Genomic DNA, 140829 nt, shown 5'->3' with positions numbered 1-140829 from the left:
CGTTTCCCAGGACAAAACACTGATTCTTGATACAGGTCTTCTGTCCTTTAAACCAGTCGTCAGCAAACTGCGGCTCGCGAGCCACATGCGGCTCGCGAGCCGCGGTTTGCTGCTCTGTTGACTAATGAGTTTGCCGACCACTGACCTAGACTCTCGATTCCAATAATTACAGGCTATTGTTGTTCCTTGTGATTAATCCCCTATCCAGTGGTCAGCAAACTCATTAGTCAACAGAGCCGCAGTTTGCCGACCACTGCTCTAAACTCGCTATAATTCATTTGAATCTGTGCTGTCGTATTTAACATAGTGTTTCCCCCTTTACAGTTTTAATCTTGAAACTAATTCCACCTATAATTATTTAAATGCCACTTCCTTCCTGAAGCCTTCACATTGAATGCCCATTCTTTGAAATCCTATAGAACTTCACATAAGCACCACTTAACTACTTGTTCATATAATATTTTGTGTTTTTAGTGGTGAGTTAAAAAAATTTATTCTTTTTTGTCTGATATGTGCAAGACACTGTATTTAGATGTCTTAGTTATAAAAACAACCACTACATTTAGAGTATAAGAACCTTAATGTTTCAAACATTTCAGTTCCTATACAATTAATGCTATAAAGTACAGCATACTCAGACAGACATAAGCCATGTTAAAGCAACACTCTAATTTGTGTTAACTAGATTCTGCTCATTTTAGATACTAGAATATTTACAACTTAAATATAGTAATTGTAGAAATGTGTATTACTTATTGCTGTATAATAAATTACTCCAAAACCTAGTGGCTTAAAAGAACAAATACTTACTATCTGAGTTTCTGTGGGCCAAGGATTCAGAGTAGCTTAACTGGGTGGTTCTAGCTCAGCATCTCATGAGGTTGCAGTCAAGCTGTTGGCCGAGACCAGTCATGGGAAGGTTGCTTCCAAGGTGGCTTACTCACGTGGCTGCTGGCAGGCCTCACTTCCTTGCCACATGAGACTGCTTGAGTGACCTCATGATGTGACAGCTGGCTTTCCTCAGACTAAGTGATCTGAAAGAGGGAACAAGGAGGAAGCCACAGTACCTTTTAAGACCTACTCTCCGAAGTTGCACATCATCACTTTTGCTTTTTTCTATCCATTCAAAGTGAGTCATTAAATCCAGCTCACACTCATGGAGAGAGGGATCAGGCTCCACTTTTTGAAAGGACTGTTAATTTGTGGGCATTTTAAACCACCATGGTATGTTTAATATAAGTATGTTCACTGAAGAAAAGTTGGAAAATATGGACACACAAAAAAGAAGAAAGCACTACTCAATGGATAATGTCATTCCTTGGGTGTATATAATGCCAGTCTTTAAAATACATTTTCTCAAAATATAAACATACTATGTGTACTATTTTGTAAACTGCTCTTTCATTTAACATAATTGTGAAGATACTTCTCATGTCAGATATTCTTTCATAACATTTTAAATGGCTGCATAGCATCATATATATGTACCAGCAGCCCAGAGCACAAAATTCATGCACGGGTAGGGTCCCTAGGCTTGGTGGGCAATCAGGACCAATCGGGGCCTTCCTTCATTCTGTGCTGCCCCCTGGTGGTCAGCGCACATCATAGCGAGCAATCAAACTCCCAGTCTCCTGGTGGAACTCCCAAGGGGACACTTGGCATATTAGCCTTTTATATATTTAGATAACATTTAATTCTATATAGTAGGACACTTAGATTGTTTACAGGTCTTTTCTATTTTATATATATATATTTTTTTTTTAATATATTTTATTGATATTTCACAGAGAGGAAGGGAGAGGGATAGAGAGCTAGAAACATCAATGAGGAGAAACATCGATCAGCTGCCTCCTGCACACCTCCCACTGAGGATGTGCCCGCAACCAAGGTACATGCCCTTGACCGGAATCGAACCCGGGACCTTTCAGTCCGCAGGCCGACGCTCTATCCACTGAGCCAAACCGGTTTCGGCCTATTTTATATATTTCGTTAAATACCCTTATAATTAACTTCTTCTCACATACATGACTCAGTTTTTTGTTATTCATTATTGATTCTTACATTCCTAGACATGGAATTTCTGGAACAGGATTTGTACAGCTTTAAAACTTCTGTTCTCACTCAGCCAGTGTGGCTCAGTGGTTAAGTGTTGACCTATGAACCAGGAGGTCATGGTTTGATTCCTAGTCAGGGCATATGCCTGGATTTCGGGCTCAGAATGGGCTCTTGATGATTGCAGTAAAAATCTCATATTAAGTAGATAACAGAAGTTTTTAAAATATATTTTTGTTGATTTCAAAGAAGAGGGAGAGAAACATCAATGATGAGAGAGAATCATTGATTGGCTGCCTCCTGCATGGCCCCTACTGGGGATCAAGCCCAAAACCCAGGCTTGTGCCCTTGGCCAGAATCAAACCCAGGACCCTTTAGTCCACAGGCTGATGCTCTATCCACTGAGCCAAACCAGCTAGGGCCAAAGTCTTATCATTTATAAAGCTTTAATTTCTTTAAGAAGTCGTATGAAAATAAAACTTTGTTTTTCATGAAAAGGTTTTGCATTTACCCCTGGATTCCACAAACACCCTGCTGTTGCTGGAAAGGCTGTGTTAAACTCTGCTACCTCTAGTGGAAGGGGGGAAATTTCTGATGGGCATCCAAGAAGAAATGGAGGTTCCACCTCTGCTTTCTCGCCTCCATAAATTCCACCCCATCCCCAAGGACTTTCCCATGAAGCCCTCCATGAAATGCCAGTAGTCAACTTTTCCCCTACTGCAGAGACTCTAAAATGTTAATGTTAAAAACATTTCACACCAACTATTACTACAGCACAGGCCCTTGGGGCCTTTGCAATTGCTGTTCCCTCTGCCAGGAAAGGTCTCACCCTTGGTAAGAACTGGCTTGCTTCCCCACTTCAAGGACTGTGGTTCAAATGCTGCCTCTTCAAGGAATCCTGTCCTCTTCAGCCTACATATCTCTATCTCGCTTACCCTGCCTTTGCTTCCTATCACCATCACCTGATCTACACAGGCGCTTGTGTCTCTCCTCTCTGAATTTAAACTAAGGAAGGTGTAGTCTTGTTTTGTTTGGTGCTGTCTCAAACTAGCGGGCACTTGTAGATCAGAACATTTTTATCAGTGAATACTACCTCAGTTATGGGCACAAATTCTATAAAATATATGAAATGGTTGAAAATGTATAGTAATACATGTACAGCACTATTAACTTTTGTTGACTGGATCCGCAAACAAAAGAAATACAAAAAGAATCAACTTTGTTTCGACGATTCTTGTCTAAACTTTTCAGTTTCCCTCAGTTCATATTACGTGCCCACACTGCCTCAAAAAATATTTATCTAAATAATGTAATGCTGAGAAATGTTAAGTAACTTGCCCACGGTCCAGTGGTAGTCCCGACAGAAGTCTGACTCTCAAGGTTGGATTTGACGTACCACATTAGTAATACAAATGTTTGAAGGAAGACGCAAAGGTCCTCGTACCCTTAACCAGCTACCGGTTCTGACTCATGCTAGGCCGGGACCGTAAAGTTTGCCACAGGCACTTCCGGTTTTCTAAACAGCCCGGGCGCCCAGCTCCTGACGCAACCGCGTGCGACGAGACGCCATTGCGTGGTCACACTCTTTCAGTGACCTTCAGAGCTCTCGGAGACGTCAGCAAACGGAAGGGCTCTGCCTGTGCGCTGATTGGTCGCGCGCTTCCAGCCCCGCCCCCTGTCTTCCACTCTCTCGCGCTCAGCAGAAGTCGTCGGGGTCTTCTAGGAGTTTCGCACTTGCAGTCACCGAACCGTTCTGCAGTTGGGATGCCGCGTGGAAGCCGAAGCCGTACCTCCCGCATGGCCCCTCCGGCCAGGTGAGGTCATCGCGGGGTTGGGGGGCCCTGTGGGTGCTGTGACGCAGGGTGGCCGGGCGGAGGCCGCGGACCGGGCGTCTGAAGGCCTATGCTGCGTGGGCCCGACTTAGCTGGTCGCTAGAGGGTTGTAAATGGCGCCTTTGGCTTAGATTTTTCCATTAGGGGCAAATTTTCTAATTTTGAATGCCCATGAATTATTGCTTAAAATATTTCGTAGCTCATTTTAAGTTAAAATAGCCAAGTTGTAAAAAGAAGTGGAAACAGGCTGAAACGTTCAAAGTAGCAAAAAAGTGTAAAAGAAAGGTAACAATCGGGAAATGATCGAATTTCAATTCAGTGAATAATCTTTGAGCACCTGCCATAAGCAGTGAGCCTTTTGGGGTCTCAGCCTAATAGAGGACACAGTCATTAAGGCCCTCACGTGTACATAACGTTTTCTAATTTGTAAAATGCTTTTAAAATGTACTGCCAATTACACCTCATGGTAACCCTAGAGATCGGTGTTATTCCTACTTTACAGGAATAAGGAAACAGCAGACTCAGAATAAATTTCTTGTCCAAGGTCATGCCTCCAGTAAGTAGGAAAGCCAGGGCTTAGCTTTCCAATGACCAATTCAGGACATTTAGCACAGTCCCTATTGCTTCACTGGATTGTATTCATACAGTGTGCTAAGAGTGCGAGAAGGGGTTCGCTTGTGAAAAGAAACTTCTATTCAAAGGGCAGATAACCACATTTTTTTTTAATATATTTTTTATTGGTTTCAGAGAGGAAGAGAGAGAGAGGAGAAACATCAGTGATGATAGAGAATCATTGATAGGTTGCCTCCTAGCATGCCTCCTACTGGGACTGAGCGGCAATCCAGGTTATGTGCCCTGATGGGGAATCGAACTATGACCTCCTGGTTCATAGTTCAGTGCTCAAGCACTGAGCCATGCCGCCTGGGCAATAACCACTTTTATAAAGTGAAATCATAAACTTTTGACCTGGTCTTATTTGGGGGAAGAATCTAAAAATGGGTAGAGGAAGCATAATTTATATGAAGATTTGACTGAAATAGTTGAAAGCATCCAAATGTCCTACAGATGGAAAACAGTTGAAATTAATTTTGGCATAACAGTTCAGGCAAGTCAATGGGCTTCAGTGTTCTAATATGTAAAATGAAGGAATTTGACTAGATTATTTCCCCAGATGACTATGTGCAGGTCTTCATTCAAATGTTATCAGCTCAGGGAATTCTCCTTTGACTGTCCTTAAAATTTTAAATTCTTTTTTTTTTTTTTAATATATTTTATTGATTTTTTACAGAGAGGAAGGGAGAGGGATAGAGAGTTAGAAACATCGATGAGAGAGAAACATTGATCAGCTGCCTCCTGCACACCTCCCACTGGGAATGTGCCCGCAACTAAGGTACGTGCCCTTGACCGGAATCGAACCTGGGACCTTTCAGTCCGCAGGCTGACACTCTATCCACTGAGCCAAACCGGTTTCAGCTAAACTCTTAATATTTTACAATTTTTATGAAGCATTGGAAAGACTGTGTTCTTTAAAGATACTGTGGGCTATATGAATACATGGAAATGGTTGCAAAGAAGCAGGAAAAAATAGTTTATTCTTGGTGGTTACAGCCTGAACAAAAGGTTAAAGAGATAAAATGTAACAAAATAGTTTAGGGAATTGTGTTTTGTAAAGTTTTCTTGTATTTATGTAGTATTACCGTGATAGTTTCCAAACCTGGTTGGAAGTAGGAACTGCATACTTTTTGTTCTTTACTTTCACAGCCGGGCACCTCAAATGAGAGCTGCACCCAGGCCAGCACCAGCAGCTCAGCCGCCAGCACCAGCTGCACCATCTGCTGTTGGTGTACCTGCTGCTGCACCCCGGCAGCCAGGTCTGATGGCCCAAATGGCAACCACTGCAGCTGGTGTGGCTGTGGGCTCTGCTGTAGGCCACACACTGGGTCATGCCATCACTGGGGGCTTCAGTGGAGGAAGTAATGCTGAGCCCTCAAGGCCTGACATCACTTACCAGGTAAGATTTTGGGCGGCATTTCCCTTCAGAGGTATATTTTATGAGAAAACCTAGTTATTTGTAAGTTCCTTGTGTGTAAGAACTGTGTGTACATTTAAAATCCACAATGCTGTTAACAGAAAATGTTTTATCAAAAGCCACACTTGACAGTTGAGTTAGTGCCTTAGGCCAGCATCAGTAAGTACTGTACAAATTTTCTTTTTTCCCAAGACGAAGAACTCTAGTAGTTCAACCTGATTCACTGTAAAACAGCCATTTTTTTCTTATTTTAAATATTTTGTCTTGGTTACCCTGAACTAATTCAGTCTCAATCTTAGTTTTATTTTTTATTTTTATTGATTTCAGAGAGGAAGGGAGAGGGAGAGAGAGATGGAAACATCAATGAGAAGAATCATTGATCGGCTGCCTCCTGCACGCCCCCTACTGACCAGAATCGAACTTGGGACCCTTCAGTCCCCAGGCTGACCCTCTATCCACTAAGGGCTCAATCTTAGTTTTCAAAAGAAATCTTTTTAGAAGCTCTTTGCTCTCTGATCTCTTACCTGACATTTGCCACTTGCTCCTCTTTCTGAGGTTTATGAATTTTCTCCTCTGATGAGCATGGGTGTGTACTCTGCTGTAATTCTGGTATACTTGAAACTCTCATCCACCTATTTTTCTATAGTAGTCCCATTTTTTTCCTCCATGAAACTTCTTTAAATGCCCAGATAACCATTTCACTTTACTTGCATCTTTGTTCTTGAATCTTGCTGATTACAACTGGAATTTTGCTAAAGCTCATTTTCTTCCTTGAAAATATCTCACTTTTCATGTTATTAGCTGAAAACTTTCATTTGCAGCTGAGTTTAGTTCTGTTTCCCAATTAACCTCAAAGACAGTGGATACTGCTCTTTGCTCAGGGTTAAGTTTGATTTCCTTTCTAAACGTTCCTGAATGTTATGCCTTTGCAGGAGCCCCAGGGAACGCAGGCATACCAGCAGCAGCAGCAGCAGTTTGGCCCATGCCACTATGAGATGAAACAGTTTTTGGACTGTGCCCAGAACCAGGGTGACCTTAAGCTTTGTGAAGGTTTCAGCGAGGTGCTGAAACAGTGCAAATTTGCAAATGGTACGTGATATATCAATTGATGATTGAACTTTTATAAGCTCGATTTGTTTAATGGTTGTGTTCCTAGATCCTATAGAACTTAGGGAATCTGCGTTTAATAAATTAAACTGGCAAATTAGAGGAGATTTTGTTAAAATTACTCTAAAGATAAGCTAACTTCTAACAAACTGGTGCAGAGGTTTCTAATCATTATCTGAATCTGATTCTTCCTTAAATAGGTATAGATTAGTTTGTCAGATTTTCAAGTGAGTGATCTAGACTTAAGGTTATGAATACAAAATTCTTTTTTTACCAAAGTCCAGGAATGCACATAAAGACTGATCTTGTTGGCACTCTGCATGCCTTATTAGACAAGTTTATTAAGTCCCCCCAGATTTCTGCAATTTAGGCTTTCCAGAATGTCAATTTGTTTTCACATAATTTCCTTCCATCCACCTAAGAATACACCATCTATTAAAATGTTTTCATTTCCCCCCCCCCCCCTTCATTTTGGGTAGGACATAAGGGAGAAGTTAATCCTTTCAGGTGGTTGAACTGTGCAAGTAAGAGATTGCGTGTCCAAGTTTATCAGAATTCTTTGATGAAGCTACATCTAGTATCAAACTGGCTATATTTCTGCCTCAGGACTCTGTCCCCAGAAGCACATGTGCCCTGTCTTTTCTCAGTTGTGACAAATGCTTTGTTTTGTTGGTTATGGGATGCCTTCAATAACTTATTAAAGAAACTCGGGGTTTTTTTTTCTCTCCTTCCATAATTGGGAGGGCTTCCATTTTGTTAAGACTATACAGCCAGTGCTCTTCTAAATGTACCGTTTTTTTGTTTGCAGGATTAGCCTAATCAAGAAGGTTGCGTTGAAGAAATGGGAAATCATCTCTCATGTCCAAGTTAACTTAGTATAAAAATATAATTGATAGTGAAAATGTAAAACTACTAGTTAACTCTCCTATATCAATAATAGTTTCCTCACTTCAGAATTGCAGTGGAAGAGGGTGTACTTACTGTGTAGAAGTTCATTAAGATGATAATTCAGTTTGGGGCTGAACAGATGTTTGTGTGGCCTCCTTAAACCAGCTTTTGTGATGTTTGTAAATCAGTTACAATAAAGTGATTTTTCTTCCGAAATTGTGTCTGATAAATGTGAGGTAATAAATTTTAGACATAGTATTGCATCCTGAACATACGTATTTTTTCAGAAGAACATAACTGTCTCAACATGTCTTTAAGTTTATCTAGTTTATAGCCTCTGGACATGAAATTAGCATCCACGCAGAGGGCCTGGTAAAGCTCCCTGAGAAACTTTTGTAGGGGAAATAGTTATGTAAGGAGTCGTTCACTAGCAAACATGTTGCCCATTAAAAAGGTTCCAGGTACTATAAGCCTTCAGAGCCAGTGTTCAATAAAGTGAGCAGTAACAAGAAATTTTAAAATATTAATTGTTCTAATCAGGTGAAGAGTAAGTGGGTTCCCTGTGGCCAGGTGAGCACTATTTGTCACTGTTCCCCTAGAATATCCAATTAGTTTGATCAGAGATGAAAACTATTCTCTTAATACACGGAGTTCCCCTATAGATGTTTTCTAATTTAAGGCATTGTAGCTTCCTCTTCCTGAAAGATGCAGGTGAGCTGCAATTGTCTTGAGATGGACTCAATTTGAGGTGCACCATTTTTGTTAACCAAGCTCCAAACCTCAACTGAAAATTTTACTCGAGAAGTTGATCTCCAAGTCTACATTATGCTTTTGCACTTTTTCAATTTTCAAATGTACCTTTCATCGGTTCCGTTACTGGTTTTCCCCCTCTTAAGTTTTAGAGACCTACTACAGGGTGAGTTGATATTGAATGAGTGAATTACTCAGTTGCTGCCCCCTGTCCTCAGCTATGTTCTTGGAGTGCCCTTTTCTACCAAATCATTCAGTTCCTGAAAAGGGCCAAGACTGCCTTACCCTGAGCACCTGAATGACCACAGATAATTCACTCCTGGCGAGTCCTCTAATAGTCCCTCCTGGGTTTGTCAGTGGGCTCCTTTGCCCGTTCTGGAGGCTTATAGTGTTAATTGCCCCTTATATCCAAGATATGATGGTCTATAGTGGGTACCCAAATATTGTTAAATTAGTAAATCAAAGGGAAATAAGTCACATCAATAAAATGCAAGAGTCTGCCTGGCCTGGTCTCTCCCTGGTAGGAGCCATGGCTCCCTGGAGAAAGGCACTGGGAATAATCCTTTAGGTGCCTTGGTCTTTTTCCCTGAGGTCAGAAGGGGTTTTGTCATGCATTCAAAGAGTCAAGTCTATAGCTTAGAATCAGAAGGAAAAAAAAAGGCTTATTGACAGTAAGTAAAAGGATGAGATTGAAGTGTTTTCATCCTTGGAGCCAGAAGCTGCATCTCAATAAACAAGACCTTTATGCATAAAACTCAACCCCGAAGTCATCTTCAACTCCTTTCTATGTAGCAATTCAGCAAAGTATTTCCCCAGAGTGAAAAAGAGATGGTCAGCATGATATAACGGAGAGAGCACTTGGACCCACATCTGGGGTTAATCTACTAGGCACTCCTACTCACCTATTTTTTTTACACTGAGCAAGTCAAACATTCTCTCAAAGTGGCTAATACCAGAGTTTTGGGGTCCAAGTGAAGTGCTTTGTAATATGCTAGTCAAATGGATGTTTATGGGCTCAGCTTCTGTGAATTAGCCTTCCCTTTGTTTTGTATATTAGAATTAAGGGTTTGAAAAAAGGTTGCTTTAGAATAAGGGAGAGCAGTAAGTGTCTACTGTGTGCCACCATGTTGTATACATTATTTCCAATTCTGTCAGCCTCTTAAGGTAGAATCATACTGATGAGGACCCTCACCCAAAGAGCTCAGAGTTGCACAGAGTCCATATGCTTTTCCTGGCACACTGAAGTCTTCCCAGTAGTTGCCCGGCCAGCGTGGCTCAGTGGTTGAGCATTGACCTATGAACCAGAGTTCACGGTTCAATTCCTGGTCAGGGCATATGTCTGGGTTGTTCCAACCCCAGTAGGGGGCGTGCAGGAGGCAGCCGATCAATGATTCTCATCATTGATGTTTCTATCTCCCTCTCTCTCTTTGAAATCAATAAAAAATATTTTTTTTAAAAAAAAAAGCCTTCCCAGTAGAAACTGCAGGCTGACAACAAAATGGGTTAAGGATGAGATAATGGAGGCAGATCTGAGGTCAATTCCTGAAGGGGATGTTCCCTAACCTTTAAGGTCTACATTTTGTGGGGCAGCCACACAAACTGTCCCTGAGCAGATCCTGATGTCCCAGTCCCAGCACTAGTGTGGGTGCACCGGTGTACTATTTCCTGATCACACCAAACACAGAAATGGCTCCCAGAGAAGCAGGCTGGCTTTAGACCCTCTGGGCCTGGAGACCAAGTGAACTCCAGAAGGAAAATGGTCGCCTCATGCTGTCATGCCTGGTCCCAGGTCACCCGAACTTCCCTCACCCTCCACCAGAGGTCACCGCTGGCAAGACTCCTGTGCGCTGTCCCTTGCTGAGCCTTGGCCTGCATCCCGGTTTGCTCTTGTGATTTATTTTTGGCACCTCAGCCTTCCCTCATCAAGTAGCAAAGCACGAAGGAAGAGCAGCAAACTATCCTGCTCCGGCCACAACTGCAGTCCTCTGTTGTCCCCTCTCTCCAAGGGGCTCTGAGACCTTTGAGATTCCTGTCAAGTCCGCTCAAGGCCTGCGAGGACCTAACAGTGAGTAGCTGGGTCAGTGATGGACAAAAGCCAGGCGGCAGACGGGATTACGGGGAGGCTGTGGGGTTAGAGAAGTAGAAACCCTGAAGTCCATTAGACCCACTTCCCTTCTGAAGGCAGGTGGACCAGAAGAGTGGTGGCATTGACCCTGGAAGCCCCTCCGGAGGAGTTTAGAAAGTGGGTCCCTGTGACTGTGTTTCAGGCTGAGTTTTGGAAAGGACATTATGTTCCAGAAAGGATTAAACCCATTTGGTGACCCTTTTCAAAGGGGTCTTGGGAAGAGTGTGGGGGATGCAGGTGGAGGCAGTGAACAGACACATGAAATCAGCCCTAAGTTAGGCCTAGAGCAAAAGGAGGGAACAAGAGAAACCTCCCAGCCCACCCTAAGAGAGATGAATGCCGTCAGAACTAGATGGACCTGGCCATGCCGTGGAATGCATCCCCAGCCGGGATGGCATCCTGGGTGGGTCCAGATGTATTATCTGCCCGGGGAGGGCTGGGGGAAGGGAAAGAGCTGGTGCTACGCAGTGTTGAGAACTTATAAGGACTTGCCAGGAAATGAACTTGATGTTACAGGGAACAGACTCTCCTGTGCTCAGTTGGGGTTGCTGACAGGACAGAAGCAGCCTGCTGCTGGCAGGAGGCTTCTGATAACCAGGCATCCAGCAGTGGGGACACCAGGCTTCCTGGAACAGCCAGCCCGAGCCCTGAGGCAGCCAGGGCTGCAACTTGGCTGGTCAGCAAATCAGCCCCTATGACAAGCCAGGCCTTGTTGGGCCCAGAAAGGGCAGTAGGTAGGGGACTCGAAGAGTTTGGGCCCTGCTCAGTGGCAGCTTGTGCCCATTTCCTGTCTGCTGTTCCTCCTGTTGGTGGATGACTTTCTCCATTCCTCAGATCCTTCATCCGAGGTCAGTACCCGGAGCTCAGCTCCTCTGTCCAGGCCTGAGTGCCCTGACTCTGTACTGCCCCACACTGTGGCAGGACCACTCAGGGCTCACTGGCCATCACTAGTGGGACATGGGGCATTCTGCCGACAGGTCCTGCACCAAAAGAATACCTCCACCATCGACTCACATCCAGGGAGCAGCTCCTGCTATGTGCCTGCACTGGATACATAAGAGGGGCAGGATGACTGGGGCTGGGACATCCTAGACAAGATGACAGCTTAACGGGGGACATGACAGCACACACTGACAAGTGATAGCAGAGGCTGGGACCAGGATTCCCCCATCAAGCTCTGCACCCCTCAGAGCATCTGGCACAGTGCTTTTCAAAGAATATAAAAGAAAGAATGAATGAAAGATGATTATGAAAGTCCAGGTTAAGGACAAAATGAGTGAGGAAGGAGCATGTTCTGAAAGAAGGGGCGTTTTCATGGTCAGACAGGACTGGGGTAGATAAGGAGAGGCTGTAAGAGCAGCATATTAAGAAGATCAAATTGCGCAGCTTCTCACCTTTCCACAAGTGCAGAGAGCAGGCAGAAGCAGGACCAGCCTCATCCCCTCAAAGAGGAAAGGAAACCACTTTAATTTGCCCTCTGAAGAGGTTCTCTGTGGTTCTTTCTAAATTTATTTTTATTGATTAATTTTAGAGAGAGAGGGGAGGGAGGGAGGGGGAAGACATTGATTTGTTGTTCCACTTATTTATGCATTCATTGGTTGATTCTTGTATGTGCCCTGACCAGGGATCGAACCCATGACCTTGGCGTATTGGGATGATACTCTAACCCAGTGGTTCCCAACTGTTTTTTGGCCATGCCCCACCTAAGCATCTCTAAAATCCTGATTCCCCTCCCCCCCCATGACATATAATTCTTATTATTCAAAAAGTGAACTCCTATTCACGTGGAGGAAGCCTAAAAGGCCATTAACTTGGTCTAAACAAGCTTCCAAAGAACATGGCATCCATGAAAGAGAAAAATAAAAGAACAAAAGGACAGTTGATGTACTGAGGAAGAAATCACTTAGAAATTGTTAAAAAATAATAATAATATTAAGTGATATGAAAAAATAGCAAATAAGGTTTCAAAACATAGAGAACTGAAATGAATAAATATGTCACAATATATATCTATATACTGTATATGAGGCCCCTAAAACCATAAGAAATGCAAAAAAGTCACTGTTGCCCTAACCGGTTTGGCTCAGTGGATAGAGCATTGGCCTGCGGACTGAAAGTTCCCGGGTTCGATTCCGGCCAAGGGCATGTACCTTGGTTGCAGGCACATCCCCAGTGGGAGGTGTGCAGGAGGCAGCTGATCGATGTTTCTCTCCCATTGATGTTTCTAACTCTCTAGCCCTCTCCCTTCCTCTCTGTAAAAAATCAATAAAATATATTTTTTTTAAAAAACTCACTGTTAATAACTCATTCTCGAATTGTCCCCCCTTAAAAATCAAATTGCCCCCCCCGGGGGGCATGTGCCCCACTTTGGGAACCACTGCTCTAACCAAATGAGCTAATCAGCCAGGGCCTCGGTGGTTCTTTCTAAAATCAAGGCTGTGCCGGCTTCCTCAGAGCTTACCTTGGGGCCCGATGTCCACGCAGGCCTGGGCCTGGCTGACTATCCCTTCCCACAGGGGAGCAGCTTACAGTGAGAACATGCAGGGAGACATGGTCACCTGGACTCACAAGAGTTTACAGCCAGTGGGAAAAACGATGCTGGACTCTTTTCAAAGCGTTTTTTCAACTCTCATTCATTTTGAACATTCACAATAGGCCAGCCCTATGCCAGGCGAGACGCACATCCCCCAGGCCAGGAAGGCTGAAAGCCTCTTTCTGTTCCCTCTCAGAGCCCTTCAGAATCACCCCAAGGATCTGAGCATGACGCGGGACGAGGCACAGCTGGACTCACATTCCACAGAGGGTTTCTATGAGAACTATGAGCCCAAGGAGATCCTGGGCAGGTAAGGCCCAGACCTTCCCCAGGAAACGCTGTCCTAGGCTCCAGCTGGCTCTGCCAATCTCTGGGCCAATCTCTGCTGGACCCTGAGCACCGAGCCCATTTCCATCCCTCAGTTTGGGTCCTCCCCTCCTGACCAGGAAAATAGGGAGTGAGTACCCAGATCAGTGACCTTTCCTAGCAAAGAGCTTCCCACAACCCTCACTGATGCTGGTGACAAACACATCCAAACCCAGCTTTGGGCCAGGGTCTGAGATCAGGGGTCAAAGGAAGCTTATGGCCTTAAGAGTGTACGGCCTCTTTCTATGTGTGAAAGAACACTGAAGTGGGAGTTAAGAGGCCTGAGACCAGGCTTGTTACTCATCAGCATCCTACTTCTCCCAAAAGCTCAAAGGGAGTTGGGGGACAAGGCAGGACATCTTTGCTGTGGCCTGGACTTGGGGCACACCCTGAGACCACCTGTCCTCTGCACCCCCAGGGGAGTTAGCAGTGTCGTCAGGCGCTGTATCCACAAGCCCACGCGCAAGGAGTATGCTGTGAAGATCATTGACGTCACCGGCGGGGGCAGCTTCAGCCCCAAGGAGGTGCAGGAGCTGCGAGAGGCCACGCTGAAGGAGGTGGACATCCTGCACAAGGTGTCAGGGTACCCCAACATCGGTGAGTACTGGCTCCCAGCCACAGCAGGGTGCTCCACCAGGCTTCTGCCCTGATAACCCAAGTCAGGGAGTGCAGCCCACTATGCAGCTAGCCAGAATTGTCCAGAGTGTCTCCTGCTCCCTGAGGCCCACCCAGTCCCTGAGGCTTGAGGTTCCCAGCTCCAACCTCCAGGAAGACTGCTCTGGGGATTCAGCTTTAAGCCTCCTCTTTCAGCCAGACAGAAGGGGTCACAGGCAGGTCTGGGACTGGGTGAGGGAGGGGGAGTAGGGTGTGAAGTCCCTGGGCCTGCCCCCTCCCCTGGAGGGCCTCCTTGGAGTAGCATCCAGATACCCCCTCCATTTGTGCAGTCAGCCCCAGCAGCTTTAATCCCCCTGCCCCTAGACCCCACTGCCTCTGCCCAGGCTCCTCTGCTCCCTGAGACAAGCCAGCCATTTCCATTTCAGTACAGCTGAAGGACAATTATGAGACCAACACTTTCTTCTTCTTGGTGTTTGATCTGTAAGTACCCAGCCCTGGAGCCAGCCATACCCCGAGGCTCATCGAGAACTTCATATTGTGGTCTCCCATCCAGCAGTCAGCCCGCTCCACTGTAGATGCCAAGTAGGATCACAAGTGCTTTAGGCAGGTCAGCCCCTGGGGTCTTTGAATCCTGGGGCTTTGAATCCTGGGTCCACCATGTATGGGCTGGAGTTTTCTTTCTTTCTTTCTCTTTTATTTTGTTGTTAATCCTCACCCAAGGATACTTTTTGCCATTGATTTTTAGAGAGAGTGGAAGGGAGGGAGGGAAGGGAGAAGGGGGAGAGAGAGAGAGAAATATGAGAGAGACACGACTGGCTGCCCCCCACATGCACCCGACTGGGCTAGGGAGTAAACCCACAATCCAGAGACGTGCCCTTGACAGGGAATCAAGCCTGAGACCCTTGGGCTGATGCTCTATCCACTGAACCACACTGGCCAGGGCTTTATTACCACTTTCGTTAGAAAAGGTTCCCAGCAAAAAGAACTCCCTGGCTCGTTGTTTCCCCACTCCACTGAGTCCTCGCTGAAGAACAGAAATCTCTCTGCATGGCTCACTGTTAAAGGGGTGTCTTGATTTCTCCATATATAACAGCTAATTTAGGGACTGGGTTTCTTGAGAAAATTATTCAGGTGACTTTGTATTGTTGGAACATTTCCTATTGTGGCCATACTGAAGTGTGGTTTTACTTGGAGAAAATGTAACTTGGCCTGTGTGTACAATTAAACGGCCAGCTGCAGGAAGGCAGAGCCTGCTGATGTACCTTGCACAGTCCCCAGTACTTACAGGTAAACCTGCTGCTGCTGCTGCTGCTGCTGCTGCTAATAGTGAGTTCTCCTAGTGTCTTTACATTGGGATTAAAATGACAAAAACGGGATTCACATGTTGCTTTTTTGGACCACAGTACAGATATTGTATAAAGCAAGGCTTACATCTGTGAATTCTAGGTTGTTTCTTTAAATGGAACCCCTCTCCCTGCCCTAGCAGCTAAGCTCAATGGTTTTCTTGCCTCTCTGTGACTCCCGCAACATCCCTTGTGCCCTAGGAATCCAACTGCTTTCCCTGGAGGAGTGGGTGAGAGGGGGCAGGATGCACCTTTTTTATTTAACGCAGTGAGACTTTCCCAGGGACCCTCCAGACTGGACCAGCCGCAGCTGTCCCAGCTCCGCTCAGTGGCCCTGTCCTTGGGGGCAGCTCAGATGTCCCTAACCTTTGAAGAAGTTACTTGGGGAATCTATTTTTAATGCTGCCCCAAGTTGCCCTCCAGGTTATAACTAGATTTTTCTAACGGAGACCTCTTTATAGAGCATCCCAAGAAGTGAGAAGACTGAATTGCAATTCTTTTTTTAAAAATATATTTTTCAATTGATTTCAGAGAGGAAGGGAGAGGGAAAGATAGAAACACCCATGATAAGAGAGAATCATGGATCAGTTGCCTCCTGCACGCCCCCTACTGGGGATCAAGCCTGCAACCTGGGCATATGCCCTGACCAGGAATCGAACCTGTGACCTTCTGGTTCATAGGTTGATGCTCAACCACTGAGCCACATGGGCTGGGCTGAACTGCAATTCTTAATCCTAACAGGCACAATGCTCCTCCAACACTCAACACTCGCACTGCCACTGCTTCCATTTGTGCCTGAAAAATATCAGGATACTTCTGTCCTTCTGATCTGGGTCTGGGACCTTGGGGGGCCGTGGGCCAGTTTCTCATCTCCCAGCCCTTGATTTTGGCCCTGACAGATCTGTCCATGCTGTCACTCCCACAAATGGGAGAGACCCTCACACTGACGCCATACCACCCCTCCAGCCTCCCTTGCTCTTCTCCCAATCTTCCCAGACAACCTCTCCACTCACTTCCCAGCTCCTCCCTGCAGACCTTGGTCCTTTGCCTCTGGAGGGATTAGGGTGAGAAAGAGCTCTCTGGGAGCAGGCTGAGAAGGGGGGGCAAGGTCTTGGGATCAATGCAGCTACAAACCCTCTGTCACCACAGGATGAAGAAAGGGGAGCTCTTTGATTACCTCACTGAGAAGGTCACCCTGAGTGAGAAGGAAACCAGGTGAGGGTCCACTTGCCCCTCTCCCCGCTCCCTGCCCAAGTCCCAGTGCGACAGGCACCCAGGTCTCAGGGGGTGTGCACCGCTGGCTTTGTGACCTCCCTCCTTGGCTCAGCCCGGCGGTCCCAGCCTGCCCTCTCTCATGTGCAGTCGGGATGGTATGGGGGCTTTGGTCTCCCTGCCCGCCACCTGACCCTGCAGAGGAGATCCAAGTGACCCGCGCCTGTCTGCCCCAGGAAGATTATGAGAGCCCTGCTGGAGGTGATCTGCACCTTGCACAAACTTGACATCGTACATCGGGATCTGAAGCCCGAGAACATCCTCTTGGACGATGACATGAACATCAAGCTCACAGACTTTGGCTTTTCCTGTCAGCTGAAGCCAGGAGAGAAGCTACGAGGTCCGGTAATGAGGCCTGGACCCACACCAGGGGCTCAGGCTTTCTCACCTACTCTCCCAGAAACAGATTGTTGGGGATCCACCCCTATGTCCCCCCGGAATAAAAATCCTATCATTTCCGGGTTAGGTGCCTTTTCAGGTAGGTTCTCTTCTCAGGACTGAGTTGAGCCAGGTTCCCACTGCCTGAGTTCTAGGCCACAATAGTTAGATGTGACCAGGGAACCGACAGGCCCCAAGTGGGTGGCTCTATGAGCCAGCTCTGGCTCCTGCCCTTGGCCCTGAAGTTGGCCAGTGCTAGGAGAGTCCCAGTCCAAGCACTATTTCTGTTCCATCTTGTTTCTTCGGACCTTCTTCTTCCAAGTGCCCCTGCTGACCTATCCTGATGGTAACTGTTCCCGCAGAGATCTGTGGGACCCCCAGTTACCTGGCTCCTGAGATCATTGAGTGCTCCATGAACAGTGACCACCCGGGCTATGGGAAGGAGGTGGACATGTGAGTGTGTTGGGGGGAAGGAACAGGGATGCCACCACGGCCAGAACACCTGGCTGGGGAGGAGAGGAACTGGCTGGAGCTACAGCTAGTCCCCCTGCCTTCCTCCCACCCACCTGGTGCCAGGTGGAGCACAGGGGTCATCATGTACACACTACTGGCTGGCTCCCCGCCCTTCTGGCACCGGAAGCAGATGCTGATGCTGAGGATGATCATGAGTGGCAACTACCAGTTTGGCTCACCCGAGTGGGATGATTACTCGGACACCGTGAAAGACCTGGTGAGGGGCCAGGCCCGCTGGCTCCTGGGCTCAGGCGAGGGGTGGTCCACCGTGGGGGGAGGGGAGCGTGCCAGGCACAGGATGGAGGGCTCTGCCAGGAGACCCCATGGCTTCTGAAGTGCTGGCAGGGAACCTGCCTTGCTGTTTTCACTACCCACCCCGTTCTCTCAGGTTTCCCGCTTCTTGGTGGTGAACCCCCAGGGCCGCCTAACAGCAGAAGAGGCCTTAGCGCACCCCTTCTTCCAGCAGTATGACGCGGAGGAAGTGCGGCACTTTAGCCCCCGGGGGAAGTTCAAGGTATTGAAGCTCCCTTCCCATCCAGGGCCCTGGAGTCCAAGCGCCCCAGGGATCACTACTCACACTGCTTACACGCTAGGGTTTCCAGGGCACCTGCCCTTCCCCTCCCACCCACCTGTGATGGTTCCCAGAACTCTGGCTCCAGGGAAGACAGATGTCATCTGACAGTCTAAATGCCTGATACTGGTGGAACTGGGGGAACACTGGGAAGGACCCAGCGGGGGCTGCTCCAGGCTCTCAGTCCTGGCCATCCCTCCGCAGGTGATCGCTCTGACAGTGCTGGCTTCAGTGCGGATCTACTACCAGTACCACCGGGTGAAGCCTGTGACCCGGGAGATGGTCATGCGTGACCCCTATTCTCTCCGGCCTCTGCGCCGACTCATTGATGCCTACGCTTTCCGAATCTATGGCCACTGGGTGAAGAAGGGCCAGGAGCAGAACCGGGCTGCGCTCTTCGAGAACACACCCAAGGCCGTGCTGCTCTCCCCGGTTGAGAAGGACTACTGAGGTGCTGGCAGGAGGGATGGGGGGGAGGGGTAGGCAGGGAAGGGAAGCCACAGAAACACTCGTGGAAAGAATGAGATTGTGCAGGGGAGGCACTTGGTCCAGGCCAGGACTCCTGGACCTGGGGCTCTCTCCCCTCAGAGGCACTGCACACACGAAAGGTGCTCCCATCACAATGCAGTCGGGGCCTGGCCACAGAGGAGGGCACTGGATGTACGGTCTGACCGCCAGGAGCCTTCCAGCTTCTCCACCTCCCAGTGGTACCACCATCTCAGTTTCTGCTCAGAGTTACTGACCCTCGGATGCACTGCCCTTAGGGTCCCGGGGTGAGGAGAAAACAGACAGCCGTCTGAGATATACAATCACAGGAGATTTTACTGACCTCACAATGTCCAGTGACACCATGGGAGCAGGTTCTTCTCAAGGGGACAGGTTTCCAGAGGCATAAGGAAGCCCTTATGTAATTAACAACAGAAAGGGACACTTCTCATGTTTGTCTTTCTGGAGTATTATTTACTTTGTGACTCACAGGAGGCACAGTTTGGCCTGGTAAATGCCTGGTTCTCCTATACCCTTTGAAGACTGAATTGCGCTTTAAAGAGCCCACATTTCTCCATTTCACATACAGAGAGTGGAAATCAAGTTCCTACAGAGGCACACAGAAACACTCTACGAATGCAGGAAGCATTTCCTTTCCACAGCAATCTGCTGGGGAAACAGAGAACTGGGGAAATTCTGCCCAAAGAAACAATGTCAGATCCCTGAATCAGACACCGAGAAAGGGGGAGGGAACAGACTTAAAATGATTTTAACAAACTGCCTTTAAGAGGACTCTGCCCCAATTGTTTGAGTATTTGGCCCCTATATGGGTGATATTTGACCTCTAATAAAAACACCCAGCTCCCGGCCACAATCAGTGAGTTGGGGCCCTTCACCAAGACACATGGCCTCCCCTGAGGTGAGAGGCCTCCCCTGAGGTGAGAGGCCTCTCCTGCCCACCTGCCCACCAGGTGAAAGGTGCCTGTCAAAAGGGGTGGAGGAGGGGAAGGTGGACGTTGAAGAGCTTGGCTGTTTGAAATGTGGCCAGCGAATGGCACGGATACCATGGGCACTCTTCTTGGCTGTGCGTGGCTGCTCACAGCTCCCCAGGCAGTCGGCCTATATTGGAAGCACAGCGGAAGCCTAGGTTGTCAGACGCTGAGTCTGGAGTGTTGCCCATCCTGCCACCAGAGAAGGGGAGAGAGAATGAACATGTTGAGAAAGGGGCCTTGGGCCTTACCCAACTTTCCTGTTCCACATCCCAGGGCCTGCTGCGACCTGGGGGGCCCAAGGACTGCGGAGGGCATGGTCTGGAAAGAAGCCTGGTCAGAGGGCAGTCCCGGGGACATGAAGTGGCCTTGGGACAGGGTGGAGGAAGTGACGGTGACCCTGAGAGACTGAGCTGGAAGGCAGGAGAGGCCATGACTAGTAAATGTGACTGTTGGTAGTTGGGAATAACTCAGCCAAAAAAACCTGTTGGCAATAAGTGAGATTATCACAGCGCCAGTCAGTTCTCCATACATTTCAAAGAAGTTTCACGTGAATTCCCTCGTTTGCCATTTGCCAACTGCTCTGGAAGGCAGGATGTGTTCACCATTTTAGAGACCCAGGAGCAGATACTAGAAAGAGTTAAATGTCTTGCCCAAGGCTAATTACTGCTTTGATAGCACAACAGAATCAATGTCAAACCCAGTTTCCTGGTTTCTAGGCCAGTACTTTTTCTACCATTTTGTCCTAAAAAAGAAGGTGAGAGAATTCAGGGGCCTTTGTGGGTCAAAGAAACACCTGCAAATCTGATATCCTGAGTGGCCTCTACAGGCCTTGTGGAGCCAAAGAGTAGGAGGAGTTGCAGGGAGATCAACCAAAATAAATCTACAGGCAAACGAAGCAGAAAGTCCTAGGAGGGGACCAGGAGCCTGGGACTCTTCCATCCAGGTGCCACCACTAACCACCTGTGTGAAATGAGCAGGTCCCAGGACCCTCCTGAGCCCATTTTTAACTTGATTGTAAATCAAAATGGTTGTAGAAATGATTTTCTGTGTGCCCGCCTGTTTGAAGAGTCAATATTTCCATGACCCATGGCCATGACCTATTGATGTGGCCATTCTACTTCCCTCCCTCCACACCTACTTATGAGGACAAGAAGAGAAGCCCATGTGACTGAGATGCTGGACAGAGTCTCCCTAGGTGCTGAGAGCTGAGAAGAAAAGGCACAAGTTGTCCTGGACTGTTTTGTTTTTCCCAGCAAGCGCCGCCTGCTTGCCTTTCGGTACCCACATCTCCTGGTGGAAGTAGAGATGCAGAAGCAGTGCCAACACCAGTTGTGGTCCCACCTGTGCTCTGGGAGGCCACCTCCAGCCCCTCAGCCCTCAGCTACCAAGCTCCTCACCTGGTGGTGACCCGGGCCTGGTGATTGGCAGAGCCATCGGATGTGTCGATCCAGGATGCCCCCCGGAGGACACGCATATCCTGGTTTGCACCCTGGTATGGTGAAGCTGTCCACTCCCACACGTTGCCCACGAGGTCATAGAGCCCTGCAGCACAGCAGGTGGGTCAGTTCCCCGCTGGGAAGCACCACGCACACCTGCTAGCCATCAAAGCCCTGGGAGCAAATGCTGCCTCATCCATCAGGCAGAATGCTCCCACCAGCCATGTGTGAGTGCTGATGGTGACCCGATGAGAAATCTTACCATAGTTATTCTGTGGGGGGAACGCGTTCACTGGGGAGACCCCATGGAAGCCGTCCTCAGCCTTGTCACCCTTGGGGAACTTTCCCTGAAGAGAAGAGATTTAGGATAAAAGATTTACTATCCTGTCCCATGACAGGTGTTCCAGCCTGCCCACAGGAAAACCAAGGTCATCTGGAATAGGGGGAAGGGAACGTGGCAGTGACCCGAGGTTTCCAACCTGAGCTCCCAAACCAGCTGCCTCTGGTCCTCCACCACGACCTCCAGCTGGATCAGGAAGTGTGTGGTTTCCCTGTGCTCACTGTGGTTCGTGTCAAGCCCATCCCACCCCCACTGTCTCCATTCTCAGAGACTTCACGCCTCGGCCTCGAACCCCATGCTCGGAGCCTTGGGAAGGAAGGCTCTTCCTCTCCTTCTCCATGCCCTGCACCCTCCACCTTCTCAGGAACCACCTCTTTCTCTTCTACCACCAACAGGTTTAACTCTGCCTCATCTGCCCTGACTGTACCTTTCTCATCTCTTGCTCTTTACCACCAAAACTCTTCAAAAAGTAACCTATATTTGCCAATGCAATTTATTTAACTTGTTCACGCCTCTCATTAAAATTGGGTTCAGCTGCCACGACTCTATGGAAATTGCTCTTATGAAAGGGAAGATGAAGGGGCTATAATTTACTCAACAACTACTATGTGCTAGGGCTGCTACACTTATGTCTTTTAATTTAATCCTTGCAAGGTTGTGAGGCAAGTATCCTCTCCCTTTAAGAAACTAGCAACTGAGGCTCAAAATGGTTAATTTATCAAAGATCAAACAGTGTATGTCAGATTTCTCTTTCTGCAACGCTCTGGTCCAGTCTATAAGGTCCAGTCTCTCTCTCAGGCCCCTTTCAATGCTCCCCCCTAAAATACTGAGGCTGTGCTCCCCTCACTCTACAGCGTCTCCTGGCCAGTGTGGGAGGGATCATTCTTTCCTAAGGTACATGCTTAGGACTTGCAAGCTACTTGTTCTGACCCAGACTTCTGTCCTAAGTTTCAGACTCATATTTTCAACCTCTGACTGAACAGATAAAAGACCCAAAGGCATCCTAAGCTAAGCTGATCCTACACTGACCAAGTTCTATCCCTCTGACCCAACAAGCATATTATCTATTTGCATAATGGTGGCACCATCACTCTGTTGCCCAAGCTTGGATTCATGCTTGAGTCCAACTCTCTTCCACCCCGCCACATTCGATTAATTACCAAACCGTGTCTATCTTCTCAGACATGCCTCTCCCATTGGGCTTCCTCTCTATTCCACTTCCACTTAATTCCAGTGTTTATAATCATCTAGACACCCCTGCCACCTCTGCAGCTCTACTTCATCTGGTCCTGCACAATTAGCAACAGTTAGTTTCCCCCAAGTTGACATCTGATGTTGTTACTCCCCTGTATAACAACCTCCATTGGTTCCCCCCTGCCTAGAGGGTAAAATCTAAAACCCTATCTTGGCGCATCTGCTCCAAAATCTGCCTCCAACCCACTGTCTACCCCCCCAGCCCCCACCATTTCCCTATGCTCCAGCCTCTCTGAATTTGACATGTTTCCAAACACACAGTACCCTCTCCTAATACAATGGCAACACTCATGCTGTTGTGCTTGACACACCCTTTCCTCCTCTTTTCACTTAGCAAACTCCTATCTGACCAGCTCAAATGTCATCTCTGTACTCTCAGGCATTTCCTCCCGCGCACACTCTGCACTACCGCCTGGTCTTCTGCTTCGCCCCTTTCCCAGCTTTGGGACACAGCCCTCTGAATCCCACACCTAACACAATGCCTAGCCGACAGCAGGCCTCAATGCTCTGAGAAAGGACAGGAGTGAGGAATGCATGTCTTACCTGCCACAGGTTGGTGCGGTTTGGCTGGAACTTGTTTCCCCAGGGATAAACCTGCCCTGCGGGAGAGCAAGGAGACAGCATTGGAGGGAGAGGTGAAAAGTTGGGAAAGACAGAGAGATCGAGGGAACCGAAAGGAGGTTGTTTTTATATCCTACGCCCATCCCTTCCACTCACTGCATTGCACTTGGAGCCCCGCCTCCTGCATTACCCCAGGGCAGTGCAACCCTAGATGTGGTTCTGATCAATGCGCCTGTAAACTACCTGTGACCAGTGCATGCTGAGATCAGTGCAGAAATTGAGAGTAACCATTGAGAAACTGGTTCGTTGGACTTCGATTGGCTAAATAAACAAGCAACCTCATTTATCACATTAATAACTTTGACTATTGGTATAGCTGGTGTTCATTCAAACTGTAGAGGTTGAATATGGGGAGTTGCTATTTCACTCTCATAACTTTTTTTAGTGAGCGTTGCAGAACAACTAAGTTATGAGCAAAGAGCAATTTTTTTATTAACCCCAATACACCCATGGAAAAGGCATGTGATTTGGATAACTCTTCTCCTTTATGCTATGTTGGTCCGATTGTATTTTTTTGAAACATGACATGTCTGTAGAATCTCCAACAATTAAAAAAATTTGTTTTTTTCATTCCATTTTTCCAGTTATTAGTTTTTATGGTATTTTACATACTATTGGTCTGAGATAGATTAGAAATAAAAACAACAACAGCAACTGGTCCTTCACCACACTCTCTAAGAAGCACTGCTCTAGGGAGCATGGACCCTTCCCACTCTTTAAAGACCCCCATGCAGGACAGGATGGAGAGAAGAACAAAGGGGAATCGCCTTGGTATCTCTATACCCTTTAAGCCCCCTCGGGCAGCAAACTCCCACTCTTCCTCAGTGGGCAGCCGTTTCCCCTGCCATGCACAGTAGGCCCGCGCATCATTCCAGCTCACGTGTACCACTGGGAGCTCCAGTCTCTCTCGGATGCCAGAGCCGGGACCTGCAGGCTGACAGCCAGGAGGAAGTGAGACAGGCTCTGGAAGCTCAGCGAAGTCTGAGGAAGGCTAGGCTTAGGGGACCTAAGTTCTGCTTTTAACACTAGGGGAAGCAAAGAAATTGGAAGAGAGCTTGGTGAGTGAGGAAAGGTCCAGAGCGGAGACTACACATGAGACGGACAAGAAAAATGGGATGGGTGATGGGAAGAGGACTAGGAAACAGGGTTTCTTGGCTGTTTTCCTGAAACTTCTCCTTTTAACTCAGTATTCCTAGATGGGCCAGGGGTCTAGGTCAGTGGTTGGCAAACTCATTAGTCAACAGAGCCAAATACCAATAGCACAACGACTGAAATTTCTTTTGAGAGCCGAAAACCGACTTCTGCGCATGGGCCACGAAGTTTCCATCTCACTGTATGTGCGCGCCCGCACGTGGTATTTTGTGGAAGAGCCACACTCAAGAGGCCAAAGAGCCGCATGTGGCTCGCGAGCTGCAGTTTTCTGACCACTGGGCTAGGGCAGCCAGCCAGCCCTCCAGGGGTAGAAAACAGGTGGAGGAACCAAACCTTACCTGCCTCCAGAATGCCCTTTCCACTGGAAGCCACCAGAGAACAGGCTACAAAGAAGAAAGAGCATGACTGAAAAGAGGAGCATGACTGCAAGATGCTCAAACCCACCATGGGCACCTTCCCGACTGACACACAGGAGGCCGAGCAGACCCGTCAGGCCGAGACTCAGGGCGTCCAAGTGAGGCTGTGTCTGGAATCTCTGAAGCCTGACATCTCACAGCCCTCATTAGGGGGAGGCTTGTCAGGATGTTCTGCTCGTGCAGGATGTATCTTGAGCCCATATGTATCTAACTGGATCTTTACAGTCTCTCTACCCAGAAACCAGCTCAGGGCTCACTTCCTGGGAGTGAGTATTCACCTGACCCTCCCAGGGAGGGCTTCTCTCGCTTCCTCCCTGCCTCCCGCTGTCAGGTCTGATTTCTACCGTGGCCCAGGTGACCCCACGCCCCACATGCTGCTATGTCCAGGTCCCACTCCCGTTCCCTCAACTACAAGCCCAGGTTTTCTCACCTTCATTTGCTGAGTCGCTTTGTTTCTAAGCTCATCGGAGACAAAGTCCTCAAAGACAAAGCTCCACCCAAACGTCTCGGCCTCTGTTCGATACTTTTTCTCCCTGACAAACTCCCTGAAAAGAGAGATTTCCCTTGGCTCAGCTGAAAGGGTTCTGTGCTCCACCCTCCAGTGGGATCGGGCCTAAACGGGCAGTCAGACATCCCTCGCACAATCCAGGACTGCTGGCTCCCAACTGCTTGCCTGCTTGCCTTCCTGATTGCCCCGAACAGCTTCTGCCTGCCAGCCTGATCACCCCCTAACCACTCCCCTGCCAGCCTGATTGATGCCTAACTGCTCCCCTGCCAGCCTGTTTGCCCCTAACTGCCCTCCCCTGCAGGCCTGGTCACCCCTAACTGCCCTCCCCTGCAGGCCTGGTACCCCCAACTGCTCTCCCCTGCAGGCCTGGGTCCCCCGCAACTGCCCTTCCCTGCAGACCCAGTCACCCCCAACTTCCCTCCTCTGCCAGCCGGGTCACCCCTAACTGCCCTCCCCAGCAGGCTTGATCGCTCCCAACTGCCCTCCCTTGCAGGCCTGGTCCCTCCCAACTGCTCTCCCCTGCTGGCCTGATTGCCCACAACTGCCCTCCCTTGCAGGCCTGGTTCCTCCCAACTGCCCTCCCCTGCTGGCCAACTTGTGGTGGCCATCTTGTGTCCACATGGGGGCAGGATCTTTGACCACATGGGGGCAGCCATCTTGTGTGTTGGAGTGATGGTCAATCTGCATATTACTCTTTTATTAGATAGGATAGAGGCCTGGTGCATGGGTGGGGGCCAGCTGGTTTGCCCTGAAGGGTGTCCTGGATCAGGGTGGGGGTTCCCTTGGGGTGTGGGGCGGCCTGGGCGAGGGGCCTGTGGTGGTTTGCAGGCCGGCCACGCCCCCCAGTGACCCAAGCAGAGGCCCTGGGATCTAGGATTTATTTATCTTCTATAATTGAAACTTTGTAGCCGGGAGTGGAGCCAAGCCTTCTGCTCGCTCCGTGGCAGCAGCCATTTCTGTTGGGATTTATGTATCTTCTATAATTGAAACTTTGTAGCTTTAAGCGGAGGCCAAAGCAGGCCAGGGCTGCAGAAGCTTGGCTTCCTCCATCACCGCGGGCAACCCTAGCCTCCTGCTCTCTCCAGCTCTGTGGCTGCCGCCATTTCTGTTGGGCTTTATTTATCTTCTATAATTGAAACTTTGTAGCATTGAGTGGAGGCCTGGGCCGGCAAGGGCAGGTGGAAAGCTTGGCTTCCTCCATTGCCAGGGAAACCCAAGCCTCCCTCCTGCTCTCTGTGGTGGTAGCCATCTTGGTTGGGTTTATTTGCATATTCCCTCCTGATTGGCTGGTGGGCGTGGCTTGTGGTGTAGCAGAGTGGTGGTTAATTTGCATATTACTCTTTTATTAGATAGGATAGCTCGGTATGGTTTAGCAAATCTCAGCACACAGATTACTAAGGTGAGATAGATGGTTTTCATTATCACCTCGTCTGTGCCTTGTCTGATATAAAAAGGTATTATTCACCCATCAGAGGGGCACTGAGGATACAGGAGTTGATCATATTTGGTAGCAATAGCTATTTGCTAGCCTCAGATCATCTGAACAGTCTGAGAATCTTTTACCAGAGAGGCAGACAAAGTCGGGTTCTAAGCAAAGTTTGGGAGCTTACTAGAGGTGACATTATATTTCTACCATATTCTGGTCATAATTTGAAATCTAAAAGGTGCATACTGTGCAGCTATCTATTTTGGGTTGTCATGATATGGTACAAGTCTGATCAGAAGTGATTTTTCCTTCAATTTTAACAACTTTCCTGTTTAAAATACGTTTTAAAAGTACGTATAAGCGCCCTAACTGATTTGGCTCAGTGGATAGAGCATCGGCCTGTGGACTGAAGGGTCCCAGGTTCGATTCTGGTTAAGGGCACATGCCTGAGTGTGGGCTCGATCGCCAGTGTGGGGCATGCAGGAGGCAGCCGATCAATGATTCTCTCTCATCACTGATGTTTCTCTCTCTCACTCCCTTCCTCTCTGGAAAAAAAAAATTAATAAAAGCACATATAAGTAGTACACATGGTATTGTAGAAAAATGAGAAAATACAAAAAAATGAGAAATTTTTAAAAAATTAAAATCATCCATTATCACACCAACTAATATATATCATTCCATATTATTCCTGGCCCCCTCTCCCCAACTCTCCCACCCCATTTGACAAGGTGCTTCCCTGTAATTATTGTCATTTGGAAGTCACAAAAATATGAGCAAAATCTGTTAACTAATGCACTTCCACTTTTTTAATGCATCTATATTCTATATACATAGTTTTTAAAAAATGGGATCATAAGCTATATATTATTTTGTAAGCTACTTTCTTCATTTAACATCTCATAACTCTCTTTAAATATATATATATTTTAATATATTTTTATTGATTTCAGAGAGGAAGGTAGAGAGATAGAGAGATAGAAACATCAATGAGAGATGAGAAAGAAACATTGATCAGCTGCCTCCTGCATGCCCCCTGCTGGGGATGGAGCCTAAACCCGGGTATGTGTCCTGGGAATCGAACCAAGACCTCCTGGTTCATGGGCCAACACTCAATCACTGAGCCATACTGGTTGGGCTCATAATTCTCTTTTTGACTACAGGATTTTAAATGGCTGCTAAGTATCATTATATTGATACAATATGTTTAAATAATCCTTAAATTGTTAATAGTTGTTTACAATGTCATCTTTTTAGCTAAATGTTTTGGACAACTTTAATTCTTTCCTTCAGACAAATCCCTAGAGGTGGAATCACTGAGTCAAAGGGCCTGAGGAGTATACTAACAATTCTATGCTTATTTCAGTGTGTCTTCTGAATCAATTTTTCCCCATAACCTTTTATCTTGAAAAGTTTTAACTCCACAAATGTAATATTTAAGTCGTTTCCCATGTTTGCTTTATTATCTTCCCAGTCCCTCGCTTTCCTCCTTCCTCTCTATATAATCACCCCTGTACTATTTTTTTAAAAAAAATCTTTTGTAAAAATATGCTTTTACTGATTTTAGAGACACAGGAAAAGAGAGAGGGAGAAAAGGAGGGAGGGAGGGAGGGAGAGAGGAAGAAATATCGATATGAGAAAGAAACATAAATTAGCTGCCTCCTGCATACACCCTGACCAGGGATCAAACCCCCAACTTGGATATGTGCCCTGCCAGGGAATTGAACCAGTGACCATTTGGTGTACGGGACAACACTCAACCAACTGAGCCACACCAGCCAGGGCACATACCTATACCATTTGAAGGTAAGTTACAAAACATATCATCCTGAGGAAACTAAGGCGTTTCAACTTGGCTTCTTAGAATGAGTTAGAACCACATGTTTGACTCCTAAAACAACACCATTTCCCAAAGTACTAGTAAATATAAAGGGAATGTAAGGCACTTTGCTAGTGTGACCCTTCTCCCAATCCCTTCTTCCCTGTTGAAGAGATTTCTGTGGAGTGTGTCACTTTCGCCCATAATCCTAGTGCTATGCCCAGTGCAATGGAAAATCCACTGGCTCAAGAATCAGGGAATTTGAGTTACAGGCTTAAGTCTGCCACTAACAGAGAGTAAGGTAAACATTTTTGGACTTCAGATTCTTCACCTAAAAAAAAGTAGATACACTTATCCCACAGTATTATTGCAAAGATATGTGACAGTGAACAAGCCAGTTTCCTTCTAGAGATTAAGAATGAAGATTTGGCCCTGGCCAGTTTGGCTCAGTGGATAGAGCGTCAGCCTGTGGACTGAAGGGTCCCAGGTTCGATTCTGGTCAAGGGCATGTACCTTGGTTGCGGGCACTTCCCCAGTAGGGAGTGTGCAGGAGGCAACTGATCGATGTTTCTAACTCTCTCTCTCTCTCCCTTCCTCTCTGTAAAAAATTAATAAAATATATTTAAAAAAAAAAAGAATGAAGATTTGAGCCCAGCCTGTGTGGCTTAGTGTTTGAGCATCGATCCATGCACCAAGAGGTCACCGGTTCTATTCCCAGTCAGGGCACATGCCCAGGCTGTGGGCTTGATCCCCAGTGAGGGGCATACAGGAGGCTGCCAATCGATATTGATGTTTCTCTCTTGTTGATATTTCTATCTCTCTCTCCCTTGCCCTTCCTCTCTTTCTAAAATCAACAAAAACATATTAAAAATAAATAAAATAAACTTATGAATTGTTTTTAAAAAAAAGAATGATGATTTAAAAGAGCCTTTACTCCTCCCGAAAGAATACCTGATATACCTGAAATCTTTGTTGGTGACAGGAAATATGTCGATGGCAAAAGGTTTTACTGTCACCTCCCGGACAGGTCCTTCACCATCTCTGCCATCTGGTGAATTTGTTCCCATCTGGAATCTACCACCTGGTAGCTGAACCATGCTTGTCACCTGCCCATTCCCTGCAGAGGAAAAAGAGTGTCATCAGTAATACATGAGTATGTAAAAAGTAAGTGGCAATATTTGGATCATAGGTAATACTCATAAAACTGAGTGTTCTTTAAAAAAAAAAAAAGGAGACTTAAAATTTTGGCTTTAGCCCTAGCCGGTTTGGCTCAGTGGATAGAGCGTCAGCCTGCGGACTGAAGGGTCCCAGGTTCGATTCTGGTCAAGGGCATGTACCTTGGTTGCGGGCACATCCCCAGTGGGGGATGTGCAGGAGGCAGCTGATCGATGTTTCTCTCTCATTGATGTTTCTAGCTCTCTGTCCTTCTCCCTTCCTCTCTGTGAAAAATCAATAAAATATATTAAAAAAAATTTTTTTGGCTTTAAATTCTTGTTCTGGCCCTAGCTGGTTTGGCTCAGTGGATAGATAGAGTTCTGGCCCTTGAACTGAACGGTCCTGGGTTTGATTCTGGTCAAAGGCACATACCTTGGCTACAGCCTCGATCACTGGCCCAGGTCAGGGTGCATGTGGGAGGCAACCATTCAATGTCTCTCTCACATTGATGTTTCTCTCTCTGTGTCTCTCCTCCTGCCTTCCACACTAAAAGTCAATGGAGCCCTGACCGGTTTGGCTCAGTGGATAGAGCGTCAGCCTGCGGACTCAAGGGTCCCAGGTTCGATTCCGGTCAACGGCATGTACCTTGGTTGCAGGCACATCCTCAGTAGGGGATGTGCAGAAGGCTCTCTCATCAATGTTTCTAACTCTCTCTCTCTCTCCCTTCTTCTCCATAAAAAATCAATAAAATATATTTTTTTAAAAAAAGTCAATGGAAAAAAACATCCTTGGGCCCTAGCAGGTTTGGCTCAGTGAATAGAGCATTGGCCTGAGGACTGAAGGGTGGACTGTGAACGGAAAGGTCCCAGGTTCAATTCCAGTCAAGGGCGCATGCCCAGATTATGGGCTCAATCCCCAGTAGGGGGTGTGCAGGAGGCAGCCAATCAATGATTCTCTCTCATCATTGATGTTTCTATCTCTCCCTCTCCCTTCCTCTCTAAAATCAATGAAAATATATTATAAAAAAAAAAAAAAAGAAAAGACATCCTCGGGTGAGGATTAACAAAAAAACCCATGCAATAAACTCCTGTTCTGCCACTTAATTTGCTGGGTGACCTTAGGCAAATTACTTAATTTGAGTTTCAATTTCTTCATTTATAAAATAGGAATAGTATCTATCTCATAGGCATAGCTGCATGAATTCAAATAACATGTAAAATGTTGAGCACATGGTAGGTTTTCAACAAATGTTTTTCTTACCTTTCTATTCCTTTACACAAAACCCCCTGTCCCAGCTAGGTAAATCTAGACACTATACCCTAAAATATATCTAGCACCTTTCTACCCATACTTCTGCTCATGCTGTTTTTCGCTCTCTTCCTTTCCACTTATTGAACTCTTATCAGTTCTTACCATTATATCACATACCCCAGAAAAGAAAGGACTACCTCTATTTTGCCATTGTATCCCTGGCCCCTAGCACAAGTGCACAATAATTATCATAAAATAATTGAATGAGCTCCTTCATACTTGCTGTTTGTATGCCTCAAAAAGTCAAATTAAAAGGATCTTTAAGTTGACCTCCTTATTTAACAGGAGGGAAATCAGGACCTAAAGAAGAAAGTGACTTAATGAGGCAAGCAGGAAAATCTCAGAATAAAAGGGAATTAAGAAAAAAACATACAATTGCAATGCATAAAGTGTATTTTGACTCTAATTCAAGAAGTAAACTATAATTAAAAAACACAGTAGGTAAATCTGAACACTAACTGGATGTTAATTTTGTAGGCGGAAAATGGTATGGTGTTGTTGTTTTTTTCGTGCTTGTCTTTTTGCTATTCAAGCTGAGTTATTTACAAATAAAATTGTATAATGCCTGCATTCACTTCAGCATGATCCCAGGAGAGGGGAAAGTGGGTTACCAAAGAAGCAAGATTAGCCATAATTTGGCAACTGTTAAACTGGGTGATGGGTACGTAGGGGGCACGTTTAGTTATAATCTGTTCTTTTACTTTATGCTTAAAAGATTCCAAAATAGTAAGTTAAAAGTAAAAAGGAAGTAAAATACAGTATGAGCTGTTATTAGCCTCGCTGGGCTGGCCGTCTCTGGGATGTGCCTCAGGCTGCTCCAAGCCAACTAGGGCTAGGAAGCAGGCAGAGGGGCTACGGTCTTCCCCACGGGGCAAAGCGCCCCACCCCTTTCCTAGTAATCCCTGGGACAGAAGGCGCTAGGGGTGAGTGGGCAGGCCAGCACACTGACCTAGCTCGATCCACGGGCCGGACAGGAGCGACAGCAGGGTCAGCAGCAGCAGTGAGGACCTCATAGCACCGCAGCACCAGGAACTGGGTACACACACCCAGTGACTCTGCTGCGCATGCGCTGCACACGCACTCCGTCCCGGTCCACACTGCCCCCTGGCGCATCCTCTAGACATTGTCAACCAGAGGGCGTAATTAGTCCAGAAGCCCAGGAAGGGGTGGGGTCAGGTCAAGAAAAAGCAATTTTCTCAGGGTTAGTGTGAAGAGGCCCTATCATTTCAGAATCCCCTTCATGATCCTGTGAACATTTGGATTAACTTCCTTCCCTTTTATATTCAACCCCTTTTGTGCCTTGGAATACCAATGCAAGATGACAGAAAAGGTTTCAAGTTAAATATTTATTGCACACTCACTGTAGCCAAGTCCTCAAAATACAAAACTTAGCAACACAATTTCACCTTCAAGGACTGTACAGTTATACCACCTGACCTGCATAAAAAACAATTTTTTTGAAACACAAATAATTTGAGGGAGGGAAAAATGACACTGGAGGTTTTGGGATGTGTATTTCAGCATAAGTAAAGGTCCAGGGTGTGAAAATACAGTATGGTCTACCTGAAAATCTCTTCCCAACTAGGCCTGTCACCATGCCTTCGAGCCTCTTCAAACCTGTCTCCTCTATTTTAATTTTTGCCATTTTATAAATGTGCAGCTCTTTCCACTCCTTTGCCTCTAGTTCACCCATCTTTCTACCCACTCCCACTTAACTTTCTTAAGGAGCATTTTAGCAAAGCTACTTCAAAGCATGAAATGTCCCACTAAAAGATCCAATCATTTTACTCACAGCAATTGATACTAAAGAAACAGGGATGCTTTCAAAACCTTGTTACTTAAATGGTATTAGCATAAAATTTTTAATCTTAAATGCTCAATAGGGAACTACTAGATAAATTAAAATACATCATTAGAAGAAATTATTAAACAAGCAAATTTGTTTTTCAAGGAATATTTAATAAGGTAGATACCATATGCTTTTCTAATATTTTTTTTAGTATCACAGAAACTAAAGCAAAATATTCTGTGCACCTTGGGTGAAAACAGCCTGCTAGTTGTGCATACACTGAGTACAATTTAAAAAATAGCGTAATTATAATTTCAGACTTTGGAATTTTAATAGGTGGTTTGCCATTGCTCTCTCCTTTCTTCAGATGGGAAAAGAAAATTCCTTTAAAAATCATTTGAAGCCAGGACAAAAATTCCATAGCTGTATTCTTAGGATCATTCTGTAGTCTTCATGATTCAGATAGTACAGGGGAAGCTTCAATTCAACCTTTTAGAGAAGACATTCCAGCTCGCATGATCTCATCAACCAGGAGTATGTTGGTGGCAATCACAGTGCTGAAAGGAGGGGAAAAAATCAGATGGTTCAGATTCCAGATATGAACCCTAATTCAACTCAATTTCCAACTAAACCATGCAAATTACATCCAATTAAATTTTCCTCTCCCCCTCCATACATAAAAGTTTCATTTCTGCACTTTTTCTTTTACATTTTGATGAGGGTGGGGGGAATTAAACAGAGTATGCCAAATAAAAAGAGTACAATGATTACCTAAAGGTTAATTTAGTTTTGGCTTTCCCAAACTTACCAGGAGTGAAGAAGCTGTTTCTTTACACAATAGTTATCCCATACGCCCACTTCTGCTGCTACCATTGGCTCACCTGAAAAGTAATCCAGTAGTCTTAAAATCATATATAGCAGGTCATAAGATCAGAATGATCTTATGATTCCTGTGCACAGTATCTTTGATAAGTGACTGACCTCTGCTTAGATATTGTCTATTCCAGCCGTGGGCAAACTACGGCCCGTTGGGCTGTTCTATCCGGCCCGCGGAGCCGAAAGAGCGGAGGGTTCTCTTGCTCTCCCCTCCGCTCCTTCACCAGCAGCAGTGTTAACATGGCAACGTCGGGAAACACGGCCGCAGCTCCTTCTTCTGAGTGGGCGGATTTATATCCGCCCATTCAGTAGAAGGAACAACCTCTCAATCTTCCAGAGGCTCCTTGTAATGCCCGCAGACCGTCCCCAACATCACCCTGGGAATGCGTAGACACGTTATCGTGGTTATGTAGGGAGACACGCCCCTGGAGAGCACAGTATCAGAGCATTAGCTAAAAAGGAGACCAACAACACTGTTCCCACTGAAGTTGATGTTTTAAAGGCCAAAAACCTTTCAACCCAGTCTACATTGCCATCTACATCTACGTCCCGGGCATAATTTGGAAGTTGCACTAAAGAAAATGTTTAATTTACTGTTTACACATTTTGTTTTTTTCTATTTGTTTTAGTTTTAAATTATTTTATTATATTTAAGTTTAATTTGAAAGGCTTTTGTACCTTTCCTTTGTTAGGCAATTTTATTTTGCCTTTGCCATCTTCAATATAAGGTATGTTATTGTGCTATGATTCCTCCATTTTTTGAAGTTTCAAATTATAATAATTAGTGTTTACATTCTTATTAAAATGTTTGAAATGAATAAAACTATTGAAATAAATAAAAAAAAGACCGTACCCTTTTATGTAATGATGTTTACTTTGAATTTATATTAGTTCACACAAACACTCCATCCATGCTTTTGTTCTGGCCCTCCGGTCCAGTTTAAGAACCCATTGTGGCCCTCAAGTCAAAAAGTTTGCCCACCCCTGGTCTATTCCGTTAACCAAATACTTTTAACATCTTGTTTTTCTGGACACATTTGTCCATATTAAATTACAGCACTTGAACTATATCTGGTCAAAATGGGCTTATCATTTTCCTCACTCCAGAATATAAATTTTTATTAAATATAAACAATGCTGTTGATAACAGTAAATCTTACATATTGACGGGATCTCAGTTCTCTCTTACACTTTGTACTTACATAATTTGTGCTCTTACACTAGCCTAAGACCAGGGCTTTAAATATTTCATTATATTTGGTCTCCTCTTCCAGCATTATTTGTTACCCTCAGCCTTTTTTCATCAGTGAATATGATCATCTATATTTCCATATCATAGTCCCTGATAAAAAATTGAGTAAACCCAATATGAAGCTTTTCAATATTAACCTGAATTACCTACTACCACTCGGCAACATCAACAAATCCATACTCTTTGAAACTATTCAAATGTATATATTCGATTCCTTTAATTACTGTATCTAGTCATTCTGTTTTTATACTATATTTTAGAACCCAGAGTTCACTGATAGGACTAATATTAAACTGCAAAGCAACTCCCCAAGATTCTTTTGATTCTTCCTGGCTTTACCTCACCTATATTATCAAGTTTTCCCCCTACAAATAGTTGCATTCTATTACCTGTGTTCAAGTCTACACCCACAAGTTGACCTGATTCCGAATGTTCTGCTTGAACTTTAACTAGTGTTTCCTGAAGATCAAAACCAGAATTCTGAGCAAGAACCTAAAGGAAAACAAATTTAATCTTTTAAAATACAGGATCTAAAGAACTGATAGTCAAGTGCACAATAAATAGTATATCCATTAATGATCAATAGAAAATCATTATATCGATTGTAGTTTAAACAAAAAGCAAGCTTGTACTCAAGTATATTCCCTACACACGGCGAACCCTCTTAAAATAGTTACCTCTTGCCACCTGAAACTTCAGATATTCAAGTTTCCTTTCCAGGGAAACCAAATACATTTGGATGTTCTAGTGTTAGGGAGAAAACTGATCAAATTTACTCAAAAAACCCACACACACAAAAACCCCACTTTATCAAAAAACTTTCACATTCACCAGCTGAAATCATTTTGTTTCATTTTAGAAAATGGACTATTACAGTAGTCAGACCTTGGGAATAATGAGCAATGCATCAGCAAACGCTTGAACTCCAAGCTGGGCCCTGCCCTTTACGCTGGGCTTGTATTTCACTAGGGCGTGTGACATTGCCACTTCCACTGCACCAGCACCTGGAACTACACAGCCTGTTGGATGGGTGGGGAAGGAAGGGGGGAGAAGAGAGAAAATGCTCAGCAATAAAGAAAACTGTGGAATTATAAAACAAATTAAAACACACATACATGGCCCTGGCCAGTTTGGCTCAGTGGATAGAGCGTCTGCCTGCGGACTGAAGGGTCCCAGGTTCAATTCCAGTCAAGGGCACATGCCTAGGTGGCAGGCTCGATCCCCAGTGGAGGGGGGGTGGGGGGCATGCAGGAGGCAGCTGATCAATGATTCTCTCTCATCATTGAGGTTTCTATCTCTCTCCCTCTTCCTTCCTCTCTGAAATCAATACAAAAATATTTTTTAAAAACACACACACGAAAACCATTAATTTCTTGAAAATTCAGTGTGACAGCAATTTTAATATTGCATTTGAAAGCAACATATCAAATAATATGATCTGATTTAACTAGCACTTGGAAGCTCTTACAATCTCTTAACTCATTTATTTGTATCCACTTTTAGTAATGATATGCTATGAAAAAACTTGGCATACCATCATAGCCATTTTAAAGGGAAGACTACTTTTGCATGGTGTCTGGCTGTGTAAGCTACTGACAAAAAGAACACAGTATTCAGCCATGCCTTACAGAAAAGCAAAAAAAATGCAACTGAAATAAAGTGAGGATCTTACCATCATCAATAGCATTTTTAACAGCCCTCAAGCCATCTCTTATTGCATCTTTGATTTGAGTGAGTGTGTGCTTATTTGGTCCTTTGACCAATAATGTAACAGAGCGAGGATTGTTACATTTCTCAACAAAGGTGAACTTCTCTTCTCCCTATGTAAAGAAAATATTTTCAAAAAAACAAGACATAGTTGTACAAAGAATGATCAGAGAAAAAATGGTAAATGGCACATTCACAGAAAACACACTGATCACATTAAAGTAATTTCTTAAAAACAAACCAACCAACAAACAAAAACACATGTAAGAGAAATGTGACTTTCCCACCAAAGGAGTATCACTGCTACACATGGACCAACCAAATGTTTGTAAACAAAGCATAAATCCGATCCCAAGTTTGAATGAGTTTTTACTACTGAAGAATTCAAGAACCAAAAGTATTACCTTTGGAAAGAAAATACACTTACCAATGTATACTCATAGACAAGTCCTGCATGTCCCAAACAATCAGGATTTAGGTCCTCAAAAGAATTTAGAGCTACTCCACCACAAGCAAGAGTCAGCCTGAAATATTGAAGTATTTTAAAAAGAGATGTAAGTGATTTTTATTAGTTATGTTTAAAGAAAAGATTATTTTTAGGAAGCAATCTTTCAGAATGACATACTAAAATTATATTCTAATATGTATTTTAACTTGTCCATTTACTACCAACTGGCTAAAAACTGGTCATTTCTCCTAACCCTCCATTTAAACCACTTTTCCCAAGTCAGCAAATACTTCTCTGATATGATTTTTAAAGATAAACAAAAGCTTTCCCATATTTCTCTGAAACCCTTTGATGCTGTCTCCTGAAATGGAAATATATGTACACTATATGTCATTGTTTAAAAATAAGACAAGTATAGCCCAGCAGGTGTTGCTCTGTGGTTGAACATCAAGCCCGGCACCAAGAGGTCACCAGGTCAGGACACATGCCAGGGTTTCAGCCTCAACCCCCAGCAAGGGGATGCAGGAGGCAGCTGATCTATGTTGATGCTTCAATGTTTCTATCTCTCCCTCTCCCATCCTAAAATCAATAAAAAAGTATTTTAAAAATAAAAGTAAAACAAGTATAAACTAATGTTCATAGTGGCATTATTCATCATAGCCAAAAGGTAGAAACCCAAATAAATGACTCCTGACAGATAAATGGATAAATAAGGATGTGATATTATCCATACAATGGAATATTTGTCCTTAAATAGGAATTTTGATACATATTACAACCTGGATGAATTTTGAAAACATTATGCTTAATGAAATAAGCCAGACACAAAAGGGCAATTATTGTATGATTCCCTTATATGCGGTACCAAATGCAGAGACAAACAGAACAGTATTTACAAGGGAAGGAGTGTGGGGAGAAATGGGGAGTTGCTGTTTAATGGGTACAGTTTCAGTTCGCAATGCTGAAAAAATTCTGAAAATGGTGATGGGTGCACAACAATGTGAATATAATTTAATGCCACTGAATTTTTTACACTTTAAAAAAAGGGGGAAATGGTACATTTTGTATTATGTGTATTTTATCAAAAGAAAAAGCAAAAATAAGTAGAGGGGGAAAAGGAATAATCTCAGTTAACTTGCACAAATTCACATCACTCAGATGATCTGCTATCCACCGTACCTTTCCATATTTCTTTTTTTCGCTCTGCGCAGAGCTACTATGCCTTCTTTTGCAAGAGCATCTAAGGAAAATGGGTCAATTCCCTGTTAACAACAACAACAAATTAGTTTTAATATATTTCACCTGAAGAATCAAAATGAATACAGACTAGTTTATAAAGCAAAATTCATTCTCACCTTTTGATTAATAACAACAAAACCTTTATTTGAGTCACCACAGACTTTCTTTTTCAGGTCTATTATTTTTTTAACTCTATCTTCAATGAATTTTCTTTCAGCTCTTACTAGTTTCTCTCTCTCTTCTGCACTCTTGTAAAAAAAGCCAGAATTCACTTCTCTATTAAAAATAAAAAGGGGGGGGTTAGAATGTTTATTTTATTTAACTAATAGCCACTTAATTCTGATCTGCCCCTGGTATATTCTGAGTTTATTCCTAGAATTCTCCCAAACCCAATTTGAGGCATTATTGTCTGTACAGTGAAGAAACTGAGTCTCACAAAGAAGTGACTTGCCCAAAATACCAAGCTCCCCTGCTTCTCGATTCCATTTGTAAGAGAATATAAACTCACGTTTTTTCATATTCTAATGACACATTGCATGTAAGGATGTATGCATCTTCTACTCTTTTTTTCATATCAGGATGCCGTGCCCCATGGTCCAAAACAAGACCTCTGATTAAGCTGTTAAAATACATTAAAAATTATGGTATATATAAACATCTAATTACTACGTTACATAGCTGAAACTAATATTGTCTGTTAACTATAACTAAGAAATAAATTTAAAAAACACATTATATTGTTATTGACTTTCAGCCCAGCTGGTATGGCTCAGTGGTTGAGCGTTGACCCATGAACTGGGAGGTCATCAGTTTTATTCCAGGTCAAGGTTGCAGGCTCGATACCTCGTAGGGGGTGTGCAGAAGGCAGCCAATCAATGTTTCTCTTACATCAATGTTTCTATCTCTCTATCCCTCTCCCTTCCTCTCTAAAGTAAAAAACATATTTTAAAAATATTTCTTACAATATCCAATTATTTAAAAAATGTTTTTAAGCTAGATCTTTGAAATATATAATTCCCCAACAGAGTCTCCCATTAGGTTTTGTATCCAACAGTTCAATAAATGCCAAACAGCCCTGGCTGGTTTGGCTTAGTGGATAGAGCGTCAGCCTGCGGACCTAAAGGTCCCAGGTTCGATTCCCGTCAGGGGCATGTACCTTGGCTGTGGGCACATCCCCAGTGGGGGGGGTGTGCAGTAGGCAGCTGATCGATGTTTCTAACTCTCTATCCCTCTCCCTTCCTCTCTGTAAAAATCAATAAAATATATTAAAAAAAAAAAAATGCCAAACAACTGATGTAGCTCACTTTTCTGAATCATTCTGACTATAAACACATTATACCATTAACTTCAAGAGTAAATATTACTGAGTAAATTAAATACTCATCTAGGCAATATATATTAATTCAAAGACACACACAAAAATCAGCCAAAAAAAAAATGTTATATAAAGCGCCTATTTGTACACACAACACACTTCATAAGCATTTCACAGCATTCTACCACCTACCTTGTATCAGTTTCAGATTTATGTTTCATCTCCATGATCTCAACCATGAAGAGGTCAATAGGTTCATCTTGTTTTTTAATGGCCAAAATGGAATCAACTACAGCCTACAATAAGAGTATAATCATTAAATGAATTTGATTTGCAGAAGTCAAGATGCTTATGTTACTTGTTCTGCAGAATTTAGACAGTTTCTCAATTTTATCATCCTTCGAATTGATCTAAGTCTTTTTCTATGAGCTAATACATTTCTATGAGAATACATTTGCAAGGGCTGAAGTCATTTATATTTCTGAAACTTCAATTTGTCATTACCTAAAGAATCAGACATCCCTCCTACTATTTTATTAAAAACATTGTTAACACTAAGCTTTTAAATAACAAAATCTTCAATTATAAAACTTTTTAATGAAAGCTCTGATTATACCTTTTAACCCGGTCAGGTATATGATTATTTGAATTTCTCACTTTACTTTTTGAAGGACACAGATCTGATTATCACTGCCACAGGAATGAACCTACTTTGTCACGTATGAAGACTTTAGAGAGCAATCTATAATTGAAGTAATCTATAATTGAAATCTATAATCTATAATTGAAATTGATGTTTCTAAGATCAGGGGCTTTTAATTCAACACATACCTCTGTTAAGACATCAGCAAGTTCCGCATGAACTTTAGTACGCAGAGATGTTCTGGCCACATCTATGAGTGTTTCCCTGTCCATCTCTTTGCTTACTTTGACTTGTTCCAAAAACTGAAGTGCCTTTTCCTTTGCAGCTTCAAATCCTTCTGTTACTATTCTGGGATGAAGACCCTATAATGAAGATAATTACAAAACCACCACTAACCCTGGAGTTCTCCAATTAGATGCCACTATAATTCATGATAAAGTATATTTTTGAAGATTTATTCTAGATCATTCCTATCCTTTAATACAGTATAATGTGCTGACTTTATGAATACATTTAAAAGGATGAACAGTCCTTTCAATGCAGAGGAAAAGAACAGACATTGCTCTAGCACAGAGTCAAAGCCAAGGGAACTATAAAGCACACTTGGGTGTTCACTGTGCAAACTACAAGGATTAGCAACAAAAACTCAACATGTCACAACAACCTGCAGTCAATAGACCACTGTATCTTTCCTATAGGTAATCTGAAATAAATTCACATCATTTACTAATAAAAAGTAGACAGGGTGACTAAAAGTCTGCTTTCTCTGTCTTTCCAGGAAGTTCTTCCTGACATCAGATTAGTATTCATTGAGGTTTGCTTTAATCTTGGAACTACTCAGGGCTAAAAAAGATGCAGAATTTTTATTTAAGTTTTTGGTTGGCTTTTTCCTTACAAGTAGTCCTGAACATCCCATTTTTAGATCTCAATTATTAACCTATATTATAGACAGATATAAATAATATATGCAATGCAACTTGATAAAAGAAAACCTTTCGGGCCAAGGAAGGTTTCTTAACTTGTCCAGAATCACAATAAATTTGTGTCAGACCAAGACAGTGGTCGGCAAACTCATTAGTCAACAGAGCTGCAGTTTGCCGACCACTGGACCAAGATAAAGACTCTGGTTTCCAGATTTAAGCGCCCCCTGCTCTTTACATTCTGCTATGGCCTCAGCTACTATTAATGCATCAATTTGTAGAAATAAAACCCAGATTATTTCTTATACATAATAAAATATCACAAAAACACAAGAATCATGTATACTTCAGAAATGTAGAGATCCGCCTGTTTCAGCAGTTCTCCAATGATTAGGACATTGGACGTGGTACCGTCACCAGTTATGTCATCCTGGGCTGTCGCTACTTTGGCTATTAAGGAGGCTGTTGGGTGTTGAATTTGCTGGAAGTAGAAAAAGAAAAAATTAAATAACTTAAAACAATCCAAATATACCTTAAAATGTGTGAAAGGCCTCCTTAAGTGCTATGTACACAAATCGCCCAAGTGTTCAGCTACACATTACTTTAGTTATTTTGCAGTTTCTGACAACTAGAACATTTTCATGTATAAATCTGTTTACTTCTCAAGATCATCTCTAATTTCGGCTCAGTTAAAGTTTACTCAAAGTGAAAGAGCGAACAAGTACAGTACCTAATAATTTGAAACCCATGCAAGCCTCTTTATGACAAAGCTAGGACTCTTGTGCCTTCTCCAGGATTACTTGGCACTATCCAAATAATTAACAGCCCTCTTAGCCAAGACCATCAGTGGATGCTAAATTACTGAATGGGAAGGCTTTGGAAGAACAGGATACCCATCAAGTCTTCAGGGCTCCTCACTGTACTGTACTGTTGCTACTATTACTGATTACGTTTTTTTTCTACTTCCTGCATTGTCTGGAAAACTATGTGATGAGAATACGATTTCCTCTAACATTGCGAATAAACATTAAAGATCTTCCTACAAACCAAATGGAAAACCAAGACGTTGTTGACCGCTCACCATTTCATGAAGAAGCACATTGCCATCTTTAGTAAGCTTGATGTCTCCAGCACCAGAAACAAGCCTGTTCAATGGGCAGAAATGAATCAGTGTGACTTTTTCAACGGAGTCCAAAGTGACTCCCATGAAAACCGTGCTTTAACCAGATCCTAAGGCGTTGGGGCCACAGGGTTGGTTCCCTCCTCCCGGTAATAGGAATGGTGCAGTGCCCACCCCTCCCTTCTGAGAAAGTCTGCCGAGTCCCCGGGGTCGCTCAAGTCTCAGAGCACAAGGGAGAGCCGCGCACGCGGGCAGCTTTGTTCTCCGCGGAGACTGCACCGACTACGAGAGGCAATGGCCGGAGCAGGAAATAGGCCCGACCAGGGAGAACGCGGGAAAAGGGGCCGCAGCGGCGCACGGAGGCCCGGACCCGGCGGGCTGGAGACCACCACTCCCGGCATCCGGCATGCGGCCCGTGGCGGTGAGAGCAGCGCGAGCCCGCCCGGCCCTCCCCTCCAGCCCCGCCTTACATCTTCATGGTGCCCTTAGGCCCCAAGTTGGTCCTCAGCACGTCCTGCAGACCCCGGGCCGCGCTGATGTTGACTGCCAACGCTGCCTGGGCTCGGGCCACCTCGGCTTTGGGGTTCAGGCTCTTTACGGCCGCCATAGTTGAGCCAGCAAAAGAGGAAAAGACCAACGCTGGCTCAGCCTGGCCGCGAGGCGCTATCCGGGTCTTCTGGAAGAGTCGGGCGCGCCTGCCCGCCTCCAGCGTGCCTACGCGCAGCCGCCATTGGGCCGCGGGTCCGCTGGCGTCTCCGCTCATTGGGCCGCAGTCCTGCGGCCCCGCCCCTCGCGCCGGGGCCACTGCGCCATTGCGTCCGGCAGGATCCTGTTCCCGGGGCGGTGTGGCGGGCAGGGCTAGAGTTACCAGCTCATCCGACCTAGCTTTGCGGACCGATTTGTGCTCCGTTAGCCGGCTGGGTCTGGGTCTGGACGTTACTCGAGAGCGGGGGCTATTTCCTGGAGGCCTCTGCCCGCAGGGTGTAGGGTGGGCTTTCTCCCTCTCCCACTCCCGCGGTTTGCCATGCTTTCCTCCCCTGCTTTTATGCCTGTTAACCTGCGTTTTCTGGATTATACACTCTGCTTGACAATGTTCTAGGCCTTCTGTGGGTACTTTAATGAATCTGATAAGGGTTGTGAGGGAAAAGGGGGCTATGCAATAAATCTGACACGCTCAGGCGGGCCACATGGTAGGTCTGACAAGCTCAGTGACCAAAAGTAACCACATAGGGTGGTCTGATCACAAATTTCTAACTGGGCAGGTCATAGCTGGTTGTCATCCCAGGCCTATATGGCTCCCTTAGCAAAGGTCAATCTTTACCTTAAGTCCATTGTTCTTACACAGCTAAGGTATCTCTTAGAAATGTGTTTACCTACCTCTGGAAGGCATAACTGCTGGCACCAGAGCAAGAGACCACAGAACCCCTCCTTATCCCTGAATACCATCTCTGTGTGCTATAAATGTTAATTATTTTAAAAATATTTTTATAAAAAAAATATTTTTATAGAGAGCCCAGCCAGTGCTCAGTGGTTGAGGAGGTCACGGTTCCATTCCGGGACAGGGCACATGCCCAAGTTGCAGGCTCTATCCCCAATAGGGGTGGTGTGGGAAGCATTGATGTTTCTCTCTCCCGCTCCCTTCTTCTCTGAAATCAATAAAAACTAAAAAAAAAAATTTTTTTCTAGAGAGAGAGAGAGGGAGAGCATGAGAGAGAAACATTGATGGGCTGCCTCCTGCACACCACCCCCTACTGGGATCAAGCCCATAAATCTCGGCAAGTGCCCTGACCTGGAATCAAACCAACAATCTTTCAGTGCACTAGAAAACACCCAACCAACTGAGTCACACCAACTAGGGTGATATAAATGTTAATTATTAACTATCCTGTACCCACCAGTGTAAAAGAAATATATGTTTCTCCATTTTGCCTCTTATCCAATCCTAAAGATTTCCCTGCTATGCTTTCTTCCACCTCATTAATCTAACACCAATGGATTTCATGTAACCCTCCTTATTATCCTCCTTTAATTATGATGTATAAAATAAGCTGCAACACTGCCATTCTCCGGAGCTTTTCTCAACCCATTGAGATCTTGCTTCCTGGTGTATGTTGTCAATTTGGCTCAAATAAACTCATAAAAATTCGTTTTTTAGGTTTGGATGTTTCTTTTTTAAAATGTGTTTTTATCGATTGAGAGTGGCAGGGAGAGAGAGACATCAATGTGAGAAACATCGGTCAGTTGCCTCACATACGTGCCCCAACGAGGGATTGAACCCGCAACCTGGGTATGTACCCTGGCCAGGAATTGAATCGGTAACCTTTAGGTACATGGGACAATGCCCAACCAACTGAGCCACACCAGCCAGGGCAGACGTTTCTCACCTCGACAGGACCCTCGCCCAGGGTCCTAGGTGTTTTAGGCCTAGGGAAAATGAAGTGATAAAATGCAAGGTAGAAAGTGCTAGGTGCTTTTAGAAAGCTACAGGATTGGTGCCATGGCATTTGAGGTGAAGCAAGACCCAGAACACACTGCTGAGGCCTTACTTAGGCCCTTAAGTCAGGTTTGAAAAACTCAAACTTGATTCAACAATGGTGTCCAGCCTTTGAGAGGACTCTACTTTTTAAAAATACGTTTTTATTGATTTTAGAAGAGAGAAAGGGAGAGGGATAAAAAGATAAAAACATTAATGAGAAAGAAACATGGATTTGCTGCCTCCTGCACGCCCCCTACTGGAGATTGAGCCTGCAACCCAGGCATGTACCCTGACCAGGAATCAAACTGGTGACTTCTTGGTTCATGTGTCGACACTCAACCACTGAGCCACACCAGCGAGGCAAGAGGACTCTATTTTTAAGAGAAAAATTCTGAACGATGTCCACAATTGTTTTCTAATATCCAGTTCCCCCAAGTACCAGGTATTTAGTAATGCTTTGTATTTCATTTTTATAGATAATAATAACAGTTATTCAGAATTCAAAAGGTGCCAAAGGGTATGTGGTAAAAAGTTAAGTCTTCCTCCCTGTAGTGTAACTCCACCAGACAAGCACTGTTACCTTTGGATGCTTTGAATTCTCCCAGACGCTTCCCGAATTTATAAATAAATATATATGTATAAATAAAAGCATTTTTTTCTCCACACAAAATGGCAATTTATAATACACATTGCTGCATGTGATATACTTTAAGTATCTTCGAGATTGTAGCATATCAATACAAATAGAGATTCCTCATTCTTATTAACAGCTGCATGATATTACCTAGGTTTGTATATTTGAGAATCACAAAAGCATCTATATAAGTCTGAGTAATAGCACAACACAATAGAAGGAGAGTCATGATGTTACTTGCTGTGCATGCAGATTTATTTAACTACTGTTAGAGCTGATGTCACTTAGCCCTACTTTATAGATTAGAAAATTGAGTCAAAAAAGTTAAGTAACTTGTCCAGGTAAACATTGCAAAACTAAAATTCAAACATGAACAGAGATGCAGATTGTAGAATATCAGGCCTCTACTTACTGGTAGGGAAAGGGGGAGTGGAAAGACTCACTTTCCTGAGGTGGAAAATTTAAGGGGCACTAAAAATTCAGTAATTGAGATCATATATATATATATATATATATATATATATATATATGTATATATGTATATGTATATATGTATATATGTATATATGTATATATTTTAATCCTCACCTGAGGAATAAGGATACTTTTTCCACTGATTTTTAGAGAGAGTAGAAGGCAGGGGGATAGAGGGAGAGAGAGAAACATTGAAGTGAGAGAGACACATCAATTAGTTGCCTCCTGCTCAAGCCCTGACTAGGGCTGGGGATTGAACCTGCAACCAAGCTATGTGCCCTTGACCAGGAATCGAACCTGAGACCCTTCAGTCCGTGGGCCAATGCTCTAACCACTGAACAACCCTACCAGGACGAGATCAGTATTTTAATGCAATATTTTTAAAAAATAAAAATTAATACAAAAACTCCACAATTAACAAATATCAGAGTTTTAAATTAGGCATCTCCACAAACATCCCCTCAGGCATTTTAGACAAAGCAAAACAGAAGGATCCCCTTGATTCCTCTAGAGGCAATCTATTTGCATATTTCATTTTACTAGTCTTGGTTATCACAAGTTACTTAACTTTTTTGACTCAACTTTCTTTTTTTTTTAATTTTTTAAAATATATTTTATTGATTTTTTTACAGAGAGGAAGGGAGAGGGATAGAGAGTTAGAAACATCGATGAGAGAGAAACATCAATCAGCTGCCTACTGCACACTCCCTACTGGGGATGTGCCCGCAACCAAGTTACATGCCCTTGACTGGAATCGAACCTGGGACCCTTGAGTCTGCAGGCCGACACTCTATCCACTGAGCCAAACCGGTCAGGGCTTGACTCAACTTTCTAATCTATAAAGTAGGAGTAAGTGACATCCTAGAGAAAATTAAATGTGTAACATGTGTTGTATGTGCCAAATGTGAAAGGTGTTAAGTAAATTGTCACTACTGCATTCATATAATGTAATTATTTAATTTTTGTAGCAGCTTGACAGATAGGTTTTCAATTTCTTGCTCTCTCTATCTTCTCCTTTCAGCACCCCCATTATGGGAATGTTGGTACTGTTGAAGTTGTCTCAGAGGCTCCTTACACTATCCTCATTTAAAAAATATATTTTTTTATTGATTTCAGAGAGGAAGGGAGAAGGAGAGATAGACATCAATGATGAGAATCGTTGGTCAGTTGCCTCCTGCACGCCCCCTAATGGGGATCGAGCCCGCAACTGGAGCATGTGCCCTTGACTGGAATTGAACCCAGGACCCTTCAGTCCACAGGCTGATGCTCTATCCACTGAGCCAAACCAGCTAGAGCCACTATCCTCATTTTTTAAAATTCTTTTTTCTTTTTGCTGTTCTAATTGGATATTTTCTACTTCCTGATATTCCAAATCACTGATTTAATTCTCTGCTGCATCTACTCTATTGCTGATCCCCTATAATTTATTCTTCATTTCAGTTAGTGTATCCTTCACTTCTGACTGGCTCTTTTTTTATGCTTTCCATGTCTTTTCTTTATGCTGTTGAAGTTCTCAGTAAGATCCTTGAGCATCCTTATAACCATTGTTTTGAACTCTGTATCTGGTAGTTTGCTTGCCTCCATTTAATTTAGTTATTTTTCTGGAGATTTCTCCTGTTCTCTCATTTGTGACCTATTTTTTTGTCTCTTCATTTTGGCTGCTTCCTGTGTTTGTTTCTATGTATTAGGTAGAGCTGCTACATCTCCCGGACTTGGTAGAGTGGCCTTGTCTAGTAGGTGTCCTGTAGGGCCCCCCCAAGTCACCCGAGCTGGTTGCTCCAGGTGCACCCCTGTGTAGGCTCTGTGCACTGTCCTGTTGTAGTTGAGGCTTGATTGCTGTTGGCACGTCACTGGGAGGAATTGACCCTAATACTGATGGGCTGTAAGGACCAAGGGTCAGCTGCAATGACAGCAGAGTTACTATTGTGCAGGGGCTGAGCCTGTAGAGCAGGACTTGCTTCAATGGGACTTCGGTGCTCGCTGAGTTCACCCCTTGAGTGTGTCATTTATGGAGGTGCAAGGGTTGTAATCTGGTGTGGTCTGAAGCTGTCCACTGGGTGCACTGGCTCTGAGGCCTCCCAGAAGGTACATGGTCAGCCACCACCTGTGCCCTTCCTGGGGCCAGGTAGCACAAGCTACAGAGTGATCTGCAGATGGCTGCTACTTATGCTGGACTTGGATGTGTCTAGGAGAGGCCAAGCTGTGAACCAAGGCCAGTTGCTGCTGGTGCCAGACCTGGGACCACTTACCAAGAGGTACAGGGTACACAGAGGCCAGATTTGAGAGATTTTAAGAAAATCTGAAGAGGCCATTTGTATGGAAAAGCCACTGGAAACAGCTTGGGTGGGCCCGAAATTTGGGTGGGGCAGGGTCTCAGGGAATCACCAGGGTGTGGCAAATAGGGTTAGCTAGGTTGATGGAGACTCCGATATGGCACCTGCCTGTGGGCTCTGTGGAGAAAGGCCTCTTCCAGCACTTCTGTCTGGGACAAAGCTGCCTCTAGCAGCTTTCACCCCAATGCCAGATAACTCGGTACATCCCCTTACGACCCTGGTGCCTTTCTAGCTGCTGCCCCAGTGCTGGAGCTCAAGGCAAATGAGTCAAAGTAAGTCTGCCTGGGCCCTTTAAGAGGAATGCCTGGGACCTGGCCAGTGTGGCTCACTTGGTTGAGCACCTATGCACCGAGAGGTTGCTGGTTTGATTCTGGGTCAGTGCACATGCCCGAGTTGTGGGCTCTATACCCAGTAGGGAGCATGCAGGAGGCAGCCGATTAATGTTTCTCTTTCTCTCCCTCTCCCTCTCCCTTCCTCTTTCTCTAAAATCAATAAAAACATCCGTAGCTGGTTTTGCTCAGTGGATAGAGCGTCGGCCTTTGGACTGAAGAATCCCAGGTTCAATTCTGGTCAAGGGCATGTACCTTGAATGCAGGCTCCTACCCAGTCCAGGCCCTGGTCAGGGCTCATGCAGGAGGCAACCAATCGACATGCTTCTCTCACATTGGTATTTTTCTCTCTCTTCTACTTTCTCTAAAAATTAATGGAAAAATATCCTCAGGTGAATAATAATAAAATCAGTAAAAACATTAAAAAAAAAAAAAAAAAGAGGAATGCCTGGGACTCCAGTTGCCCTCTGTGTCACTAAGCCTTAATCCCTACTGGTTTTTATAACTTTTATAGCCAGAAGTTATGGGGACTTCTCTTCCTGGCACTGGAACCCTGGGCTGGGGGGCCTGATGTGAGGCTGGGACTCCTCCTTCTTTTTGTTGTTGTTAATCCTCATCTGAGGATATTTTTTCCATTGATTTTTCTTTTTTAAAAAATAATTTAAAAAATATTTTTATTGATTTCAGAGCGGAAGGGAGAGATAGAAACATCAATGATGAGAGAGAATCTTTGATCAGCTGCCTCCTGCACACCCCCTACCAGGAATCTAGCTCATAACCTGGGCATGTGTCCTGACTAGGAATTGAATCAGTGACCTCTTGGTTCATGGGTCACCGCTCAACCACTGAGCAACACTGGCCAGGCTAGATGTTATCTTTAGGGAGGAAAAGATCAGGGGGTCTAAACTGCATGACCATCAATATGCTAGGGGAGGAAAGGTTACTCTAGGGGCAAGGTTCTTGTTTTCCCAGTTTTGCCCTTTGCTAGGCATCTTCTCACAGCCTGCACCTGTGGCCTCATAGAAAGTTTCCTGTGATCAGTTAACAGAGGAAGAGACAACTTGGGCCTGGTTTACAGATGGTTATGCAGGCAACACCAAGAAGTGGACAGCTGCAGTTTTACAGCTCCTTTCTGGGACATCCCTAAAGGACAATGGTAACAGAAAATCCTCCCAGCAGGTAGAACGTCAACCAATGAATCTGGTTATATACTTTGCTTGGAAGGAGAAATGGCCTGATGAGTGATTATATACCAATTTATGGGCTGTGGCCAATGGTTTGGCTGGATAGTCAGGGACTTGGAAGAAACATGATTTAAAAATTGGTGACAAGGAAGTCTGGGGAAGAGATTTGTGGACCTCTCTGAATGGACATAAAATGTGAAGACATTTGTGTCCCATGTGAATGTTCACCAAAGGATGACCTCAGCAGAGGGGAAATTTAATAAGTGGCTAGGATAACTTGTTCTGTGGATACCAGTTGACCTCTTTTCCTAGCCATTGCTGTCATTGCCCAAAGAATTAATTTTATGAGGAACCACCACACTATTTTCCACAGTGGCTGTACCATTTTAGATTCCCATCAATAGGGCAGAAGGGTTCTAATTTCTCTACATTTTTATTGTTTTTTGTGTGTTTGTTTGTTTTGTTTTTTTTAAGAATATCAAGTTTTTTGTTTTTAAATATATATTTTATTGATTTTTTACAGAGAGGAAGGGAGAGGGATAGAGAGCTAGAAACATCATGAGAGAGAAACATCGATCAGCTGCCTCCTGCACACCTCCTACTGGGGATGTACCCGCAACCAAGGTACATGCCCTTGACTGGAATCGAACCTGGGACCTTTCAGTCCGCAGGCCAATGCTCACTGAGCCAAACCGGTTAGAGCTGTGTGTTTCTTTTTTATAGTAGTCATTCTAATGGGTATAAGGTGGTAACTCATTGTAGTTTTGATTTGCATTTCCGCAGGGATTAGTGATGGTGAACATCTTTTCATGATGCTTTTTCTGCATCAGTTGATACAATCATGTGGTTTTCCTTCTTTAGACTGTTAATATATGCTGGGGCTGACCAGCAAACCTTGAACAACGGATGAACAGATTACTCTGACACAGTTTGACTGTGGGGGAGAGGGCTAAGGGACGGCCTGACTGACAGCAGCCAGGCAACCTTGATTGCCTGCCTCTTAGCCTTTTACTAGTATTGCAGTTTTTATCTTTAGATACAATCAGTAGGGTGAGGAATCTTGGGAGGACACGTGTTTACATTGTCCTCTAGGCAAGGGCATCCAGGGATTAAGCATAGGGATTCCAGTAAACACCTGGGGGGTCTGCATATGCACAGGCTTCTTTGGAAAGGTCAAGGAGTAATTAGGGGCGCCGCCTTCGACACTTCCCTAAGTATCCCCTAAATTGGACAGGCAGCCTTCCACACACTTCCCTTTTCTCAGAATGTCCTCCTTACAAACTTTTCAACCAAGTCTCAGGTGCTCACCAACAAATATAGAGGGTTAAATGGATTGATTTTCTAATGTTGAACCCATCTTGCATACCTGGAATAAATCCCACTTGGTCATGATGTACAATCTTTTTATACATTACTGGATTTGATTTGCTAATATTTTATTAAGGATTTTTGTGCCTAAGTTCCTGAGATACTGATCTGCAGTTTTCATTTTTGTACTATCATTGTTTAGTTTTGGTATCAGGGTAATACTGGCTTTATAAAATGAATTGGGAAGTGTTTATTCCTTTTCTATTTTCTAGAAGAGTGTGTATAAAATAGATGTTAATTCTCCCCTAAATGTTTGGTAGAATTCTCCAGTGAAACCATCTTGACCTGGAAATTTTCCCCCCAAAAGATTCTTTAAAACAACAACAACAACAACAACAAAAACCAGCCATAACCCGTTTGGCTCAGTGGACAGAGCGTCGGCCTGCGAACTGAAAGGTCCCAGGTTCGATTCCGGTCAAGGGCATGTACCTTGGTTATGGGCACATCCCCAGTAGGAGGTGTGCAGGGCAGCTGATGATGTTTCTAACTCTCTATTCCTCTCCCTTCCTCTCTGTAAAAAATCAATAAAATATATTTAAAAAACCCTGCAGATTAAATTTTAAAAATTAATATAAGAATATTCAGGTTATTTATTTTTCCTATTGGGTGAGTTAGGTAATTTGTGTTTTTTCAAAGGAATTGATTGATTTTTATCAAGGTTGCATTTATGTGCATAGTATGTTTAAAGTATTTTCTTCCTATTCTCTTAATGTGTGTGAGGTCTACAGTGATATCTCCTTTTTCATTCCTTTTTTGGAAACTTGTGTCCTCTCTCTTTTGTCCATTGTCAGTACTGCTAGAGGTTTTTCAATTTTATTAATCTTTTCAACCAACCAGCATTTGGTTTTATAAAATTTCTCTATTTTTTTGTTTTTAATTTCATTGATTCCTGCTCCAATATTTATTACTTCCTTCCTTCTGCTTGCTTTGGGTTTATTTTGCTCTTCTGTTTTTTCTCTCTCTGTTCTTTATTGATCTAACTGCAAGTTCACTGACCTTTCCTTTTGTAGTCTCTAATATACTATTAAACCAATCTAGGAAATTTTTATTTCAGCTATTGTATTTTTCAGTTCTATTAAAAATTTTTCCATTTCCGCTCTGGCCAATGTGGGTCCGTTAGTTGGAGTGTCATCCCATGCATGGAAGGGTCCTGGGCTTGATTCCCCCTCAGGCACACACCCAGGTTGGGGGTTTGATTCCCCAATCTTACTGCCATCTTTTAGAAGGCTGTTTTATTAGCATTAACTTATAGAAAAACAGTACTTGATTCTAACATAGTTAATCATTAGAAAACTTGTTAGCTTATAAAAATGGGATCTATAGAAAACCTTTCAGGAACACTAGTATTCTATGTATTACTTTTTTTATATATATATATATATATATATTATTGATATTTCACAGAGAGGAAGGGAGAGGGATAGAGAGCTAGAAACATCGACGAGAGAGAAACACCGATCAGCTGCCTCCTGCACACCTCCCACTGAGGATGTGCCCGCAACCCAGGCACATGCCCTCCACCGGAATCGAACCCGGGACCCTTCAGTCCGCAGGCCGACGCTCTATCCACTGAGCCAAACCGATTTCGGCTCTATGTATTACTTTTTACTAACCAACTACGATTCAAGCTTTGCAAAATAATTTGATAATGTTTTTATTATGACTTCATTATACTGTATTGTATTTGGTTCATATTTGCTATTTAACATTATTCCAGAAGAACAACAATGAAGCACCTGATGACCTGTTTATAGTCTATGCCTGGTCTGGCAAGATTACTTACTGATTGTTACACGTACCTGTGTCTGTACCTGATAGTTACATGTACCACCCATTAGCTTCCTCTGGATTTTTTTTTTTTAATGTGGTATGTGCTCTAGCTAAACAGTGTGTACAACACTGCTATCTCATGCCTACAAATGTTAATACAGGTGTGAGGTTGGCATAGGGACTAAGTGTAGTTTACAGATTTTACTTAGTATAAATATTTTATTTGAAATCTATTTAATATTAAGCATCTATGAAGTATAAATAATTGCAGAAACAAATTCTGCCTTTCATATTTATTGTACTTGGCATTCTTTTCTCCTTTAAATAAACTCTCAATTACCATTTATACTTATAGTATATACAAACATTTGGTATTTAACATCTTGTTTCCTTTATTAGACTTGTTTCTAAATTACCACAAAACATAAACAGGTTCTTGATTAGATTGTTATTTTAAAATCCCTTATTTCGCCTGCCCTCCCCCATTAATTGTATAATCTTTTACCTCATATTTTAAAACATCAAAATTCCCCCTCTGCATCCTTCCTCAGAACCATCTCCAGCAGATCTGGGAGGAATTAAACCGGGTGTGCCACAAACATACAACCGTTTTTTTACTTAATGAAATATGAGAATATTGAACTTAAAGGCACATCTAACCAAAGAGCATCAGGCCTCTTGTTTCTGAATGGAACTGTGGTTTTTGAGGGGTTCTGTAGCACAGGACAGGGAATCTGTGACCACATGTCTTGCTCCAGCAATTGCATCCCCTCTGCCGGAGTGACCATGTTGGAGGGAGCCTGCAGAGCTGACTGTCAGCATCTGAGGCTTAGGGTTGTGTTTAGGGTGGGACCTTACTGGGCAGCTCCAGCCAGCTGTATCCAAAGGTAAATGTTAGGGGGCAATCTGTTTTACTTATTGTAGTCAACATAAAAAAATAGCTGGGCAAGTGACACCTAGAATAAAAGATGAAAATAAAAAGAGTACAAAGGCTCCCTTTATCATTCATGTTTTTCTGCATTTTTGTTACGAATATACGTGGTTTTAAACGTTCTCTTGGGACCTACATTCCTACAAGAGCTTAATGTCAAAAAAGGCCTCTAAGAGGCTTTTGTTAGTCGCAAAGTCAGTGCAGAGGTCCCTCGTTTCTCTCACGTACCCTTATCCAAGTGGGGATGACGGTGGGAGCGCTTCTGAAGGTCGGGTGCTCTTTCGTTCCTTCTCTGCAGAGTGGAGGTGGTGTTGCCCCCAGCTTTGAGGCGAAGCGTGCGCGGTGAAGTGCAGGTCTAGGTTGCAGGCGAGGAGCCCAGGAGGGAGGAGAAGGCGGGCTCAGGGAGCCCCTCCCTGGGGGCGGGGCCAAGGGCTTCTCCCCAGCCCGGCTCCGCAGCCTTCAGTTAGATAAAGCACTTGCAAAACAGACGAGAAAGCACCGCCCTATCAGCAGATTTCAAATGATTGCTTGATAAAGAAAGGCTCTGCGCGTCTGCCCAGGTCACTTCCCTCAAAACCGCGCGGCAGAACGTGGGAGCCGGCCCTCGGCCCCCTGCTGTCCGAAGGTTATAGCCGCGGGAGTCCTGGAGGCGGTGGCGGCGGCCCAGGAAGGAGCAGCAGCACCAGGGTAAGTTCGGGCATGTGTTTGTCACTCCGTGTGCCCAGCTTTCTGATTTACCCGTCTGCCGCGTCCACAATCAGCGCCTCTGTGATCCTACATTTATTTTTCTTAATCGGGATAGGTAAAGTATTTCATGGGATTTCAAGGCTGTCTTTTCATCAATTTACTTTCGTGTGGTTTTTACTTGTTCCATCCCACTGCTGCCTGTTACCAAACAGCATGAATGAATGATGCAATCCTGCACAAGGGAATCATCTGTGCAAGGTTAGAAAAAGCTCCAAATTTAGAGTTACAGTGTCTGACTTTGTCATCTTCTTTCCCATTAGAATTAGAATTTTAAATAAGTGCTAGTTTACCAGATACATTGTTGTAGCTGTAGAGATACAGCTTCAAATCGGGAGTTAAACAAATAATTATTTCATTCATAAACTTATTTACTCTATCTTCTGTATGTGCCTTGCACATTATGGTTAAATATTTGACCGGAGCCCGGCGTGTGGCTCAGTGGTTGAGCGTGGACCTATGTACCAGAAGGTAACAAACGGTTGATTCTAGGTCAGGACACATGCCTGGGTTGCAGGCTTGATCCCCAGCAGGGGGCGTGCAGGAGGCAACCAATCAATGATTCTCTCATCATTGTTTCTTTTTTTTTTAAATAAATCTTTATTGTTCAGATTATTACAGGTGTTCCTCTTGTTTTCCCCCCATAGCTCTCCTCCACCTGATTCCCCACCCCACCCCATGCCCTTACCCCCCTGCCACTGTCTTCATCCATAGGTGTAAGATTTTTGTCCAATCTCTTCCCGCACCCCTCACACCTCCTTCCCCCTGAGAATTGTCAGTCCACTCCCTTTCTATGTCCCTGATTCTATTATATTCACCAGTCCATTCTGTTCTTCAGATTTTTTATTCACTTGATTTTTAGATTCACTTGTTGGTAGGTATGTATTTGATGTCATTTTGTTGTTCATAATTTCTATCTTTACCTTTTTCTTTTTCTTCCTCTTCTTAAAGAACACCCTTCAGCATTTCATGTAATCCTGGTTTGGTGGTGATGAACTCCTTTAGCTTTTTCTTGTCTGTGAAGCTCTTTATCTGACCTTCAATTCTAAATGATAGCTTTGCTGGGTAGAGTAATCTTGGTTGTAGGTTCTTGCTGTTCATCACTTTGAATATTTCTTGCCACTCCCTTCTGGCCTGCATAGGTTCTGTTGAGAAATCAGCTGACAGTCGTATAGGTACTCCCTTGTAGGTAACTAACTGTTTTTCTCTTGCTGCTTTCAAGATTCTCTCTTTGTCTTTTGCCCTTGGCATTTTAATTACGATGAGTCTTGGTGTGGTCCTCTTTGGATTCCTCTTGTATGGGGTTCTGTGCGCTTCCTGGTCGGGAAGCGCACAGAACCCCATACAAGAGGAATCCAAAGAATTTCTTTCACCAGGTAGGGAAAGTTTTCAGTCATTATTTCTTCTAATAGGTTTTCAATATTTTGCTCTCTCTCTTCTTCTGGCACCCCAAAAATTTGGATGTTGGTACGCTTAAAGTTGTCCCAGAGGCTCCTTACACTATCTTCATATTTTTGGATTCTTTTTTCTTTTTGTTTTTCTGGTTGGGTGTTTTTTGTTTCCTCATATTTCAGATCTTTGGTTTGATTCTTGGGGTACCTTGATCTACAGTTGAGTTTCTATATTTTCTTTATTTTAGACAGTGTATGCTTAATTTCTGACTGGTCCTTTTCCATTTTTTTTGGCATTCTCATTAAGATCCTTAAAGGCAGACATCCTCAAACTACGGCCCACGGGCCACATGCGGCCCGCCAAGGACATTTATCCGGCCCGCCGGGTGCCGATGCCTGTCCTGCTTAGCAGCCGACTCGTCCTGGGCCCGCAGTGCGCATAGGAATTTGTTCATAGTTTTTTTTTAAACCATAGTCCAGCCCTCCAACCGTCTGAGGCACAGTGAACTGGCCCCCTGTTTAAAAAGTTTGAGGACCCCTGCTTAAAGGTCTCACTAAGTTCCTCAGAGGTTTTTAGCAGATTCTTGAGTAACCTTATAAATGTGGTTCTGAACTCTATGTCGTCCAGTAGTTTGCTTTCCTCCATTTTGTTCATTCGTGACATGTTTCTTTGTCTCTGCATTTTGGCTGCTTCCCTGTGTTGATGGAGTTGCTTTGTGTGGTAGGTGACCTATAGGGGCCAGTAGCTCAGCCTCCCCAATCACCTGAGGTGGACGCCTTTGGTGCACCCCTTTGTGGGCTGAGTGCAAAGTCTTGGTGTAGTTAAGCCTTGATTGCTGTTGGTACACTGAGAGGAATTGACCTCCAGGCCAATTGGCTGTGAGGACCCGCTGTGTCTATAGTGGAAGAACTGCTGCGCTGGAGACACACTTATGGTGCAGGACTTGTTTCAGTGGGGCTTTGGTGCTCACTGAGTCTGCCTCTTGAATGTGTCACTTATGGATGTGAGGAGTTGCAATCTGGTGTCTCACACTGACCACTAGGTACACTGGCTTCTGGATCTCCAATGGGTTGCAGGTCAGCTACTATCTGAGGCCACCCAGCAGGCGCTACAGTGACAAATACAGTTTTCTCCTTTTTGCTTGGGGTTTGGAGGTTTTGGAGCTGTCTGACCCGGGCTGCAAGTTTGCTATGTTAAGCTGCGATAGGGCAGGCCATTCATATGCTGAAGCCACTGCTTGGAGCTTGGGTGGGTTTGCAGGTTGTACGGGGCAGGGTCTCAGGGCATCACTAGGCTAGGGCGTGGCAAACAGTGATGGCTGCCAGTTAGCCGGCTCTGCGTCTCCAACCGCATCCCGAGTCCCGCACCCCAGCACAGTAAACAATTATTCCTGCGCGCAGCTCTGCAAGCAAGCCACCCTCACTTTCCAACCCGATGGCATACAGTCCAGCTTCTCCCTGTAGGAGTTTGGGTCCCCCGCATCTCCCCAGAAACTGGATTTCAGAGTAATCGGAGGCTTGTCTCCCTTCAGGTTGAAAAAAGCAACGCCTGCCGCCAGCCCGGATTGCGCGCCTCCGTACCTCAGCTTTTCAGCGCTTGTGCACCTCTCAATGCTCTTTTCTCTTTACTTCTAGTTGTAGAACTTCCACTCAGCCCGCTTTCCCGTGGTTCTGGGTGATAGATGTTTTGTCTTTTAGTTGTAGTTTTGAAATTGTTGTGCGAGGCAGCAGTTTATGTGTTTACCTACACCACCATCTTGGATCCTCTCCTCATCATTGATGTTTCTATCTCTCACTTTCCCTTCCTTTCTGAAATCAATTAAAAAATGTGTTATTTTAAAAAGATATACTTTTGCCTGGCTGGCGTGGCTCAGGGGTTGAGCGTCGACCTATGAACCTGGAGGTCACGGGTTCGATTCCCGGTCAGGGTATATGCCCGGGTTGCGTGCTCGATCCCCAGTGTGGGGCCTGCAGGAGGCAGCTGATCAATGATTCTCTCTCATCATTGATGTTTCTATCTCTCTCTCCCTCTTCCTTCCTGTCTGAAATAAATAAACTCAATAAAAATATTTAAAAAAAAACAACAGTGGTGAAACTTAGAGTAATTAAATATTTAAAAAAAAACACAAAAACATATACTCTCTTACCCTGAATTAAAAAAAATAAGTAAATAAGTATTTGACTGGTATTGGAATGAGGATCAGGGAAGACAATAATAAAATCCAAGATTTCTATATTTATTACAACTGCCTGGTGGGTTTTCATTATGATAATGATCATGGTCCTATCACTTCCATGTTGGTGAAACAAAGCATTTGGGGTGTTTTATGTTTTTAAGTGATTTGATACATACCTAATTTTTTTAAGCTAATGTTTTACTGATGTCTAATTTCATTCAATAATGTGCACCCATTTTGTGTACATTATGATGAATTTTGAAAATTTTATTCATACTTAGTCACCACCACAATAGAACACTTCCATGACCTCTGAACATTTCCGATGGCCTCTTTGCACTCAGGTACCCCCATCCTTAGCCCTCCTGACCTGATTTTTGTCATTTTTTTGTGTAATGCTTTTGTTTGTGTTTTCTAAGGTTTCATATAAATGGAGTCATATTGTATGCAGTCTTTTGTGTCTGGCTTCTTTTGGTCAGTATAGTGTTTTTAAAAAAATATATTTTATTGATTTTTTACAGAGAGGACGGGAGAGGGATAGAGAGTTAGAAACATCCATGAGAGAGAAACATCGATCAGCTGCCTCCTGCACACTCCCTGCTGGGGATGTGCCCACAACCAAGGTACATGCTCTTAACCGGAATCGAACCTGGGACCCTTCAGTCCGAAGCCAATGCTCTATCCACTGAGCCAAAACGGTTAGGGCCAGTATAGTTTTTTAAAATATTTATCGATTTTATAGCAGGTATCAGTAATTCATCCCTTTTTATTGCTGAGTAGTGTTCCATTGTGGGGATATACCACAATTTGTTTATCCATTTATCTGCTGATGGGCAGACATTCTAGTTCCTATCATAAATAAAGCAGCTATGAATATGTTTTCATTTCTATTGGGTAAATCTCCAGTAGTGAGGTTGCTGAGTCTTATGGGAATTATATGTTTAACTTTGTAAGAAACTGCCAAACTGTTTTCCAAAGTGGTTTTACCATTTTACGTCCCACCAGCAATCTATGAGTTCCAATAGTTCCACGTCCTCAACAATACTTGGTATTGTCACTTTTTTATTTTAGTAATTCTTCTTCCTTTTTTTGGTTAATCTTCACCTGAGGATATTTTTAGAGATAGTGGAAGGGAGAGAGAGAGAGAGAGAAGGAAAGAGAGAGAGAGAGAGAGAGAGAGAGAGAGAGAGAGAGAGAAACATTGATGTGAGAGAGACATTGACCAGCTGCCTCACCCATCCTGAGCCAGGTATCAAATCAGCAACCCAGCCCAGCCACTATGATTCAGTGGCTGAGTGTCGACCTATGAACCAGGAAGTCACAGTTTATTCCCGGTCAGGACACATGCCCTGGTTGCCGGCTTGATCTCCACTAGAGGGACATACAGGGGGCAGCTAATCAATGATTCTCTCTCATCATTATTGTTTCTGTCTCTCTCTCCCTTCCTCTCTGAAATCAATAAAAATATATTAAAAACAAACCTGCAAACCTGCAACCCAGGTACCTGTCTTTGACCAGGAATCGAACTTGAGACCCTTCAGTACACAGGCCAACACTGAGCCACATTGGTCAGAGCTCTGACTTATTTCATTTAGTATAATACCCTCAAGTCCATCCATGTTGTTGCAAATGGCAAGATTTCTTTCCTTTTCATGGTTGAGCCATTTTCCATTGTATATAGGTCTCACATCTTTATCTATTCATCTATAGACGGATACTTAGGTTGCTTCTACTAGTATATCTTGGCTGTTGTAAATAATGCTGCAGTGAACATAAGGGTGCATATGTCTTTTCGAATTAGTGTTTTAGTTTTCTTTGGATAAACACTCAGAAGTGGAATTGCTGGTTATAAGGTAGTTCTATTTTTAATTTTTTAAGGAACCTCCATACTGTTTTCCTTAGTGGCTGCACCAATTTGGAATCCCACCAACAGTGCACGAGGGTTCCTTTATCTTCACATCCTCACCAACACTTGTTTGTTGATTTATTGATGACAGCCATTCTGACAAGTGTGAGGTGATACCTCATTGTGGTTTTAATTTGCATTTTTGTAATGATTAGTATCATTGAGCATCTTTTCATATGTCTATTCGTCATCTGTATGTCCTCTTTGCAGAAATGTCTATTCAGGCCCTTTGCCCATTTTTAAAAATTGGGTTGTTGTTGTTTTTTGGTGTTAAATTGTATGATTTTGTTATGTATTTTGGACATTAACCCCTTATCGGATGTATCATTGGCAAATACCTCCCCCCCTTCTTTTCCCCCCTCTGATGCCTGAGGACTTATTCCTATAGTTGATTTCTAGTTTCATGCCACTGTAGTCAGAAAATATGCTTGATGTAATTTCAGTCTTCTTGAATTTATTGAGGTCTGTTTTATGGCCTAATATGTGGTCTAGCCTGGAAAACGTTCCACGTTCCTTTGAGAAAAATATGTAATCTGCAGTTTTGAGATGCAATAGTCTATAAATGTCTTTAAGTCACTTGAGTCTAATGTGGCAATATAGCCATTATTTTCTTGTTAATTTTCTGTCTAGATGATATATCCATTGTGGTAAATGGATTATTAAAGTCTCCAACTATTGTTACCAGAAAGGGACTAGGTCTGGAGAAGGTGTGCCTCAGGCCGGCCTGTCCTGTGTGAGTTCTTGACTTCCTGCAGGAAAGATTTCACAACACCAGTCCAGGTGATTTTGAGAGTACATTTATTAAAGCTGGGGACAGTGAAACAAGGAAGGGCCTGGAACAGTGGTCGGCAAACTCATTAGTTAACAGAGCCAAATATCAACAGTACAACGATTGAAATTTCTTTTGAGAGCCAAATTTTTTAAACTTAAACTTCTTCTATCGCCACTTCTTCAAAATAGACTCTCCCAGGCCGTGGTATTTTGTGGAAGAGCCACACTCAAGGGGCCAAAGAGCTGCATGTGGCTCGCGAGCCGCAGTTTGCCGACCACTGGGCTAAACCATTCATTCTTAAGTGTCCTTGGTTACAGAAGACAGGATTTTGCGATTTACTAGATTGTTGTAAACTGCTTGGCAGTTGAACTATGTCTCAATTTCCCTAGTCCTCTTGTCCTGGCTTACTAGCCAGTCTCAAGTGGTTGAGTACCCTGAACCCTTTTTGAGCTCTGTAAGGGCCGTATTTGAACCTTGTGAATAGTTTTCATTCTGGCTCCCTTCCTTTCCAATCTCACCTTTGCTTTTCCTGGCCTTGTGTTCTTAAACGTGTCCTTTTATCTTTTGGTTTTCCTCATAGATTTTGCACTTTTACCCACATCTATTTGCAGTTTTAATTAGGAGGACTGTAATTCAAGTGGTAGGCTTTGTTCCCCTGTTGGCAGCGGGACGTCTCTGACTGTTCTTGGAATGCCGAGCACTTGGACTCCTCAGTTAGAAGACAGCAGGGGCTGTTTTGCAGAGTCTACAAAGTACCTTGTGGGCGTTTGCATTTTGTTCTTCCAGTGGGTCCTCTTTCCCTTTTCCTCTCCTTTGTACCCTGCTACTCAGAGGTAGGTAATTCCCTGTCACACCTGAAGCTTTTGCAGAGTCAAAGCCACAGAAAAGAATGTGTTTCACCCCTGTCCGGTGCTAGAAGGAGGCAGAGGTCAAGCGTGTCCCGAAGAAAGCAGTCTTGGGAAACAGTCCTAGGAGGAGGGAGAGTGAAGCCAGACAGTCTCCCTCTTTCTAATCATGTGTCTGGACCTTGCTGTTCATTTCCTTGTACTTTGTTTCTAGGCTCTTTTTGCTCTTACAGAACCCACAGGATCTCAAAGAAATTTGTAGTCAGAACCTTATGCTGCATTTTTGCTGAGGAAAGAAGCAGGAAGAGAAGAGCGTCTCCTAGGAACCCTGCACTGGAGGAACGTGAGTCGGATTTGTCTTTTGTTGTTGTTCTTGTGTGTTTGTCTATCAGTTAAGTAGTCTACTCACAACTTTAAAATTTAAAAATTGTCTGCTGCAACCTTTGTGGAACGCATAAAATCTCAGGTTCCCCCTTTTTTATCCTAAAATGTACTATAAATGGGACCCCTAGTCCTAGTTACAGGGAATACATTTCTAAAAATATTTTTTTATTGATTTCAGAGAGGAAGGGAGAGGGAGAGAAACATCAATGAGAGAATCATTGACTGGCTGCCTCCTGCACGCCCCACACTGCGGACTGAGCCCTCAACCTGGGCATGTGCCCTGACCGGGAATCACACCGTGACGTCCTGATTCATAGGTCAATGCTCAACCACTGATCCACGCTGGCTGGGCTACAGGGAATAATTTTGACTCTCCTCTGATCCAGAAGCTTCTCAGACTCCTTTGTTCATTGTTTCAACTGCCTAAAGGGCCTGAAACAGACTCACCCCTCCTGCCATATTGGCTATATTCCAATAACACTTTATTTATGGATCCTGAATTTTGAATTTCATGTAACTTTTATGTGCCTATAAAATGAAATAATCAGAGTCACTTTAAAATGGAGATGGAGCTGTCATCCCAGAGGGACTGTCTTACTCATCTTATGTCTCAAGCCTTTGTAATGTTAAAACTGGGCAAAATAACCTTTGGACTGGGCCTAAAGCAGCATTGTGTCCCCAGCATTGTGTCCACAATATCACTGTATGATATTGTGACTTCAGGGACTGACCGGACTGAAAATTAACAACATTCTTTAGAATTAGCGCCACTATGTTAGCTTGTCTGCACCTATAGAAATTCCTTCTGTTGATGTAATTGGTCTCCTTTCCTTTCTCATAAATACTCCTTGACTTCTAATCAGAACACTATTAAGGTTTCTTTTTGAATCAGTGCTTCCCCAATTAGGTGACATGTCACAAAATATTATTCTTCTGTTGATTTACTATTTTAAATGTAAAAACTTTTGGCCTGTGCACCTAAGGGTTGAGGGTTCCATTTCCAGTCCAGGGCACATACCTGGGTTGCAGGTTTGATCCCTGAGTCCCAATCAGGGCAAGTCCTGGAGGCAACCAATCGATGTTCCTCTCTCACATCGATGGTTCTCTCTCCCCTTCCCCTCCTCTCTCCTCCCCTCCCCTCCCCTCCCTCTCTTCCACTCTGAAAATCAATGAGAAAAAATATCCTCGGGTGAGGGTTAACAAAAAAATAAAAAACTACTCTTCATAGGCCATACAAACACAGGTGGCAGGCTGAATTTGGCCTACTGGCTGTAGTTTGCTGACCCCTGGCTTAAAAGACATTTTTTTCCAGGTCAACTTTGAACTGAGTCATTCTGCCAAATGCATTGGTTAGAAATCAGTTAGGAAGTGAGTTGGTCATCTCCTGTGAGTCTGTTTTCAGCTGATGGCTGTTCTAAATACAGATTATTTATATCTTTCATGTGGCCCTGTCCATGACACATTACTCTCTTTGGGGCAGACTGGCCTAGGCAGCCTCTGGGATCCCGTCCATGCCCATGATTCTAGTCCGATGATTTTTGTAAAAAAGAAAAAAACCTCAAAATTATTTTTGAAACTGTCCTCCATAAGCTTCTGCGATGCTGTGGTCTCCCAGAGTTTCTTCCTGCAACCTCTCCTTTTCCTTTTATTTCCGGGATCCTGACTTCAAGGTTCCATTCCTGGGGGCTCTGTCCTCAGCCCTCTTCTCCCTCTTCTCCACTCCAGTGACTGTGCTCAGGCCACACCTTTAGTTACACCTTGACACTGGTGGCTAACACGTGTATGTTTAGCTCTGACCTCTCTTCTGAGGTGTACAGCCTTTCCTAAAAGTTAAAATCCGAACTCCTTAGCCTGACCCAAGGCCCCTCTTGGTCTGAATTCCTTGTGCACTGCCCGGCAGCTTTCAGCACGTTATCCATTATTCTTCCACCATGTCTTTGGCCATGCCTTTCCCCCGCCTCCGCCATCACTGCCCTTTCTCCTGGTCTCCATCTCCCTCCTTCCTGCTCCCAGCACACACCAAATTGATACCCTGCCCTTTGAGAACCCACTCAGAGGGCCACTTGCCCCTCAAGATTCAGCTCATATGCCCGTGCCTCCTGGAAGCCCTGTTTCATAGATAGGATTAAATGTTTTCTTTGTGTGCCCATAGTATCTTATGTACATTTCTATTTATCACTTGCTGTATTGCTATTATTATTATTCAGAAACAGTTGCATGTTGGTTGAACACCAAATATATTTACAAGTTGTCACCTTTAGTAGACTGAGTTGTTGGGAACAGACTTTTGGGTCTGCTCATCTTTGTAGCCCCAGAGCCTGACGTTTAGAAGGTGCTTAATTTGTGTTAAAAAATGAATGAGTCCATGCTTTTGTGGGCTGTACTGAGTTTGCTGTAAATCAAAGTACTTTGGCATTAGTAGGCAAAATTGGGCCATTTTATGCTTATATTTTATATTCTTAAACATATTTATCTTTTTTTTTTTTGGTCATAGGGAGAAAATTCTTCTAAGGATGGTGTCCCACTCAGAGTTGAGGAAACTGTTCTCCTCGGCCGATGCAGTGTGCTTTGATGTGGACAGCACGGTCATCAGAGAAGAAGGAATTGATGAGCTGGCCAAAATCTGTGGAGTGGCGGATGCTGTGTCAGAAATGTAGGAGCAGTATTTATTCGCTGTATGAAAGGATAGAGGAGTGCAAAAGAGATGAACTTCTGGATGACATGCAGGATCAGAGCCACAGCTCCCTGATTTTCGTCCCTGGTTATGAAACACAGGCAGGAGGCTCTTTCTTCCATCACTTAGAGCTGTGTTGGGTAGTGTTCATTATCTACTCGTCCACTTTCACTATACAGATATTTAGGGCAAAAAAGTTGCTTCTGACAAACAAATATGGGTAAGACACTCTCTTCCCTTGGTCAGGGAACCATGGCCGTCACTAGCCAAAGAGGACGACTTGGGTGGGTTCTCCAGTGTCCGGTGCTTCGTGTCATGGTTGGAAGTGTGGCCTTAGAGGTTGGCTGGAAAGCTAGTTTTGGTTCAGAGTCTCTCAGGGGAGGCCTGGCGGAGAGCCCCTCCCACCCCCCTGCCCCCTTTAGCACTATCTGCCATCGCCAGGTCATGGACCATTTCCTGTTCAGCTGCATTTGATACAAGACATGTCCTAAAATATTATGTGATTCTCAAGCAAACCTTCAACAGTTTGTTCTCAGGCCTCGCTCTCATGGCATCATAGCTTGGCTGTTGTGCAGTGGGGCTCTGGGTAGGACCTTACTCATGGGTGGACGCTGTGGGAGTTCCTGGGGGGGCAGTTAGGCATGTAAACTCCGGGAACAGCTGACTTGGCTGGCCTGACTGTTGGGTCTTCCTCCTAGGACAAAGCGAGCCATGGGCGGGGCAGTGCCTTTCAGGGCTGCCCTCACCGAGCGCTTAGCGCTGATCCAGCCCTCCAGGGAACAGGTGCAGAGGCTCATAGCCGAGCACCCCCCACACCTGACCCCTGGCATAAGGTAAGAGGAACCCTGGTCTGGGTATATTGTCTATCAGCACCTGCATCCTTCTGAGGGCACCTCACCATTCCTTTATTTATTATTTTAATGAGGACAATATAAGTTTAACTTCAAAACATTTTTTTTTTTACTGTTGACACTATTATAGATGTCCCCCATTTCTCTGCCCCCCTTTGCCCACTTCCAGCTCCCCCCTCCCTCTGGCCATCACCACATTGTCAATGGGCGGTGCATATATGTTCCTTAGCTAATCTCTTCACCATCTTTCTAGTTCCTCCCTCACCATTACTTTAGAGTTCCCTTCTTTGTGGTTCTTTTGCCACTTATATAAGAGACCCTGCCCATGTCTGCCTTCCCTCTCTCGCTAAGGAGAGATTGAGTCTCCTCTTCATCTTGTGCTTCTAGGTCTAAGGGCAGAATACAGTTGTGGAATGGTTTCCTAAAACAGTCAAGTCCCACCCTTTAATGTATAAGTGCATTTAGAAAAACATATATAAAACATTAATTCACCAGGCAATATGCTTTGTCCGATGTACCTTGGACAAATGCATTCATGAGAAAAAATATATAGAGATTTTAGATTCCTTTTTATGTTTTCTCTTTTATATTAATCAGTGTTTGGTATTTCATATTTCTTTTTTGCAGGGAGCTAGTAAGTCGCCTACAAGAGCGAAATGTTCAGGTTTTCCTAATATCTGGTGGCTTTCGGAGCATCGTAGAGCACGTTGCTTCAAAGCTTAATATCCCATCAACCAATGTATTTGCCAATAGGCTGAAATTCTACTTTAATGGTAAGACTTGAATGGTAACATTTCCCTTTCTCATCAGTTTTAGTTTTCAATATTCTAGGTAATATCTGCTGGAATGCAACCTAAGTGAAGAGTCATCAGGGTTAAATACTGAGATAAAGAATTCTCCCGACTGATATCTTTTGCTCCTTGGAATCCTTTGCTCAGCAAAATACACTTAGGGCATCATCTCTCCTAGCTTTGATATTCATATAGTCATCTATCAGGATGCAAATGCCTGCACTTAGTAAACTGTTAATTGCCATGTGAGTCACATGACTTATTTTGTTATGCATTATATTTCCGTTTTATGAGAGCTCTCTTGTGTTTGAATCAATTTAGACCCAGGAAGGAGAGTTCACTTGTTAGTAAGTCACTGCACTGTAGCTGCCTCTAGAGGTGACTCTGGCCCCTTTAAGGACCATCATGAAGCCACAGCTGTAGTTTTCTATGATCTTTTTGTTGTTGTTGATAATCCTCACAACAAGGATATTTTTCCGTTGATTTTTAGAGAGTGGAAGGGAGGGGGAGAGACAGAGAGAGAGAAACATCGATGTGAGAAAGACACATCAATTGGTTGCCTCCCACATGCGCCCCAACTGGCACCAGGGATCTAGCCTGCAACTGAGGTGCATGCCCTTGACGCGCTAACACTGAGCAAACGGGCTAGTTTTCTGTTATCTTTTGATGTCTCCAGTTATGTCAAGGGATGGCTGACATTCTTAAACCAAATAACTTTAACTTAACAATTTAAAATGTGTTAAAAGAACACTTTCAAGTGGTATATAGATAAAGATAATTAGAGAATGAATATGGTAATTACTGTAAGAATGAAATAATTGGTCAAATATAAGTTGGAATCTTATCTGAGATGAAATTATGTATTAATTTATTTAAAAAATTTTTAATATATTTTTACTGATTTCAGAGAGAGGAAGGGAGAGGGAGAGAGTGATAGAAACATCAATGATGAAAGAGAATCATTGATCTGCTGCTTCCTGCATGCCTCCTACTGGGGCTCAAGTCTGCAATCCAGGCATGTGCCTTGATTGGGAATCGAACTGTGATCTGGTTCATAGGTCAAGGTTCAACCACTGAGCCACACTGGCCATATTACTATTTCATGCTGATCTGCTACCTTAACGTGGTTTGAGAATTAATACACTAGAAGCTTAGAGGATAGAACTCATTTACCCAAGGTGTAACATAAAGGAGTGACATAAAGTGACATAAAGGAGTAACCTTGTATTCGTAATTTAAAAGCAAAGCTTGCTTATTCTGGGGAACCGGTGTGGAAGTCCAGGCTGTGTCACTTCACTGAAGACCATTCTTAGCTTTCTCAGTGACCTTTAAGTGAGGATGTCATCTATGCAAAAAGCTGACCCTAGGGATACAATTCTGTGTGTCTAACAGTTTTAACTTCTCTTTTAAGGTGAATATGCAGGTTTTGATGAGACGCAGCCAACAGCTGAATCTGGCGGGAAAGGAAAAGTTATTAAACTTTTAAAGGAAAAATTTCATTTTAAGAAAATAGTCATGATTGGAGACGGCGCCACGGACATGGAAGCCTGTCCTCCCGCTGTACGTAATGAGCGTTCTGATCCCTTTCAGGTTGGACTTTCATTTTAGCTGATACAGAACTCAGTGGGACTTATGAGAGTTAAACAAATCAAATATCATCAGAAGAGAAAAAACAATAAATAAATAAAATTTAATCTTAATAGGTCAGATGACCTTTTGCAAACTCAAGAAAGTTTGCAAATAAGGAACTAAAAACTTTTAAAACTTTCAGCAGCCTCTAGTCCCTGCTGCATGGCCACCTCTTAGCCCAAGTGCGCGCTCACGTAAGCCGGCTTTATTTCCTCCAATAATTCCACAAATAACACAGCTCTTGTAACTCTCCAACATTTTTATGTACCCTTATAATTGATAAACTATTTCCTCATCCACGATGTCATTTAATCCTCACAACAGCCCTGTGAGGTGAAGTATTATGTCCTCTTCACTGCTTGGGAACTGAGGTTCATGGAGGTTGGATACATGCCTATGTGAAAGGATTTTATTCTTCTGAACTAGTGATGTTTTCTCAGACCACCAGGAAACAGATGCTATGTAGCAAGGGTCCTAAGTATCAAATGTGTCCATTTCACATAGGACTCTGCCTTTATCGTCTCATTCTAACTTAATAAAAACAGAACCAAAAATACAGTGGCAAGCTCTTTTACCACCTTACTTCCTGAGATCTAAAAATAGCAACTGCCTTTGTAAATGATTAATCAAAAGTGGTTAAAGCTCTTTTGGTAATCTTATAACATTGCTTGAATTTGTTCAAGATAACACATTTTTAGGTGATTTGCCACCACATCGGGGTTGACTAAGTAATGAGCTCCGGGCTAGTGTAATGAGGAATACACGGACATAGATGTAGTGTTCTCTCAGGGAGCTCCCAGTCGTGTCGAGATATGACAAATCATAACTTCCAGATCAGGATTTGTAATTATCTTCCAAAATTACAAATAGCCTGAATGAACCAGCAGAAGGGGTGCGCATGCAGGTGTGCTGCTCTGGGAAGGTGCTCAGAGGCAGCTGTGACCTACAGGAAGGTTAGCAGCCACCACACGTGGGCCTGGCAGGGCTCAGGGGAGGACGTTTGCAGAGCGGGGAGGCGGCCGGCAGAGGGGGATGTATCAGGCATAGTTCTGGGCTGGTCAGGGGCAAGGACCAGCAGGAGTGGGCTTTCTCTTCAGCCACCGCTGAAGACCCTACACTCCACCAGGCGTGAGTGTTACCTTAGGTCATGGGAAGCCCTAGGAAGCTTCTGGAGAGAGAAGGAATGAGTCAGTGTGTTAGGACAGCTGAATTGGTGCTGGCATGTGGAAAGGGCTGCCACGGAGGCAGGAAGCTCAGCAAGGAAGTTAAATTTAAAAATATATATTTTTATTGGTTTCAGAGAGGGAAGGGAGAGATAGAAACATCAATGATGAGAGAGAATCATTGATTGGCTGCCTGCTGCACGCCCCCTACTGGGGATCAAGCCCACAACTCAGGCATGTGCCCTTGACCGGAATTGAACCCAGGACCCTTCAGTCCACAGGCTGACGCTCTATCCACTGAGTCAAACCAGCTAGGGCGAGGAGGTTAAATTTAACCAGATGGTGAGAATCTAGTTATATTCCTCCCCCTCCCCTTAGTATGGTATGAACATTAAAATGAAGAGAAAGAGCAAGTAAGAATTTTGTGCTTCCAAATTAGTGTATATCGTGTCTATGTCCTGACAGAAAAAGAGGAAATACCATTTTATTTTATGTTTTTATATATATATTTTATTGATTTTTTTTTTTTTACAGAGAGGAAGGGAGAGGGATAGAGAGTCAGAAACATCAATGAGAGAGAAACATCGATCAGCTGCCTCTTGCACACTCCCTACTGGGTATGTGCCTGCAACCAAGGTACATGCCCTTGACCGGAATCAAACCTGGGACCCTTGAGTCCGCAGACCGATGCTCTATCCACTGAGCCAAGCCAGTTAGGGCGCAAATACCATTTTAAAAGACTTGGAAAAGGGCCCTCACCTGACTATATTGTATTGGCACCCTGATCTCAGACTTTTAGCCTTCCAGTCTGTGAGAAATAAACTTCTGTTGTTTATGCACAAAAACAACACAAAAACCATTGAGTAAAAGAAGGTATCACTTAATAGAAATTAGTGAAACAATATAACTTTTTAAAAACATATATATTTTTATTGATCTCAGAGGGGAAGGAAGAGGGAGAAATAGAAACATCAGTGATGAGAATCGTTGATTGGCTGCTTCCTACACGCCCCACACTGGGGATGGAGCCCACAATCCGGGCATGTGCCCTGACTGAGAATCGAACTCTGACCTCCTGGTTTTCTTTTTTTAAAATAAATCTTTATTATTCAGATTATTACAATTGTTCCCCCTTTTTCCCCCCATAGCTCCCCTCCACCCGGTTCCCACCCCACCCTCTGCCCTTACCTCCCCCACACTGTCCTCATCCATAGGTGTACGCTTTTTGTCCAGTCTCTTCCCGCACCCCCCATACCTTTCCCCACAAGAATTGTCAGTCCACTCCCTTTCTATGCCCCTAATTCTGTTATATTCACCAGTTTATTCTATTCATCAGATTTTTAATTCACTTGATTTTTAGGTTCACTTGTTGATATGTATTTGTTGTTCATAATTTTTATATTTACCTTTTTCTTCTTCTTCCTCTTCTTAAAGAATACCTTTCAGCATTTCATATAATACTGGTTTGGCAGTGATGAACTCCTTTAGCTTTTTCTTATCTGTGAAGCTCTTTATCTGACCTTCAATTCTGAATGATAGCTTTGCTGGGTAGAGTAATCTTGGTTGTAGGTTCTTTCTATTCATCACTTTGAATATTTCTTGCCACTCCCTTCTGGCCTGCATAGTTTCTGTTGAGAAATCAGCTGACAGTCGTATGGGTGCTCCCTTGTAGGTAACTAACTGTTTTTCTCTTGCTGCTTTCAAGATTCTCTCTTTGTCTTTTGCCCTTGGCATTTTAATTACGATGTGTCTTGGTGTGGTCCTCTTTGGATTCCTTTTGTTTGGTGTTCTCTGCGCTTCCTGGACTTGTACGTCTATTTCTTTCACCAGGTGGGGGAAGTTTTCAGTCATTATTTCTTCAAATAGGTTTTCAGTATCTTGCTCTCTCTCTTCTTCTGGCACCCCCATAATTTGGATGTTGGTACGCTTGAGGTTGTCCCAGAGGCTCTTTACACTATATTCAAATTTTTGGATTCTTTTTTCTTTTTGCTTTTCCGGCTGAGTGTTTTTTGCTTCTTTGTATTTCAACTCTTTGACTTGATTCTGTGGTCCTCTAGTCTGCTGTTAGGTCTCTGTATAATATTTTTTATTTCAGTCAGTGTGTGTTTAATTTCTAGTTGGTCCTTTTTCATATCCTCGAGGGTCTTGCTAAGTTTATCGGCCTTTTCTAGGAAATTCTTGAAAAACCTTATAACCGTGGTTTTGAACTCTATATCCAGTTGTTTGCTTTCCTCCATTTCTTTCATTTGTGATCTGTTTCTTTGTCTCTGCATTTTCGTTGCTTCCCTGAGTTGGTAGAGTAGCTTTGTGTGGTAGGTGTCCTCTAGGGCCCAGTGGCTCAGCCTCCCCAGTTACCTGAGGTGGACACTCTTGGTGCACCCCTTTGTAGACTGTGTGCTCAGCCTTGTTGTAGTTAAGTCTTTTTTTTTTTTTTTTAATATATTTTATTGATTTTTTACAGAGGGGAAGGGAGAGGGATAGAGAGTTAGAAACATCGACGAGAGAGAAACATCGATCAGCTGCCTCCCGCACGCCCCCCACTGGGGATGTGCCCGCAACCAAGGTACATGCCCTTGACCGGAATCGAACCCGGGACCCTTCAGTCCGCAGGCCGACGCTCTATCCACTGAGCCAAACCGGTTTCGGCTGTAGTTAAGTCTTGATTGTTGTTGGTATCACTGGGAGGAATTGACCTCCAGGCCAATTGGCTGTGAGGATCAGCTGTGTCTATTCCGGGAGAACTTCTGTGCTGGAGACAGCCTTATGAGACAAGACTTGCAAAATTGCGCCTCCTGACCTCTGCCTTCCACAGCTCCCGAGTCTCAGTGTGCTTTCTCTTTTCCTGACAGTCCAGATTCCCCATGAATGAGTCTGGTTTCCCAGCGTCTTGCCTGGGACTGGAGTTCAGTGCTGTCGGGAGCTTCCTTCTCCCTCCCGTTTTAGAAAGCCAGCCGCGCACTCAGCCGTCCGTGCACTCAGCCGCCCGTCTCTCCATGCGCTCGTGTGTCTCTGTACCTCAGCCTTTTGCAGCTCCTCTGATTCTCAATGTGCTTTCCTCTTTTCTTCTAGTTGTAGAATTTCCACTCAGCCAACTTTCCTGTGGTTCTGGATGGTGTCCGTTTTGTCTTTTAGTTGTAGTTTTGATATTGTTGTGCGAGGCAGCAGTTTAGGTGTTTACCTATGCCGCCTTCTTGGTTTCTCCCTGACCTCCTAGTTTTTAGGTCAACACTCAATCACTGAGCCACAACGGCTGGGTGAAACTTATAATCCTATATAATAAAGAGGTAATATGCAAATTAACCCTCACACCCTTACAAGATGGCTGTCTACGACCAGGCCAGCAGGGGGGTTAGTGAGGGATGACCAAACGACTGAACAAGCAGGCTGCGTGGGGCGACCAGGCCGGCAGGGGGGTTAGTGAGGGATGACCAAACGACTGAACAAGCAGGCTGCGTGGGGCGACCAGGCCGGCAGCGGGGGGCAGTTGGGGGCGACCAGGCAGGCAGGCAGGTGAGCGATTAGGAGCCAGCGGTCCAGGATTGTGAGAGGGATGTCCGACTGCTAGTTTAAGCCTGATCCATGGATTGGAGAGGGTGCAGGCTGGGCTGAGGGAGATTCCATCCACACCCCCATGCACGAATTTCGTGCACTGGGCCTCTAGTTTTAAATAAATGTAATGATGGAAAGTCCAACAGAAATCGGGGTTGTCATCTCCTTCAGCCCAGGGCAACACCTCCTGAGGCAGGAGCTGCGCAGGTTCACCCAGGCACCCGGAGGGTGATGCCTGCTGTGGTCCTGGTTCCCGGCCCTGGCGAGTTCCAGGGCACACAGGCTTCCCTTTGGTCTCCCCTCTGAGGTTTCCTGGACTGGGTGTGATTGCTGTGTTGTTTAGAACTCAGACATTTACCACCTGATGCGTCTTCATTGCTGTAAGCAATTGTCTTGTTGAAATTGCTTCTGTTCTGGAGGCCCACGATGTGCAGGGGGATGGCTGTGCAGTGGTGCCCTCACTCATTGGGCGGGAAGGGGGCTCACAGGGAGCTCTGGAGACACCAAGTGACAGTTGGCTCATCTCTTTTTGCACAAACAGTTTATTCTTCCAAATGACACTTACTGCCCTAGGCTGCTACTGCATGTTTTTGCTTCTCTATTTTGATTATTTTTTTCTTCTTTTTAAAAAAGCTTAACCCTGCCCCTTGTTTGGTCTTCTTAGGATGTTTTCATTGGATTTGGAGGAAACGTGATCAGGCAACAAGTAAAGGACAACGCCAAATGGTACATCACTGATTTTGTAGAACTTCTGAGAGAACTGGAAGAATAATCAATTTTTATATAGTTCACAACAACTTCAGATTTTTAAAAGTTACACAGTTTGATACTGTTTGTTTACAATTGCCTACTGCAACTTAATGGATACATTTTGGTACTGATTATCTGTACTTCCAAACTTTAGAAAGTCGCTTTTTTAAAAAACTGTAGTTCAGCATTATTATGACCATCAATTACCTGGAGAGTTTTATAATCTGAATTCTTTATGTATTTTCCTATCTTTATTTTATTTGAAGGTTTTTAAAGATGGAGAGTAAATTAAACACCTTCTCTACTGGAAATGTGGATTAGGCAGTGAGTTATTAGAAAATTAATATTAAGTGAATATTAGTTTTCCCTTTGATATATAAGTAAAAGTTTATCCATGTATCAGAATGAATTTGTGGAGTTTTTATTTCTTCCTGTCCAATGTATTTCAGTATCCAATACTTCAAGTACTTCCAGTGTTTGAGTAGAAACAACCTTGGGGCAGGCAAGGAACTGGGGGTGAAGTGGAGACCCCTCTGAGCACAGGGCAGGGTGCTGGTCATGTGTTCCCACCACAGGGCCCCACTCACCCACCCGCCCTCCACCTGCTGAGTGAGCTCTGGGCGATGGAGGATGGGAGCTTTCATTGTCACTTGGAATTGTCCTTTAGGGAATGTTTACAAAGGCTTCAAACAAACAAACAAACAAACGAAGGGGTCTTAAACAAAAGTTCTGATCCTAAAAAAATGGGTATTTGATAGCCACATGAAGTAAAAGAACTGAAAACAAGTTTTACTCATTCCAACTGAGGGTCAGCACTTGCCCCTAAATGAATTAAGAAATTCTCCTAAGAGCACAGATGAACCGTTTCTTACAGGTGACTTGGAATGACTTGGAAGCCAGGTTCATGTCTATTCTGAGCAGTGCCAAGAAAAGGAAATTTCAGAACATGGCTTTCAAAGTATGAAATTATATGCTCTCTCTAGAGGAAAAATCCAGTGTGGATCAGTGATTAAAGCATCAGCCCACACACTGAAAGGCTGTAGGTTTGATGTCCAGCCCTGGTCAGGGCGTGTGCGGGAAGCAGCCAATTGATGTGTCTCTCACACTGATGTTTCTCTCTCCCTCCCTCCCTCCCTACTTCCCTTCCACTTTCTCTGAAAAGCAATGGAAAAAATATCTTCAGGTGAGGATAAAAAAAAGATGGATTTGGGAAGAGGCAGGCAATGGGTACTGTGATTAAATAGAAGAGGCCAGAAGGGTTTAATATTGGAAATTATTTGAAAAATGTATAATATAACCAAATAATCATATTTGGTCAAGTAATCAGGTAATTATTTAGCCAAATAATCAAATCGGATGAATCAGAGTTCCTTCAACATAGAATGTCGATGGGAGACATGAGATAGGTTTGGCAACATTTAAATGAGATCACCAACAAGGGGGCGCTTGTTCCTCGGTTGTTCCTCATGGTGAAAGCTCCCTGGCAGCTCTCCCAGAAGCCGTCTGGCGGCATTTGGACTCGAGGCAGTCCTGTGCTCTGGGCAGGACCAGGCAGGCCGGGTCTGGAAGGCGCTGCGGGCTGCCTTGGCTTTGCCACCACCCAGTGTGCATGAGCTGGAGCGGGTCCTCGCCGGGTAGGCAGAGGCCTGAGAAGCTGTGGCCCCGTCGGAGCCTGCCATCCACAGGGAGTGGCCTGAACTGAAGGTGCACATTGAATTTGGCTCCAAGGAGTCTGATCTGCTGAGAAATCATGATACCCACATAAAGCCTTTCCTAGCAGCGACACAACCCCTCCTCTGGCCCACAGGCTCCCCAGCTCCCAGCCAGTGGCACAAAAGCAGCTCTCACAATTCCTTCTTTGTTGTGTCCAAGGGCTGAGTTTGAAATGAGGCAACAACTGCGCTCACCTCTTTCATGCTTTTTTTTTTGGTTAAGATCTCTTTCTTTATTCATTAAATTAATTGTGAAGTTTTATAACATGCACAAATCTACTAAACAGTAAGCAGTTTAAAAAAAATTCTTTATTGTAAGTATCATGCTTTTCTGACTCATGGGAAACCGCTACAGAATGGCTCTCCCAGAAGTGATGTATGTGGCTCCACTGGGACGAGACTCAAAGAAGTGGCGGTATTATGTGGCTTCCTATCCTGTGACACGTCTGTCTTGTTGATTATCAACACTGCTTATGTAAACAAAACAGGTAGGAGTGGGAGTCATAAAATTAAGAATTGAAATTTGTCATGGCATTAAGTTGAAATAAGTCCCTCAAAACTTTTATTTGGTTAGAAAACCAAGGCAACCCCGTGGCCTTCATCCCCTTCCTCACCCCCACCTCCTTAGGTTGGACTCCTGCTAAGAGCCTTCTCTGTCTTGTACTTGGAGACAAGTGCTTCTGCAGGCCACCTAGGGAGGCTCACCTGGCTGCCACTCCCAAAAGCAGGGGGCAGGATGCTAGGTCTGGGGCAGGGGCTGCAGGGATTCAGGTGGTCAGCCTCAGTAAGTGATGGCTCACACGTGATGGCTTTTGCCTCAGGATCTTTATGATCAGGTTCAGAAAACGTGGGGAGTTATCTGACCACCAGTCACACTGTTTATTTCACATTTTCCAAGGTGTTTTTATGTTTTCTCATGAACTTCACAACCCTGAGGTCAGCAGTATTGAAATCACGGTCCTTTATAACAGATGGGAAACAAGCTCACAACCATCAATGGTCACATTCAGAGCTGGAACCCAGGCCATGATTCCACAGCATTCTTTATCTGCTTCACTAGAGTTAAGCCAAGAGCTTATTAACATTGTGATCACAAGTGTCAATATAGATTAATCCAGTAGAGATGAAATCTGACTTCCTATAATGGAAAGCCTATTTTGCAAAAAATTCATGTTTCATTTAAAAAAAAAAAAGTATTTTTATTGAGTTTAGAGAGGAAGGGAGAGAGAGAAACATCAATGATGCGAGAGACTCATTGATTGGCTGCCTCTTGCACGCCCCACTGGAGCCCGCAACCCAGGCATGTGCCCTGACTGATTGAACTGTGACCTCCAGGTTCATAGGTCGCCGCTCAACCACTGAGCCACACTGGCCGGGTTCCAGTTTCATTTTTTTTTTTATGTATTTTATTGATTTTCTACAGAGAGGAAGGAGGAGAGGGATAGAGAGCTAGAAACATCGATGAGAGAGAAACAATCGATCAGCATTGCCTCCCTGCACACCTCCTACTGGGGATTGGGATGTGCCCGCAAACCAGGTACATGCCCTACTTGCACCAATAGAACCTAAAACCGATTTCCTTTCCCACTTCCGCAGGCCTATCCTCTAGAACCCACAAATCCAAAACCCACGTTAGGCCTCCATTTCATTTTTAATGGTCAATGAACTCTGGGAAAAAGTTATACAGTAAATAGTTACTCAATACTGAACATAATTACATATCAGTCTTCAGTCTTCCAATACTGACATACTTCTATTAATTTTATTGTCTCTTTTGAATTTTCCTGAGCTTTAGCATATTAATTTCTAAGGATTCTAGACTTGTATAAAAATAGTATGACTAAAGCCCTGGCCGGTGTTGCTCATGGTTGTGTCACCGCCCGTGCACTGATAGTTGCCTGTCCCCATTCCCAGTCAGGGCACAAGCCCAGGCTGCAGGTTTGATCCTGGGGTAGGGGGTGTGCAAGAGGCAGCTGATCAATGCTATGCTCTCACATCAATGTTTCTCTCTCCCTTCCTCTCTCTAAAAATCAATGAACTTTTCTTTAAAACAATGTGAATGAATAAAGCCCCTGCCCTGCTTTCTGAGAGTCCCAGTTGTTTTCTAATTAGAGCTGACAGTCTTCATACTTTCTATTCCTTTCTTCCTTTTCTCTCTCCTTTTACTTCCTCTCTCATTCCTTCTATTGAGTCAACAAACATTATTATTGAACATCTATGTCTCAGCCAGAAATCGAAAGTATAAATTTAAGAACAAAATTTTAATGTAGAACTGAAAAAGGATCTCTCATAGGCAGTCGTGAGAACGAGAGAGAAGAAGCAGGTTCCGGTAAGGGCGAGTCTGGAGCGGAGCCAAGTGTGGGTCTAGGAGGCCTTTTGAAAGTAGTAGGGTGATATCACATGAGAGCCCATTAAAAATGAGTTGGCTTATACAAGCAATATTCGCCAGACTTATACTCAATGAATGGGAAATGAGATCAGAAATTTTTAATATTGCCTGAAAATTAATAGTGGTACAAAAGAGAACAATTTATTCTATTCAGGGGTTTAATAAAAGGATTTCACAAAGTGGGCAGGAAATGCTAAAATAAAGTGATACTGATAAATTAGCTTCACCAGCAAACTGCTTTTCAACAGTTTTTCTACCTCTTCAATTGCCAGTGATCACTTTCTTTCACACCCTTAGCAACATTAGCACTCGATGATGGCCTCTTTATGCTTTAAATTGTGCTAATCATCCATTTAGCCAGCAACAAGAGCAAAAAACGCCCACAAAAATATTCACATCACAATTTCTTGAGATTTTAACAACGGGAGGTTTAGCTGTAAACTGACTCGCATTCTCTCCTTTGTGGCCGAGAGATGCCTTTTGTCATGATGATGTACCTGCGTGAAAGGTTTAACAAGCGAGACATTTCTCTGTGAACAACTTGGTCCAGAACCAAGTTGTTCGAGATGGGAGGTGTTTGAGAACCGAGGTTTGACTGTATTTTACTCTGTAGACTCACATATGACCACTGAACTGGGACAAGATATTTTTCAAGAGCAACAGGGTCATTCTCAGCACAAGTTCATAAAAAAGATCGCAAGCATGTCATATGTGAAAAGTCAAGAGAATTTTATTGACTTTTATATGTTCTTGGAGAAAACCATTCACATGTAAAAGTTTGAAATTTGATATGAGATTTATTCACACTTTATTTTACACATAAATTACTTAATTTGGGGATCAGACAATTTTTCATTTCAAGAGGACTTTTACATGATTACATTCACAAAACTGGCACACTATATTAAAAAACTAAAGCAAACAGAGCTAGACAAGTATGCAGCTTTATGCCAATTGAAATCTCAGCACGCACCACCCCTCATGCATGATCGTGGAAGAATCTGCTGTGACCTTTCTAGAATATTAATGGACAATGTCTGAGGTCATGAATGATTGTTTATAAAATAAAACCTTTCTCAAGTGCTTCTCATTTTGTTATAGAAAAATATTACAAATAAAAATTAGTGCTATTCAAGGTGTTCATTTCAAAATCACATGATATACAGGGTCAAGCCATTTCCCCTCTCGTATAGAGACATCACCACACACTGCGCGAGGACGGAATCAGCTCCAAGTACCCTGGCAGCATGACCTGCTTAGTGATGACAGTCACTATGCCGACTGATTGAAAATGGGAGTGAATTAAAACACAGTCAGGTACTGGGTTTACTCATCATTTGCTCCTAGTCTGAGACTCAAAAAAACTGCCAGAGAAACATGACAAAATTTGTATTTCTTCCTGATACAAGAAATTTGTCTAAAAATCTGTAACTATAAGACAGATTTGCTTTTTAAAAGAAATGATTAATATCTTTTTCATGGTTAGATTCTTATTTAGAGAGGATTCAAATTTTTAATTTGGGCCCTCTTTTCCCGGAGGGTGGGAAGGGTGGTTCAGTATTATCAGGTTTATTCAACAAACACAGGGGTGTTTCAAAGAGGACTACAGAGCACTGTTACAATCAAACTGTAATAGTTTCCTTTTCTTAGACTTACGTAAAATTTAAAGAAAGGGGTCTCTCATAAGCTATATACAGCAGTTTACACTTCAGTGTTTTTCACTTGATATACAATTAAAATTGATTTATGACAAATACTTGTCACATGAATTTATGTAGGCACATCTAAACTCTGCAGCTTTACTGGAGGGGTGAGGTCTTCTGTGGGATCATGATTCTGGATTCCATTTCCTGAATAAGTGGAACTGAACACAGGGTGAAGGTTACTGTGCTTGTTCTTTTCTGAACAGATAATGGTAACATACATCAACTAACAGGTTTCTGAGAATGTTTAGAGTTGTGCTGCTTGAAATCACAGAGTAAAATATTAGAAAATACAAGATAATGACAGATCAGCTAGCATCCTATAAAATGTTATTAAAATTATAACAGATTTTGTCTAGAGATGTGTTTAATTTGTGGAAAATAGTGTTTTCTCAAAAGGTTCTTTGAACTAAAATAAAATTATATAAAAGCAGGTAATGTTGCACCTGACTGTAATTCCTACATTGTACTTACTTATAAAACTCGCTGCAGAATAAAACACACCTCTGAAAATTGATGAAAGTGTAAGAATAAGCAGCAAAAGACACAATTATATGACTTTTTTGAACTAAATGACTTATTTTCTAGAACCAATTACTCCTTGATTTTCTTGGCAGCACATGGGTGTAAATGTACTTACATGCAGCATGGCTGGTACTTATTGCCTATATTGGTATGGCTGGGTGGTATTCAGCCCTATTTTTCTTATAAAGATCAAGCAGCCATGCTTTCATAGTACATATATATGTGGTTATACATGCATTCATAGGTATACATGTATATACAAACACACACATAAAAGTCTAAATATCAAGTTAAATTTCAAAATTACTTTTAAATTGCTGTATTAAATTGTAATGATTTTGTGAATGAACAATTTTGTTGAGAAAGGAAAAGTTTAGAAAATTTTTAAAATAAATTTTCAGAGAATGTAGAAATGTGCAAAAAAAAACCTAGTGATGTAAAATTTACAACATATAAGGGTCTGAAAACTGTACCAGACAACTACATATGTTAAAGAATGAATATTCTTTATTGAAAAAAATTATGTAATTATTAAAGAAAAATTTGACTCCCTTCCCACCCCAACCTTATAATTCACGATCTAGAACAGTGGTCGGCAAACTCATTAGTCAACAGAGCCAAATATCAACAGTACAACAATTGAAATTTCTTTTGAGAGCCAAATTTTTTAAACTTAAACTTCTTCTAATGCCACTTCTTCAAAATAGACTCGCCCAGGTTGTGGTATTTTGTGGAAGAGCCACACTCAAGGGGCCAAAGAACCGCATGTGGCTCGCGAGCCGCAGTTTGCCGACCACTGATCTAGAACAACATACTATTTAAAAAAAGTACATATTAGCTTCGAGGTGAATGATAATAAAACAATAAGTGAGAATAATAAAATAGTACCTGTATAATATACCAATTCTTCCCAGCCATGTTTATGCCACGCTGCGTTCCGTATATCTTCCCTTGTCTGAAGGTCCTTGTAAGCTGAAATAACCACACAGAAAAAACAAGGTGTAAACCAAACAGAATGCTCTACATCCCACTCGTGCTCCACTAAGTATTGATCCAGCTGCTCATCCAGTTTTCACAGAGACTACTTTGGGCAAAGTGAGGGTGAGTCTTAAAGACAGGCAACTGGAATTCATCTCTGCGTATCTCAGTACTCTTTTGTATAAACTAGGAAGCGGAAGTGAACCCTTGGGACACTGGGGACGGAGGAGGAGGGAGAAGAGCACTGCTTAAGAAGACACAGGTGTAGAGTCTGGCCTCTCTTAGACACTGAAATCCACGTTGTTCCTGCCTCTGTCTCTGCGTGAGGCGGATCCCGGTGGACTTCTCACCTTGCTGTTGCTCCCTGAAGCCTCGCATCGTCCCCACAGGGCAGAGTTAAGGGCACTGCCCTGTGTCCACCACAGCCTGTCAGAGCTTTGCCAAGCACACTCTAGTGCCTGCCTCGATCTCCAGACTCCTTCACCTGGGCGTCCCCATTCAGACATGCCGTGGAGCACATGGTAACCCTGACCTCTCAATACATCCCTGTGAGGCTCATGTATGGAGTATGTCTAGGAGGATGTGCAGGAGCCCCTCCCGGAGGCCTCTCCAGGCTCAGAGGACGAGAGCGAAGAGGCCTGACTTTTCAGTTTATATCCTCTGGACAGACCACACACTATCTAAAACATAAAAACTACTCCAGCCCTACCTCAAATCAATGAAGGTTAGATTTATATAATCTTAAAAGGCAGGGACACAGAACACATTTCTTAAAGATCTGTTTCCAAACTTACTACATTTGAAAACGCTTATGAGGTCAAATTTCAGCTAGCGAAAACCCTAGGACAGTGGTCGGCAAACTCATTAGTCAACAGAGCCAAATATCAACAGTACAACGATTGAAATTTCTTTTGAGAGCCAAATTTTTTAAACTTAAACTTCTTCTAACGCCACTTCTTCAAAATAGACTTGCCCAGGCCGTGGTATTTTGTGGAAGAGCCACACTCAAGGGGCCAAAGAGCCGCATGTGGCTCGCGAGCCACAGTTTGCCGACCACGGCCCTAGGACACTGCTGCCCCTGAGGTTCCGTGAAGATGCCGGTTATTTGTGGCATGTCATTTGGTGCAGGGTTTTCAATCTCCTAAATGCCGGGGCAGCCCCGTGTGTGCAGCTGAGATGAGCACCTGGTCAAAGCAGTGATTGGTGGGGGGAGGGTGGGGTCTCCTCTCCAGACCCTGGTCTGCAGGGTGCTCGAGGAACACAATGTAAAAACTACTTTACTACCTCAGCTTACCCATCATACTTAGGCCCCTGGTAGATACTCTACCATTCAGCCAGTCTGAACTATTAATAGTTTTCTGAGCCCTTTTTCTAATTTCTCATGTCTCCATCACCGTTCTAGCCTTTCCTTCCCACGGTTACCTGCCAATCCCATCTAGATCCTAAGTTTAGCTACTATTCCACCTTTCATTAATGTTTGCCCTGTGTTATGATCACACGCTGCCTCGGGGCATGTCATTCATGTTTGCTTTATCCCTCATTAGCTAGGTCACCGTACCTCTGTAACCCAGACATGCCAACACAGCAGGCAGACATGGTGTGGCACCTGGTGGGACCAAACAGGTCAAACTCACCCTTAGTTAATTGATATGGTCTGGAAATAAGTTAGGCTTTTCATTTCTTTAAAGTTTAATAACCATTTACAAATATGCCCAGAATGTTCCTGTTCCAGCAGGGAGACAGACACAAATAACCACAGCTGTGACTACGGGGGCCCGGAGAGTGACATGCACTTGGGGGTGGGGGGAAGGGGGAATACTGAGTCAGCTTGAAAGATACCAAAGAAGGAAAAGGCCAGAGGAGAACAAGACCCCAGCGGGCAGTGAGTTCACGTGCAGGGAGCTGTCTCGCCAGGTAAAATGCAGGACTGCCTCTGAGGCAGCAATGGAGAGGGTGCAGGTTCTAGAAAGGATGGGAGGGACCGTGCCATGAAAGGCACTTGGTAGCTTTACCATCTTGCTTCTGCCATGGTTGCTGACTTCACCTCTGATTCCTTTCACCACTATCCCCTCTTGGATGACCAGTTTACCAGAAGTCTATGGACACTTCTGCTGTTGACCTCTCATTCCAGACAGCCCAGAACTTAGCTTCCATTGTGACATTTGCATTTGCTACAGTTTCAGATTACTGACTTGAGATACCCTTTACTGCCTAGTACCATTTATTTAGTAATAAACTGTGAAGTCCCAGTAACAAAAAATGAAGGAATAAAACAATGAATACCCCAAAGATGATGCACCATGTATAACTGCCCAATCTGAGAGAAGAATCCTCCAACAGCTTCATCACCGTCCTGTCTGAAGCGAATTGCACGAGCCCTGCAAGAAAAGCCCACACCACTGTTCAGACATTGAATTAGGGACGGGCACAAGAATCAGTAAATTTCCTCCATACTTGGAACAAGGTTTTCAGAATAAGACTAATTGTTTCTTTTAATTATCAGATGCAATCAAGTTACTTTAATATATGTAACATGTAAACGTACCTTTCTATAGCTATATTAGCCATTTTTGTGGGTAAACAATTAATGACTATTAAAAACATGAGGATATGTGGTTGCACTGCTGATTCTTCACATAAAGTCAAGAAAGGTGGCAGACGACAGGACCAGGGAACTTAAGAACTGCTTCTTCCAGAACTCGCTGAAAGTGAGGGAAACCTGGATATGAAGATACCGGAGATGCCACAGGGAGAATGGGTTTGAGAGATGAAGGAAGCACACCTTCACAGCAGCTGGAGACAGTGACCGGAGAAACACGGGAGCTCTCTGAACTATAAAGGCGATTTGTAACCTCTCGGGAAGCACACAGGACCATGAGGGTGGAACTTCTTGGCCATACAGCATCACGATCGAAAGTGAAGCTTCCGACTGGTGTTTCTTCTTACCAGAGCAAACCATTAGGAAAATGAGTATCAAATGGCATTCACTGTGTATTATGTGTGGAGAAAAGTATGGACATATGTTGTCTCTATCTGTATAACATGAAATTGTGATTAAATTGGTTGACAATTGGCATGTCTTCAACTTTCCTTAAGACTTCCTATTGCAAAAGGTATCAGCTCTTCAAACACCTTCTGTTCTAGGTACTTTATTTTTATATTTAGTGATGCATTTAAAATCCTAGAAATATTTTGAAATGTATATATTTTTCCAAAAGCAGTTTTCTAGAATCAAAGCTGAAAAAATTTATATCAACACTGCCCAGGCTTTCCATCGTGGTCCCAGAGTTGGTAGGACTTGGGAAGATGGGTTTATTCTAATTCACTGTGAAGAGTGGGGGACATATGAGCAAGCATACCAATCTACTAATATGTGCAGTGAGACATAACCCTCTAGGGACGATTTTCAGTTGAATTGATTAGTGAACTCCCTTCCTGGAGGCAAACTTCATAGCAACTGAATTAGAACATCTCCAAAGGGTGAGGGGGTACGGGGTTAGAGCAAGGGCAACCTGTGGTGGGAGGGAGGAAGCCAGGCTCCTTAAGATCACGTCGCAATCCTCCGCTCTCATCACGTGACCCACACTTTCAGGTTCTTTTCTGGTGAAGGAGGGATCTCTTGCTATTGTCCCCATGGGTTACCCCCAAATGATATTAAATTCTTTAACTTTTGCATTTAGAATTAATTGATCAATGTCTTCACAAAAATTACAAATCTGATTGGTAAATTATTGAGATTAAGCAAATCACATTAACGTGCATTCTAACTCAGAAGGAAAAAACACTCCTTCATTGCCAGTGATAAATATTCAGGATTTTTCATTTCATTCTGAATTTTTCCAGCTCAGTTACAGTGGGCAAAGAAGACATACTTGCCTTAGCCTGGTCATAATCAGAAGCATGTAGTCAAGAGGAGATCACCATCTTAAAATAGTTACCTATGTGCCAAAATATAAATTGAACGCTGAACTGGTTTTATAAGTAGTTTTCAAAATAACTGAAGGATAATAATCTCAGTTCTTCCTCTTGGATTCCATGGTGGGCAAGTTTTAATTATTAAAAAAACAAAACAACCCCAGAACGATCCAACTCCAAGGACAACTAAATTATTACATATACAGGCTCCTCTCCCCGCCTCAAAAAACCCTTAATAAAATGGTGCCTGTAATAGTATATGAGGGAAAGTGAGTTTGCCACCCCAAAATACTTTTGGGACATTACTTTAAACTGGCTATTTTTAGGAAATGAAAGACTTCCCCTAACTGCCTAAGATAATATAGACAGAGGACATGCTACAGGAAGGGAGCTATTAGCACAGATAACGACAGTGTAAGATGGCCCAGGTGTCACAGACAGGGAGCAAGGCCTGTTTGGTCAAAGTCCTCTTTATGTCTCACTGTTAAAGATAACCCAGCAAGCATTTTTTTTTTTTTTAGCAAATGTTTGCTTTTTCATCTCCACGTGAATTGCCTTGCTGCCTTTGAAGTCCCAAAGCACAACCCTCCCTTCTCCTTGGCTCAAGATGGCATAGAAGCCTTAACTGCTAGGTATGTCCTAGGGTCTCATATTCTTATGGAACATACATAATAAATTTGGTCATTTTCTCCTATCAATCTATCTTATGTTAATTTGATTATGAGTCCAGCCAGGATTTAAAAGGGTAGGAGGAAAATGGTTTTTTTCCTCTCCCATATATACAATTGAATATATATTTCTTAGTTTTCAAATTAAAAGAAATTCTAACTTTGCATTCTTTAACCTTTGATGACCTCAGAAGAAAAGACTCATTAGAAATAAAGATCACAGAACCATTTTTTGGAGCTAGAAGAATTCTTAAAAATTACCTAGTCCAATGCAAGGAATTTTGTAACAGAAGAAAGAAGAGCACATATAAGTTGAAAATAAATAAAAGTCATAGGTTCTCCTTTAAGGATAAAGACGAACCAAGGGTCAGTAGCTGACCAATGGCCAATAATCTACTCTTGCATCCCTCTTAATTATTGAGGCTTTATATTATTACTAGAGGTCCACTGCACGAAAATTTGTGCACTTGGGGGGTTGGGGGGAGGTCCCTCACCCCGGCCTGCACCCTCTCACAATCCAGGACCCCTCAGGTAGGGTCCCTAGGCCTGGCCTGAGATCAGGGCCTATCAGGGCTTTCCTTCCCCAGGCTACAGGCAGCTGGCTCCACCCCTGCCGCTGCCACTGCTTGCCAGCTGTGCAGTGCTCCCCCCACTCCTGTCACCAGTGGCCTCCCTCTGCAGGCGACAGGCTGGGGTGCAATGGCTTGGCTGGCCTGGGCCTCCCTCTTTCTTTGCTGGGGGGTGGGGCCAGCCCTGCGAAGGGTCGTCTGCCTACCTGATTGCCCCTAACTGCTCGCCTACTTACCTGATCACCCCTAAACGCTGGTCTGCCTACCTGATCACCCCTAACCACTCTGCCTGCCTGCCTGATTGCCCCTATTCCCTTGCTTGGGGGAGGGGCCAGCACTGACTTTCGGTTACTGGTCAGGGTTTTTATATATTAGGAAAATGAGTATCAAATGGCATTCACTAGAGGCCCGGTGCACGAATTCATGCACTGGTGTGGTCCCCTGGCCTTGCCTACACCCTCTCGCAATCCAGGACCCCTCGGGGGATGTCAGACTGCTGGTTTCGGCCCGGTCCCCACAGGCCAGGCTGAGGGACCCAACTGGTTCACGAATCCATGCACCGGGCCTCTAGTATGCATATAAGATCTTTGGTTAATCTCTTCCTGCCCTCCCCCCTCCTCCTTCCCCCTCCTCCTTCCCTCTGAGATTCATGAGTCTGTTCCATGTTTCCATGCCTGTGTGTTAAGCGTCTGCCCCCTAGTGGTCAGTGCACATCATAGCTACCGGTCGTATGGTCACTTAGGCTTTTATATATATAGATATTTGGCTTGTCTTTTTTCTTATTACAACAGTCAGGATTTCCAAATACAACATACAATTACTAGAGGCCTGATGCACAAAATTCGTGCAAGGGGCTTGGCCCTCACAGCCGCAGCGGCTTGCCTCGGCCCTCACAGCCTCGGCTTTGTCTGGAAGGTTGTTCGGCTGTCCAGTCTAATTAGCATATTATGCTTTTATTATACAACTAGAGGCCTGATGCATGAAATTCGGGCAAGAGTAGGCCTTCCTTCCCCAGGCTGCCGGTACCAGCTTCCCTCTGGCACTCAGAACCCAGGCTTTGCTCTGGCTGCCAGCAGGCACCCGGGACCCGGGCTTCCCTCTGGCCGCCAGCAGGCACAGGGGACCCAGGCTTCCCTCCGGCTGCCAGCAGGCACCTGGGACCCGGGCTTCCCTCCAGCCCTGGCTTTGTCTGGAAGGACGTCCAGTCTAATTAGCATATTACCCTTTTGTTACTATAGATTACTATAGATCATAATGGTGAAAGTTGGTAGTATTTTGTTTTAATGGTAATGAGCATGCTTCTTGTGTTTCACCATTAAGTTTAAAGGAGCTGTTAAAATGGAGAGATAGTTTTATCATTTAAATCAGGGCCAGCAAACTACAGACCATGAGCTAAATCCCACCCTATGCAGCTTGTTTTTATGGCCCAGGAACTAGGAATTGTTTTCACATTTTTAAGTGCTTGAAAAAAATTAAATTAAAAAATTATTTCATGACAGATGAAATTAGGAAATTCAAATTTCAGCATCCATAAATAAAGTTTGTTGGAACACAGTCACATTATTCATTTATAAACTGCCCAAGGTTGCTTTCGCATTACAACAGCAGAGCTAAGTAGCGGTGACCGACACAGCAAGGTCCACAAAGCCTATCGTATTTACTATCTGGTTCTTTACGGACGAGTTTGTGCCAACCCCTGATTTAAGTAAAATGTTCTTTATTCCTAATTTTAGTGCTTTTTTAAAATTAGGAATTAGCGTCTCTAATAAAATGTGTCGAATTTTATCAAATGACTTCTGAATATGAATTAAGATGATTTTAAATTGTCTTTCTTTTATTATGAAATACTAGAGGACCGGAAATATACATGAAATTCCTGCACTGGGGTGGGGGGCGGGGAGCTCAGCCTGGCCTGCGCCCTCTCGCAGTCCAGGAGCCCTCAGGGGAAGTCCAACTGATGGCTTAGCGCTGCCGCAGAGGTGGGAGAGGCTCCTGCCACCACCGCTGCGCTCGCCAGCTGTGAGCCTGGCTTCTGGCTGAGCGGTGCTCCCCCTGTGGGAGTGCACTGACCACCAGGGGGCAGCTCCTTTATTGAGCACCTGTCCCCTGGTGGTCAGTGTGTGTCATAGCAACCAGTTATTCTGCCCTTCAGTCAATTTGCATATTAGGGTTTTATTATATAGGATTTGAACCATTCTAGTCACCTAGATTTTTAAAACATGAACACTTTACATTTTATTGTATTTGCTTCAGCTCTTTTCGTATTGTAGCTCCCTTTTATTCCTCCTCATTGCCAACCCCGTCTTCCTCCCCCATCAGTCACTACTCTTTGGAAGTAGTTCTCACTCTTGAATATGAGTCTTCTTGTCCATGGTTTTATATTTCTCTTTATATGTATGTATCTATGAACAATAGTTATATCTTTTTATATAGCTCTTGTTAAATATCTTGTTTATATAACTTTTTTGTTATATCTTTTTAAAATTTACATGAAAGACATCATGTTGTGCATATTCTTTTTTTTTTTTTTTTTTAAATATATTTTATTGATTTTTTACAGAGAGGAAGGGAGAGGGATAGAGAGTTAGAAACATCGATGAGAGAGAAACATCGATCAGCTGCCTCCTGCACACTCCCCACTGGGGATGTGCCCGCAACCAAGGTACATGCCCTTGACCGGAATCGAACCCGGGACCCTTCAGTCCGCAGGCCGACGCTCTATCCACTGAGCCAAACCAGTTAGGGCCATGTTGTGCATATTCTTAACTCTCTCCTCAATGTGGTGTTTCCAAGATGGCTCTGTTAACAGGTACAGATCAGGTTTACTTTAATCACTGTATAAAATTCCACTGCATGAATATACTACAATCTTTCCACTAAGGCATAGAGCTTCCCTACAATATGGCAACTGCAATAGACTTTCTTTTCTTATGTGACCACTAGTTTCTGCCATCCATTCAACACTTACTGACCACTCAGGATGTGCCAGGCCTTGCAGGCAGCTGTAGAACTGGAAACTGAAGGCACTGCTGGGGTGTGATAAATGCTCTAACAAAGGCATGGAAGCATGTGTTGGGGGTGCAGAGGCCAGAGCATGTTTGGGGCACCTAATTCCAGCCTCACTGTATGTGTTACATTCATCAGTTTCCTCACTTTGAGTCATCCTTGGATTCGTGTATAAATTTTCTTTAGTGAGGTATGTCATTAGTAGCTTTATCAAGGTATATTTTATATACCATAAAATTCACATAAGTGTACAATCCATGATTTTTAAAAAATATATACTTTTATTGATTTCAGAGAGAGAGAAACATCAATAATGAGAGAGAATCATTGATTGGCTGCCTCCTGCCCACCCCTAACTGGGGATCGAGCCCGCAACCCAAGTAGGTGTCCTTGATTGGTATCGAACCTGGGACCCTTCAGTCCACAGGCCGACGCTCTATCCACTGAGCCAAACCAGCTAGGGCCAACCCATGTTTTTAAAGTAAATTTACAGGCTTGTGCAGCCATCACTACAATCCAATTGTGCAAAAAGATCCCTTGTGCCCCTCTCCAATCAAGACTGGCCATGTGTTGATAATTACTGAAGCTAAGTAATGGGTATGAAAGGAGGGGAATCCATGATATTATTCTCCCTAGTTTTGTATATGTCTGAAAAATTTCATAATAAAAATGTCAAACAACACAACAGTCTAGTATCAAATCACAGCATTATCCCCAGAATTTATCCTTAGAATTAACATGATGGCCTAATATAATCTATTACTAAGACTTACAAGCTTACCATTTGGTAATATACTCACCAGTAATTGCCCCATTCAATCATAGTTCCTGGCTGAAAAGAGATTTGAATTTTGGTTAGTCCTCTTATGAAGAAATATAGAATAAAAGTGTAATATAACAAATGAGAAAACTAACTTAAAAATTAATTTTTAACAATGTGAGATGTAACAAATTAAAAAATGCAACAAAATATTAGTATTCACAGTGTTCATACTTAGCCTTTAGTGGAAATAATAGTCTATGGCTTCATATAAGAAGACAACATACTGGGTGGGGCAAAAGTAGGTTTACAGTTGTTTGTATGGGAAATAATACAGTAATTAATATATAATAACACAAGAATAAACTATGTTTCACCTACAACTGTAAACCTACCATAAGTCACTCAGTTATGGTTGCTATCAAAACCATGCTTAGGCCCATCCTCCAGATGTACTTAATTATTAAACTGTTGGTATTCATTCAGACTTTATTGTGAACGTTTTAAAAAAATTCTATTTAAGTAAACTTAATAAAAAGATCATGTTATTTTTTCCAGTATAATGGTGAGTGTTAGACTACCAAGATCTACTGACATATATTCCTTTGAACAATGTTGCTATCTGGGCTTTCTTGCTAGTAGTCATTTAGTGGGCAAACATCTAGAAAGCCTTATAAAACATTATTTATTCCCTTTTAATCATATAATTTTAATCTAATAAGTAAATGAATCAACTTATTCAACAGTCACACATTTATTAGTTGCTCTAGCTCAATTACATTAGATGCTAAATAATGAACCTACTGCTGCATTTTAGGTCTTTCCTCTTAAAAATAGAAATGCTATATAAGGTCAAATAATAAATATTATGTATGAGATTATAAAAGACAAAAGAGCTTAGCAGAAGAGGAAGAATGAGAAATTACGAAGATTTAAAAAAAAAGAGGACTAGATAGGGGTGAAAACAAGCCAAAATATAATGCCAAACAAATCACAGAATGTACACTCAACTTTTTATCAGCATTAAGGGTACCCATGAGGAACAGTTAACTCATATTTCAGTACTTACTCGAAGTTGGTAAGATCTGAGTTCATATATATTAGGTCCTGGCCGTGGAAGAGGCTCATTCCAGAAACTGAATTCTAATAGCAGTTGATTCTTCCTAGAAAGAAGCATGTTGCTTCTTGCCTTCCGGAATTGCAAAAATTCCTTAGAGTGAAAAAATGTGTTCATGAAATCATCTAATATTTATACATAAGCCTGCTTTAGTAATATTTGCATTCCTCCTATAATAGAATACTATTACAAATAGGGTCCCAGTGTCCTGAGACAGTCCCAGTTTACATCTTTTTTTATTTTTATTTTTTGGTTAATACTCACGCAAGGATATTTTTCCATTGATCTTTTAGAGAATGGAAGAGAGAGGTAAAGACAGAGAGAAACATTAATGTAAGAGAAACATATCCATTGGTTGCATCTCCTGCATGCCCCCGACCAGGGCCCAGGCCGGGAAGGAGTCTGCAACAAGGTACATGCCCTTGACTGGAATCGAACCCAGGACCCTTTGGTCCACAGGCCAAAGCTCTATCCACTGAGCTAAACTGGGTAGGGCCCAGTTTACATCTTATCAAATCAGCCCAATGACTATTACCATTCCCTTTCACTCTCAAGTGTCCAGATTTAGATGAAAAGCTGCATGGCCATCCAAATTATTTAAATGACAATATAAACAAATGCAATTTCTCACTTTTTAGGTTCTCCTAACAGGGTGTGACAGTGTAATAACAACAGTGACATGAAGACTACAAACCATCAAAGAATTGGGAGTATTTGAGATCTTGCTTCCAGGCAAGTTTGGCTCAGATAAACTCATAAAAATTCAAAAAAACAAAACAAATATCAAAGAATTGAAAAGCCATTTATATTTGGACTGGGAAGCTATACAAAAGGTTTTCTTTCCTGCCCAGCCGGTGTGGCTCAGCCGTTGAGCATTGTCCCATGCACCAAGAGGTTGCTGGTTTGATTCCTAGTAAAGGCACATGCCCGGGTTTCAGGCTCAATCCTCAGTAGGGAGGAGTGCAGGAGGCAGCCAATTGATGTTTCTACCTCTCACTTCCTCTCGCTCTAAAATCAATAAAAAAATATGTTTTTAAAAATGGGGTTCTTTCCTAATAGTGTCTGGTTGTTAAGAGTCTCTCCACTAACATGCACCATAAGGGAGGGAGAGGATAGCAAAGTCAGCCCAAGGTAAAGAATATGTGGCTAGATGTTCCTGAAGCAGGTATTAATTAACCCAGGGCTGACAGTGTCGAGAGTGCTGACTTACCGGTTTCAAAGTACCAGCTTATCAGTTTCTAAGTACAACTGATGTTTAGAATGAGAACTGTTATTTTAGCCTGGCTGGTGTGGCTCAGCTGCTAGGAACGTCACCCTTTTTAAGGGTTCCGGGTATGAATCCTGGTCAGGGCACATACCTAGGTTGTGGAATCAATCCCCAGCCCTGGTTGGGGCATATATGGGAGGAAACCTATCAATGTTGCTCTCTCACATCAATGTTTCTCTTTCTCTCTCTCTAAAAATCAATGAAAAATGTCCTTGGGTTGGCCAGCACGGCTCAGTGGTGGAATGTCGACCTATGAACCAGGAGGTCACAGTTCAATTCCCAGTCAGGGCACATGCCCAGGTTGTGGGCTCAATCCCCAGTGTGGGGCGTGCAGGAGGCAGCTGACCAATGATTCTCTCTCATCATTGATATTTCTATCTTTCCTCCCTTTCCCTTTCTTTCTGAAAGCAATAAAAATATATTTTTTAAAAATGTCTTCAGGCCCTAGCTGGTTTGACTCAGTGGATAGAGCGTCGACCTGCAGACTCAAGGGTCCCGGGTTCGATTCCAGTCAGGGGCGCATGCCCGGGTTGCGGGCTCGATCTCCATTGGGGGGCATGCGGGAGGCAGCCAATCAATGATTCTCTTTCATCACTGATGTTTCTATCTCTCTCTCCCTCTCCCTTCCTCTCTGAAATCAATAAAAATATATTAAAACAAACAAACAAACAAACAAAAACAAAACAAAACTGTTCTGGGGTGAGAATAAAAAAAAAAAAAGAACTGGCTGAAACTGGTTTGGCTCAATGGATAGAGCGTCGGCCTGCGGACTGAAGGGTCCCGGGTTCGGTTCTGGTCAAGGGCATGTACCTTGGTTGCGGGCACATCCCCAGTGGGGGGTGTGCAGGAGGCAGCTGATCGATGTTTCTCTGTCATCGATGTTTCTAGCTCTCTATCCCTCTCCCTTCCTCTCTGTAAAAAGTCAATAAAATATATTAAAAAAAAAAAAGAACTGTTATTTTAATAGTATTATAACTGGTTACTTTATATTTGCATACATCTTCAGAGAGTCAAAATAATAAAATTTTTACTACAAAAAACTGTTTACTAATGGTAAAAAAAAAACTGATGACAAAAGAGTCATTTAATTCTGTACTAACATCACTATATCATTAGTGTAAAAATGTAAACATTTTTCAAGATCATTACCTGATTTTCTCTGAGTTTATTCATGACCTCCGTGAGGGCAGGATAGCCTCCTTCATACCTCCAGAGGTGGACTGGAATATATTTTAAAAGATAACATACATTTAGAGTTTCATGATACTCTTACCTTGAAAATACTCTAGATGTGTATAATAGTAACACAGTACAAAAGTAAAATGTGCCATGTGTTGCCTATGAGTTACAATATAAAGTTATAATAACAGATTCAAATATTAAAACAATAAAAAAGTTTTTGCAATGAGTTACTGAAGAAATGACTTTAACCATAAAACCAGACTGAGACTTGGAAAGCTTTGATTATAAAAACAAGCATGAAATTAAATATTATAAAGGCTTAAGGAACAAGTGTTTATTCCAAAGTCTTCTGCTTCCTACCAGCTTGATCCTGCTCGCCATACCACGTGTTCCAAGTCCCCACCAAAGTACAAGGGTAATGTTTATCTTCATGAATCTTTGGCAACACCTCTTGACTTAAAGAGAAGAGATAGCAACACTAATTAAACCACCAACAAAATTATACCAGGTGAACAACACATGATCAGTAACAGAAAAAAGGTCACCTACTCCATGTTCTGATAATTGACCTCAGAATATATTTATGATAAAACAACATGCAAAATTAACCTTTTAGCTGAATTCTGTTCTATTCTGATACCCCACTTATCAGAAGCTTAGGTTTCTGATACCCCCAACTTGAGTATAGTGATAAAAATGATAAAGAGCCAAAGGTTCCAAGATTCTAGGAGCTATGGGTGCCATTCCAGAAAGAAGTCCTGAAGAATGGTGATGTTTATAAAAGCCAAGTTTTGCTGGATTCAAAGATAGGAAGAATGAGGGAAATGGAAATAGTAGGAAAAGAACATGGGAAAAATAAGAAAGGGAAGAAAGTAATGTTTAAGACAGGCGAGACAGCACAATCAGGCAGCGGTAATGGGGCAAAGAAAAGTCGGCCGTAAGAAAGGAGGAAGACAGAGCTAGAATACAACACAACTTCAACAGTTCCAAAGGACATTTCGTGACAGTAGAATCCAAATGAAAAACACAACAGAAAGCAATGATTAGGTTCTATTCAATGCAACCAACAGAGGGGATCTGAGTGCATCACGTAACCCCACACCGGACACACCACCCATTCCATTACCACTGACTGTAGAGAGCAGAGCAAGCCACACCAGGTCATGGCAACGTATTACTTGAACAGAGGTATCAGAGCTTGGTTCTTTAGAAACCTTCCTAGAGTGCAGATTCTAATTTACAGGGAAAGGCAAAGGAGAGAGACATAACTATGCCATGCCAAGAGAAAAGCTAAGCCTATCTTTTATGAATAGAAAAATTATGATAAAAAAGTATAATACCGGTTCAACAATGGATACAAAAAGATATCAAGGATCAGAATTGGAACCAGTTCAAATTATTTGCTGACACTGATATTAAACTAATAATCACCAGTAGAGCTGGGGCACCAGGATAGGGTATATATTAACAGTCAACAGAGAAAAGGTTAGAATGGTCTATGTCTAACTAAACACCCATAAAAGTAAATGCCACCCTTCTAAAAATACACATGGTGTGGTAATTGTACTGGCTCATATACTTATGTTCAGAACCAAGAGGAGATAAATGGAAATCGGGGTGGGATTGTTAGGGAAAGGGAAAGGAGCTTCCTTTTATGCTGTATGACATGAGCAGGAAGTAAATAACCCTGAACTGAAGCCAATGTAGAAGGAAGCCTGTACAAATGACCCAGGTGGGGTCCAGGAAGGGGAGTGCCAGTGGGGCATAGGCTTTTCACCAATACAAAGTCACACATGGATTTGCAGCCAACCCTCTTCGTTGGAAGCCCAAACCTGCTTTTGGAAGCCCTGGCCTTACCTGGAGGTTGTAAGCTAGGTAATACCTATACCCAGAACTGGATGGGTTGGAAAGAACCTCATTGTTGGGGCCCCAACAAACCAGGCAGGAGTTAAGTCTCTAAGTACTGAAAACAAGGAGCTGCTGAAGTTTCAGAGAAAGGAGAAAATCAACAAAAGGAAGGAGAAAACAGAACTCAAGCAGATCAAGTTGACAAAGTTTTGCACAATGGATTAGAGGGTGAGGTGGAAGTATAGATACAGCTGTAAGTCCAGGAAGGAGTCAGAAAGGAGGTACTTGGAAATGGGGCTCAACAGGCTGGGAAAGAGAGTTGGAGAAGGAAAAAGCAAAGAGAACTAAAATACGTGTCAAATGAAGAATACACAGCCTTTAGTAACTAACGAATCACAAAGAACTAAGGAAAGGGTTAAATAAAACCAGGGTGATTAACACATACAGGGATGTTGAAAGAGCAAGGTGATTCTATCTGTTGAGTTTGAAGGAAGAGCAAGACATCCAAACAGAAATATAAATAGACAGAAACCTGAGACAGGAGATGAATAAAAACAGGGCAGGAAAGCTAACTCAAGGAAACATCAGCATGGAGAAATAATTTCATTTTATGAGAAAAGATTTAGAAATAAGTATCTGCTTTTTTTAGGGCATTTTTTTAACAAAGAAAATTGTGCTGCAGTAAGAAATTCTTTACTAATGTTATTTCACAAACCACATCCAAAAATAAAACAACAGGTTTTTACTTCTGAAAATTTTGCTGATTCTGGTGACAGAATCATTCTTTCCTTATGAATGTAGCAGATTTTAAAGTTAAAGAAAAAAAAGTTTTTAAATTATATTTGCTCATTAAAATACTATTTCTATTAATTTAATTAAGAACTGATACACTTACTTGTCTCTTTAGTCTAAAAGTTTACAAGTTCTGTAAGTACCTATGGGTCACAAATCATGAGAATCTGCTGAAGGGACTTGAATCCTGGCAAATGGAAGATGTGGGAAGAAATGGCAGCTACATGTAAATGGGACAGTTTCACTGAGAAGTAAAACTGGAAACCATGGAAGTCACAAGGACACAAGCTCTAATCCCTAACACTCAAAGCTGCCCAGAGTGGAATGCATGAATATATCTAGGCACAGGCAGTCAGGAAGGTGTGCGGAAAGGACTCAAGCACTGGATGAGTTGATGGACTAGACAACTTTGCAAGGTTCCTTCCAACCCTGAGTCTAGAAACATTCTAAGGTTTATAGTTTATGTCATGATTTCCCGTCTGGTGCTTAACATCAAAATGCCCTTTGTCATCCCACACAGAGCTCAATTTAAGAAGCCTCTGAGCGTTCAGCTTTAAGAAAACGGAACAAAGATCTCACTCTGCTATCAAATGCTGGTTGAACTAACAAATATTAAAATCATTATTTTCCCCAAGTAAACGATAGTTTGGTATACACACCAAATTTTGTTGTATGCTTCTAGGCATTCCGGTTTAACATTGTGAACTGAAACAAAAGAAAATTCCACGATGAACTTATGAACAAAGGGAGAAAAGTCAGCTGTGAAGATAGCAGACCTATCACTCACACTGTATTTTGTATAGACTGCTTGTTTCCCTTTTGGCTAGGAGATTAGAGTGAGCATCTTTTCTTGGATCAACTTTCCGGACAAATAAGGATTTTAACCAGCTGTCTTCTCGAGGTCTGTGACTGGAAGATGTCAACCCCCTATGGAATAATAAATACAAAAATTGAGTCTCATCAGAGGTAAAAAGATTTGTGTCTTTAGGTAGTGTCACATGACACACTGTTTCCATAAATTCACCAATCCATGCAGCAAGCATGCCTTGAGCACCTATCCTAAGCACTACTCTAGAGCCTGGGATACCACAAAATGCCCGCTTTTCCATTATGTAGTTCTAAACAGCAGGAATAAAGTGTAAGGCAGTAACTTGTGGCTCTCCTAACAGAGTTCTCATGCTTATCTTTGCAATTTCCGCTATGTTGTTTTCCCTCCTGTAAAGCAATTTTTAAACAATATGTATTTTTATTGATTTCAGAAAGGAAGGGAAAGGGGGGGGAGAGAGAGAGAGAGAGAGAGAGAATCACTGATCGGCTGCCCTCCCACTCCCCGCCCCCTGCACCCCTGCACCACACTGGGGACCGAGCCTGCAACCTGAGCATAAGCCCTTGACCGGAATTGAACCTGGGACCCTTTGGTCCGCAAGCCGACGCTCTATCCACTGAGCCAAAACAGCTAGGGCATGTAAGACAATTTTAAAAAATATATTTTTTATTGTTTTCAGAGAGGGAGAGGGAGAGAAAAAAAATCAATGATGTGAGAGACTCATTGATTGGCTGCCTCCTGCACACTGCGAACTGGGGATGAAGCCTGTAACCTGGGTATGTGCCCTGACTGGGAATCAAACTGGGACCTCCTGGTTCATAGGCTGATGCTCCACCACTGAGCCATGCCAGTCAGGCTGTAAAGCAATTTAAAAAATATATATTTCTTTATTGATTTTAGAGAGGAAGGTAGAGGGGAGAGATAGAAACATCAATGATGAGAGAGAATAATTGACTGGCTCCCTCCTGCACACCCCACGCTGGGGATCAAGCCTGAAACCCGGGCCTAAGCTTGCAGGCGGACATCCCCCGAGGGGTCCCAGACTGCGAGAGGGCACAGGCCAGGCTGAGGGACCCTCCCCGAACCGGTGCACGAATGTCGTGCACTGGGCCCTCTAGTAACATTATATAATTTTCAGGTGTATAAGACTATAATTTGACATTTGTGTACTTTATTGTTTGCTCATCACCCCAAAGTCTGGTTTCTTCATGCTCCCTCCCACCCACTGGTAACCACCATTCATTTTGTTGTCTGTGTCTGCGAGTTTCTTTTTAAGTGCATACGTCCATACTCTTCCAAGTGGAATTACAAATCTTTGTAATGTCCCTAGAGGGCAGTGTGACATTATCTTATCAAAATTAAAACTATGGCCCTAGCTGGTTTGGCTCAGTGGACAGAGTGTCCGCCTGCGGACTAAAGGGTCCTGGGTTTGATTCCGGTCAAGGGCACATGGCTGGGTTGCGAGTTTTGATGCCTAGTAGGGGGCATGCAGGAGGCAGCCAATCAATGATTCTCTCTCATTGATGTTTCTAACTCCCTCTCCCTCTCCCTTCCACAATGAAGTCAATAAAAATATATATTAAAAAAAAATTAAAACTGTGTAGGCCTTTGGCCCAATAATAGCACTTGTAGTTATGTCCTATAGGCAGCTACATTTAGATAAGTACATCAAGATAAATGCACAAAAACGTTCATTACTGCTTTGTTTCCAGAGTGTTCCTGGTACCGGCAATCTGGATATTCATTAACAGGGACTGGTCAAATGAATTAGGGAATATCCCAAATCAGAACAGAATGAAATCATTAAAAAGAATGAGCCGGATCTACATGCACATAACTCTAAGAGAAATTATGTGGAAAAAGCAGGCACTGAACAGTATCATAAATACACAAAGTGAACTGCTAGTAAGTGACGATGGCAGAAAAAAATTGACTTGCTGCTTTAGTGAACAAACATTACAGGCAATTTTCTCCCCATAAGAGATTCTTTTAATTTAAAACTAATTCATAGGATATTATCACAAATAGCTAGAAACCAGATAAAAAGACCTTTGAATGATGTAAGCTTACAAATTCAGAAACTAAAATATATAAATATAAAATTAACAATCAATGTTTTCTATAATGATCAAGAAATACAAAAATACTTTTTCAAACCCTTCAAAGATTAAAAAGCTGCAAGCTTATAATAAACAAGCAAAATAAGTTAATACCAATCATGCAATTTTTCTTACAAGTGCATAGGAGAAAAATATGTAATTTTAAATGGCATTTGTAAAAAGACGTTTACAATTCTTCTATCTTGCTTTTACCATATGTAAAATTCCAGAGAATTAAGAAAGTGTTAAAACAAACGTTTAAAATAAAAAAATGAATTATATATAACAATTAGCCCTTTAGCAAAATCTAAAATATATGGTATTTGTTTCTGTTTTCAATTCACTGGGTGATTATATAAATAAACTCATTCTGAAGAAGGCAATTCACCAAATAAGTCATGTTCAAATTTATTTCAATAAAAATAAAAATGTTTTGTCAATTTGTTTAGTGTCTTAAACACACTACATTTTGGAGTGTTTGCAAAATATCAGGAAGCAAAATGGCAAGTATATAAAATTAGTGAGTTACAAAGTAGAACGCTTTAAGGTTTGTTAATGGGACTTTGTATAATTCTTGCTTTTTCTTTATTTTAGATTTTAAGTTCACTAAACAGGAATTGTGTGGGTTTGTTTTTTTTTTTTTTGTCTTGTAATTAAATTATAAGAACCTAGGAATAACAATTATGAACAATTAAGAAAGGAGTTCAGCCCTAACCGGTTTGGCTCAGTGGATAGAGCGTCGGCCTGCAGACTGAAAGGTCCCAGGTTCGATTCCGGTCAAGGGCATGTACCTTGGTTGCGGGCACAGCCCCAGTGGGAGGTGTGCAGGAGGCAGCTGATCGATGTTTCTCTCTCATTGATGTTTCTAACTCTCTATTCCTCTCCCTTCCTCTCTGTAAAAAATAAATAAAATATATTTTTTTAAAAAAAGGAAAAAAAAAGGTAGGAGTTCAATGAAAGTTTCTAAAAGTATCAGCATTAGGAAATTTCCCAAAGTAATTTTTTCCCTCCTCTTTAGAACTTATGGGTATTATCCTATGTAATAAAAGGCTAATATGCAAATAGACTAAATGGTGGAACATCTGGTCGCTATGATGCACACTGACCACCAGAGGGCAGACGCTCAATGCAGGAGCTGCCCCCTGGTGATCAGTGCACTCCCACAGGGGGAGCACCACTCAGCCAGAAGCCAGGCTCACAGCTGGCTGGCAAGCGCATTAGTGGTGGCAGAAGCCTTTCCTGCCTCCATGGCAGCGCTAAGGATGTCCAACTGCCGGCTTAGGCCCACTCCCTGGCAGGCCTAAGCTGGCAGTCAGACATCCCCCAAGGCTCCCGGACTGCGAGAGGGCACAGGCCAGGTTGAGGGAACCCCCCCCCCTCCACGAGTGCACCAATTTTGTGCACCAGGCCTCTAGTAAGTTAATAAGTATATACTGGGTGCTAGGCACTGGACTAGGTAGTTTGTCATTTCATTTAGTCCTCAGAACAATCTAGCAAGGTAGCTATTAACGAATTTTAAAGATTGGCTCAGACAGATTAAGTGACCTGAGCTAAGAAGTGACAAAATAAAAGTATGAACCTAGATCTATAAAGTTCAAAATATTTTTACTAGTAAGGGATACCTCCCAAACACAAATCTCCCCAGTGAGCATCTGCACCAGATTTTAGTAATACCAAAGGTAGATACTTTATTTTACTTTTTAATATATTTTTATTGATTTCAGAGAGGAAGGAAGAGGGAGAGATAGAAATATCAATGATGAGAGAGAATCACCCTGACCGGGAATCGAACCGTGACCTCCTGGTTCATAGGTTGATGCTCAAACACCAAGTGTCATTGGCGAGGCCTACAGGTATATATTTTAGAATGAGTAAAATGAGGTCAGAGATATGGAAATGTTTTGTAAAATAAAGGTAAGTCTAGGAAAAATTCCATATCACAGGACACACATGAACCTGAGTGGCGTGTGCTTGTGAACTTTGGCAGCAACTGTCTTGACAAATGTAAAACAGTCTGGCCCAGCATTTCCTCAATTGACTGTGAAACTCGGAAATCTTTCGAGTGACAGGTGACCAAAGCTGCCTAATGTGCCCAGGTCATCTAGCTGTCCAAGCTGAATCATTGAAGGGGGAGAAGCAGCTGTGCCAACAGCTGTCAGGGTGATAAGATCCAGGCGGGGCTGAGGTTCTTTAATGACAGTGATAAACATTTCAATCAGTGGTTTTTATAAGATCACATATATATGCTGTACAGCACTTTGCAGAGGGTAGGGTGGGGGCAGCACATTTTACCCTACAGACATAGCACCCTGAACGCACCTGATCTTGTAAGCTAAGCAAGGTCAGGCCTGGGTAGTACTTGGAATAGGAGCACTAGACTTTAAATAGAGTAAGTATTATGTGCCAGGCTCTGTGGATATAAAGGTGAACCAGATCCTTAGCCTGCTCATTCTCACGGGAAAAAATGATCAGTAAACAGCCAGAGTGGTCACGGATACTGTAGACTTACACATACACACTGTGGGAGCTCAACGCCTGTGAGGAGCGAAAGGGACTTCGGTGGAGACATTCTGGCTCTGTCTTGGAGGACAAGAAAGACAGGTGGACAAGGCAGGCGATAATTCCAGTCAAAGGGAACAACATGTCCAGGGGCACAGAGTCATGAAACTGCATGGCATATTTCTGGAATAGCGAAGAGTTAAGTAAGGCAGAATAGGATGGCGACTGACATAACGGGAAGGCAAGGGGGGCAGGGTGGTTAGGCTCCTGGGCGCCATGCTTGCCCGTCAGCTGGATTCTACCTTGTACATGGTGCAATGCTAGCAAGTTTTGGAAAAAAAAAAAAAATCCCACATGTAAAAAGCAGCCTGGGCAGTGAGCTGGCGGGTGGACTACAGCAATAAGGCAGGGAGCATGTGGCCGAGAGTTGAGCTAGGGGAGTGGCCATTCTGAAGGCAGAGTGAAGATGTGTTGGAGGTAGAAGGGAGGAGCAGGAGGGGATAGGCTGGGGGAAGGCCTTCTGGTTTCTGGAAGATGTTCCATTATTGGGGAGAGAGAACCTAGGAGAAGCAAGCAGGCTCTGTAGGAGGAAGAGGAGTTTAATTCTGGGTACGTAAGCATCTCAAGCACCTGTGGAGCACTAGTGCATGTCCACTAAGTAGCTGGAACTCTGGGCCTGGCACTGAGCAGACCTTAAGTAAGAAGTGCTGGCCGGTAAGTGTCCCAGGAAGAATTCCTCCTTCCCCTCTGAAGCCGCTCTTACAAGGTCAGCCACAATACCCTTGCTGGCAAATGCAGTTTTCTTCTGTCATCTTAACCTTTTAGCAGCATCTGGCACAGGTGACCATTCTTCCTTGAAATACCTCACTCTGGGCACTGTCACATAACAATGACCTCACTAGCTGCTCCCTTTGTCCCCCTTGCCCGCCTCTTCTTCCTCTATCCAGCCTGTAAATGTTGACAAGTCCCAGGCTGTTTCTCAGCCCTTTCTCTATCCATAATCTCTCAAAATATTATCATTCACTTCTATGGCTTAAAAATGGTTACGAAAATTGTCAAATACAAAACAGTATACTGAAATCTGTGTATCTATCAACATTTAGCATTCCTATATGCTGACAACTCCCCAATGTTTCCTGTAGCCCACACATCTCCTTTGAGGAGTCAGATAGAGTCATATAGGTTTAGGCCAACTGCCTGCCTACTTGGCCTTCCCATCTGAATTCCAGCCATCTCACACTGCTCCCCACCCCACACCTGTTCCTCCCTTTTTGAATTACTAGCAAGATGGCGGGGACCTTGTGTGCTTTATTCACTGTTTACAATAATAGCACCCAGCAGCCGAAACTGGTTTGGCTCAGTGGATAGAGCGTCGGCCTGCGGACTGCAGGGTCCCGGGTTCGATTCCGGTCAAGGGCATGTACCTTGGTTGCGGGCACATCCCCAGTGGGAGGTGTGCAGGAGGCAGCTGATCGATGTTTCTCTCTCATCGATGTTTCTAGCTCTCTATTCCCTCTCCCTTCCTCTCTGTAAAATATCAATAAAATATATTTTAAAAAAAATAGCACCCAGCATATGGTGGGCACTTATATACCAATGGAACAAATAACTCAGTAAATGGCACATGCTCCACTCAGTTGACCATTAACCTTGATTCTGTACCCTTTTCATAGTCAGACTGATCTTTAAAAACTGAGGATCAGATCGTGTCACACAAGAATTTATACTTTCAAATATTTCCCACAGCTTCCGGAATAAAACCCAAGCTCTCTAAGACTGTCTGCAAGGCCTGGAATTACCTGGCCGCTGCTCCTTGTCACCTGCCCTCTGGCCAGTCTTCCCTTCACTCCTGTGCTCCAGCCTAGACTTTACTGGGGTTTTCCAGCATGCCTGACTCCTTCCCACTCAGGACTTTCATGCACACTGACCATTCAGGTTTCAGCTTAACATCATCTTTCTTAAAAATATATATTTTTATTGATTTCAATAAATAGAGAGGAAGGGAGAGGGAAAGATAGAAACACTGATGAAAGAAAATCATTGATCAGCTGCCTCTTGCATGCCCCTCACTGGAGATGGAGCTGTGACCTCCCAGTTCATAGGATAATGCTCAACCACCGATCCACACTGGCCAGGCTTAACATCATCTTCTTTTTTTTTTTTAAATATATTTTATTGATATTTTACAGAGAGGAAGGGAGAGGGATAGAGAGTTAGAAACATCGATCAGCTGCCTCCTGCACACCCCGCACTGGGGATGTGCCCACAACCAAGGTATGTGCCCTTGACCGGAATCGAACCTGGGACCTTTCAGTCCGCAGGCTGACGCTCTATCCACTGAGCCAAACCGGTTTCGGCAACATCATCTTCTTGAAGAGGCCTCCCATGACCTCCTGTGGTAGGTTCCCCGATCTTCTCTCACAGCAATCTGTAAGTCTAGTTGGGTTTTTACCTGGGCCATGGCTTCATGAGTTAGTGACCAAGGCTATTACGCTCAGTTCCAATAGGGCTTCAAAGACATCATATACATTCAATATTTGATAGAATCAGATAATTAACTGGGACTGAGTCCTAAAGAACATCTACAGTTAAGGCAGAGTAGAGCCCAGGGAGTAGTCAAATAGTACAGGGGACCCGAGAGAGCAATCAGAAAGCCAACAGGTTGGACAGAGATAAGGACTCCAGGCTCAAGAGCATTTGGCCCCAGCAAGAAGTCAGGGTACTGGGCAGACCCAGGTCCAGTTCTCCAGTTTCCTAGCTTTGTGACCTTGGGTGCTGTGGGTAAACAATATCTTCAGCCTCAGCTGAAAGAAAATATGAATTTCACGGGCTCATATCACCTGTGTGAAAAAAGTAAGACACGAAGTAGATGATCAATAACAGAACGAAAGTAAAAGGAGGTTGCCCAGCTGGCATGGCTCAGTGGTTGAGCTTCTACCTATGAACCAGGAGGTCCTGGTACATGTCCGGGTTGTGAGCTCGATCCCCAGGAAGCAGCCGGTAGATGACTCTCTCATCATTGATGTTCCTATCCCTCTCCTTTCCTCTCCCTCTAAAAAAATTAATAAAAACATATTTTCAAAAAAATAAAACGAGATTGATTTGTTAATCAACCTGGAAACATCAAATTTGGAAATACAAGTTGAGCATCAGTCCTAGGAAGGGCGCTGGGCCTGAAGCCAGACAAACTTGGGTTCAGGCTAGAAAATGCCTTTTCTAGGTGTGTCTCACACCCTTTGAGGTTCCATCTCATCTCTAAAATGCAGATCCTATCACTTCTTAAGATTGCTACCAGGATTTAATGAAATAAGTCACATACAGCTCCCCAGCCCGTGGTAAGAGTTTAACAAACAGGTAGTTTCTTCGCTTTTTCATTTTTAGGTGCCAACTGTACTTTCTAGAGGCTCGTTATTTAATTAAAAACCAACAAATGAAAATATACCACTTAAATTATGCAATGTAAAGAAAACGAGAAAGTACACCTACGTGTAAGTTAGTACAGTTTTTTCTTAATGTGAAAAAAATGGGACACAAATTATGTCAAAGTGATGGATTCAGAAAACCGAATTTAATCCAACGAGGTTAGAAAAAAAGTTAAAACATGAACCCGACGCCTACCTAGTGCTGATCATTGTAAAGACTTTTAGATCCACTACTTTAAATGCAAGTCGGACTGTTCCCAGTACCGAGACCTCCTCACTACCCTCCCCTTCAATGGGGGCTCATCCGGGACGGTGCGTTGTTTTTTTGCTCACAGCCTGCGAGGTAAGTAGTATCTCTGATATTTGCAGTTGCAGACATCGAGGCTCTGCGCGGGCAAGCAGCTCTCGGCAAGCCCGGCGGGACTCGGCAGGCCGCCTGCAGGGCCTGCAGCCTCGGCCGCGCGCCCACTGTCCGGCCACCGCTGCGGGTCGCGCCGGGTTAAAGTCCCGCTGGCCGGGCTCGCACAGCGGGCGTACGTGGCCTTGGCACCGAGCGCCGTCCCCGCCGTGACCTTGAGCCCGAGGGGAAGGCGCTCGGACCCAAACGAGGCGCCCGCCCATCCCGACCCCGCTGACCTCGGCCTCTGGCCCCGCCGCTCCGGCCGCACTGCCCCGCGGGAGCGTGGCCAGGCCGGGGCGGAGACCCGCGCCGGGGACCCCGCGCCCTCCGCCCCGCGGCGGCCCCTCCCTGAAAGGGCGGCGCTGCTCACCGGAGCCCGGACAGGAGGCTGCAGGGGGCCGCCCGCTGTAGGAGGCCGCCGGTTGAGGCCGCTCCGCGGGCATGCAGCACTCGCGCCGCCATGTTGCTCCGGCGCCTCGGCTCCCACCGTTCGGGCCGCCGCTTACGCCGCGGCCGCCTCCGCGACCCCTCCCTCGGCTAGGCCCGCGGCGGCCGGGGCGGGGCGGGGCGGGGCGGGGCGCGCGGCAGCTGCTGCGCAGGGCACGGCCACCAGGGGGCGCAGGCGCGCGCCGCGGCGACCCGGTGCGCAGTGCGTCCCGGCGCGGGGAAGCCCGGCGGCCACTAGAAAGGAACCAGAAGCCCGAGAAGAATCTGTAATCTCCAGCGAAAGGAGTGCGCAAAGGAACATGGACAAGGCTTGAAAGAAAAGGGTAACAATGTTGCTGGGGACTCCAGGACCTGGGGGAAAAAGGTGGGAGGCAGGCTTCTCCCCGAATGCCTTTTAAATTTTGTGCTATGTAAATATATATTGCATTTTCAACATAAACAAACAAAAATAAACATATGCATACAGCTTTAATAAAAGCATTCTGGATGGAAACATACTCAAGTTCTCACAGCCTCGGAACTACACTATTGGTTTCGTTTCAGCAGGATTGGTGGGCTCTGGCTCCATCCTTGCCCTCAAGCCATCCCAGCCCAGTGGGGCAGGATGGGAAGCAACTGGGTCAAGTGTGTCAAGTGTTGAAATGGACAGGTTCACAAGATGCGAAGGGAGCAAGGAAGAGAGAGCATGTAACCGGCAGTGGCTGTGAAGTGGAAGGTAGAGAGCTGACACAAAAGGGCAGAGGAAGAGGAGTTGACCAGTGGAGGAAGGGAGGACATTTCCCATCAGCAGAAAAAACAACTTAAACAAAGGCGTGAGTCAGGATGGCACTGTTTGGGGAAAGTGCCTTCTGCTGCAAGATAAAAGAGCCACACATGTAACCATGAAAACTGCAACTAAGAAAATGTGGGCAGAAAGGGAGTTAGTGAGAGAAGGGGGGAGAAACAAAGAGCAGCAGAGGCCCACCCATTAAAGGGAACATTTCAAGGGCAGTGTAAATCTGTAGCGGCCCAGAGGAGAATGCCCTTAGGACTAGGTAGCTGGGAGGTCTCTGCTATCCAGGCAGGTCTCTGTAGAAGGGGTGGGGCCAGAAATTGGGCTTGTGGACTGAGGGAATCTCTGAAGCTGGCAATATTGGAGGCCAAGAAGGAGCATTGGGGCTCAAGTGGTACAGTTTTCTGACTGGGGCAATGTCTGAACAACTTCATATGGCAGGGAGGCAGCCAGGAGGAGAGAAACAGGTCCTGTGTATGGAGGAGTGGCATCAGGATTTGCCCAGACCAGGGAGATGCATCTGTCTCTTAAAGGCCAGTGTAAAGGAGGCCAAGGGACACAGGGGCAGGAGGCTAGACAGAGGTTGTGTGGCTGAGAGTTCTAGATCCCAACTGGCTTGTGCTCAGTGAGGCTATAGAGACTGAATAGATCCACAAGAGAGGCTGACGTGAACTATCCCCAGAGCAGAAAGGACAGGTCCCAGTCCTGCACAGCAGAAGACAGGGCCTCTTCAAGGCAGTAATATCAATATGCCCTTGTAACTTTCTCACACATACCCCAAATTCTCAGCTCTATTCCAGGAGACAAATGCTTTCAAATCTATTTTCCTGAATTGTAAACTTGGTAGAAATTTCTTTGCTGATCTTGCTTTTGTGTTATTTAGCATTAGGCCACTCACTCTGCATTTTTCTCCAATCATTTTTTTTTCCTTTGTTAATCCTCACCCCAGGATACTTTTCCATTGATTTTTAGAGTGGAAGGGAGGGGGAGAGACAGAGAGAAACATTGATATAAGACACATCAATTGGTTGCCTTCTGCAACGCACCCTGACGAGGGCCAGGGATTGAGCCTGCAACTGAGGCATGTGCCCTAGACAGGAATTGAACCTGGGAGCCTTCAGTTTGAAGGTAGACACTCTATCCACTGAGCCAAACCAGCTAGGGCTCCATTTTGTAGTTCCATTAACCCAATGCTTTTTCCTGGGGGTGGACTCTTATTTCACAGGTATGTGACTGGTTATCCAACACCATAGACTAAATATGGGTCATCTTCCTAAAGCATACTTTTTACACCACGATTTTAAAAATTATCTTAAAAGATAAAAATGATACACTAGAGTAAATGTAAACATTTAAAAGTATTTGAGCTTTTAGTGATGGCTTAGACAGGTGTCCTGTCCCTTTCAGGATAGCTGGGACCTCATAGCCCCACCTGCCAGAGACCTGGAAGACTGGTAGACAGTATTAAATGCTTCCCTTTTACTTACCCTCCCTGGTACCAAGCCCTGAGAGTTCTGCTTTGGAACATCATCTATCCAACCTCTTTTTATCTTCCCTGCCCAACTCAGTTTATGTCTTAGGACCAGTCTTTGAACAGGTCAGTCTTCCTACCTCTGATCTTTCCCCTTCCAGTTTATTCCCTACACTGATGCTATTTCTTGTATTGAAATGTGAATCTAATTATATCATTCTTTTAAAAAATGTTAATCTACCACCAGTCAGAGGATAACTATGTCTATTTATCTATCTGATTTCCACCCTTGTTCAAAATGTTCCAGCAGTCCTCTGATACTGTTCCCTTTGCCTCAGATGCCCTTTCCACACCACTCATCTACTAGCCTGGAGACGCTTCCTTTAACATTCAGTTCGAGCACCATCTCATCACTTTTGGGAAATTACTCTAATTTCTTCTTACCAATGTGCTTTGTTTGCCATGAAGAGTCCTGGGGGGGGAAGGGAGAGGGAATGCCTGTGGTCATTGTTGAAACCCTGTGCTTGTATAATACACATATTAGTTGAGGTTGAAATATGATCCATATCTCTTCCTAGGAGCCAGAAAACTGAACTCAACTCTGTTTCTTCAGGTCAAAGTTTAAATTATCATAATTAATGGACAGCAACAAAATTCTGAAACTTTCCAATTCAAGTGCACATGTGAGTACTACAACTTCATCAATGTATCAGGTTTTAAGAACTCCTTCCTATTTAATGCAGCCTAGGATACAGTATTAAAAAAAGTAACACAGAACTTTTTTTTTTTAATATATTTTATTGATATTTTACAGAGAGGAAGGGAGAGGGATAGAGAGTTAGAAACATCGATCAGCTGCCTCCTGCACACTCCCCACTGGGGCTGTGCCGCAACCAAGGTACATGCCCTTGACTGGAATCGAACCTGGGACCCTTCAGTCCCCAGGCCGACGCTCTATCCACTGAGCCAAACCAGTCAGGGCTAACACAGAACTTTTAAGTTTTATTTTCTACATGTCAACATTCTTATTAATATAGATTTTAATCTGAGATAGTCTGACCCCAAGCATATTTATTATTTATTTTTTAAAATCTTTGTTTTAAATCCATCAATGTCCATTTTATTTAGCCGATTTTCTTTCTTTTTTAAAAAATATATTTTTATTGATTTCAGAGAGGAAGGGAGGTAGAGAGAGATAGAAACATCAATGATGAGAGAGAATCATCAATTGGCTGCCTCCTGAACACCCCCAACTGGGGATCAAGCCCACAACCTGGGCATGTGCCCCTGACCAGAATCGAACCCGGGACCCTCTAGTCCACAAGCCGACACTCTATCCACTGAGCCAAACCAGCTAGGGCCCAAGCATGTTGATTATTTCTGTTTGGAATTGGTTAAATCATAGAAAAAAATTAATTTTGAATATACACCATCAAAAATATTCACTTTATGTGATCTTATCTGTTTATGGTATCAAAAAGGTTTCTTCTCGCCAAATAAAGGTTCTAAAATAAATTCAAGATTCCTTTGAATGAAAAAAACAAACACACACACACATCTAAAACAGCTTAAAAAATAATGCAGCAGATTGCTAGGCACATTTAGTGTAACAGGAAAGCATGTTCACTGAAAAGGAAATTTGAAATATGACCATAAACCTTTTTGGAAAATTATAACAAACACTTTATTCATTTACTTTTAGCTATTTCATAAGTACTGGAAGAAAAACTGATCAGTTTGTGATGAAACTTAGAAGAATTTCTTTTCCATAAAGCAAACTTATAAACCGTTCCCTCTGGCTCGTTTTTCTAATCCTCCTTCACTGTTCTGAAGAGATACTGTGTTCTTCCAGAGTTTTGGTTAGATGGGTGGTTTCCGAACTGATTGGACTCTCCAGGTAGGCAGTTCCTGCACAAGGTTTTCCGGACACTGGATCTATGACTTGTCCAACTTTGAAAACAATCTCAGCCAGCTCATGTTTCACATGTTTCGTTCGTGGAACAGGTAAAGCTTTGAGAAGCACAATGTCCCCAACTGTGCACTGCTGAAGAGCATCATGAGCAAAGTAGGTTTTTCGTTTATTAAAATACTGTTGAGAGAAGGAAGAACAAATGAGCAGTTTCCATCTGTGATCTGGCACTGCAGTACAGAATATGAAAAAGTAATGCACAGAGAAAAAAAGCTGGGACTTGGGGGTGGGGGGTGAAGATAACATATTTAAGGTGGTTTCCAATACAAAAATTAGCTGCTTAACTTCTGGAAAACAGCAATGACTTCCAGAGATGATCCTGTCCCCAGGCTCTCCAGTGAATTATCTTCAGTACCCTTGCTCTATCAATTACCATCCTTCTTGACACTACTTAAATTCTTCTCTCCAGTGGCACCTTCTCTCCAGTCCATAAACATGCTACTGTCACCACTAGCAGTGTAATTTAGGACAAATCACTTAACTCCAAGCTCAGTTTTTTTCCACCATAAAATGAGGCTCTAATACTTGCACCTCTAAAGATACCAAGAGAATTAAACATAATATACATAAAGCACTTAGCTCCATGTCTAGCCCGACGTATTGCAAACAAACTACGGATAACTAGAATCACCTATTCCTCAAGGCAGCCCCTCCATATCAGGTAATCCCACTTACAGATGAGAAAAACAGGCTCAGGGAGGGAGGTTAAGTAATGTGCATAGCTGGTAAACTACAGAGTCAGTGTTCAAACTAAAGTCTTCTGAGTTTAAGGTCAATGACCATGCCATCACTTTTCAGCTTACTCCTGTGTTTTTTATCCCAGATAACAACTGGCATTTCTACCATCTTGAATGCAGAACATCCTTGACATTTCCCACTCCCTCCCTTACAAAGCAAGGGCTCTGTCCTTTCTGAAATCTACTTTTCCCCATTGCTCCAAGGAATGTTCAGGTCCTTATCGTTTCCATCCTGGATTTTCTCCATAGCCTCCTTATCCATTTCCTGACCTCCAACCCTCATACCTACCCATCTCCAAGTCTGTCTTTCCTTTGCTTATAGGATGAAATCCAAAATACAACATAAAAGACTCTTCGCAGTCCAGCTCCGGTTGTTCTTGTAGCCATTCAATTGTGCCTACTTAGTGCCAAACTCTGGGCTCACGCTTGCCCAAATGCCTGTTGTTCCTGTAGAATGTCATACCCTCTCATGGCTAAAAGAGCTTCCACAAACTACGACTCAGCATGGCCAGAATGACTTCCCCCAACCTGGTCCTCTGGATAAAATCCTTTTTTAAGATTCATCTCAAATGTCTCTAAATCGAGGATGCGCTCCTTCAGCAACCTGGGAAAGAAGGTGTCCTGCTTTCTGCACCCACAGTACATTGCACATAGAAAGACGACAGTACTTACCAGATTGAACTGAAATGAGCTCTATGTGTCCTTAGAATGTGAGTACACACCATGAATAATTCGCTTTGTTAAACCACAAACCAGCCTAGTACCTGGTATGCAGCAGGTGCTCAATGTATTTTTACTGTAGAGAAGTGTTTTTCTGTTCAGAACTCAGAATGTGTCGGTGATTTATCAAGGCCAACTGAAAGCAGGGATGTTTCTCACCTTTAATAAATAGGGATCCAGAACAAGCCTCGTTACTCTCACTTTAGCAGTTTTTTGCATTGCTGTCCCAATCACTTTCCCCACGACCCATTTGGCATGGACAGATGAACGAACTATTGACATTTCAGGTGGCTTTGGTCACCTGAAAAACAAAATTCATAGCTTAATGTCCTGGGGGTTATGACTCACTAAATGCATTTGAACAACTGCCCAAGTTCAAAAACAGCTTTTGTTGGCCTTCTGGAATCACCACTTTAGAGATGCTTACACGATTCCCTAGTTCCTTAATTACCCAACCTCCCATCTGTACAGTTTACAGTGCTGCAAATTTAACTCCTCTAAGCCTCAGGTCCCACCTTTGCAAAATGGGAACAACAGGGCCTGTTCACAGGAGTGCTCTGAGGAGCTCAAGGCGCATAAACGCTGGCCTTTACTGCTGTGCCTTATTTCTTTCCATCCCGCGGGCTACTCGCGGCGCGCAAGGCCTAGGTGGAGCGGCAGGGGTGCCCTCGCAGTGAAGGAGACCTCGACTTAGGGCTGCTTTCACTTCCGTCAGTTAATACTGCGCACAGCCCACTCGGCCTGGGGAAGGTTGGGGATGGCTGATCCCTCCGCTCCGGTGGACAGTCCCGAGATCGGGAGACTCGGCTCGTCCCTAGGACTTTCACCCCGGGACCCCGACCCCACCCCCTGTAGCTGAGGCGCGGGGCCCGCACTCACCTCCACGCCCTAAAGTCCTAGCGCGCGACCTGCGGAGAGCCGGTCGGACGTGGTTGCGTCACGCCGCACGCGGGTCGCTCCGCCTCGGACCGCCCTCTCATTGGTCGCAGGTCTCCCCAGCTCTGGGCGGGGTTAAAGGCAGGACTCCGCCCACCCCCTCACACGCCTTAAAGGAGCCGCGGGCCGAGAGTCCCTGAGAGTGTGGGTGGCCTTTTCCTATTCAGTTCGGTTTCCTCTTCTTCCATTGAGCTCCCTCCCAAGCGTTGGACAAAGCCTTCCAAATCAAAGGAACTTCATTGATTCATCAAATACTGAAACATGAGAAGCTGCTAAATGCTGAGACTTAAGAATTTCTGTCCCCACAACTGCTTTTAAGACAAACTTTTGTATTTTTTTTTTTTTTTAAGATTTTAGGTGTTACTTCTCAATATATGGGAGATGGGTAGAAGTCCGGTGTGGGTGCGTATATACTTGCAAATTTTAAAGGGGTTAGATGGGCCACGAGCATGCTACGTGATGAAGCCTTTTCAGAGAGAGGGAAATCTGGAAATGTATTAGGCTCCTGTTCGGGAATTACTAAGAGGAACAGAAAACAATAGCCTACAAGTACAATTTGAGGGCCAAAACATGGGTGTGGTCAATTGTCTTTGATCACTGAAACATCTTAGCAACACCTGATGGAAGGCTGGGAAAATCATTTATTCATACGTTAGTCTGTCCGACACCCATTTCTTCTTTAGCAAACATTTATGGAAAACGTATTCTCAGATTCTGTGCTAGACATGAGACAAGAAAGAAAAAAAATGAATCAAAGGAGACCCCTCCTCTTAAAACACCCACCCTCTAGGTGGAACAGGTGAGTAAAGAACGAATTATAAAACAAGCAGGAGTAATGAGAGCTTTGAGACAGGAGTGTCTAACTTTGTAGAGAGGAGACTTTATCAATACACAGCCCCTGGCCAGGGGAGCAGAACTTGAGAGGAGAGGGACATGGGATGTAGGGAGGGCACCCAAGGCTTAAAGGAGAGCATGGACACAAGTGCTGGGATGTGAGGGAATTGTAGTATGATAAGCAGGAGTCTGGGACTGCCAATATATGGAGTGAGGGAAAGAGTGGCAGGGATTGAAGCTGGACAAAGACAGCCCTCTACTCCAGGAGGCATTTCTCATCAAGGACCTCACTTTTTCATCTAAGTAATGAGGAGCCTTTGGAAAATATGAACAGTTTTGCTAGCTTTCAAGATCATTCTGGTAGGAGTGTGGAAGACAGAATAAAGGCTGAAGAGATTGGAAGCTGAATGCTGAGAGGGAGAGAGAGAGAGAGAGAGAGAGAGAGAGAGAGAGAGAGAGAATTATCCTGGTGTCTCCTTTTATATGGACACCAATCTCATTGGATTAGGACCTCATCCTTATGACCTCATTTAACCCTAATTACTTCCCAAATCTTAAATTTGAATTGGAAATACATTATGAATTCATAATTTATTTTTCTAAAAAAAACAAACACATTCCTTCCTAGAAAACGTAGAAGCAATGACAACCTAGTAGCAATTGGTATGCCAAGCACCCAGATTGTAGTATCTATATATCATTCCTTTCTAAAAGGAACCAGGGATGCCCTGGCCGGTGTGGCTCAGTGGATAGAGCGTCGGCCTGCGGACTGAAGGGTCCCAGGTTCGATTCCAGTCAAGGGCATGTACCTTGGTTGCGGGCACATCCCCGGTGGGAGATGTGCAGGTGGCAGCTGATCGATGTTTCTAACTCTCTATCCCTCTCCCTTCCTCTCAGTAAAAAAATCAATAAAATATACTTAAAAAAAATAAATAAATACATAAAATAAAAAAATAAAAGGAACCAGGGATCCTTGAGAAATGTCTGACTTCCAATCTAGAGCAGAAGTGTATGAATTAAACATGGGACATCTCCTTGGGTCAGATATCAAGGGAGCTACCAGAGATAAATGGGATCAGGTCGAAAGTCAACCTGAAGGGAGTTCTCACTGAATTAAGATGAGATTATGTGAGCCTGAAAAGAATAATAATTGCAATGGATTGAAAAACATAAACTACATAAAAATCCATGAGTTCAAATGGTACTTAAAAGTGAAGTCTAAAAAAAAAAAAAAAAAAGGAAACCTCATTGGTTACTTTTGGAAATTCTAGGGGACCAAGTCTATAGTTCAATAAATAAAAGAATCACTATATCCTGAAATATGATACATAGTACATGTCTGAATAACCAAATAATTGATACATAATGGATGACAGAATGGAAAATAACTTTTTTTTGCAACCACTAATAACATAATGAATAATATTTATGGTTAACAAAACCATTGGGTAAAAGATTAATAATAAAGAAGGCAGATAATGCCTCTTGAACCTCTAATTAATATTAGCATTAATAAAAGTAAGTCAACTAGACATTATATATCTTTTGGTGTAAAGGGAGGGCTCTTGAATTCCACAAAATGTTATTTGTAAAATTTGGTATATACTTACAGGTCTCTGGGAGGATATAGTCTATGGCTTTTACTAAATTCTCAAAGAGATCTGTGGTCCTGCTCCTCCCAAATTAAGAAATTACTGCCTTGCCCTAACTGGTTTGGCTCAGTGGATAGAGCGTCGGCCTGGGGACTGAAGGGTCCCAGGTTCAATTCCGGTCAAGGGCATGTACCTTGGTTGCAGGCACATCCCCAGTAGGGGGTGTGCAGGAGGCAGCTGATCGATGTTTCTCTCTCATCAATGTTTGTAACTCTCTATCCCTCTCCCTTCCTCTCTGTAAAAAATCAATAAAATGTATTAAAAAAATAAATGACTGCCTTATACCCAAATTAATACAATAAACTCTTACTTAGTGTTCCAGCTGCTTCAGGCTCTTGATTTAAATCTATCCCAACCACTGCCACCCTGTTAATCTTCCCATTTTTGTAAACGCTTTGTAACTTCAGCTGTACCTTCACTCTCAACGTAATCAGTGAGTACTCCTTCTTTACATCTGACTACAATTCATTTAAAAAAAGATTTTTAATTGATTTTTACAGAGAGGAAGGGAAAGGGAGAGAGAAACACCAATGTGAGAGTGAAATATTGATCGGCTGCCTCCTGCATGCCCCCTATGGGGGAGCCAGCCCTAAACCCAGACATGTGCTCTGACTAGGACTCGAACCAGCAACCTCTCTGTGTATGGGATGACATCCAGCCGACCGAGCCACACCGGCCAGGGCTACAATTAATATTCATCATTAATCAAGAATATCCATGCCCAGGAAAATGAAGTCTAGCTATCTTGGTCTAGGACCAGATTCTCTTCTATATTGTGATGCCATATTATCCTCTTATTCAACCAGAATTAATGAGCTATATGACCTGGATTAAATTAATTAAAATTTCTGCCTTCAGACTTGTCATCTAAAAAATATGGATTATTTCACTTTCCTAAATCTGTAAAGTATACAGCATTATAACTGACACAGATAGTGCTTAACAAATGTTAATTTACTTGTATCATACATCATTTGAATGCTTCACAGTAAATATTGAAGCAATCCCCATTAAATGAGTATATAGTGACAGATAATGTTTTTAGAGTACTTATTATGTTTTAGACACGATGATAAATTTTTACCATCCATCCCCTACTTTAATCCCCTTTGGCAAGCATCAGTTTGTTCTCTGTATTTATGGCTCTGTTTCTGTTCTGATTATTTGTTTTGTTTATTAGATTCTACATTTAAATAAAATCACATGGTAATTGTCTTCCTCTGTCTGACTTATTTTACTTAGCATAATAAACTAAAGGTCCATCCATGCTGTTCAAAGTGACAAGATTTCATTCTTTTTTGTTGCTGAATAATATTCTATTGCATATGTATATGTCACATATTCTTTTTTAAACTGAATTCTGAAAAATTACATTTTATTTTTTATTTGTCAGAGTTGACATTTAATATTATTTTATATTAGTTTCAGGTGTACAACATAGTGGTTAGACGTTTATATACCCTGATAAATCTAGTACCCACCTGGCACCATGCATAGTTATTATAATATTGACTATATTCCCTCTGCTGTACTTTATATCCCTATGACTATTTTGTAACTACCAATATGTACTTCTTAATCCTCTCACCTTTTCTACCCAGCCCCTCAACCCTCCTCCCACCTGGCAACCCTGTTTGTTCTCTGTATCTATGAGTTTGTTTCTGTTTTGTTTGTTCATTTATTTGTTCTTTAGATTTGCCATATAAGTGAAATCATATGGTATTTGTCTTTCTCTGTCTGACTTAGTTCACTTAGCATAATATCTCTGGTTCCATCCATGTCCCAAATGATAAGATTTCATTATTTTTTATGGCAGAGTAATATTCCATTGTATGTACATACCACATCTTCTTTATCAAATTGTCTATTGATGGGCACTTAGGTTGCTTCCATATCCTGGTTATTGTAAATAATGCTGCAATGAACACAGGGGTACATAAATCTTATCAAATTAGTGTTTTGATATATTTATTAAATGTTTCCTGATATTATAAAACACTCTTCTAGGCACTGTTTGTATCTACTGGTTTAGGAATAAGATGACTCAGATCTGAGTGACATTTCAGTAGAGAAACCCTGAATAATAAATCATTTACATATTATGTCTAGCCTTACGAATCACTTTTTAAAAAAGTTTTATTTCTTACAAGTTTTTATTTGTTAATTCTCATCTGATAATTTTTTTCTCATTGATTTTTAGAGAGAGATGTAACATCGGTTGGTTGCCTCTCACAGGGGGGATTGAACCTGCAAGCCAGGTACATGCCCTTGACTGGGAATTGAACCTGTGATGCTATGGTGTGCGGGCCAACGCTCTAACCACTGAGCACCACCAGCCAGGCAAGGTTCTCTTTTCATAAAAGAAGGGCAATACCACCTGGTTGGATGGTCCAAATGAACTAATATGTGTAAAATGGACAAAAAAGTCATAACAAAAGGGTTTTTTTTGTGTTTTTTTTTTTTAATGTATTTTGATTTTTTACAGAGAGGAAGGGAGAGGTATAGAGAGTTAGAAACATCAATCAGCTGCCTCCTGCACACTCCCCACTGGGGATGTGCCCGCAACCAAGGTACAGGCCCTTGACCGGAATGGAACCTGGGACCCTTGAGTCCGCAGGCTGATGTTCTATCCACTGAGCCAAACTGGTTAGGGCTGGGCACTACTTCTTTAATGCATACCTTTGCTGTCAGACTTCACCTTGGTTCCCTCTCTTCCTGAAATCTGAGTGCCCTATGCTCTGTCTCCTATGGAAATAAATGTTAAATGTAGTTCCTTTTGGTGAAGAGATACTTCAGAACTCATCTATCCTAAAAATGGGTCTCCACTATAATGATATTTGAACACAAAAATACTATTAGACATCCTCTCTGATTACTGTAACTCAGAGTTTTATTAAATACTAGAGGCCCAGTGCACAAATTTGTGTATGGGTGGGGTCCCTCAGGGTGGCCTACAGGAATCAGGCCCCAGCTGGTGCCCCCAGCCTTGCAGCCCTGCAGCCCTGCCTGGCACCCCGCCTTGGCCTGGCGTTGCTCCCTCACCTGTTCCACCATCCCACCTGCAGGGCGATTGATTGGGGCCGGGCCCAAGCTCCCTCAGTGCCTGGGATCCAGGCAGCGGCCCCACCCTCCGCCGCAGCCTCTGGTCACCATCTGTGTGGCAATGGGGCCCCCACTTGCACCTGCCTTGGCCTGGTGCCGCCCACTCACCTGCTCCATCACCCCGTTGCAGTCCTGCTCTCTTCGGGGCCCATTGGGGCCAGCAGTGCCTCCATTGCCGTCTGCTGCCAGCACCACGTCGCCAATGCCCACCATGTTCCGCATTGCCCCCTGGTGGTCAGCACATGTCATAGCGAGCAGTCGAACTCCCAGTCAAACTCCCGGTCAAACAATTTGGATATTAGGCTTTTATTATATAGGATTTCACATCCACCAATGAGTGGGACATAAATGCACTTTTAAAAGTTTAACTTCTGTGATGAAATGAGTTTACTTTTCTTAATTTCCTTGCTTTTAGTGTTTTAATTCTAAAAAGTCTTTAAATCATTTCAGCTTTGGCTGGAGAAGTATAAAATCTAGCCCTTCACAGGGAAGTCTTGAGCTGGGAGATATGCTAGAAGAAAGGTGAGAAAGCAAGGAAACTGCAATCCTGCCTTAGCCTCAGGGCTTCTTTCACCATGCCTGAGAACACTGAGACAAAAGTGAAAATCCAAGAAACTCAAGCAGCCTCATAATTACAGCTATCTGTGTAACATCAAAATGTGATTTTTGTCAAACAAGGCAATAATCTATAATAATGAAAGCATAATATGCTAATTAGACCAGACGAAGCCAGTGCTGCGAGGGAAGCCCGGGTCCCGGGTACCAGAGGGAAGCCAGTGCCAGCAGCCGGGGGAAGGAAGGCCTACTCTTGCACTGATTTCGTGCATCAGGCCTCTAGTGATAAAAATAAAATTAAATCACCTGAATTCTTTTTGGAAAAAGGTGTTACATAAACATGTCTCAATTAATAAAGTGTATTATTAAGCCAATTAATCGCCCTTCTTTAGTTATTTATATAAGACACTAAGATTCTTCCCTGGTTCTTAGCCTCAACTTTGTACCACAGCTCACCCTCCAGTACAATTCACTACTTCTTGTCTTCCAGAGTAGGGCTGAGAGGCGCAGGGATTCTAAGCTTCTGGTCATTATTAGAAACAACAACAATAACAACAAAACCTTATCTCTATTCAAATCTGCAAATATAGCAGAAACCACAATTTTAGTTTAAAAGTTTAAGTTTGCTATAGGGAAATTTAAAACTAGAACATGATAGAAAAGTAGACTTCTCTGAATCACTTTTCACATTTCATCAACATAATCCTCAGTCTCTTCCAGGACTCTTTTTTATAGTGATCCTAGGATTTATCTGATGAAAGGAATGAAAAGATTGCTTTAAAAAAACACCCCAATAACAGAATAGTGTCATCTTATCACATTGTTTCTCAAATAATGGTACAGAAGATTTAGGTGGTACATCAATGAATATTTTAAATTTTAAAGTTTATAGTGACCTTGATGGAAATTAGAACAAATATAATTAGCATATAAAATTTAATTTTCATAAATAATATTTCCTAAGAAAAGGCTAACAATTGAATCCCTTAAAATTTTAAGTGAACCCTACATATGGTAAAACTGTAAAGGAAGTGTGCAAATGCTGAAGTTTGAGAAATATTACTCTTTTCTGTTTATTTCAAGTTTATGTTACTAGTTACACTATATCATTGCCTTGATTAATCAATGTTTATATAATTTAAGAACTTTGCCATAAAACTTACAGGTGAATAATCACAGGTTATTGCCTACAGAATTTCTGGTCATTAAAAAGTTTTATATCAGATTTGGAACATGACTTCTAATATAATCTTGTTTACAAAATAAATTATGTTTACTATTTATAACCTCTCTTGAGGATATAATATGCTACCAGTTTAACATCTAAATTTATTTGGTTTCTATGCATTAAATGTTTATAAACTTTCTCTCCATTATGAATAACTTTATATTGAATGGGATGGAAAAGTATGACAAAAAATTTTCTACATTTATATATTCATATGATTTCCCCCCCATGAGTTATGTGCTGCTGAGTAAGTGAAGGACTGTGGCTTAAAACTTTCTCACATTTATTATATTCACATAATTTCTCCCGAGAATGGATTTTCCTATGTTGATTAAGGTGTGCACTCTGGCTAAAGGCTTTCTCACATTCATTACATTTATAGGGCTTCTCTCCTGTATGAATCCTCTCATGCTGATTAAGATGTGTCTTCTGGCTAAAGGCTTTCCCACAAAAATTACAATCATAAGGCTTCTCTCCAGTATGAAGTCTATGATGTTCAGTAAGGGATGTGATACGGCTAAAGGCTTTACCACATTGATTACATTTGTAGGGCCTCTCTCCAGTATGAATCCTCAGATGTTGAGTAAAGGATGAATGTTGACGAAAGGCTTTCCCACAGTCATTGCATATAAAAGGTTTTTCTCCTGTATGAATCCGCTGATGTTGAATAAGATGTATCCTCTGGCTGAATCTTTTCCCACATTCATCACACTTATAGGGCCTCTCTCCTGTAAGGACTATCTGAGGTTGAGTAAAATTTGAGTTGTGGCTGGAGGCCTTCCTACATTCACCGGGTTTCTCTTCAGTATGAATATGATTAGTAAGAAGAATATGTTGATTGAAGATTTTCCCACACCTGTTATATTCGTAAGTATTTTCTCTTACATGGTTTCCGTGATAGTAAATCAATTCTGAATTATGTTTGATGCTATTTCCTTGTGTGTTTGAATTAAGGGGTATCTTAATTGAAGAGATTCTCTGATGCATAATAAGATTTGAGTTCATTTTATAGTTTTCACCAAATTTGTTACATTCAAGGCTTCTCTCCTGTGGGACCTTTTTTTGGGCAAAAGATTCTTGTCCTAAATGTCTCTGCTGATTTTCTTGATTAAACTCTAACTGGTAATCAAAATCCCAGAGTCCTCCTAGAATGGAGTACCAGAAACTATCTCCTGTTAGTCTCTCCATTATCATGTTATAGGTTTGAGTTTCATCAGAAATATTCTGGTTTGGACTTGATTTTTTGACTTCAGGTCTATTTTCTGCATCTAAAAGAAGTTCAGAACAAATTAAGAAGTACAAATTGATAGTTACAAAATAGTCATGGTAATGCAAAGTACAGCATGGAGCATATCTATACTAGTAAAAGGGTAATATGCTAATTAGACCAGATATCTTCCGGACATCCTTCCAGACGTCCTTCCAGACAAAGCCACTGTGGCGGGGGCCGAGGCAGAGGCAGTTACGGGCAACCAGGCCGGCAGTAGAGGGCAGTTAGGGGTGACCAGGCAGGCAGGCAGGCAGAGTGGTTAGGGGCGATCAAGCAGGCAGGCAGGTGAGTGGTTAGGAGCCAGCAGTCCCGGATTGTGAGAGGGATGTCCGACTGTGGGATTGGGCCAAAACTGGCAGTTGGACATCCCCTGAGGGGTTGCGGATTGGAGAGGGTGCAGGTCAGGTTAAGGGACCCACCCCCCCACACACACTTGTGCACGAAGTTCATGCACCGGGCCTCTAGCATTCAATAATGTTATAATAACTATGTATGGTTCCAGGTACTAATAAAAAACAGTAAGTGGGGGTTTATAGCAAAATATTTATTTCTAATGACAAAAAAGAAAAGAAATTCAGAACATACTAATACTTTTCAGCATTCTTTATGTTGTTTTTTTTGTTGTTGTTTTTAATATATTTTATTGATTTTTTACAGAGAGGAAGGGAGAGGGATAGATAGTCAGAAACATCGATGGGAGAGAAACATCGATCAGCTGCCTCCTGCACACCCCCCACTGGGGATGCGCCTGCAACCAAGGCACATGCCCCTGACTACAATCGAACCCGGGACCCTTCAGTCCGCAGGCCGACGCTCTAGCCACCGAGCCAAACCGGTTAGGGCCATTCTTTATGTTTTGAAAAAAATTGTTGCATAATAAATTACCAAATGAAATTGACAATAATGCAAACAAGGCATTTGTGCCATTGGAAAGTTTAAAATGTGGCCATGTAACAAGAAGATGGACTATAAAAAGATGACAAGAAGCAGTGAATTGGAGGAAAATTTAGAGCATGCATGGTAACCATGAAAGGAAGAGATCATACTGGAAAGAAATGGAAAGGAGAATAAGAAATGGAAAGAAGAATAAGAAATATCAGAGAAATGTCTGTGCTCAGATGTGGGAGGTATTAGAGGAAAGACTGTAATTAGAGAAGACAGGTCTCATCTGTAATTTATTCTATTGTAAGGACAGCTAACTTGTTTATTTTAAAAGCATTTCTTCATATTTTAAATATTTTTTGTTGTTGTTAATCCTCAACTGAGAATATTTTTCCATTGATTTTTAGAGAGGGTGGAAAGGAGGGGGGAGGGAGCAAGAAACATCAATGTGAGAGAGACATCAATTGGTTGCTTCCTGAACGCTCCCTAACCAGGATGGGTATCAAACCTGCAACCCAAGCACATGCCCTTGACTGGAATTCAACCTGTGACCCTTTGGTGCGAGAACCTATGGTGTAATCACAGAGCAACACCTGCCATGGCTGTATTTTTAATTGTTTGTTTAAAATGATAAAACTAATGATTGCTTATAGTAATATATTTAAATAATATGGAAATACATAAAGAATTCCATTCCTTAGAGGTAATCAATGTTAATAGTTTGGGGCTTATCTTGCCAGACTTTTCCTATGTTCAGACAAATACAAATGTAAACTGTATTTTGAACAAGCATGACTCATGTATTGCGATAAAAACAAAATTTCATTTTAGTCTCCTACCACTTTAAAATGTTTCGTGGGCGTATTCTTCCTCTGCTTCTACATGAAGATTTGGACAGTTCCCAGGACTCTCCCTTCAATTCTTATGTAACAGAAACCTCTATTACATTGTCATAAATGCAGTCTCTATTCAGCAATTAAAATGTTCAGTCACATGTAACAGTGAAAGTCCAAAATTAACCCTTTTCCCCTCTCCTGGGTCTGTGACAGAGTCATATTCTTTCTTGTCTCTCCCTGCCTGCCTATTCTCCCACTCTACTCTTCCTGTTCACCCTTCCCCCAACTCTGCTGTCTCCATGCTATTCTTTTCTCTGACTCTATTCTCCTCGTTCCCCATTTAACTATTTCCATGCTCACGTATTCCCTCACTCACTACTGTTGTTTCGTTCCACTCTAACAAAAGTCGGAGGGAGGAGGGATTAGGAGATAGGACAATTTTTGTACGACTGGGTGGCTTCATATTCCCAGTTTAGCAGATGGTTAAGCAGACTCACTTTTGGAAACATCTGTGGCTCTTGGGAGGCTCTCTCTCCTGTCATTTCCATGATCTACATATCTCTATTTTGGGTAGTCCCTTGGGACCAGCCCAAGAGCATAAAACCTATTGGCCAAGATCCAAGCTCATGCTGGCTGACTCATGCATGAAAAACACTCACGATACCTTGTCCCAACAAACCTGTGTAGTAGTGCATGCTGATCCTAAGTCATCAGCTTTTCCTGGCTCACTCCTCAGAGCCATTTCATTAGCCAGCTGTTCTTGGGCCTTGGACTGATTTAGCTTTCTCAAAAGTGAGTCAGGTGCTAGCCTTGATCTTCTGACCGTAGGGAATTACAAGCATCCCGCATTTTATTGCACTCCACTTTATTGCACTTTGCGGAAAATGCAGCTTTTGCAAATTGAAGGTTTGTGGCAACTTTACATAAAGCATGTCTACCAGCACCATTTTTCCAACAGCGTTTGCTTACTTTTTGTTTCTGTGTCACATTTTGGTAATTTTCACCGTATTTCAAACTTTTCTATTATTATTATATTTATTATGGTGATCTGTGATCAGTGATCTTTGATGTGACTATTGCAATTGTTTTGGGGTGCCATGAAGTACCTTTGTAAGATAGTGAACTTAATCTATAAATGTGTGTATTCTGACTGCTCCACTGACGATCATTCCTCTATTGCTCTTCTCCTTGGGCCTCCCTATAACCTGAGACACCACAATATGGAAATTAGGCCAACTAGTAACCCTAAAATGACACCTAAGTGTTTAAGTGAAAGGAAGAGTTGCGCATCTCTCACTTTAAATTAAACGCTAGAAATGATTAAGCTTAGTGAGGAAGGCATGTTGAAACCTGAGATAGGCCAAAAGCTAGGTTCCCTGTGCCAATTGGCTAATTTGTGAACGCAAAGGAAAAGTTTTTAAAGAAAATGAAAAGTGCCACTGCAGTGAACACAAATGATAAGAAAGAGAACAGCCTTACTGCTGATATAAAGTTTTAGCGGTTTGGATAGAATATCAGACTAGCCACAAGATTCCCTAAATCAGAACCTAATCCAGAGCAAGGCCTTATCTCTCTTCAGTTTTACTGAAGGGTGAGAGAGGTGAGAAAATTGCAGGAAAAAAGTCTGAAGCTAGCAGAGGTTGGTTCATGAAGTTTAAGGAAAGAAGCCATCTCCATAACATAAAAGTGCACAGTGAAACTGCAAGTGCTGATGTAGAAGCTGCAGCAAATTATCCAGAAGATCTAGCTAAGATGATAAGGGGGCTACACCTAACAGATTTTCAATGCAGATGAAACAGCCTCATACTGGAAGAAGATGTCATCTAGGACTTTCATAGCTAGAGAAGTTAATGCCTACCTTCAAGGCTTCAAAGGACAGGCTGACTCTCTTGCTAAAGGCTAATGCAGCTGGTGATTTTAAGTTGAAGCCAGTGCTTATTTACCATTCCAAAAATTCTAGGGCCCTTAAGAATTAGCTAAATCTACTCTGCCTGTGATCTATAAATAGAACAACAAAGCTCAGATGGCAGCATGCTTGCTTACAACATGGTTTACTGAATATTTTAAGCCCACTGTTGAGGCCTACTACTCAGATAAAATGCTTCTTTTCAAAATATTACTGCTTATTGACAATGCACCTGGTCACCCAGGAGCTCTGATGGAAATGTACAATGAGAGTAATGTTATTTTCATGCTTGCTAATGATAGTGGGGAAGGGCATGTAATAAGAATAGAGCCATAGTTGTCTAATAATTATTCATCTTACTAACTATAGATAAGAAGTTTTCTAACAGACCCTGGAAAACTGGAGGATGAAACAAGGCTGTAAAAAGATAAGATGCCTCGATGGGCCCATCACTCAAAAAATAAATACATTTTGAGAACATACCAAGGACAGGACATTTTGATTTGGTTGCTGTGACTGGACCCTGACCCCTCCGGGAGTTTTTCTCAGGAATGCTGACTATTTGCTGGTCCCAGGAACGGGCTGAACTGCTTGTAACATCATAGAAAATTAGCCACCTTGTTATTGGACTTTGAGCCCCTGAAGGCTGGACTTCAGACCCTCCCCTCCCCTTTCCATGTTACACATAGCTGTCTTCTCCCTCATACGTATATAATCAGCCAGCTGGCAAGGGGGAGTGAGATCAGAATTTCCAGGGTGATGGACTGTTCTCCCCATACTGCCGGCATTATTGGAATAAATGCTCATACATGATTCAACCCTGTCTCTGCTTAATTTGGTTCAAGTAGTGACAGGCAGCCTTGGGTCCATTGTGTCCGGTTTCACTAACACAGAATACATTCTGCAGCCCATAAATCAAGACGTAATTTTAACTTTCGGGTATTACTATTTAAGAAGTATATCTCATCAGGCTATAGCTGACACAGATGGTGATTCCTCTGATGGACCTGGGCAAAGTAGGTTGAAAATCTTCTGAAAAAGATTCATCATTGTAGATGCTATAATGAACATTCGTGATTCATGGAAAGAGTTCAAATATCAACATTAACAGGAGTTTGGACAAAGTTGATTCTATCCCTCATGGATTTTATTTTATTTTTTAAAAATATATTTTTATTAATTTTAGAGAGGAAGGGAGAGGGAGAGAGGGACAGAAACATCAATGATGAGAGAGAATCATTCATCAGCTGCCTTCTGCCACCCCCTACTGGGGACTGAGCCTGCAATCCAGAATGGGAATGTGCCCTTAACCGGAATCAAACCCAGGAACCTTCAGTCTGCAGGCTGACGCTTTATCCACTGAGCCAAACCGGCTAGAGGCCTCATGGATGATTTTAAGGGGTTCAAGACTTCACTGGAGGAAATAACTGCAGGTGTGCTGGGAAACTGCAAGAGATCTAGAGTTAGATGTGGAGCCTGAAGATGTGACTGAATTGCTGCAATCTCATGATAAAACTTTAACGGATGAGGAATTGCTTCTTACAGGTGAGCAAAAAAAAGTGGATTTTGAGATGAATCTCCTCCTGGTGAAGATGTTGTGAAGCCTGTTTAAATGACAACAAAGGATTTAGAATATTACATAAACTTAGTTGACAAAGCAGCAGTGGAGTTTTCAGAGGATTGACTCCAGTTTTGGAAGAAGCTCTAATGTAGGTAAAATGCTATCAAAGAACACTGCACGCTACAGAGAAATCATTTGTGAAAGGAATGGTCTTGATGCGGCAAACTTCATTGTTGTCTTTTTTTTAAAATATATTTTATTGATTTTTTTACAGAGAGGAAGGAAGAGGAATAGAGAGTTAGAAACATCGATGAGAGAGAAACATTGACCAGCTGCCTCCTGCACACCCCCTACTGGGGACATGCCCGCAACCAAGGCACATGCCCCTGACCGGAATCAAACCCGGGACCCCTCAGTCCGCAGGCCGACGCTCCATCCACTGAGCCAAACCGGTTTCGGCTTCATTGTTGTCTTAATTTAAGAAACTACCACAGCCACCCCAACCTTCATTCAGCAACCAATACCCTGATCAGTCAGCAGCCATTGACTTTAGTAAGCTACAGAAAGTGCTCCTCAAGATCTCTACTTGACCTCCCAAGTCCTTTACATTCAACAGAGGACCTTGCCTCCTGCTTTGCCCAGGAAACAGAAATATCCATGTGTGAACTCCTCCAAATCTGCCACTAACAAATCATCCTAATCTCTTTATCTTCAACCCCACTCCTACGTCTTCCATAATCATGATCCATCTTTTGTATCCATTTTCTACTTACCCTCTCTACTGACTCCTTCCCTTCAGTATATAAATAAGCTAAATCAATTTTGTAGAAAAATTCTCTTTTGACATTACCTTCTTATTCTAGCAAAATCCTCTTTATCGTTCCCACTTCTCATTCTAGCTTCTTGTGAGTGTACTGTACACTTACTAGCTCTATTTTTTTTTTACCCCTGTTCACTGGACAAAGTACACAAATTGATTGCTTTTCTAATCACTCCCCTGTCATCTCTCTTGCTACTATAATTACTAACCTCTTTGTTGATAAACCCATTGGACACTTCCTAGGTCTCATTTATATAGGAAGAGATTTCTAGATAAACAGACATCAGCAGATGCCAATGACAATGAGGCAAGCAATACCCCGGAGAGTACATCAGAATGAGAGCACAAAAGCCAGATCATTCTATCTGTCCTTTGATCAACAGAAATGTCTTGCCACATTCTCATCAGAGGAACCATTTATTGTGTCTCACAGGATAATGCAAAAACAGACCCCTTGGAGGAGACTGCTAGCCTGCCTGTCTATAACAAGGAGGATGTGAAAAATCCCTTGTTCAAGTGGATTTATGAATCAAGAGCCTTGTGTATCCTCATATGGATGCATAATGGTGTCTGCACATTTTCTTAAGTTAGCAATTATTTTCTCTAGTTGAGGGTAGTCTGTGGGTAGGGACAAAATGGGAGACAGTGTGGATCCTGCACATGGCCACATATGTACTCTCTGCCTTCTGTTGTAGGTTCCTACCCTGGCAATACACCTGCAAAGGGAGTTTTAAATTTTCTTACTTTAGTTTCCTATTCCCTGGGATCCAGGCGTGGAGGTTCATAGAAATGTCACCCACTGTTGTCAGGGAAAGGGCTAGAGGTTCTTCTTTTTTTTTTTTTTTTAATATATTTTATTGATTTTCTTACAGAGAGGAAGAGAGAGGGATAGAGAGTTAGAAACATCCATGAGAGAGAAATATCCATTAGCTGCCTCCTGCACACTTCCTACTGGGGATGTGCCTGTAACCAAGGTACATGCCCTTGACCAGAATCGAACCTGGGACCTTTCAGTAAGCGCAGGTCGACGCTCTATCCACTGAGCCAAACCGGTTAGGGCGGGCTAGAGGTTCTTGACAAAATGTTTTAATTATCAGCCTTTAGCCATGGAATGCCAGCACTGGTCAGGCCAAAATTCAGGTTCAGGTTCAGTGAGGCTGGAATAGGAACAAAGTTTTCTGCCTAAGATAATCTAGAGCACTAATAGCAAGAAGCAGAGCCAAGTCTGTCATATTGAAAAAGCATAAGCTCGAATGACACAAAACCAAGTCCAAATGATGAAACATGGTGCCAGAACAAAGAATCAGAGTGGGAAACTAGACAGAGATGGGGCAGGTTAACTTGACTCAGTGAACCAGAGTGGAATATAGCATACAGGTAGCAGTCAACTATTTGCTAATATAACCCAGGCAGATCATTGTAGGTGTTATTCTAACAATCAGGAACTTAAGAGGTTTTTATTTTGGCCAAGAAGTCTCATATTTAGTGGGATGTTTTAAAGAAGAGAGTATAAAGTCAACAGATTCAGGTTTTGAAATATAGCACTTAATTAAAATAGTATGACATTCATAAACAAAAATATAATCTAAAACCTGGAAATAGAATGTGGGTGAAATACTTAGACTAGAAATGTAGAAATGGGGGGAAATGACATATAAGTCTACTTAAAAGCACTGTACTAGAGAATGGAACATATAAAAATGTGTATTCCAATCCATAGGAATACACATCTTTAGAAGAATAAGGAGGGGGAGGAGGTAGTACAGGAGCAGGTAAAGACACAGGAAAAAGGTTGAAAGAGGCAAGAATAGTGTATATCACAAGCCAGGGTGGAAGAACATTTCAAAAAAGTAAAGTCAACACAGTCAAAAACAAGATCATAGGAGACAATAACTGGTTTTTAGCCACTGGATTTGACTGGGAGGAAGTTAGTAGTAATCTCCCAGAAAAAAATTTTAGTAACACAAGCAGGATATATCACAAAGGTGAGCACGAGAATAAGAACCAGGCCTATGGGTTTCAGATGATTTTAAAAAGTTTGATAATGAAAGGAAAAGGAAAAACTGAAGAGTAGGTAAAAATGGCAGAGATATGGAAAAGAAAGATTTAAAGACTACCAAGAGAGGATGTGTAAATAAAAAATAGAAAATGCTATGTGGAGATGTGCAAATGCTATTTGCAACATCAAGGTATTTATGTACATTCAAACTAACACCTTCAAAATAACTTTTGTGCTGTACTAATTTTTTAATAATAAGTATATATTATCTGTTTAATCAGAAAAAAGTAAGAGAGCCATTTCCACTTTGTGAAAAAGTAAAATATGAACTAGATATCAAAAAAGCGTTCAGTATTCTTTAAATCCAGAGAGAGATATTTGTAGCATACTCAGGTGAGTATTTCAGAAGAGACTATTTCCCTTCACTCAGTAGCAAATATTAAAATGCTTGCTTCTCACCTGGACAAGTGTCCAGTGGGCTGTCTCTTTCCATCAGACACTGCTCTTCTTGCTCCAGCTGAGTGATCACCTCTGGCTTATAAAGTTGATGACCTATTCATGGGGGAAAAATGTATCTCAGAAGTTTATACTGGAAACAAAGAAATTTTTAGTCTTGAAAGGCAGCAAAATAAAGCTGCCCACCTCAAATTCAACAAAGTCAAGACTTTTTACCTGAGGAGAAAGAGCAGGACACAAAGGTCTCTATGAAACTGATTAGCATTCTTCTGTCCCGGCCTGAACTATATTAACAAAAGCTTTGGAGGTTTTCACTACTTGAGAAAATAGAGCAGTTCCCCCTTATCCTTGGTTTCACTTTTTGCAGTTTCAGTTACCTACGATCAACCATGGTTCAAAAATATTAAATGAAAAATTCCAGAAACAAACAATTCATAGTTTCATTTTTTATTTTTATTATTTTTTAACTTTAAAAAATATTTTTATTGCTTTCAGAGAGGAAGGGAGAGAAAGAGAGATAGAAACATCAATGATGTTTGAGAATCATTGATGGGCTGCTTTCTGCATGCCCCCTACTGGGGACCACGCATGTGCCCTGACCGGGAATCAACCATGACCTGCTGGTTCAACTCCCTGAGGCACACTAACTGGGCTATTTTTTTTAACTTTTTAAATTAAATTTATTGGGGTGACATTGGTTAATAAAATTATATAGGTTTCAAGTGTACAGTTCTATGGATGCATCATCTGCCTATTGCATTGAGTATCTACCACCCAGAGTCAAATCTCCTTCCGTCACCATATATTTGACCCCTTTACCCTTTACTACCTCCCATCCCCCTTCCCTCTGGTAACCACCGTGTTGTCTGTGTATATGAGGTTTTGTATATTTGTTTGTCTTATTTGTTCATTTGTTGCTTTCAGTTTTATATCCCACATCTGAGTGAAGTCATTTGGTTCTTGACGTTTTCTGACTTACTTTGCTTAGCATGACATTCTCAAGATCCATCCATGTTCACCGTACTGTTGTCTGTCTATGAGGTGTTTTTTTGTTGTTTAATCCCTTCATCTTTTTCACCCAGCCCCCCTACTCCCTCCCCTCTGACAGCTATGAGTCTGTTTCTATTTTGTTTGTTAATTTATTTTGTTCATTAGATTCCACATATAAGTGAAATCACATGGTGTTTATCTGTCTCTGACTGGCTTATTTCACTTAGTATAATACATTCCAGAAACTGTGATAAAATATTGCACCATCACCTCTATCCTGCCTAGGACATGAATCATCCCTTTGTCCAACATATCAACACTAGATGCTCCAGGCCTATTAGTCACTTAGTAGGCATCTTGGTTATCAAACCAACTGTCTTGGTATCAAAGTGCTTGTGCTCTGGTAACAGTTACTTTACATAATTATGGCCCCAAAGCACAAAGGTAGCGATGCTGGCAATTCAGATATGCCGAATAGAAGCCATAAAGTTCTTTCTTCAAGTAAAAAGGCGGAAATTCTCAACTTAATAAGGAAAGAAAAACATTATATGCTGAGGTTGTTTAGATTTATGGTAGAAGCACATTTTCTATCCATGAAATTGTGAAGAAAAAAAGAAATTCGTGCTAGTTTTGCTGTCACACCTCAAACCACAAAAGTTATGGCCAGAGTATGGAAGTGCTTAGTTCAGATGGACGAGGCATTAAACTTTATCATAGGTATGTATGAATAGGAAAAACATAGTATATGTAGGATTCAGTACTAGCCATGGTTTCAGGCTTCCCCTGCAGATAAGGGGGGGACTACTATAAACCCACTGGAATGGCTCCCAGTTCTACAGGGACACCATCCTTACCCAGAGCGACCAAATTCCTGTAGTTTTCTAACATCACATCTCGGTAGAGGTTCTTTTGAGCAGGGTACAGCTGGTCCCACTCCTCTCTGGTGAAGTCCACAGCCACGTCCTGGAATGTCAGGGACTCCTGAAACATCAAGTACATCCCTGCTCAGCCAGAAACAGTTTTTTAAAAAACTGGGCTCTCAGGGGAAGGAGCAAAAGTACAGCAGGAGACAAAGGTTAGGATGTGTAAGCCGTTGTGCTGAGAGTCTTCAGGGCTCTGAGTAATCCAGGTCAAAATTTGTGAAACAACCCTCAGTGCCTATCTTTCTATCATCTTTTAAGACATATAAAAACATACATGAAGTAATGCTTGTTTTTCAGCTTTTTATAATCTGTTGCAGGGGAATCTGAGATCATCTAAACAATTAAAAAATGATATGGGAAATTCATGCTATAAGGTTTCAGAAGTGACAGTATTCAGGAACTTTTGAAATAGTGAAAGTAGGTATTGAGTTGGTATATCTTGTGTAGTCCTTAAAAGTTTTAAAGTTTGGACAGAAGAGGAGAAAGGATATTTTAGTGTCTTAAAAAAAGTGAAAATAACCAGGGCAAATAGGTTAAGAATAAAAGGTATATGATGCATGTTGATATCAGTAAAAGAAACTGTCTTGTTACAGGTAGGAATTTCAAATAAAAAGGGTAACATCTATATTTCCTCCATTATCAATGCTGCCTAAGCAACCCTTTTGCTCTAAGACAGTGGTCGGCAAACTCATTAGTCAACAAAGCGGCAAACTGTGGCTCGTGAGCCACGGTTTGCCGACCATTGCTCTAAGATATACATACTGACACACAACCTACATATACCTCCTTCTCCTTCTTTCCTAACACTCCCCCACTGCAATACAATCCACTTCGTGGGTACAATAATTCCAGTTATTCAAGAGTGTGGTGTTCCAAACAAGTGCTTTTTCCTAAAAGTTAAGATTCAATATTTCAGGACAGTATTGCTTTTTACACATTTAGCATATACCTAAAAAGCTCATTTCTACTTCCTTTTATAACTTCTATATATCCTTCACATTTCACTTTAAATTTTCCTTCTCCATAGAGTTCTTCCCTAACTCCCTAATGCACATTCACAGTACCTTATTCTTATTTTGTACTAGGGGCCCAGTGCATGAATTCATGCACCTTGAAAGGAACTGTGGGCCGTGAGGCTGTGGTGGGCACAGGGCATCCTCTGCGACTCTGCCTGTCCTCTCCTGCTGCGGCCCCAGTCCCGTCTGCCAGCAGCCCCGCACCAGCCACTGCTGCTCCCGTGCACTGATGGCGCTGGCTCTGCTCGCACCTACTGATGGTGCGGAGAGATTGGGGCTGGCGCTAGCAGCGGGTGTGAGCAGGGCCGGCATCATCAGCGGGTGCGAGCTGCAGTGGCTGCTGCCCCGATTGCCCCTCAGGAGCAGGGGGAGGTGGAGAAGCCCTTAGGGGTGATCGAGGCCAGCAGCTGCCACTCGCACCCACTGACAGCGCCAAGCGATTGGGACCGGCGCTAGGCGCTGGCAGCAGTTGCGAGCAGGGCTGGTGTTGGCAGCAGGTGCAAGCACCAGGTGGGACCACGGTGCATGGGAGCGAAGAATTTTCAGTAACCACCAGAGGCTCGCCCTGATGACAGCAACCAGCGCCCCGCCTTGGTCTGGTGCTTCTGCTAACCTGCTCCACCATCCTGCCGTGGCTGATGCCCGCCATGTTCCGCACGCACCCCCTGGTGGTCAGCGCACGTCATAGCAACCAGTTGTTTGATTGTTCCATTGTTTGGTCTATTTGCATATTAGGGTTTATATATAAAGATAATATACATTTCAATTTGCAATTTATTATTATACTAGAGGTCCAATGCAGCCACGGCTGCCTCAGCCCTCGCAGCCCCGCCCCAGCTTCATCCAGAAGGTCGTCTGGATGGTGGTCCAGAAGGTTGTCCGGACGGTCATTCTGCTGTTCAGTCTAATTAGCATATTAGCTCTTTATTATATACGAATGTCTGTCTCTGTTTAACTATTAGCCACTTGGGTTTAGGACCATGTTTGTTTTGCTCATTGATATATCTGATGCCATGCATAATTTTTGGCACACAGTAGCTGCTCAATAATATTTGTTGAAGGAATGAATCATCTTCTTTTGTAACACAATTAATGGTTCTGGAAAATTAAAACAAACTCCTTTGGCTAGAGTGCCAAGAGGCCATATGCCACATTAGTTCTCGATGTCTTTTTGTTCCTGTCTGTGGGGAACCTTATAATTAAACATAAACTGAATGAATCTATTCCTACAGACCTAAGATCCCAAAGTACTAATGCACCAAATAAATGCTCAGCTCTAGCTATTGGTCTCCTTATTGTCTCAGCTCTTGCTCAAGTTTTATTTCCTTCTGCAATGGTTCAGTCTTCTCTAATTTCCAAACCCTATCTGATATCAGCACACATTAAAACTCTACCTTCTTCATAAAGTCTTCCCTTGTCTCTCCAGTTTCAATCAGATTTCTCCCTTCTCTGAGTAATTCTTGTATTTGTTATCTCTTGCATGCATAACAGCATCCAACATTATACTTACACTTTTTGAATATTAATTGTGTGATGCAGGCTTTAAAAAATCTCTTCCAATGAGTTTATTTGCTATGTACAGATAATAATTATCTCATAGAATTTGGAACAATAGAAGTCCTCTATGTGAAGAAACTAAGACTGATATCTCATGTGTTAAGCAAAAAAGCTGGTTAAAGTAGAGATCCATAAAAGATATCTTAAACATTTTATTTTAATTTAAAATATATACATGTATATTTTTGGTTCACCTTTTGATGAAAAGCTAAGCTTTGTCTATGAGAGTGATTTTAATGACTGAGTGTCCATACCCATAATGCATCAGTTTCTGGTTCATTAAAGTGGAACAAGCAACGATAATTGGGAAATAATGTAGGCATAGAATCCTCTGAGATTTTTGATTTTTCCATCTGTGTTTTACAGTTTTGCTCACACCTAATTTGACAGCAATTTTTTTTAAATGGCATTTAATAAATCTTTCCAAAACATTCAACTTGTTTTCATAGAAACAAAGTTATATCTCTTCAGTTTACATAATATTTAATCAAAGTATAGAATTGTTAACAACAGGCTTAAACAGGTTTTGGGGAACCTGTAACAGGTTCTGGATAAAAATTAACTTGTGGCAGCAGATGTCCTCAGGCATACTTGGTAATGCCATTAGTTCCAAGCAGTCACAGTGACCTGGGCATCATTCATTGCTTACAGTGTGGTTGGAATTCTGGTGAGCTGTGTAAGTGAAGGGTGATTATAAGGCAGTCTATAGCTTTATTTTATTTTATATTTTTACAACATCTAGCACTGACATGAGTACTTGATCTGATAAAAATGCTGGAGGGAAAAAGAGCTATAAAGGAGTATATAAAGTGGATGGGGAACATCCAATAGAGATTATAATCTGTCACAAGAGTTTCAAGGGCTCTGGAGTTTTGGGGCTTAGCACTTCTGAGAATAGAAGAGTAAAAATGCCCACGTTCGGAGGACTACAACAGCATTTCAGAGGAGAGTAAAACTAAACTTACCTTGGACCTGACTATCTGTGACCTATCATTCATTTCCTTCTGTTCCATGATCCCCTCCTGAAAAAGTACAGCATTCTGAGAAGGCATAACTGGGAAAAAGAAAAAAAAAGCATCTTGTCAATACATGGTATTAAGATTGAACCTAAAACTTGGAGCTTTTGCTTTGTGTTAGGATGACAGACCGTTTATTTATTTATTTTAAAAATATATTTTTATTGATTTTTTAGAGAAAGAGGGACAGCGAGAGAAGAAGGGAGGAGAGAGGGGAAGATGAGAGAGAGAGAGAGAGAGAGAGAGAGAGAGACATCAATGTGAGAGAGAAATACCAATCAGATGCCTCTTGCATGCACCTCAACTGGAGATTGAACCTGCATTCGGGGCTTGTGCCCTGAATGGAAATCAAACTGGTGACCTTTTGGTGCATGGGATGATGTTCAACCAGCTGAGCCACAACCAGCCAGGGCTATCTTTCACTTTTATTGACTACTTCCTAGAGTTACTTAAAATCATTTAATGTCTCTCCCAACATTAAAAACCTTCACTGGCTACATAACCGTTTGCAACTACCATCCTTTCTTTTTCAGGGCCACACTCTTCAAAGGATTGTCCATACTTGTGTCTACATCCTCATTACCCACTGATTTTTCAATTATCTATAATCTTGCTTCTGTTCTGCTGTCAGAACTCCACTGAAATTTCTCTGGTTAGTAATATAAAAAAACCTTTGGTTGCTCATGCAATAGACCTCATTACTTAAGTGTTGAAGGTATCTGACATTGCTAACAGCTGTGTCTTGCTTTACTTCCATGGTCTCCTTCAGTGGGCTATGCTCTAATCACTTTTCCTCTGCCTACCATTTATATATTGTTTTTCCTTATAATTTTCCAAAATATATTCTTGTCCTCTCCACAGTAGAAGGAAAGGAATCTTTAAAAGATATAAACCATACCTAAAAAGAAGAGCTCACTTCCTCAAATGTCAAGGCAGAGAAACAATCCATCAGCCATGAATAACCAGGGTAACAAATTAGCTCAGAAAGAAAATGAAAACTCTCCAGAAACCAAACTCAAAAACATGGAAAACTGTGATTTAAATGACAGAGAATTCAAGATTGTAGTTTTGAAAAAACTCAATGATATACAAGAAAACTCAGAAAAGCAGTTCAATGAGCTCTGGAATAAAACAAATGAACAAAAGAAGTACTTTACCAAAGAGATTGAAACTATAAGATGAACCAAAACATAAATCCTGGGGCTGAAGAACTCAATAAATGAGATGAAGAATGAATCAGAGAGCATGGGAAACAGAGAAGACCAGATGGAAGAGAGAATTAGTGAGCTCTAACATAGAAATGTAGAAATGACTCAGGTGGAGGAAGAGAGAACACTGAGAGTTAAAAAAAGAAGGATGAAAAAACTCTGTGAGAACTATTTGATTCCATTAGAAAAAGCAATATAAGAATGATGGGTATACCAGAAGGAGAAGATGGGAGAAAAGAACAGAGCACCTATTCAAACAAATAATTAATGAGAACTTCCAAAACCCAGACAAAGAGCTGAACTTTTGCATTCAAGAAACTTTCCGAACACCTAATTATCTCAATGCAAAAAGACCTCCAAGACCCATTATATTAAAGCTGTCAGAAGGTAGTGACAATGAGAGAAATCTCCAGGCAGCCAGGTAAAGAAGACAGGAACCTATAAAAGAGACCCCATTAGATTATCATCATATTTTTCAGCAGAAACCTGACATGGTAGGAGAGAGTGGAATACAATATTTAAAAATTTAAGAGAGAAACTAGCAGCCATGACTAATATATCCAGAGAAGCTACCCTTTATATATGAAGGAGAAATAAAGACTTTTCCCGACAAAAGCTGAGGGAATTTACCACAAGATCTGCATTACAAGAAATGTTAAAAAGAGCTCTCCTACCAGAAACAAAAAGATATGAAACTCTGAGTAAGATTGCAAACACACAGACAAAGGAAGGAAATTACAACTCTATTTCAGAATAGGGTTTTAATCATTTAATTATAACATAATTGTTAAAAGGGAAAAGCACTTAAAAGTCTCCAAGTTCTGCAATTTGGAAATGAACACAGACCATAAAATGAGATAATTTGTTACAACAAGAACATAAAAGATAAAGGGGAAAGGGCTGAACTTGCATAAGTGAATAAAGAAGATGCAATCAGAATAAAGGGCTATTGTTATGTTTGGAACTTTTTTTACATAACCTAATGATAACCACACACACACACACACACACACACAAATCTGGAGTTGAGACACATAACATAAAAAAAAAGAAAACAGAGGAAAAACTCATAGAAAGTCACCAAACTAATATAGCAGACAGAAACACAAGAAAAAAGAGACAATGGAGATACAGAGCCACCAGAAAACAAAAACTAAAATGGCTGTAGTAAATTCTCGTATGTCAATAATCATCCTAAATGTAAATGGACAGGACACACCAATCAAAATGCTAAGTGTAGTGGGGAAAAAAAAGACCCAACTATATGCTTCCTTCAGGAGACCCATCTCAGCTACAAAGACAAACATAGGCTCAAAGTGAAAGGGTGCAAGATGATACTTCAAGCAAATGGCATCCAGAGAAAAGTGAGTGTATCTGTACTTAGAAAATAATATGTTTCAAGATAAATGTGACAAAAGACAAAGATGAACATTTTATAATGTTAAAAAGGACAGTTCATCAGGAAGACATAACACTTATTAGTATACTAGCTGTACCCGGCCACGCGTTGCTCTGGCGATTATAATCGCGTGATTGCTGAGCACGGAGTCGTGTTTGACGCTGATCTGCTGTTTCTCGTTGACGTCTTTCAGCCACTCTCAGCCTGTCACGTTCATTCTGTTGAGAACGAAGCAGATATGAAGCTGCAGAACGTGATCGCCGTGCTCGCAACCGTGCATCCTCAAGTCTGGCTGCACGTTGCTCTGCTGCTTCCTTGGCACGTATTTGAGCCATTCTTTGTCTGTTTCGCTCGTTCGATGATGCCCGTTCTTCCTCAGTTTGATTTGCAATTACTCGTCGCACTGCTTCCGCTCCGCGAGTACGACGACCTAGGTTTGATCTTCTGCGAGGCATTATTTGGATACTCACGAAATGAACGCTATGGTAAACGACACAGCTCAATTCCAACGCAATGTCACACGAAATAATTAAATCTAAATGAAAATAAATCAAAATCTATGAAAATTCAATTTAACAATGCAATCGGAAACATTGAAATGGAATCGTAAAATATTTAGTATAGCCTGTGCTGCTTTTACGTCCAACAGATGACGCTGTTTTTGAAAAAAAGCATGTTTTTACCTGTCACAGGTGTGACATCTATATAATAGTAGGTATAAAGTATATAAAAACACGCGCGTATTCGAATGCAACGTTGTGTCAAAATTTCAAAGCAATCGGTAAAGAACTTTCGGAGATTTAAGATTTTGAACAAACGAACATTTACATTTTTATTTATATAAGAAGATAGATTGATTTCAGAGAGGAAGGGAGAGGGAAAGATAGAAACATCAATGATGAGAGAGAATCATTGATTGGCTGCCTCCTCACGCCCCCTACTGGGGATCTAGCCGCAACTCCGGCATTTACCCTTGACCAAAATGAACCCAGGACCCTTCAGTCCACAAGCGGACGCGCTATCCACTGAGTCAAACCAGCTAGGGCTAGACCAGTGGTCGGCAAACTCATTAGTCAATGGAGCCAAATATCAACAGTACGATTGAAATTTCTTTTGAGAGCCGAAAACTAACTTCTGTGCATGGGCCATGAAGTTTCAATCGTGCGCGCCTGCACGTGGTATTTTGTGGAAGAGCCACACTCAAGGGGCCAAAGAGCTGCATGTGGCTCGCGAGACGCAGTTTGCCGACCACTGGGCTAGACTGTTCTTGTTTTAACTAGCCTGGGAACTTAAGAAATTTGGAACTTTCTAGTTCTGCATCCATGCCTGGATATACATCCAGACCTACAGGTACCCCCCTGAAAGACTCATTTATCCAGACTACCTAATTCTCCTCTGAAGGACTCTCAGATTAGTCTGCCTAACATCTATTATCCAGACCACCTGACCTGACCAGACCTCATGGCCCCCACCTGCCTGAGCACCTGGTATCCATCATCCTGCCCCTCTTCTGACTGGGGACTGTCCTGGACCAACCCCAGGGCTAAGCATGCAGGGATGAAAATTCTCACGAATATTCTTTTTTCTATAAGAACTTTTCACGTTTCTTTCTTCATCGAAACTATTGTGGGTTTTTGCCTACCTGCGTTTCCAGTTGCGAAGTCTAAGACCCTTGAATAAAATCTCTAACTTATCTCTAGCAAAGCCTCCAGATTCTTTGAATTCCTTCTAAAATAGCAAGACAACCGGGGGAAAGGGCATATTGCTACCTACACTACAAAATTAATACCCAATAAGAGGTAAAAATGCAAAAAAAAACCACAAACCATTTTTTAAATCCTTTAAACGTATTAGAAGAAAATAATGGTGAAATGTTTTAAAATGATACCATCTACGCCTACAGAAAAACAAATTTCATAAGATGTTAGAGGAAAACACCTTTACATATAATCTTTGGATAGGGGAGGCCTTTTTAGGCAGGGTCTCCGAGAAGGCTGAGGGTGCTGCTGGGGGGCTCGGAGTCCAGTGCAGCGGCGGCTCCCGCGTCCGGGAACCCTCGGACCCGGCCCGCCCATCCCGGAGCCCGCCGCTCGCTCCCCGCCGGGCGCACTCACCGGACTCCACAGACAAAGGGCCGTGCGCACGGCTCCGCCCCCGACACCGCCTCCGCGCCGCCTCCGCCGCCTGCCCCAACCGAGGCGGGAGAGGGTGTGAGTGCCCTGGTGCCTGAGCCAATGACTCCCAGTGACTGGGCCCCTGGGGCTGGACCAGCCCCCGGCGCCAGGTGTGCTCTGACGGGAAACCCCGCGATGGCGACTGCGCCGCGAGGGCTTGGGACCCCCAATACGCATGCGCCAGCGGCGCCCGGGACGGACCACTTCCCACCAGCGGGCGCCGAGCTCCCACGCGGTTCCCGGGTCTGCTGTTCTAGGGGGGCCCGCAAGCCAGGGGTCCTGGGCCTTCGCCCTCATCTGTTTACTAAGTCATCTAGGGCAGTGGTTCTTAGCTATAGGCGGCGGGGGAGGGAGGGAGTGGGGGAGGGGGTTGATTTTACACTCCGGGAAAATATTTGGCAATCTGGAGACAGGTTTGGTTGTGACGTCCATAGTTAGAGACCAGAGAGGCTGCTAAACATCTTACAGTGCACAGGATGGCCCTCCACAACAAAGATTATACAGCCTCAAATGTCAATAATGCTGAGGTTGGAAAAGCCAAGTCTACTTAATGCTGACATATTTCAGCAACAATTTCTATTTGTTAATATCACCACTAATCTTTTGGGGAAAGTTTGTCAGTATTAGAAAGCTGTCAAGATCATGATGGTGGATGCAAGTTCTCCAAAAACTTTAAAGCTCAAATTTTATCATTTACAAGATACATTTTCAGTTATTTTTTTCATGTTACAAAGCACACTGTTTTAGAAATAACCAAGTATCTGTCCGTTGTTTTTGCAATTGAAATTGGTGTTCCAGGAAAAAAGAAATGACAATTTCTCACAATTACATAACCTGTTTTACTCAAGACAGCCTTCACACTTGTATACAGTTTAAGTGTTTTATGGGTACTCACCTTTTTCTTTTTGCTGTGAATGAGTGACATGACTAACAGCGACTAATAATACAATTTGGCACAACTGCCTTCATTAAAGCAGCAGCAGTTTCACCCA

General features: G+C 42.9%; 8 protein-coding genes across 13 annotated transcripts; 3 read left to right on the top strand and 5 right to left on the bottom strand.

Moving 5' to 3' along the window:
- Positions 1-2466: 2466 nt before the first annotated feature.
- On the top strand, positions 2467-8124 carry CHCHD2 (coiled-coil-helix-coiled-coil-helix domain containing 2). Its single transcript, XM_080681968.1, has 4 exons — positions 2467-3866; positions 5646-5895; positions 6846-7002; positions 7829-8124. Exons 1-4 carry the CDS (start codon positions 3523-3525, stop codon positions 7837-7839), a joined length of 762 nt encoding a protein of 253 aa, XP_080538094.1. The 5' UTR covers positions 2467-3522; the 3' UTR covers positions 7840-8124.
- A 2448-nt stretch (positions 8125-10572) lies between these two features.
- On the top strand, positions 10573-22170 carry PHKG1 (phosphorylase kinase catalytic subunit gamma 1). Of its 2 annotated transcripts, XM_080678180.1 has the most exons (11): positions 10573-10723; positions 13513-13626; positions 14101-14279; positions 14723-14777; positions 16790-16855; positions 17089-17252; positions 17653-17743; positions 17867-18020; positions 18192-18317; positions 18579-18825; positions 20126-22170. In XM_080678180.1, exons 2-10 carry the CDS (start codon positions 13544-13546, stop codon positions 18822-18824), a joined length of 1164 nt encoding a protein of 387 aa, XP_080534306.1. In that variant the 5' UTR covers positions 10573-10723; positions 13513-13543; the 3' UTR covers position 18825; positions 20126-22170. The 2 variants fall into 2 exon arrangements, with proteins under 2 accessions (XP_080534306.1, XP_080534305.1); XM_080678179.1 differs by lacking the exon at positions 20126-22170 and having other exon boundaries at positions 10575-10735; positions 18579-19733.
- SUMF2 (sulfatase modifying factor 2) lies at positions 19172-32352 on the bottom strand. The gene is made up of 9 exons (XM_080678181.1): positions 32240-32352; positions 29785-29941; positions 25502-25616; positions 24994-25038; positions 24287-24437; positions 23426-23481; positions 21551-21635; positions 21250-21394; positions 19172-20041 (listed from the first exon to the last, which is right to left on the bottom strand). Exons 1-9 carry the CDS (start codon positions 32301-32303, stop codon positions 19957-19959), a joined length of 903 nt encoding a protein of 300 aa, XP_080534307.1. The 5' UTR covers positions 32304-32352; the 3' UTR covers positions 19172-19956.
- A 265-nt stretch (positions 32353-32617) lies between these two features.
- Positions 32618-43318, bottom strand: CCT6A (chaperonin containing TCP1 subunit 6A). Its single transcript, XM_080680624.1, has 14 exons — positions 43070-43318; positions 42561-42624; positions 41826-41960; positions 40748-40921; positions 40109-40212; positions 39110-39220; positions 38718-38877; positions 38542-38624; positions 37342-37438; positions 36880-37027; positions 36093-36226; positions 35597-35699; positions 33888-33960; positions 32618-33636 (listed from the first exon to the last, which is right to left on the bottom strand). The coding sequence occupies exons 1-14, from the start codon at positions 43204-43206 to the stop codon at positions 33564-33566; spliced, it is 1596 nt and encodes a 531-aa protein (XP_080536750.1). The 5' UTR covers positions 43207-43318; the 3' UTR covers positions 32618-33563.
- Positions 43319-54513: 11195 nt separating this feature from the next.
- Positions 54514-74127, top strand: PSPH (phosphoserine phosphatase). Of its 2 annotated transcripts, none has more exons than XM_080680623.1 (7): positions 54514-54785; positions 62167-62276; positions 64812-64970; positions 65690-65824; positions 66470-66615; positions 68045-68193; positions 73639-74127. In XM_080680623.1, the coding sequence occupies exons 3-7, from the start codon at positions 64831-64833 to the stop codon at positions 73744-73746; spliced, it is 678 nt and encodes a 225-aa protein (XP_080536749.1). In that variant the 5' UTR covers positions 54514-54785; positions 62167-62276; positions 64812-64830; the 3' UTR covers positions 73747-74127. The 2 variants fall into 2 exon arrangements, with proteins under 2 accessions (XP_080536749.1, XP_080536748.1); XM_080680622.1 differs by having other exon boundaries at positions 54564-54785; positions 62148-62276.
- Positions 74128-78530: 4403 nt separating this feature from the next.
- Positions 78531-105965, bottom strand: NIPSNAP2 (nipsnap homolog 2). 4 transcript variants are annotated; one of them, XM_080680618.1, is made up of 11 exons: positions 105638-105679; positions 101590-101762; positions 96943-97082; positions 96815-96860; positions 93876-93970; positions 93483-93553; positions 91019-91159; positions 89990-90021; positions 83315-83409; positions 80942-81025; positions 78531-79689 (listed from the first exon to the last, which is right to left on the bottom strand). In XM_080680618.1, exons 2-11 carry the CDS (start codon positions 101751-101753, stop codon positions 79625-79627), a joined length of 933 nt encoding a protein of 310 aa, XP_080536744.1. In that variant the 5' UTR covers positions 101754-101762; positions 105638-105679; the 3' UTR covers positions 78531-79624. The 4 variants fall into 4 exon arrangements, with proteins under 4 accessions (XP_080536744.1, XP_080536745.1, XP_080536746.1 ...); XM_080680619.1 differs by lacking the exons at positions 101590-101762; positions 105638-105679 and adding an exon at positions 105772-105965; XM_080680620.1 differs by lacking the exons at positions 101590-101762; positions 105638-105679 and adding an exon at positions 105198-105597.
- Positions 105966-108880: 2915 nt separating this feature from the next.
- MRPS17 (mitochondrial ribosomal protein S17) lies at positions 108881-112480 on the bottom strand. The gene is made up of 3 exons (XM_080680164.1): positions 112397-112480; positions 111677-111818; positions 108881-110180 (listed from the first exon to the last, which is right to left on the bottom strand). The coding sequence occupies exons 2-3, from the start codon at positions 111797-111799 to the stop codon at positions 109911-109913; spliced, it is 393 nt and encodes a 130-aa protein (XP_080536290.1). The 5' UTR covers positions 111800-111818; positions 112397-112480; the 3' UTR covers positions 108881-109910.
- A 5854-nt stretch (positions 112481-118334) lies between these two features.
- On the bottom strand, positions 118335-140014 carry ZNF713 (zinc finger protein 713; the record flags this gene model as incomplete). The annotated part of the gene is made up of 6 exons (XM_080677454.1): positions 118335-121092; positions 129558-129650; positions 131399-131525; positions 135006-135094; positions 137761-137881; positions 139778-140014. The coding sequence occupies 6 exons, from the start codon at positions 140012-140014 to the stop codon at positions 120035-120037; spliced, it is 1725 nt and encodes a 574-aa protein (XP_080533580.1). The 3' UTR covers positions 118335-120034.
- Between the last annotated feature and the right edge of the window lie 815 nt (positions 140015-140829).

Source organism: Plecotus auritus (genome assembly GCF_963455305.1).
Source record: "Plecotus auritus genome assembly, chromosome: 7".
NCBI lineage: Eukaryota > Metazoa > Chordata > Mammalia > Chiroptera > Vespertilionidae > Plecotus > Plecotus auritus.
The sequence above is the reverse complement of the archived record's forward strand: the minus strand, read 5'-3'. Positions and strand labels throughout refer to the sequence as shown.

Excerpts from the sequence above, each read along its gene's own strand:
- CHCHD2 (XM_080681968.1), top strand. The coding sequence starts at position 3,523 with ATGCTAGGCCGGGACCGTAAAGTTTGCCACAGGCACTTCCGGTTTTCT. Across the intron at positions 3,867-5,645 it reads CGCATGGCCCCTCCGGCCAG|CCGGGCACCTCAAATGAGAG; the intron begins GTGAGGTCATCG and ends TTACTTTCACAG. Across the intron at positions 5,896-6,845 it reads GGCCTGACATCACTTACCAG|GAGCCCCAGGGAACGCAGGC; the intron begins GTAAGATTTTGG and ends ATGCCTTTGCAG.
- PHKG1 (XM_080678180.1), top strand. The coding sequence starts at position 13,544 with ATGACGCGGGACGAGGCACAGCTGGACTCACATTCCACAGAGGGTTTC. Across the intron at positions 14,280-14,722 it reads GTCAGGGTACCCCAACATCG|TACAGCTGAAGGACAATTAT; the intron begins GTGAGTACTGGC and ends TTTCCATTTCAG. Across the intron at positions 14,778-16,789 it reads TTCTTCTTGGTGTTTGATCT|GATGAAGAAAGGGGAGCTCT; the intron begins GTAAGTACCCAG and ends CTGTCACCACAG.
- SUMF2 (XM_080678181.1), bottom strand. The coding sequence starts at position 32,303 with ATGAGGTCCTCACTGCTGCTGCTGACCCTGCTGTCGCTCCTGTCCGGC. Across the intron at positions 21,636-23,425 it reads ACCGCACCAACCTGTGGCAG|GGAAAGTTCCCCAAGGGTGA; the intron begins GTAAGACATGCA and ends TCTTCTCTTCAG. Across the intron at positions 20,042-21,249 it reads CAGGCCCGGGTCACCACCAG|GATGGGCAACACTCCAGACT; the intron begins GTGAGGAGCTTG and ends CTCTGGTGGCAG.
- CCT6A (XM_080680624.1), bottom strand. The coding sequence starts at position 43,206 with ATGGCGGCCGTAAAGAGCCTGAACCCCAAAGCCGAGGTGGCCCGAGCC. Across the intron at positions 40,922-41,825 it reads CGGATCTCTACATTTCTGAA|GGTCTTCATCCCAGAATAGT; the intron begins GTATACATGATT and ends TCTTCATTATAG. Across the intron at positions 38,878-39,109 it reads TCATTAGAATATGAAAAAAC|AGAAGTGAATTCTGGCTTTT; the intron begins GTGAGTTTATAT and ends TATTTTTAATAG.
- PSPH (XM_080680623.1), top strand. The coding sequence starts at position 64,831 with ATGGTGTCCCACTCAGAGTTGAGGAAACTGTTCTCCTCGGCCGATGCA. Across the intron at positions 65,825-66,469 it reads CACCTGACCCCTGGCATAAG|GGAGCTAGTAAGTCGCCTAC; the intron begins GTAAGAGGAACC and ends TCTTTTTTGCAG. Across the intron at positions 68,194-73,638 it reads TGGAAGCCTGTCCTCCCGCT|GATGTTTTCATTGGATTTGG; the intron begins GTACGTAATGAG and ends TGGTCTTCTTAG.
- NIPSNAP2 (XM_080680618.1), bottom strand. The coding sequence starts at position 101,753 with ATGCAGTTTCATGACTCTGTGCCCCTGGACATGTTGTTCCCTTTGACT. Across the intron at positions 93,971-96,814 it reads GAAGCATACAACAAAATTTG|TCAAGAGGTGTTGCCAAAGA; the intron begins GTGTGTATACCA and ends CTTCTCTTTAAG. Across the intron at positions 90,022-91,018 it reads TCAGATCTTACCAACTTCGA|CCAGGAACTATGATTGAATG; the intron begins GTAAGTACTGAA and ends ATCTCTTTTCAG.
- MRPS17 (XM_080680164.1), bottom strand. The coding sequence starts at position 111,799 with ATGTCAATAGTTCGTTCATCTGTCCATGCCAAATGGGTCGTGGGGAAA. Across the intron at positions 110,181-111,676 it reads TGGATCCCTATTTATTAAAG|TATTTTAATAAACGAAAAAC; the intron begins GTGAGAAACATC and ends TTCTCTCAACAG.